General features: G+C 41.3%; 4 protein-coding genes across 5 annotated transcripts in view; 2 read left to right on the forward strand and 2 right to left on the reverse strand.

Moving 5' to 3' along the window:
- Positions 1-15,552: 15,552 nt before the first annotated feature.
- Positions 15,553-37,726, forward strand: PCF11 (PCF11 cleavage and polyadenylation factor subunit). Its single transcript, XM_007437140.3, has 16 exons — positions 15,553-16,127; positions 20,631-20,756; positions 22,201-22,389; positions 22,636-22,845; positions 24,189-25,261; positions 25,415-25,604; positions 25,689-26,130; positions 26,315-28,035; positions 28,964-29,066; positions 30,189-30,308; positions 30,711-30,819; positions 33,167-33,350; positions 35,340-35,495; positions 36,030-36,122; positions 36,603-36,638; positions 37,252-37,726. The coding sequence occupies exons 1-16, from the start codon at positions 15,909-15,911 to the stop codon at positions 37,465-37,467; spliced, it is 5,187 nt and encodes a 1,728-aa protein (XP_007437202.2). The 5' UTR covers positions 15,553-15,908; the 3' UTR covers positions 37,468-37,726.
- Positions 37,727-42,206: 4,480 nt separating this feature from the next.
- Positions 42,207-64,871, forward strand: ANKRD42 (ankyrin repeat domain 42). The gene is made up of 12 exons (XM_015889635.3): positions 42,207-42,234; positions 47,172-47,335; positions 48,123-48,230; positions 50,556-50,675; positions 51,585-51,720; positions 52,941-53,141; positions 55,788-55,913; positions 56,864-56,969; positions 58,786-58,955; positions 60,500-60,626; positions 62,954-63,104; positions 64,711-64,871. The coding sequence occupies exons 1-12, from the start codon at positions 42,207-42,209 to the stop codon at positions 64,858-64,860; spliced, it is 1,587 nt and encodes a 528-aa protein (XP_015745121.3). The 3' UTR covers positions 64,861-64,871.
- Positions 64,872-64,885: 14 nt separating this feature from the next.
- CCDC90B (coiled-coil domain containing 90B) lies at positions 64,886-78,646 on the reverse strand. 2 transcript variants are annotated; one of them, XM_025172498.2, is made up of 10 exons: positions 78,499-78,646; positions 77,380-77,606; positions 76,873-76,992; positions 76,276-76,379; positions 73,953-74,054; positions 73,630-73,671; positions 73,097-73,168; positions 72,921-72,974; positions 71,117-71,231; positions 64,886-68,452 (listed from the first exon to the last, which is right to left on the reverse strand). In XM_025172498.2, the coding sequence occupies exons 3-10, from the start codon at positions 76,955-76,957 to the stop codon at positions 68,397-68,399; spliced, it is 630 nt and encodes a 209-aa protein (XP_025028266.1). In that variant the 5' UTR covers positions 76,958-76,992; positions 77,380-77,606; positions 78,499-78,646; the 3' UTR covers positions 64,886-68,396. The 2 variants fall into 2 exon arrangements, with proteins under 2 accessions (XP_025028266.1, XP_007437200.1); XM_007437138.4 differs by lacking the exon at positions 77,380-77,606.
- Positions 78,647-124,132: 45,486 nt separating this feature from the next.
- DLG2 (discs large MAGUK scaffold protein 2) overlaps positions 124,133-144,179 on the reverse strand; it is a 958,242-nt gene continuing 938,195 nt past the window's right edge. Inside the window, exons 24-29 of the mRNA XM_088140514.1 lie at positions 142,866-142,916; positions 141,630-141,731; positions 140,651-140,823; positions 138,686-138,795; positions 136,426-136,517; positions 124,133-135,226 (exon numbers count right to left, since the gene is read on the reverse strand). Coding sequence (XP_087996640.1) covers positions 135,120-135,226; positions 136,426-136,517; positions 138,686-138,795; positions 140,651-140,823; positions 141,630-141,731; positions 142,866-142,916 — 635 coding nt within the window. The 3' untranslated portion in view covers positions 124,133-135,119. The remainder of the gene's footprint in view (positions 135,227-136,425; positions 136,518-138,685; positions 138,796-140,650; positions 140,824-141,629; positions 141,732-142,865; positions 142,917-144,179) is intronic.

The raw sequence follows: 144,179 nt of genomic DNA on the forward strand, positions 1-144,179 counted from the left end.
TACACAGGATAATCCATGTTTGTCAATGGCTGGCTTCAAATACTGGGTTAATCCATAATGAAACTTGCTTGGTTGTAGTAAGCTAAGTCAAACCCACCTTACTGTGAGTTGTAAACCATAGTTTATAGCTTAATGACAAGGTAAGCCAACTGTGGTTAATTCAGCAACTTATGTTTAAGTAAATTATGGCATAGCATGAGGTATGAAGGAAGTCTGGTTGGTTGGATTTTTACACATTGCCCTAAACCATAATGCATTTGCTTTATTTTGGCTTAATGTATGAACCCTAATTGTGGCTTGTTCAGCAAAACATAGTTAACCAAATTGTTGCTTACTTTGAATCTAACCAACGTTGTCAAATTGATAAATTTGAAGGACATCTATGCTTTGTTTTGGGGGGAAATGCACAGAGTGGTCTTCAGCACTTGAAGAACTTGTGGAAGTTCTCTTCTGAGAAGACCTGGATAGAACACAACCCTCAAATTACAGATCTGAATTACAGATCAGCTCTTGATAGTTGAGAAACTCCATTTTGGGGGATGTGAACTTAGCAAACATCATTCTTCCAGGTAATCAAAGTAAAAGCAAAATCTCCCTTGAATTGAGGTTAACTCCTGGTCACTTCATAAATGTGTCTATGTTGATTTCTCGGCAGCAATATGGAAGTGGCTTGCCTTGCCTGATGGCCTCACATCCAAGTCGTAACTAGGTCAAAACGTGCTTAGCTTTTTTCAAGATCAGCCAAGGTCAGGTGGCTGCTGGTACCTGCTGAAACTCTCAAAAAGCGAGGGGATAATAAATTACCTTAAGACCATTAGATCCAACCTTACTCTCTTGGGCAACAGATAGCAAGTACAGGTAGTCCCCGGGTTAAGAACGCCCAGTTTAAGGACAACCCACAGTTAAGAACGGAGCCTACTGTAGCAAAATGTGAATTAAATACATAACGATTTGAGTTCATTACACAATGCTTCTTCTTCAATACTATACAATAATACTGTTCCAGCTTACATAAAATTCGACTTATGGACAGACCTTGGGAACGGAACTTGTTCTTAACCTGAGGACTACCTGTCTTTGGCAGCTATTTTCTTAGTGAAACGATGCTAAGGCTGCAGGTGCGGTAACCACAATGGGAGAAATATTAAAATATGGAAGTGCTCTGCTTGCAGATCGGCTGTCCAGTGCGTTTATTATGTGTCTGAAGCCTGCATCTGTGTCTGAGCACAGGAAGAACACTGTTGTTGTTCTTCTGTAGAAAGGGAAAAATAGCAAACTGCAAAAACTGCAGACGGGATAGTTTGTTAAGTGTGCCTGGGAAGGTGTTCATTTTTGCTCTTCAGCAGGTCATTGAAAAATGTGAGAAGCCAAGTTTATTATATGTTTGTTGACTTAAAGAAAGCATCAAATAAAGGGAAGCGTCAAATTATGGGATGTTTTGCATGGATATAGGGTGGAAGTAGCAGCATTGTGTAATGAACTCAATTGTGTATTTAACTCAAATTTTGCTACAGTAGGCTCCGTTCTTAACTATGGGTTGTCCTTAAACCGTTCAATGGGATTAAAGTAAAGCATTTGAGAGAATAAACTGAATGCTTAATTAATGGCTTAGCATTAAGCACAGGGTAAGACGAGATGGGGTTATGTTCCCTTGGTGGTTGAGTATATTTATGGATAAATATATAAAGAACATTTATGGTATTGGTAGAGATGTGGTAATAGTAGAGGTGTGTTCATTCCGCACATAAATACGTGTACCCTGGTAGTATCTTTACTAAATTTATAAATTTACTAGAATTTGTGTACCCTGGTAGTATCTTTACTAAAAATGGGAGAATGGATGGAGGAATGTTAAGATGTGCAAATCCTGCCAGAAAGATAGCAGGCTAGTGTGTAGTTTGTTGTGAGGAATGAACATTTGTCAAAGAACGAAAAGTGGCTGTGCCTAAAACTGTGCCTACCCTGAAAGGGAACAGCTGGATGGTTATGTTTGCATGTGTATGTAAAGATAATAATCACCTGCAATTTTTTTTTTCTGGGGGTGATAAAGGGTGCACCCAAAACTTTACAAGGATTAAGCTTTTGGCATAATTAATAGCATTAATTTATCCAGTGTTTCTCTGGCTCTTCCTCAAACAAAAAACCCTGAGCTTTGAGGTGAGAGCAACTCACATGCCCTTATGACTGGTTTAATGAGCTCACCAGGGAATTGGAGAGAGAAGCAACTTTCCCAGAAGTTAATGATGGCATAGAAAGATAATGCAATGAAGAGTGATATTTTGTTGCTGGCTTCAGTTATGGAATATTGGAGAAATGGAGCAAACGGCTTTATGCTGTTTTTAAACGCAAGATCATATCAAGCCAACTGGCTATTCCGTTCTTCCCACCCCCTGACCATCCATCCACAAGGGCTTAGAAAGTAGATTGTGAAAAAAAAATTATTTACTATTTATTTACTACGGCTTCTAGGCCACTCAGTTCCCAAGGGCTCTGAGTAGCTTACATCCACCAGAAACAGGATTAAAAGCATAATAGTCATCAAAATTCTCATCACGACAAATACCTGCTGGATGTACCAATAAACTGGGGTAGGTTAAACCTCAACTTCTCCAAATGGTCTCCTGAACAGCCATGTCTCTGTGGATGTTTGGAAGCCCAATGGAGGGGAGTGGTCCAGATATCTGGAGCCAGATGTTCCACAAAATGGGAGGGGCCCACCAGTGATGTGCCCTCAGGGGAGACCCTTAGCAAGCAATCTCTCTCAGAGTTTATCAGATGAGGCACAGTCAGCCTGGAGAAGGGAGTCTCTGAGAAACCCAGGTCCTGAACCAAATGGGGCTTGAAAGATGATTACCAACACCTTGATTGCACCTGAAACAAACATAATTATTATTTACATAGCTTCACTGAACATGACAAAAATAAGTTGTTCCCTGCCTCTAGGAGTCTACAATTTACAACAAAAATGGGGTGGGGAAAAAACATCCAAGGAAGAGACAATGTAATTGGAAAGGTATGTAAACAGAGGCAGTTACTCAAAATAACCTTCCCCAATACCAACACATCTGGATACAGCAGATCAGGGGTGACTCAGTCCTTCCCCTGCTAGTAACATCTCCCTGAAATTCTCCCCCCTCCCACAGCTGAATGAGTTTGAGAGGGTTCAAGCAAGGGAGAAATGATGCCCAGAAGGACTAGGAGGATCAAACCCAGGTTCTACCTTTGCTGACCCAACACATCTGCTGCCCTGAGCACTTTACAAGGATGATGGAGCTTTGAAGAAGAACATTGGCACATATAAATCATTGGAATAGGCAGTGTACTCTTACATTACAGAAGATTTTCTATCAGCGCAAGGCCAATGGGACTCCTGAAAGTCCAATGTGGAGATGAGAAAGAACTTGCAGACAGAATTAAATGGGTGGGGAGCGTTTAGATTTTCCCATGCCACTTTTTCTCTCCTGCAAATGTTCCCTTTGGTATTTTAATGAAAGTTTTTTTTTTTCCTCTGAGCACTGGAAGGAGCGGGCAGCTTATCTCCAAAAAATTTTTTAAAAACCCAAACCCAATTCAGGAGCATTTGGAAAAAAGGCCATGGGAGAGCACCCACTACACACCCATATACTCTCTCATAAATGCTGCTTCTAATCCTGTATTTATATTACCTTCCTTTCCTTTAAGCCATTCCTCACAAAATACTGTAGATGGAAGGGAGATTTGAGGTATGGAGGTTCCCTTTACACTCTGCACTGCAGAGGGAATGCCCAACTCAGCTTCCCAACACAACACAATGTAGGGCAGTGTTTCTCAAAAAAACATATTTCCTCCCCAAATAAAAGTCCTGGTTTCACATTAGAAAGTGGAGGATAATGTGTCATGCTAACTGTAGTATTTACCTCTGCCCCAGATCGTCAGAACCTCCAGCTCTCAAAAGATTGCCCATCCCCGATGTATATATTTTTCCTGACATTTGATATTCGTCTGTAATATTGATGCAGCATCAAATCAGAAAGGAGGGAAGTTTAAAACATCAAACCACCTCTAGGTTTTATTTTGGGCTGCAGATAGGATGCAGTTAATGACAGAACAGAAATGTGAACATTTTAAAGCAAAATATTCCTACTTCTGCCTTCTTGCTGCTGTGGTGCAAATGAAAGGCCAGCAAGAATGCCTTTGACTTCCCATCAAAGCAGCTGGGAAAAAAATCTTTAGAAGCTTGGACCCTTTAGCGCTTTAATATTTTGTTGAACATTAAAATAAAAGTGAGGAAGCATGTCAGCAGAAGATATTACCTCTCAGCAGTGAGTAAGTGGAAGAGACACATTTTGATGGAATGTCTGAATCCTGGCTGACAGGCAGAACCTGTTTAGAAAAATAATAGGTTGAGAAATGGAAGGCGATCTCCTTGTTGTCAGCAGGAGGATATGAGCCAACAACAGGTTGTTGGAGGTGCAAGTCAACCATAGATCCAGATTTTTGCAGGACCATCCTTGGAGAAGATGCTCTCAGTGGGCACAGTTTCTTATCCCTGTTCCCTATTTGCTTACTCTTATTCACGGGGCTCAGTCTACAGCGTTCCCAGAATGAGTAGTCTGTGGAACTTGTGAACCAGAAGTCAACCCATGCTAGATTGTGGTTTCAGCAAATAGTCAATTGTGCCAAACTCTGATACTGTCCCCGTATGAGTCCCAGCAAAGTGATCCCAGGACTGGGAAATCGAGGGGGTAGACAAACCAGGGTCTCAGATTTTGCTGAGCTATAGCTCTTAGTGAGACCCAGTTTGGTGTAGTGGTTAGGGCATCAGACTAGGACTTGGGAAACCATGAGTTCTAGTCCTGCCTTGGGCATGAAGCCAGCTGGGTGACCTTGGGCCAGTCACCCGCTCTCAACCCTAGGTAGGAGGCAGTGGGAAACCGCTTCTGAAATCTTGCCAAGAAAACTGCAGGGATTTGTCCAGGCAGTCACTAGGAATCAACACTGACTTGAAGGCACCAAAAAAATCCTCTAAATAATCTCAGCTAGCTTTGCCAAAGCTGAGGATATTGGTGGTATAGTATAACCATACCTGGAATGCAACAGGCTGTTCTGCATCTGGGAAAGGTGGCCTATGCCTTCTCTATGTGGCCAGAGTGACAAGCTGGAATACAGGTTGGAAGATTTCCATGATGATGATTGCATCAACTCTGCCTCTTCATATGATGCTGGGCATGTCTCAGCAGGAAAGACTATACAAGTTAGGCTTCTAGTCTCTGGACTGCAAAATTCCAGAGGACCACCAGATGGCAGAGAAGAATGAGAGCTTTCTGGTTTCCTTTGCTGCCTTCTAGGACATCCAGATTTTTGGAGCACTGATACAGCATGGCTAATAAAAGTGCTCCAAAGCATTGGGCCTTCGTCTTTCCTGGCTGGTTGGTTTTGGGCTGTAACGCTCTCACTAATTATGGTTTCTGCTTCACAGTCGCTCCATAGCAGCCTTAGGTCCCTTCAGGCCTGACGTTCCTGGCATATACACAGGCTCAAGACACTGTTTATGGCAACTCTAATTCACTATGTAGGATCAATAAGCTATCCAGAAAATCAGATGAGCTTGAACAATAATTGCAGGTGATACGAAAGGAGGGATGGGGTAGGTGGGACAGGAGAAGACCACCTTTCTTCCCATCATCTAAATACTACCTCTAAATACTCACCCACCAAAGGCCTTTTTTAGACTCTGAGAGTCCTGGGGACAGACTGCTGAGTTGTCTCCTTTCCCATTTTCTTCTTACAATATCCATGCCAACTATTCTCTGTTATTTTCTTCCCATTAAAATCAGTAACCTAGTGAGTAGAAATGTATGGAGACACCCAAGATACTACAAGATCTCTTGGAATGTTATATTACGTTATTTGGTTTTTTGCTTTGAATGAAGTGCATTGATTGATCTGACTGTTTCAAAAAACGAATGATACGTTGGATGCACCCCCTCCCTGGGTGGGGGCAGGATAAATTGTCAGAGGCCTTGTCATCACTTTATTCTTAGGCTCAGGTCTTAAACCAGCAAACAGTCAGCCCTGGGGGCAGCTGCTCGAGTTATTAAGTGGCTGAGCACCCTAATACAGGGTTTCTCAACTTTGGCGACTTGAAGATGTGTGGACTTCAACTTCCAGAATTCCCCAGCCAGCCAGCCAGCCAGCCAGCCAGCCAGCCAGCCAGTCCACACATCTTCAAGTCACCAAGGTTGAGAAACCCTGCCCTAATAAGAGATGAGATCTCTGGCCTTTACAATTACTTGCATGTATACCCAAAGAATGCAAAAGAAACAAGCAGAGCAATTCTCAGCTGGGCCAGGGGGAAGTCTCCCTGGTTCCCACTTCTGACTTCTCAGACAGGTGAACAGCCTTTTTCCTCTTGAAGGCTGCAGTCAACGTGTCAATGGCCACCTGAAAAATCAGGTCTTTCCTGCCTTATCTGTCCATCACTGACAGTTTGGTTAGCAGCAGCTTTCTACCTACTTCAGGAAATAGCAGCTGATAGAGAGGCACCACAACCCTATTCCAAGCCCTTCTGGCCATCAATTTTGGAAGGCCGGAGAGAAATGTGTACTGAAAGACTATTTGCTTTTTAACAGGATTACTGTAAATTGCTTTCTATGACATGGTCCTTGAAGACCACCTAGAAACTTCAACTAGTACAAAATGAGATGGCCTGTGTGCTTCTTGGACAATCTTGTTAATGCCACATTACACCATTGCTATAGGAGTTGCACTGGTTGTTGGCATATTTTCAAGATCTACTCAAGGACTGGTCATTACAGTGGTACCTCGGGTCACGAACGCTTCTGTTCACGAACAATTCGGGTCACGAACAGCACCATTCGCAAAATTTTACTTCCGTTCGTGAACTCTGCATCGGGTGACGAACAGGATCCGTGGCCATTTTCCCTGCTGTGACATGTGGTCGTGGCTTCCTGTAGGGAGGGGGACTCTCCCTCCAAACAATAACCGCCTCCCCACCCGCCTTCCTGTCCTCCACGCCAGAAGTCGCCTCAAGCAAGGTTAGTGTTCTCTCTCTTCGTACTGTACTGTACTGTAATTTGTTTCATATTTTTGTGGTTTAAAAAAAAAATACATATGGTTCAGAATGGATTAACCGTATTTACATTGAACCTTATGGGAAAATTTGATTCGGTTGGCGACCAAAATCGGTTGGCGACCAAATTTGTAGGGGTCAGAATGGATTAACCATATTTACATTGAACCTTATGGGAAAATTTAATTCAGGTCGCGACCAATTCGGGTTGCGACCAGAGTCGCGGAACGAATTAAGTTCGTGACCCGAGGTACCACTGTACTTGTACAACCCTGTATGGCTCAGCCTCTGGGGATCTGTGAGAAACCCAGATAGAATCTGCCCATCCAGTCAGAGTGAACACAGAATGTCTGCTGAAGATACAGTGGGAATGTGCATGGTAAGGGGCATACAGTACTCTGTAAGAGTATGTTGTGGTCCCTCTCCTGGACCAACATCCCCCCCACCTGAAGCAAGGGCACTGTAATGGTATATGGAGAAGACCCTGGGAGATTGGGCAAAGAGATGCTGCCAGGGAACAGTCAGATAAGAGACAGCATAGCCCACAGCTGGATGGTGGGCAGGGCAAGAGGCTCAGAAGGGACCCTCTCTAGTTTCTTGGGCAATAAAGGAGATGGGTGTGGGGGGGGGGGAGAATTATACTTTCAGACTTGCAAGATTATGTCAATGTAGCTTTACAATAAAGTAGAATTAGCTCATCTGATTGTGATTCCTATCTGGTTTACCCCGCGAGACCGATAGGCACCTTACACAGTCGTGGCCTTCTGAAGTCTTGCAAAAACTTGGCTGTTTCAGAAGGCCTTCAGAGATTGATTGTTGTCGGCATCAAATTGGATGCTTGCATTATGCTTAATTCTAAGTTTTGATTTTATTGATGGTGTTTGTTATGCACTTGTAACATCATTATTGTTACTTGCATGTACAGCATTTAGAGTATCTTAAGACTGAAGCAGTCTCTACATTTTACAAATAAAATAAATACGTAAAATAAATGTCACTGGTTTGAAACACTATTGTAAAATGCAAAACCTAAGGATGCATTACAATTAACCTTTTTTCTGTACAACTGGACAAACAGCTCATATTGGTCATTAGTAAGAGCGCCAAATGGATCTCTCTTTTAAAAACAGTCTTTAGTGGAGCATTTAACTGTATATGTATTATGCACACACGGACAAAAAAAGCTATAATTATAGCTCTGTGACTGGAGAGCTGAAAAGCAGTAACTTCTGAACTCATTCAAGAAGAACGTTGTGGCAAAAAGCAAAAATCAGCAATTTCTAGTTTCCTCCATTGGCTGAGGACTCCTTTTGCTATTCAAGCAAGAATCACCATCAAGGGAAAAATCTCATTTGAAGCTGGATACACTTTTCAGCTTTTGGTTCACCACCGACCTTCTCCCATATCTTTTCTTTCTGCTTTCTGTCCCCGTGCATCCTTCAGGCCAGTGTTTCTCAACCTTGGCCACTTTAAGATATGTGGACTTCAACTCCCAGAATTCCCCAGCCAGCATGGCTGGCTGGGGAATTCTGGGAGTTGGTTCACATATCTTAAAGTGGCCAAGGTTGAGAAACAGTGCTTCAGGCTGCAAAGGGCAAGGTTTTTTCAACTGATGGGTAAACTGCTTTGAACATATCAATTGCCGGAAAGGTAAGATTAATACAAAAGAAAAAGTAAATAAATAAAAAGTGACCCTCACCCTAAAAAGCATTGCAATTTCTCAAAGTATCTGCCAGAACAAAAACTCATACAAGTTTTAAGCCAGGACTTAAGAACATGGGGTGCCATGCTTGTGTCCAGTACTGTAGGTAGTGTCAGCTTGTCCAATGGCAGCTGTTCTTCTTTCAGCTTTTACCCTAAAACACAGAGATGGCAAACTTGAAAAGGAGTCACTTATTTTCAGCTAGGCCTATGCTGAAATCTGGGTGATCCCCAGAAAACTAGAGTGATGACTAAGGAAGTCTGTAACTTCAAATCCTGCCCAGGGAAAGGAAGACAGACTAGTCACAGCTAAGATAAATGTCACACTGAATTAATGGATGGGCATAAAGAGTTGGCCAAGGAGCTGTGCATGGTGACCAAGTATGCCTGAGATATTGGTGTACAGCATCAGATCCTGCAGGATCCCATTAAAATTATGCTCTTCACATTGCGTCCCAAAGAACTCAGAAGTAATTGGCTATTCCAGGATTTGAGAAAATACCTGAAGAAGGAACATGCAAGCCTACGATGACATAGGTTTATAGTCAACTAAGCAAAGAGTGTGCACAGATGCAGAAGTGTGCATGCTAGCCCTGTCCCCAAAGTCCTGAATGTATGAATTCCTATGAAAGGGATGCAAAGTCATCCTTCCAAACTTTGGGAAACTTGCTAGGGCATGGACTTGAAGTGCTGTATCAGTCCAAGGAGAACCAGGTTTAACACCAAGTTGTAAGTTATGTGAATCCAACTGTTGACAGTACAGGTCCGTCTATCTATCTATCTATCTATCTATCTATCTATCTATCTATCTATCTATCTATCTATCTATCTATCACATTTCTAAAGCCACCCAACTTCTTGATAACTTTGGGCAGCGTACAAATTTGAAACTGAAGAAATAGAACAACCCCAGACAACAAAAAAAGGAAGATTGTCTCAAAAACCCTCCCCAGAAAGGGGAGGTTGGGAACTGAATGAAAGTTGTCCAAGACTATTGGGTCCTATGATGGTCTCTTGAGGAGGGGCACACCACTGCTTCCTTCAAGGCAGGTAAAACAACTTCCTCCCTCAGAGTAGAAGCTGCCACTGCATGGAGCCAACCACATGTTACCTCCCAAGAGGCTTTCTGCAACCAGGAGCCACATGAATCTAAAAAACAACTGGCCAGATTAACAATCCTAAGGATCTTGTCTTCTTCCTCAAGAGAAGACAAACTTGATCAAACTCTTCCAGGTAACCAAGAAAGACTGTGCCTCAGTTGCCTCAATCAGGCCTATCCAGTCAAAATTCAACTCTAAGCAAATCTCTCTGTCGGATGCATAGAATATTCTTTAGAGCAGGCCTGCATATGTTCTTGTGGCCCACTCCTTTCTAGCAGGCAACAGGTCACTTTAAAAAGGCTTCTGGGAGACTATCTACAGACACGATAAAAGTGGAAAAATAGAAATGTTTTGCCATTATTATCACCATGGTATAATCCCTAATATAGGCTCCTATGTGTGCTCAGTTGGATTCACTCTTCATCCTTCCCCAATAGCATTCTAGGCATCTCCTCTGTCATTTCCTCTTGCAGAGCTCCTTGGAAAACCAGGAACCCCTGGGATTGACAAACAGAGAGAGGCTGCATAGGGACCTTTGGATCCAAGGCCCTCAGCACATGCTCATCCTAGGCAGAAACTAAGGCCTCAGTCAAACTGCTTACCAAGTACTCAGGAAAAACCCTGAGGTCCCTCTGAACCCATTAGGGTCCATTAGTTGAATGGTGGGAACATTCAACTAATCATAGACCAGCATATGGAGGGTGGGGTACAGTCAATTAAAAAGCATAGAAGATGCATCAGCGCCTTTAAAAAATTATGAAAAGCTAGAAGATATAAAAATTATATTAAGACAGAAAATATATATAAAAAGAATCTAAAAGAATCTAAAAGTAGGGGTAGGAGCATTAGATGGGTGTAGGGGAGCATAAAGGTTAGTATGCGAAAGACTATATCTATCAAATACAGAACACTCTAGTATAGCGAACTAGATGCTCATTAAGTCTAGTTTATGGCACAGCTCATCATCTGATGAATTTTAAGTGCTGCTACACAGAATCTGGCAACCTTGTATGTTGTAGCAGGGTTGGTATCTGAAAGCAGCAGGGAGGTGTCCTATGAGCCCTGGGTATTTATGCAGTAATGCTGAGATGAGGCTAGTAGGAATGTCTCTGTAATGTAGGCAGTGGAGAAGCACATGTTCTGTTATTTCTGTGTGTCCAGAATCACAGGAACACTGTTTCTCCGGGTAAGGGATCTTCCTGTATCAGCCTTCAAGGACAGTTGAGGGGAGGGCATGACATTGTGCCAGAGTAAAAGCTCTCTGGTATTTAGGTACTTTGAGTTTACTTAAGTATGCCATAGGGGAAGTAGATGGATTCACTGGCAATAAAGGTTGGGGTCCTGGCTAGATCCAATTGGTGCTCTGTACCTGCTACATGCTGTTTAATGAACGCTTTGACCTGATCCTATCCCATGCTGAGTAGAAGACCTGGAGAGAAGCCCAAGGAGGAGATTTCAGTTGCCACTGCCCATTTCCATGTGGATTGAAAATCATCCCTCATAGTTAATGGGGCAAGGCCAAGGGGAAAAAAGATAGTCTGAGCCAATAGTTGAGTATGGTCACCCACACTCTAGCCTCTACTTTCATGAGGCCTGTCTCTAGTTGCAGGGTGGCGTTAGAAAGACATTTTGGGACCTGGATGGAAACTGCCACCCCATAACCTACACAGCTGGTGCCAGACTTGAAACTCAAGTGGCCATATCTCAGAGATCAGAACGCCCCACTCTGAGGTCACGCAGGTTTTGTCATACATGCTTGCACCATCCACAATGAAATTCCAGATGACGGCAGTCTTATTAGATTCTGATCTGGCGTTCAGTAACAACAACCGAAGATCAAGGCTGCTAAGGATGTGGTAACTAGTATTGAGGGTGAATACTAGGAGCTGAAAGTTGGGATTGGTCTCAGCTATTGACATTATCTTCCCCATGAGTGGTCCACCCTCAAATTCCCATCATATCTCCTTCTACCTGTCACCACCTTGATGATATTGCCTGCCCTCCTCCCTCTCCATCTCAACCCCTCCTGAAACCCTGCCCTTCCCCTCCCAGGCCATGGGACCCCCAACTTCACCCTCCATTCCACAAGTACCTATGTGTTCCACCTTCAACGTCAGACCACAGCACCCACAAGCTGCTCCCGTTCTCAAAAACGTAGCAGCACTAGAGATGCCTTGCTATCATGGGTTACAGAATCGTACTTCTTCCATACCTACCCAATCCACTTTTCCCCTTCTAGACCTTAACTATTGGAGCGCGCTACCAGCCCAATTCCATTTCTACCTTCCAGTTCCCATATTGCACTCAAGTCTGGGGCAAGGTCCAGATCTAATAATTAGGCAGGCAGTCCAACAGGCAATAGATAAAGAGATCATCCAGAGTGATCTTGTTTGACAAAGCCTTGGGTGCAAAAATGCCTGGATAGCCACAGGGCTCAGACTGATAACACGTGTGTCCCTTGGCCTGATCCCACTTCTGCTGTCCAACCCTTTCACTGCGATGTTTTGTTCACCAGTGGAGGGTTAGCACAACTTGGGTGTTGTTGTCATCATCATCATCATCATATATTAAATTTATGTTACCTGACTCCCAGAGACTCTGGGCAGTTTAGAGTTGTTAAAAACATTTCAGAACAAAAAACAATACCCCACCACACACAAAAAAGAACACAAGACAGAAGAACAATGATGGGAAAGAAAACAAATCTGGAGGGGAACAAAAAGAAAGAAAGGGCGTCAGTCATTCTCACCAAAGACCTGGGTGAAGAACCAGACCTTTAGGGCTTTTCCAAATGCCAGTAGGGTGGGAGCCATTTGAATTTTGGGGAGAACCTCATTCCAATGTTTGCCATCTCAGCTCCACACAGTCCACCATGCTTCCCAAGTTAGAAAACCCTGGCTGGGCCTCCTCTCCTCCAACACCAGTTAACAGATGCACATCCCAGGCCAAAGCCCCACTCCAGAGTCCACCCAAGAAGTCATCTCAATGTAGCCATCAGGCCGACCTCAAGCTCCCGGAGTCCTTCTGCTCAAGTCTCTTTTCTGGATCCAGAGCAACCCAATGCTCTCCATCACCATCCTCCACTCTCACGCTATCACCACCACCATGGCCTTCTAGCATCAACTCCATTGATTTCAATCCACCACCCCAAAAGCCCAACAATTCATCTCTGGGCCCCCCACTAATATTCAGTAATATCTACTAACATTTAATTCCTTGTGGCTGTCATCTTAAAAAAACGGTGTGTCCAAAGTAGCACAACAGGTGCAAATTTTCAGCTCTTTTATCCAGACAGAGAGACATCTCTCATCTCTTGGACTAGAAATGGGGAGACCCAGGTCCAAATTACTACTTTTCCATGAAGCTCACTTCTTGACTTCTGGCCATCACTTTTTCTCAACCTAAAGTCCCTTGAAGGATTATTGTGAGAATAAAATCCAATTGCTTTGAGTTCCTGGAGGACAAATGGCATATAAATGCAACATTTCCTACCTAATCAGGCCATTTATGTAATCAAAGGTAAGCTCTACTGTATTAAGTTTGGTGGGAGTTACTGCCAGGTCAAGCCAATTTCCCCCAAATTTAAGTGGGCTTGGACCTGGTTATGGGAATCTGTTGCCCATAAAACTCAGGCACCTGAGTTGGCATGGAGCTGGAAAGAACCTAGTCCCTGAATTTGAAAGAGAAACACCCAGTACCTTTGCAAAGTGGCTTTTTTGCCCTTCCCAATAATACAAACAAGTACTTCTGGCAAAGTGAAAAACATTTTATTAAGGGGGTGTGTGTCAAGTCTTTCTATAGGGCACAGAAACAAATGATACATACATTCCACATATGTGAGGAGTCAGAAAGGAACAAATCAAACAATAAAGACATTGATTAGATGGGGGAAAGGAAGACACCCTTAAAATATGTTGTATCTCCTCCTTTCCCACCCATATTTGTTTCTTGAACACTTGCAACACTCAAGGACTTCAGAATACAGCCCTATTGTTCGACTGATGGTCCCTGAAAGGGCTAGATTTTGCACATCAAAGGAAGTAGCTTTGGCTCAAAGGAAAAACATGGTTTCCTAAACTTCAAAAGGAGGCCAGGATGCCATGCGAAAATGCTAATATCACCTTTATTAAAATGCTAATGATGAAGCCTAAAATTCAAGGTAACATAGGCTAACCTGAGATGTTGAAAAAACTATTTTGAAGAAGGCTGTTGCAAATCGATTTCCCATCAATGCCAAGATAATGACATGGAAGTATCCACCAAGTCACCAGGAGCCTAATTTGAGGGAATCTCATTCTTTTTAGATGCATAGAGCATTGCGGCTTAGAAATGCAAAATTTTCATTCCAGCAAAGGAAAGCTTGGGTGCAAAATCATCTTGCTCTTATAGTTTTGAGTGTAACGGAGGTTCAAGTGAGCTCCCATCAAAACAAGCCAAACGGAGTCAGTTTTGCCATTGTCGGTAGAAGGAATCCCATAGATTGCGGTGAAACTTTGCAAGTTAGAAAATCAAAACAGTGACAGTTTCTAGTTTAAATCCCGGACTGAAAGAAATACAGCTTCTCATTATATGTAAATAATAGTCACATATACAATTTCCAACAGGATTCCTTGTGGGCCTCTGGTGAATCTCTGGAAGGTTATTAGAGCTTGTTTTGGTTTAATTTTAAATAAGTATCTAGCAGGAAATAATCCTAGAGGTTTCATTATATGGATGCTGCAGAGAGAGAGGGAGAAAACAGCATCCTTAGGGGAAAACAAGCTTTTTCTGTATTTTCAAGGGATTTCTCAGACTGCTAGGATGTAGGACAGAAGATGCTTAGAGCTGGCATTCGTGCCATAAATCAGTATTATGAGATAATTGCTTTTTCTTCCAACTAAGCTCTGGGGAAGGAGCTGAAAGACTAATCAGGAGTTTCTGGAAAACCTATTTTAGGCCTGTTTGCAGGTATTGAAATTGAAATCTCTGCTGGTGGGCAACACGTTTTCTTTTAAAGGAAGCCACTCCCCAGTTGCTTCATGGTGGAGAGAGCCCAAATCAGAGGGATTTCTTTTTAAACGTGCATCTATTTGCAGGATGCCCCAGCAAGACTCAGCGGATGCCAATCCTAGGCAGAATATGCTGGGTGGTTGTTGCCGTTATTATTATTATTGGTAGTTTTACTACAGCACAGAAATTAATAGTGTGGAAAGGCATTTATGTAAAGCCGCCTGGCTGGCCTTGTGACTTTCAGGTAGGCCTCAAAAGGCCCCTATTCCCATAGCAACAGTTGAGCAAACGAACGGGCCAATAGAAAACGAGGTCTCGCGGACAGCCTTCAACAAGTCACTTTAAAAGACGTTGCGAAGGGAAGAAGGGGGGGGAGGAGGGAGGCAATCAGCCCCCCGCTCACGTTACGCGACAACAAGGAGTCCGGGTTATATTCGGAAGGGCCAACCAAAAGCTGAAGAAATAAAGAAAGGCGGGTTCTATGGGCGAGCCCGCCAATCGCCGCGATGAGCGGCGCCGTTCAATAAAGCCCCCCCCAGCGGAGATCGGCCCCCAATGAGAAGTGGGACTCGGAGAAAGGAGCGGCGAGGAGGACCTATCAGAGCGCGGCGGAGGTGCCCGCCCTCCTGCGCGAGCCAATGGCGACGCGGCCAGCGAACAAAAGGCGCTCCAGAAGCGCCCGCCCCTTCCCTCCTCTTCGGAACCATTTCGGATGACGCAGCGGTTGGAGCCGGAGCACAGAAGGCGTTCGCGAGCCGCAGGAGTCGTCGCCGCCGCCGCCATTTTGTGCGTGCGTTTGTGAGGGAGAGGGAGAAAAAGAAACGCGGCTGGTCGAGGAAACGGCGGCGGCGGAGGCGGCGGCGGCCGACGGCTTGAGGAGAAAACGGCGGCGGCGAAGTGGAGGATGAACTAGAAGAGGCCGGCGGGAGCAGCAGCAGCAGCGGCAGCAGCGACCACAGCGGCAGCGAAGGAGAAAAGGCTCGCCTGGCCTGCCCTCCTCGGCGGGGATCGGTCGTGTCCGCGGCCTGTCAGCCCTGCGGGGGAGAATGTCGGGCGGCGGCACGACGGCGTCCGAGGGGGCCGCCAGCGGTGGCGGCGCCGGTGGCGGCGGCAGCAGCGAAGACGCCTGCCGCGACTACCAGTCGTCGCTGGAAGACCTGACGTTCAACAGCAAACCGCACATCAACATGCTGACCATCCTGGCCGAGGAGAACGTGCCCTTCGCCAAGGACATCGTCTCGCTGATCGAGGCGCAAATCGCCAAGGTTTTTATATACTCTACGCCGAATACGCTCTCTCTAAACCCCCTCCCCGAACCCAGCCTCCTTCCCATCTCTAGGGCCAGTCTTTCTCCTTCTCCCCCCAACCCGCGTGTTTATTTTTGAGTCAGAGGATTAGTGGGGGGGGAGGGGGTCCGCCTATGTGTGTGTGTGAGTGCGAGATTCAGAGAAGGTCACACGTGAGGGGGAGAAGCAGCAGGCTAGGGAGTCATATTGGGGAGGGAGGGAAGGGGAGGGGTAGGCAGAGGGGGGCTCGAGGGGAGAATTGAGGCTTGGATAGAGCCAACTAGGTAGCCGAAAGAGTATATTTTGGAGGGAGAGGACCAAGTCAAGCCAAGGAGGGGGCGGAAAAGAGGAAGTCCTATGGAGGTGAAAGGGGAAATAGATAGTTTTCTTAGGAATGTCACATGTGGAGGCGCACGCAGACAGTCAACCTCCTAATCACGTTCTTCCTTGGATCCCTCGGTTGCCCAAAGTCGAAGATGCCCTCAATGCAGACAAAACCCTTCCAAAACTAATGCTGTATATGTGCCTTGAAAAAGCACATTCTATGCATCTCTCAGAAAGTGAAAAACAGCCAAAACATGCCAGTGCAAGGGTATTGATAAACAGTGAACCTCAAGTCATATAAAAAGCATATTTTTCAGGCAGCTGGGCCATGAGGACAGACATGGTGTGGGGGGATCTGGATTGTAGTGGTGAGCACTGTAGAGGAAGTCAAGGTTAAGGGGGAGATGCAGAGCAGTTTGAAAGTTGTTCCAGGTGCTCTGGGGAACTGCTAGTGGGCAGAATCAGCCCACCCCCACCCCCACACATAGTAGTGCAACCGTAGTAGGAGCAGATAGAAAGTCATAGCTGCTTGCTTTCAGATAACTTTATAGAAGCCAATTTAGAAAAAAAAATTCTGTTAAAATCAGAGTAATAGGAACCATGTGTGAGAAGACACTGTAGTGGGAGACAGTTTTCAGATTAAAGAAAGGGAATTGAGAATGGCAGCATGAGCAAAGGTTAAGGTGGAAAGTGAGATTAAGCTGTAGTTGGCAGGAAAAAAAATCATAATAAAATCAAGGCACGAGGGGGATTAGTCCTTTCCAAAAAATAGTTCTGAGGAAGAGGTAAATCTGCCGGGTTCAGGAAGGGGGCTGATTATTCTTCCCCCAAGTAATTTGTGAAGAAGTGAGGGATTTTTAAGCCTGCATAATTTGGATGCACAACATGGCGGCCTGGCAGGGATTGTACAGCAGTAACTCTGCTTGAAACATGCAGTTTCAAGTCTCCCAGCTTACATATATCTAATTAGCTGTACTAAATATTTTTAAAAGGATAAAATCATTTGAGAGACAGCTAGCTTTAATTCATGAGACTTGGAGAGGAGTTTTTTTTTAAGAGGAGTGGAATTTCCTCATTATTTTCAGTGAAATAAATTCCTATAAGTGAAGGAGGATCTTTATGCTCCTGGAATGCTTTTACTAACAGATGCATGACAGACTAGGGGTGTGTGTCTGCATGTGTATGCATGATCCATTCCTTATTAGAGCAGCCCCTTCATTAAGGCATGGAAAGAAATGTTCAGCCCTGCCTGCAGGAACCACAGCAGCCTGTCTAATCCCAACATGGCGCCGGAGAAGCATATGATGCAAAAAGAAAGAGTAGGCTTCATATCGGTCCAGAAATTTTCTGACAAAAGTCACCTATAGCTTATGATATAGGTTTATTCCATCTTTTTCTATAGAGTTTTGGTCATTTAAGTAGAAGAATAGCACATTTCCATTATAATTAAACATTTCTGCTTTCTTGCTGTTTCTTCTTCCTTGCCCATTTTCCTCAGCTTTTGCCAGGTTGTTGGGTTTTTTATTTTGCTAATTTAATCTGGGATATTAAATTATAATAAAATGGAAAGACAGGATAGAGGATGATTGTTTACAGTGCAGATTGGTTAGTTTCAGTGTATTCTCTAGAAACCTTCCCTATTTACTTTTAATGTTTTCAGTCTCTCTAGAAGTTCATAACACATACATTCCAGTTCTGTTATTTGGCTTTGGGGTAATGGGGGTGGTTACATAGCTATCCCCTTGAGTGTATTTAAAGATACCTAAAACCTGTACTTCTAATTGGATTTGCATAGTTGTCTTTAGTGACCAGGATGAAACAAGAGATTTGAGTTCTCTGAAAACCACTTTTTAAAGAAAGTATTGTCTGGAGACAATTTCTATTTAGTGTAATGCAGAGTGGTTTGACTACCTTTTTAATAAATGATTTTGAAATGTGTGACTGGTATTAAAAATGTAAATAAAATGTATAAAATATGTATTTGTCTTTTTATTTACCGGGTGTAGTGCAGAATCTGTTACCAAAGTGTTAAATATTCTGTGGTGTGGTTTACAGGAAAAAAAGTCTGAGGAAAGCTCAATTTATAGGGAAGTCTTAAGAAAAACACAGACCCCACACATGTTCAACACTCAATTCATATGATGTTTGAAGGAGTGCACCAAGCATTCTGTTGAGAACTCTGGACATGGTTTTTCTATAGATAAGCTTTTTAATTTTATCTCCACTTTCTTGGTGGTTTGAGTTGTCTTTCTCGCCTTCCACGACTGCTTGATAATCCGACTTGGGTTTGCCTCAGCTTGGGTGGACCCCAAGTATATCACAGTGCATTTCTGTTCGGTGAATTAACTACTGCAGTTGTAAATCCTGGTTCTCGAAACGTGGCATCCCCACTCATTTAAAGCTGGGATTTGCTTTCCAATTTCTAAGAACAGATTCTAGGATAAATTTGCTGCTTTGTTTCACAATTTCACACATAGTTTTCACAGCTTTGTGAATATAATAGGACATTTTCTAATCCTTGAAACAGTAGTTTTACGGCTTAAAAGGGAAATGAACATATACTTTTGGGAATAAGATTTTAAAGGTCAGCTATATTTCTTTGACAGCTGTCCTTTATAGTCTTAAGAGCTACCACAGATGGGGTTTTAAGAGCAGAGTACTGAAGTGTTCAAGAGGCTTAATACTTCCCAAGCCCTGTTGTAACAAGTTAAATTCAATCCTAATAGTTTGCACATTGCACCTAGCAAATTATTTTCAAGTCCAGCTATTAGAGAATTGATACTTGACCAATGATGTTACACATGCCTTACCTGTTTATATATATTATATTATATTATAAATATATATGAATTGAAGGCATGCCTTTCTCTAACTTTTCCTTAAATGCAGTCCATAAAAGCCACGTGTGGTTGACGAGTTGCTGATATGTTTCCCTCTTGAGCAGATTTCAAACGAATGTTTGATGAAAGGGTTTGAATGCTTGTTTTGAGGAAAAAAACCCTACACATTTAAGAGTGAAGAAGATAAAATGTGGTTTAGGTTTTTCAAGATTGAAAATAGCTTATGTGTTTGCATCTTCTATATCTTCACAATTTGAGCTATCTTAAAGGGAAAGACTCTAGTTACGAGAACAAGACACTTGCTACAAGGACAATCAAACATCATGGGCAGTGGAATTTTGGCAATGAACGCAGTCCCTTTTAGCTGCTTAATGTTAAACTGCCTGTAAATTTTGAGAATTATTGGGTGTTAAATGGGAATTAAGCTATTCCTGTGTAAAAAGTCAATGCAATGTGTGATAGAATCATTTAATTAACCTTATCAACAAGTCTATACATGCTGATGCTTTTTGGAAGCTTGTGGCCCTTCCTTAATATGGATGAGACATTAACACTCATTTTGAACAGAAACGGGAAGGCTTCCACTTTCTTTGGAAATTCAGTCTCGACAACAGTTTGTACTACGTGAACTTTGGGCGTGCTTTATGTTCAGAGGAAAAAATCCATCTTGACTCCTTGGGCATTGAGGAGTGTCCAGACTTTGAAGATTGTCTTTGGTTCCAGTTATTTATAAGTGTGTCTGTTCAACATCATAACTCCTTGTGGATTTATATTTTTTCGGTTCCAGCTATATGGCTTGCATATAATTTTCGGAACGTCTGATTGGCATTTCTTCAACTATCTAGAGCTGGTAATACTTGCATTTGGATTACAGCAAGTCACTTTATTTGAAACGTGGCTCACCTAACAACACTGGTATTCACCATCTTTCTGTCCACTGAGAATTCTCCCCTTCATTTTGTGGGGTCTAGTTAACTGATCCATGTCCCATTTTATAGAGATCCCAACAGAAACTACTGTGTGTTCCCTCAAAGTATAGTCCAATAGGATGTGAAGTGGCTCATTAAAGACTGCATCATGGGCCAGTACTTTCTGCCACTGAGAATCACCTTAAAAGAAAACCTAATATACCAAATAATAGCTGCACTGGTATCTATTGGTTCTTTTTAATAGTTCTAAAATTAGTGAGTTGTATTTTTGTTCGTAATTGTTACATACCAGAGATATGGTGATTTGGGGTATGGTAATTCCTTGATTTAAAAAGATCAAAATGTTTTTGTTACAACTAAATGTCTCAGTTTTCTTCTTATTACTCCAGGCTCCTTCTAATGAGAAACTTCCTGTTATGTACCTAATGGACTCCATTGTCAAGAATGTTGGACGAGAATATCTTGCTGCATTTACTAAAAACCTAGTTTCAACATTTGTTAATGTGTTTGAAAAGGTATATATAAATGTGCTTCCTAAAACTTTTAAAATTGCTCTTGTATAAATAAAGACATGGCACATTGTCTTGTTTTTTGCAGTTTTAAGGGGAAAGAATGCAACAGAATCTTGACTTCATTTATTTCACACCCATAAGAAAAAAGGATGGATAGATAGATGGAACATACAGGACATATCCTCCATAAGAAAATTTGCATTAGAAAACAAGATGAATGCAATTCTGTTCTTCATGTTGTCATGTATTATGCTTTCTGGGAGTCACTCAGTAGAAGGGACTGTTAGTAAAAATGCAGCTTATTAGATTTTTCATGTATAAGGTATTTTTAGCTTTACAGAAGAATAAGTAAGCAAGTGTCATCTTCATGTTAATTATACAATAATTTAGGGTTTTATTTATTTAATAGTGAGAAAAGTAATAATTGAACCTGCCTACCAAGATCTATAAAGGCTTATTTTGATCACTCTTTCTCTCAAATCTTCTCTAGCCATTTCAGTTTTGCATACCTGACCTAATTTAGGACAATTGATCATAGATAGTATTTTTAGCACTAGTTTGCTTGATGAAAATCACGAAAGGCAGAATTTTCCTTTACAAATGTACTTTGCTGTGAATGTTAAAGGAAATTGAAGTAACATTTTCCATTTCAGTAGGGTATGGTTGAAAGAGGCTAAAATATTTGAGTTGCTTAAATGTTAAATCAATTTAATCATACATAAGAGAGAACGTTTTGCCATAACAACTTTCAAAGTGACAGCAGTTGCTTTTCTGTGTGACCATATAAAAATGTAGGTGATGGAAAAGAATTCATCTTTTGACGGAAGTCTTTAGAGTTGGGTTCTTTGCACATTTACGTACAAAAAAGTTTTGTCTTGAGTGCAGTAGTGCAGCCTCTTCAACCTAGCACCCTTCAAATATGTTGAACAACAATTTCCTTCATGCAAACTCAGCAGTGGACATACTGTCTCTGGATAATGGGAACTCTACGTCTGAAAAAAACCTAAGGAACTGATGAATATGTCTGTGTTTGGTTTTTATCATCTTGTTAGAATACACCTAATAGTAAAAAAAAAAACAAAAAAACATTATTTTATCCATTAATACTGAGAACATATTTTGTGAGATATGTCAGATTCCAGTTGGTAGTGGATACGTTTTAAAAATAAAATAGGATATCACTGCTATACTTCTATAAGTCAGATGTGGAAGATGAAAGACACTTGACTGCTCAAATGTATGCTGTATTGTCTGCAAATTAGTATATCAACAGTGCAATACTTGTTTCAGTTGTGCACGCTTGAGTTCTACACTGTTTTCACTGGAACTTGAGTACACAAATGAACAGGGTATGACCATAGAACACCTATGTGATCTTGAGTTTTAGAAAGAAGGATAACATGTTATATTGACTTAACAAGCCATAGAATTGTTCTGTTGTTCTTAGGTGGATGAAAATACTAGGAAAAGTTTATTTAAATTGCGTTCCACGTGGGATGAAATTTTCCCTTTGAAGATTCTCTATGCTCTCGATGTGCGGGTGAATTCAGTTGACCCTGCTTGGCCTGTTAAGCCGCTACCCCCTAATGTGAATACTTCTAGCATCCATGTGAATCCTAAGTTTTTAAGTAAATCGGTAAGTTGCTGGAACTATTGCTAGTGTTTTTAACTGTGGCTTGACTTTAGCGCACCATTAAATGATACTTAAATGTCAACAGTTAAGGCAAAGAACTATCACAGATGTGCTTCTATATTGTGTGATATGCCTTATATACATTCTAATTTATTTGCACAAATAAAACTAAATTACGTAGCTATGAATAATTAGCCAGTTGCTTTTCTTCGTAAGTAAGAATCATGTTATTTACCATTTTCTTGGTAGCCTGAGGAACCTGCTGCACCTAGCTCTACAGTCTGTTCTCTTCCTGTGTCCTGTTCTGCTGTGTCCTCTACTCCAATTGTTCCTGAAATACAAAAGAACTTAACGCAAGAGCAGCTAATAAGACAACAGCTGCTGGCAAAACAAAAACAGTTGTTAGAACTTCAACAGAAGAAATTAGAACTTGAACTAGAACAGACAAAAGCACAGCTGGTGAGTAAGATTACTACGGCTGCTCTAATGTTTCAGGAATTGATTTTTTTCTGGTTCCTGATACGGTTGGTTTAGCTTTATGCTTGCAGCCTATTCTTTTTCTTTTAGTAAACTGGTAGAACGTCCAGTAGAATGTAATTTTTCCTGTTACATTTTCCTGATTAATAATTGCTACAGTGCAGATGATAACTATGTCTTTTTAACATGTTAACAAGGTAGACATAGATAAGAGAATTTATGATTATTTGAGCTCAGATAAAACTTCTGTTTAGTGGGAAAGCTGCCTGTTCTTGTACATACCACACTTGATATATAAATTACGCTTAACCATTACAGCATCTTCCACATTCGGTATAGCCCAGTGCTTCAGGTGGGATCATCACTGATCACCTTGCCAATGGAAATGGTAGATTTAAACTGCAGATTTAGCATATGATGGAGGCTATGTATGAGGATTGTCAGTTATATTACAAAAGAAACAAGACAGAGAATCTTGGTATATTTTTCATCCTGAATGAAGAATTTGTATGACATACTTTGTAATGTGCTGCTGACAGGTCTTAGGTTTGGAATTTTGAATAATTTTCATATTGTTGTATCATAAACAACATTTACTCTAAATGACTGGATTACAGAGTTACATTTTGAAGAAACTGTCAAGTGGTATGAATATTAGTTTCAGATTTGTGCTCTTTTATCATTACTGAAAAGCTAGCTGTAAAAATGTACTTGCATCACATACCACAATTAGATATTGAAAAATTTTAATACATTTTAACATATTGACAGCTATGGAAAGAAAATTGACCCCAAACCTATGTTCATGTTGTTTATCATAGCATCTATATATTATTACACTGAAATTCTGGAATTAGTTGATACGTGAAAGTAATTTCCTTATGCAACTTATATTGTCTTACAGGTAGTCCTCACTTAACAACTACAATTGGGACAGGCAACTGCATTGCTAAGTGACATGGTCATTAAGTGAGGCATCACATGACTGCAACTTGCAGTTTTACTGCCAGCTTCTCTCTTGACCCTACTTGTTGGAAGCTGGCTGTGAAGCATGCAAATAGCGATCATGTGACCACAGGACACTGACGGTCATAAACGCCCACCAGTTGCGAAGCGACCAAATCTTGATCACCCACTATGGGGATGCTGCAACAGTCGTAAGTGCAAGGACTGGTCATAAAGTTACTTTTTCAGTGCTGTCGTAACTTTGGCCACTAAACAGGGCAGTCGTTAAGCAAGGACTACCTGTATATTGTTGAACAGCTAAGACAAATAAAAAGGTGCTTGTGTCTGAAATACTTTTTTTCCCTTCCTCTTTATTTTAGGCTGTTTCCCTTAGTGTTCAGCAAAGTGGATCTAATCTGAGCCAAACATCCTTAAAACAACATGTGCCGCAGCCACCTCACATGCCAATTAAAGCTCCTCATCAAGTTTGTCTGCCACCTGAGAAAAACCGTTTGTCTCCACTTCCTGATGCCAAAATTGCCAATAGAGATCCTCGTCTTAATAGAACAAGTCAGCACTCTTCTCATTCTAAAGATCAGAGTCATAGGAAAGACTTCATAATTAATCCAGTCAGTCAGCCTGACCCAAAAACTAGCAAAACTCTACAAAGTGAAAAGCAAAATACAACAAAGCCAGAAAAATTAAAACAGAATGAGAAACTGCAGAAGAAAGAGTTTGATCAAACAGATGCAAAATCAAAATCAAAATCACCATCTCCTTTGCAGAATAAGCTGCTTCATGCTAAAGAAACCAGAAATCAAGAATGTGAGAATCCCAGAGTGTCTGAAATAAGCAAGAGAGATCCCAGATTAAAAAAGCATCTTCTAGAGAAACCAGATGGTAAAGATGATGACATAAAAGAAAAAAGAAGAAGTGTGGAGAGAAAAGACAAAGAGGAACATAGATCAGTTGGTGGTAGAAATAAAATAATTAATGGCATTGTACAAAAGCAAGATCCCAATACAGAAGAGTCAGAGAAACAGAGTGGAAAACCAGGAAGGTCAAGTACTAGGAAAAGGTCACGTTCTCCTAGATCTCGATCACCATCTGCACATTCTCCAAAACGAAGAGAAAGGAGGTCACCTAAAAGAAGGCTCAGGAGTCTTTCTCCATCTGGACCTAAGATAGGAAAACCACGACAGTCTGGGCCAAAACAATCACATGTAGAGGATTTTGGTTCAGGAGCACGGGATGAAAGAAGTTCTAATAAGAGGAGCATTAAGCAGGAAGTGAGAGATTCAAGGAGGCTGAAGAAAACCCATGAAGACCGACCGCAAGAAGGAATGAATCAGCATTCTTCTAAGTCAAATTCAGAACCCAAAGAAAATGTGGAGAATTGGCAAAGTTCCAAATCAAGCAAAAGATGGAAATCTGGCTGGGAGGAAAATAAAAAGTAAGTTGATGTTTATAAGTAGCAATTGATTAAATGTAAATCTAAAATTACTGTAAAAGAAATTGTCTTTATAAAGAAACAAAGTGGGATAATTTTCAATTGCTGTGCATAGGGAAAGTATATAAAGTAACATGTTATTTCTATTGCTTTCAGTCCTCAACTTACTGAAGAGCATCAAGGACTTTGTAAATCGCCTCATCAGAGGCACAGGGATACATGGGCAACTAATAAAGGAGTTCCTTCACCTCGCGCACCAAAGCAGCAACATCGATTAAGTGTAGATGCTAATTTGCAGATACCCAAAGAACTGACCTTGGCAAACAAGAGAGAGATACTTAAGAAGGTAATATGGTTACTTGTTTTTAATTAGTACTTTTTTTCTTAAAAGCATTAGGGATTAACTCTTAATTTTTCTTTTGACACACAGGCAAATGAACGTCTCTCATCTGGTGAAATAACACAGGATGATTTCCTTGTTCTGTGTCATAAGATTCGCCAACTTTTCCAGTATCAGGAAGGAAAGCATAGATGCGAGTGGGATACTACAACAGGTGAAAAGGGGATTTCAAAAAAGAAGCCCTTATTGTCTGAATCAGATTTAATATATCATGAACATAAAGCTAAGCTAAAAAGAACACAAGTTCAACATTCATTTCCAAGACTCAATATGATAGATGCTGAAGAAATATTAGACTATCACTTAACTGATGGATTTCTTTCTGGAATGGACTGTGAGCAGAAAAACAAATGCGGGGGTCAGTTTGGTGAAAGATCAAGACGACATTCTCCCGTTGGTGGTAGCAGACCATACTCTGATAACTCCCCACACGATGGCAGGAGAAGACATGATGAGCCAAATGCCTCGAAAGGTAAAAAATGTTTTGGGAAAAATACTACTACTACTTATATTTTGGCAAAGGGAAATCAGGTTTTTCAGGACACAATTAAGCTACACAACAGAAGCGTAGGGAATTGTGTTCATAGAGGTGTATGTGAGCTTTATATAATGGGTTTAGTGATTAATAAATGTTGTAATTTTAATCTTTTTTAAAGGTCTTCGAGAAGAGCAGAGGATCAATGACATTTTCAAGCGAACAAGATATGAAGATACAGAGAAACAGTTCACTGACATTCCAGGATCACGATTTGGGGTCTCTGATGGAAAGCAAAGATTTAGTTCATTGATTGAGGACAGATCTCATTTTGAGGGTTCTCCTAGACATTCTGGCACAAGGGCAGGTGGAGATGGACAAGCAGGTCATTTTGAAGGGCCAGCTAATGCAACTCCTCGAATTGAAGGGCCACAAGCACAGACTAATTTAAGGTTTGAAGGATCTCTAGGTCAGCCAGCCTCTCAGTTTGATGGGCCCCAAGGACAGTCTGGAGGAAAAGGTTCTCACATGTTTGATGGGCCACCCGCACAGCTTGGTGGTGGTCCCTTGAGGTTTGATGGGCCCTCAGGGCAAGTTAGTGCAGGGAGTGCTATACGGTTTGAGGGTCCAATAGGACAACCAGGGGGAGGTTTAAGATTTGAGGGGCCTTCAGGCCAATCTGTGGGTGGAATGAGATTTGAAGGGACCCATGGTCAACCCTCAGGAGGAATGAGGTTTGAGGGACCTCATGGTCATGCAACTGCTGGTATTAGGTTTGAGAGTCCTCATGGCCAGTCTTCTGCTGGAATGAGATTTGACGGGTTGCACGATCAGCCTTCTAATATAAGATTTGATGGCCAGCCTTCAGGTGGACTGAGGTTCGAAGGGCCTCATGGCCAACCTTCAAATGCCATAAGATTTGAAGGACCTCATGACCGGCCAGTGGGACCTCATGGTCCACCAGGAGGTGGAATAAGATTTGAGGGACCACATGGACACCCTGTAGGGCCGCTTGGTCAACAGGGATCTGGTATAAGATTAGAAGGCCCGCACATGCAACCAGTGGGGTCGCTTGGACAACCAGGAAGTAATATGCAGTTTGAAGCACCACATGGGCAGCCTATTGGTCCACATGGGCAGCCTGCAAGTGGTCTGAGATTTGAGGGTCCTCATGGGCAGCCTGTAGGGCCACATGGTCAACCCCTTGGCTCTAGGTTTGAGGGGCCTCACAGTCAGCCTCTGGGACCACATGGGCAGTTGGGAATTTCTCCCAGGTTTGAGGCACCTTCTGTTCAAACTGGAGGTGGGCTTAGATTTGAAGGGCCTATTAACCAGACAAGGTTTGATGGCTGTCAGTCAAGATTTGATGGTCAACCTGGTCAGCCATCACTTTTACAAAGACTGGATGGATTACATGTACAGCCTGGTCCAAGGTTTGAAATGGGTCCTACTCAAACACCACCTCGATTTGATGGTCCACCTGGTCAGCAGGTCCAACCCCGTTTTGATACATTACTTCAGCGGTTTGATGATCCTCAACATCCGGCAACACGATATGACATCCTCCTTGGTCATCAAGGTCCAAGAATTGAAAATGTAGCCAACCATCCTGCCTCAAGATTAGAGACACCACCATATGGACAAACTGGCCCTTATAATGAAGCTCCCAATCAGCCACCTTACAATGGGGCATCACAAGGAATGCAGTTTCAGAGACCTGACCAAATATTTGATAACCCCCAAGGACCAAACTTCAATGGACCACCTGTTTCTGGAGCACAACACTTTCCTAGTACAATTAACAGGGCACCAGGACCTTTTTATGACGACAAGAATCTTCAGGGCCCTCAGTACAGAAATTTTAGTAATATAACAGTGGGAAATGTTCAGCCACCACAGCAGGTAAGAGGATTATAGTGCTTCTGTTGGACTGTTTTTCAGAAACTTGATCTTAAAATTGTATCTTCAGTTGCAACAAATTATTTTTTATTAAGATTTATTTTTTATTTTTTGTGTGTGTGCCTTTGAGTCAGTCTTGATTCCTAGCAACTGCCTGCAAGTTTTCTTGGCAAGATTCTGGAAGTGGTTTGCCGTTGCCTCCTTCCTAGGGTTGAGAGTGAGTAACTGGCCCAAAGTCTCCCAGCTGGCTTCATGCCCAAAGTGGGATTAGAACTGGTTTCTAGCCTGGTGCCTTAACCACTACACCAAACTGACCATGCCTTATTAAGAATACTTAACATTAATAAAATCTTAAAACAGTACAATTAAATGAATCAAGGATTTTCATTGCAGCTGATTGATGCCATGAAAAGTTCTGAATCTTGAATATTAATTTCTGACACATCTGAAATGCTTTTGTTAGCATTAAAAAAGCTTTTTACAGTATATTGGTATTCCTAAACTGTTCTTTGCATTGCTCAATTTCTATGCATGCAAAAATTAGATCAATAAAACTAGTCTAATCCCTTAAATTCATAGCTAATTTCATTGGCTAAGTGAAGGTTATAAATAATATTACAATAGCAGTTGCAGTTGCTATTGCAATTACAATAGCAGTTGCAGAAAATATGATCACCAGTGTTCATTTGGGGAAACCTTGGGAGCAAAGCAAAATTTTCCATGGTGGTGGTGGTTAGCTTATATAGATGGGATGAAAGGGTTTTAAGACTGATGTTTAAAATTGAATTTGATATTTATAACATTATTGGTAACAATTTCATTTCTGTAAATGGTTTTATATTCTTTTAATTACTGAAATAAAAATTCATTGATTTTTGTCCTTAATAAGGGGAAAAAGGGGCAATTTGAACAGGGTTGTCTCTCTTCACAGGTATCCGTTCTGTCAGTATCTTCTGGCCAGCCTTTCAGTCAAGGGCAGCCACTATTGCCAGTTCATACACCAAATCCTGGAGGTTTTGTTCAAAATCAGCAAGGTTAGCATTTACTTTTTTGGAGGTGTCGTTTTACTGAAATACTACTTTATTTGAAACTTATATGGGAATATTTTGTCTGTATTGAAAGATGTTGAAAGATATATTCCGCAGCAAGGGTTGGTACAACTGTCTGAAATTTTAATCTAACTCAATTTGGTATCAGGAACACTAAAGTAAAACTGGTTTGTACATCCTGCTTATAAATAAGATACTTATGTACAGATACTTTCCTCTGTAAGACAAAATGGGTATGAAATTCAGAGTTCAGATTATAATTCCTAACCGTACCCTAGAAAATAATCTGTACCCTTTTGGATTGTGTACAATATGCAGAGCGAGATGAGAGCAGAGAAGTATTATAAACAGCTCTATGGGATCAAGTTTTTATTTTCTAGAACCTCAAAGTTTACCCACCAGAACCAAGTCTTTTTTTAAAGAATGCCTGTTATAAAATGATTTCTAAACTATGACCTATTTCTTCTACACTCTAAGAATGTAACTAATAAATTTGATTTTAGTATGTACTCTTTATATTTTAAGATAGCTTTCCAGAGATTCTTATAATCTGTTCAGAATCACGTTCGTTTATATGTGAATAAACAAAAATATACATTTGTGTTACTATAGATTAATTACTAGGTCTGAATTTATTAGATCTATAACTGTGCAGACTTACTTAAATACTAATGTTTCAAGAACATCAGAAGCAGAATTTAATTTAAGTAAAAGAAATTGGTACTCAGAAAGCAAGTTCTCCTTTAAAAGAAGGAAGCCATATGGACTTATGACCTCCTGTTTGGAAGAATAACTCCTAAGCATTTTTGGGCACATGGAACCAGTTAGGTGTTTCTTTATCACAGTCTTCTATAACATTTATTTGATAGGTTCTCAGAAACTCTTTCTACATTTGTACATGCAGGGTTATTGTATAAATTAAAATGGGAAGGTGGTTAAAGTGGTACTCAGAAGTTCTTTTAAGAGGAGCCGAAGGTGAAAGTGAAGAAATGGATCATTAATGATGATTTTGTTTAACCTTTGACAGTTAATAATTACTTAAGATACTTGAATTCTATATTGAATTTCTAGAGTAATATGTAAAGTGACATTTTCACCCATTTCTAGGAAACATCCCACTTTCCTACCCTGATAATCATCTTGGACAACTTGATGTGAATGAGTTATTCTCAAAACTACTCTCTACAGGAATCCTAAAATCTTTACAGCCTGATTCATCTTCATCACGTAAGTACAACCTTTTCGTCTAGTTTTCTTTTTTCTGGGTAGAAATTGACAGTTGAAAGTGGATCTTTCATTTGTAAGAGCTTAGTTTTTAAGTCTGTCGGTTGGAAATAGTGTCTATATATATGAATGCGCAAATGTGTGTACTGTACTTCCAACTGATACATATCTGTATGTTTGTAGACGTATATACATAAAGAAAATTAAGCCAGGAGATAAAGTTAGATGTATTAAAATAAATTTATCAGAATCTCTATCCCTGAACACTTTATATTTTGGAATGACTAGATCAGAACAATGCTGATCTTACCAGACAAAGCTACTTTAAATTGTTTTTAACAGAGTTAACAATTGTAGAAGCAAAGGTTATGTCCCAGTACTTAAAAATACATCTCATTTATTTAGAAGTCAGTGAAGTTTCAACTCAACCAACTCCAGAGGAAGAAGAGGATGATCAAGATCAGAATGAGGATGTCCCAGACTTAACTAATTTTGTGATAGAAGAACTAAAACAGTATGTCCATTTAATGGGGGGAAAGGGGGCTATATCCAATAGTGTGATTTAAATAAGTACTTTCAAAGGAAATTAGGATGTAATTGTAAAAAAAAAATCAGGCAACTCCTGTTCTAAGGACAGAAAATTGTTATAGTTGTGTATAAATTCAGGATCGCTTTGGCATTTTAAATAGTGTAACGTTTATTCAGTTAAGCATTAATCATTCTAGATTTGGTTTGTAGTGGATTTCTTTAACTTGGCATATTTATATAATCAGTTTGAACTGTAAAAAGTTATAAATCCAGTTGCTTTCTGTCAGATATTTACCCTAATTCCATATTTACCCTAATTCCTGTTTCCATTGCCTAGCAAGTTTATGTTCTTGCAACTGAACAAATCCCTTTTCACATTTTTTATATATGAACTAAGATATAGAAATTTATCTAGCTGCTCTATTTTTGCCCTCTTTCATACCCTATACCCTGTGAATGAAAACTATGTATATTTGTCTTTGATACTGTAATTTTCAGATCCATACTCCTCATTGCATTGTACAATCTATCTAATATTCACTGCAAATCATTCAGGTTCTCAGTCAACAACTGGGATCGTTTGCATGCAAAAATACACATAAACTCAAATCCCAGCTAACACAACTCTTAACATCACAAGCACTTTTTATACATTTATCTTTAAACAGCCAAGGAGATATCATACATCATTTTTTACCTTTGTTTGGCATTGAACCATTCATTAGGTTTCTTTTCACATGCATGCTTTATTTCCATCATATATTACTCTTAGTGCATTCATCACTCCATATTTGGGCAACATATACCATAATTAAAATCTTTTGTATTTTCTCTAAATCAACAAACATGCAATAAATTACTTTTCCATATTCATATATTTCTTATTGATCTGCTGAAGATTAAAAGCCTGATTTGCACAACTTCTGCCTGGTGTAAAGCCACCTTGTACTTCTCTAATTACACTCACTGGCATCTCTGGTGCCTATTCAGTTAGAATTGTGCCAACCCCTTACATGGGCATACTTAAACTAATCCCCCTATAGTTCTTGCATTCACTCTTGCTACCTGTTACTTTCAATGGGGGAACAGTAATGATGTTCTTCCAGCCATTAGCCCAAATGCAGTCTTCACACACAGTTTAAACAAGTTGCACAGCCACTGAGTAAGCATACCACATCCATATTCTAACATTTCTTGAGTTATACCATCTGCACCTGGAGTCTTACTATTTTTCAACATTTTCACAGCATTTGTAGTTTCTTTTTCATTAATATTTTCATGTACATTAGCATTTGTTTCTTTTCTACTTTTTGACCTACCACTGTCATTTCCATACAAATCTCTAAAACATTCTTTCCAGTATTCCCTCATTCAGTTTCATCATAAATCATGGATTTTATTTTTAATTCCATTCATTCTCATTCATTGAATCTCCAAATGATCCAGTCACTTTCTCTGTATTCTCTTTTACCATTCTCATATATCCATTTATTTTTCACGTCCCCACCCCACCCCAGCTGGTTTGGAAACTTCACAGTTTTTCTCAACTCACTTCTGGTTATGTTGTCACTTTTCACTGGAGCATAATATGCAGCTATCAGCAATCTGGATTCCCACTCTGTATGCAACAACTTAGGTAATATCAATTCATGATTTCTGATATAGATTTTAGTCATTTCATTCTTAAGTAAAGCCTCCCTGCATATTTCTATCAACTCTACTTAAGGTCAGTCCACTTTCATCGGTTCTACTAATATCTTTCACATTTGTTTTTGAAAACATTCAACATACTATTTTTTCTTTCTTTCATTTGATAATTTATTCCTTTTACATTCCAAGTTGCAATCTTCCATATGCCACTGTAGTCATCAAATGAACTTATAAATGTTGACCTCCACTGCTCATAAAGGTTTCCACATATTTTCCTCACATTTTAGTGAGAGAAGATATAGAATAGGCTAGCTGTCTCTGTGCCATATGCAGCATTCTCTGCTAACAATAAGACCAGTATAGGTCAATTTTGACATATTTTGGCCAGTATGCTACAAGCCCAGTTTTACTCCAAGCATGTTCACACTGTTTGAGTTAGCACATTAGGTTCTCTAATCCAGAGCAATTTTGCAAGCCTACCTACTGTTGCTCTTATCCCACCAACTACAAGATATGTGCAGGGTACTAAGAGTTTGAGTTTAACCATCTTCCACCTTGAAAATAAAAGAACTGTATTTCAGTGCCATAATAAGTATTTGAACTTTGCAAGTTTCTTCTTCAGATAGTGGCCATGAATCAGGTGCTACAAGATTGATAACTTGACATTTCTGACTTGTTTTCAGACGCTATGATAGTGTTATAAACAGGCTTTATACTGGCATTCAGTGTTACTCTTGTGGAATGAGGTTTACGACTTCACAAACGGATGTGTATGCAGACCATTTGGATTGGCACTATCGCCAGAACCGCACAGAAAAAGATGTTAGCAGGAAAATCACTCACAGAAGATGGTACTACAGTTTAACAGTAAGCAACCCATTACTCTATATTGTTTGGTATAGAGAATATTTATTCAGTGTACCAATAGGAGAGAATATACGTAGCTCACGATTGAACTGGGGAGTCCTTGGTGCTCTCTGAGCTTGGTTCTCACTAGCACTGATGATGTTACCTAATTGGGTAATGAAATGTCTGCAATCAAACAACTAAGCTCAGAGAGCACCAACAACTCCACATTTATTCAGTGTTCTTGGTTCTTCTTTTCCAAAGGATTGAGGTCATATCTGTATCACCAAAATCAGTATAACAAAGAATCTTCTAGCATCTTACATGTTCACTGTGGATCACAGACCATTTCATCAGATGCACCAACTCTGGTCCCAAGAGAGAGCGATTGAGAGGAGAAAAGGATAGTAATAAAAAAGTTAAAAGGACTTGAGAATTACTTTTAGGCAGCAACAAGAAAATAATGATATGAGATAGACTTTTTTACACTGATAACTTGATAAATGCAGATAATTGTCCTTGTTTAACTCATGAGGAATACTGTTAACAAATTTTAGTTTGCTGTTTTGCAGGGAGATGTGATCTTCTTAATTCCTTTGCTTGAGGGTGGACATTTCTAATAATACATAATTTTTTAAATGTGCAAGATTCTGCTGAGTTTGGTCCAACAGATTATTGTGGCTATGCCTTTGGAGGCTAAGACAAACATTAATGTAAACTGTGTAATTCTTCAAAACTATCTTAAAATGTTTTAACTGCTCAGCTTTTCTTGGGAGAGAGAATTCCATATTTAGTATTAGCCTTGCAGCAATATTAACTCTGTGACAGTTTAATGCTTGGATCGTTAAGATCATTTGCTGCTATTGTTTTAATCGGTCTGGATACTAACCCAGCTTCCAGGCTTAACATACTTTGTTCTCTGGTTGATTCACATAAACAACGATGTATTCTTTTTGTAATCCACTGCCATACAAGTGCTCTCTGCTGGTGACATCTGGTTACAGCCTCTGCCTCTAAAAATAATGCCATATGGCCTTGCAACTGTGTTTAGAAGAAAAAAAATGCAGTTGCAGCAGTTAAATTCTAAATTGAAAAATTGAAAGCTGAGGTTTTAGTGACATCAAGGTAGTCAAAGCATTCTTTTTTTTTCCTGCATGCCTGATCTAAACATTTTCCTAGGTGTTGTGTCACGCATGGACCTTTGGTCTTACATTTTTGTTCACAGATGTATTGCATATGGCACCTATCAGGTGAGAGCTGGGTGGCTTGAAGTTGCTTGCCTGTTGCCCCTTTTCAGAAGATTCAGGGAAGGATCAAAAACAAGATACAAACTTTATGCCAATACACATAGTCCTCGCTTACCAACCGCAATTGGGACTGGCAACAACATCAGTTCCGTCTGTGGTCATGAAGCAAATCACCCACAGTCATTAAGCGTGATATCGTGATGTCACATGACCGCAACTGGCAACTTTCTGCTGGCTTCCTCATTGATTTTGCTTGTCAAAAGCTGGCTGTGAAGGTTACGAATGGCAATAATGTGGGATGCTGCAACCATCATAAATGTGCACCGGTTGCCAAGTGCCCAAATCACTGTCACGTGACCGTGGGGATTCTGCAATGGCTGCAGCTTCAAGGACAGGTTGCACAGCTTTTTCAGCCCCATCATACAGTAACTTCAAATGATCACTGAACGAGTGATTGGTAAGTGAGGACTACCTGTACTTCACTGGGTGTAATGTGTTCCAGTTGGCTCACTGAATCAAGCACATTTCATATACTGCTGGAGAACTCATAGACTGAAGAATAAAAAAGCAGCATGTCAGTAAGTCTGTTTTTTTTCAGGATAAGACGACTTCACAGACTTGATCCTGTTGCTAAAATATGATTATAAAGTGCTATTGGTCAGTGGGAACAAGAGACAAATATATATTCAGTGGACAAATAAAGTCATATTATTGCTTAAAAATTTGGAAAGTGGGTCAAACATTTCTCAATGTTTTTCTTTAGGATTGGATAGAGTTTGAAGAAATAGCTGATTTAGAGGAGCGTGCAAAGAGTCAGTTCTTTGAAAAAGTGCATGAAGAAGTTGTATTAAAAACTCAAGAAGCTGCTAAGGAGAAGGAGTTTCAGAGTGTCCCTGCAGGACCAGCTGGAGTGGATGAGGTAAGCATTGCTCTGTAACCTGGCTTTCTGTAACTGAGTTTTCAGTTTGGAATAATTGTACTGCAATCCTTAGTTTGGCACTTTACACTTTATTAGCACTTGGAATAAAGAAACATAGATCGGTGTGAGTTTTACATTTGTACAGTAGGAAAAAGCCTACTGTGAAAAACTACATACTTGGCTTTGTAGATAAATATATTCAGAGTGAGAAAGATTAAAAAAAACTTACTGGTTTTTTTTCCAAAATTCTTCTTGGAAAGAAGTTTTTGTTCATGTAACTACTGCTTGTCTTCCTTTGGACATCACATTCTGGAACTTTATTGCAGCGGTAATTAGAGTCATGGTCAGCATTTGTAGATGACAGCGGATTTTAAAATAATCTCCCAAGTCATAGGTTAGTAATAATGCCCCGATGCAGAATTTCTGCATTTGTCATGGGCCATTCAGTGTCTTAGGCTGAAAATGAAATTATTCTGCTCCTCACCTGAAAGTATGAATAATATGCTGTAGGTATAACTATTAATTGCTTTTCAGAGCTGTGAAATCTGCCAGGAGCAATTTGAGCAATATTGGGATGAAGAAGAGGAGGAGTGGCACTTGAAGAATGCAATTCGTGTAGAAGAAAAGGTAATGTTGCATCTGTTTGTGTATGCAGTACACTTAAAAAATGGCTATCAGGTACATGATATGTTATGATATATATACATTATATACAGCTCATTATATATACATTATATATTATATAATGTGTAATATATTATACTTTATATAATATATAATGTATAATATATAATTTTGGGCTGATGTGCTTTTATTATTTCTATGAATTTTAGGAATTGGTGTCCTTGAAAATATTCCTTCCTACATACCCAGGCTAACTTCTGTCAGTCTACTTCTATGAGATTTGCCACAGGTCCAAAGTAGATTGAATCAAGTATAGTGAAATATTAGCAAAGGAGGTATAACAACTATACTTTCCTATAGTTATAGAAATAGTTTAGAGAAAGAGATGCCTCTACAGAGACAGAAATTGTGTAGCTTTGCAATATACTTTGTGTACCTTTTCATATATTTGTAAACTAAAATTGGCTTGCTTTTCCTTTGTAGATCTACCATCCATCATGTTATGAAGATTATCAAAAGGTAAACAAAACCTTGCATTGATTTTCTGTAGGCTTATATGTTAACGCTGCAAAAGCTGTTATTTGGGTCATTAGTTTATTGTAATCCTTACTGAGCTTATTTGACTATTGCAATAGGAGGTAACCTGATACCTTCTAGATCAGACTACATGTTTCTTGCTGTTGATCATTATACCAAGGGCTGATTGGCATTGAGGACATCTGCATAATGCTCACATTTTAAGGGTGCTGCATTGACCATAAAAAATAAAGCAGGTTGACCGTAGGCAACTCTCTATTGTAAAAATCCTAGGTACAGAGAATCTAAACCACCTGTTCAAGATAGTATTAGTGTGATCTTTAAAAATCACAAAGATTTAAGTGTGAATTTTGTTTTAATAAGCTTTTAAACCCATACCATCTTGTGAACCAGTGTTGGCTACAACCCATTTTCTATATGAAAACTGAAATTCTTAGTATTCTAGCAGAACAAAAGTATTTTATTTTGCTCACGAACAGATAATGAAAGAGTACGCACAGATTGTGAAGGCAGTGTTTTACCGTCTTCTTTTTATCATATTTAAAGGAAAAAACCTCAGACTCTTTCCCATATGTGATGTTATTTTGACTTGCAGACTTCATCATTTGATTCTACCCCATCTCCAAGCAAGACTCCTGTAGAAAACCCACTAAATATTATGTTGAATATTGTCAAACAAGAAGTACAGGACTCCTGTAACAGCCCCAAAGTCAAAGAAGAACCAGAGGAAAAGCCTAATGATTGCATTGATGGGAACACACCTGAATCTGCTGAAATTAAAACAGAACCGGAAAAGGTTGAGTCAGTTTAAACTGTGGGGTTTTTTTTAATTACAGAGAAGAGCTTACTGTGTCCTACTGACTCTAGAATGCAGATAATTTTTATATGAATAAAGTGTTCGCCTGGGGCAGGGCCCCAGCTACTGACTTGGTTAATAAATACATTTTTGTATTTGAATTTCTTATTGCCTGCACCGTGTCAGGTGTCTATCGTGTGGAAGTTCTGTAGATGGCGTACAAATTTAACAGGAATAGACTGTATATGTAAGAAAAAATGTACATTTTTTTTTTCATTTGTGGAAATGTAAATTATAAATAAAAGATATTTTTGCTATCTATGGAGTATAATGTTTATGCACACCATCCAATTAAAAAACAACACCACACTTACCTTGGGGGTGTTTTAAACAAAACGGAACTCAGGCTTCTACACAGGGCTTGTGCTTAAATAGGATTCTCACGGAAATAGCAAGGAAGATGCTTTTGCTGTAAAGTTTGATAAGGAGAAAATTACTGTTTGAGAAAAGGTCTTTGCAAACATTGGATTGCTTTTCTTAACTGCCTTCACATTAGACATTTAAAAAGAAAAGTAGGTTTACATAACAAATATAACATAGTTCCCTTTGGATACTTGCCTACATTTTACAGCAGATCTAGATTCTCATAATTTCAACTACTCAGTACACAAAAGCTTAATACTTTTTTTTTTCATTTTAGAGGAACAAATGTAAGATTGCTCGTTTGCAACATGGTTAACATTTTTGTTGGTTTATTGGATCTAAATAGTAGAAGAGATTACCAAGAAATGTTAATATTTATTTCGTGTAATAAACTAGAATGAAGCGTATAACTGTTTTGAGTCTTTATTTCATGGGTTGGTGTGGGAAAATCCAACTTGTTACAGGTAGTCCTCGACTTACGATCACAATCAGGACCAGAATTTTAATTGCTAAGCGATGAGGTCGTAAAGCAAGATGTTACGTGACTGCATTGGTTAGCGACAGCAATCCCCCTTGCCGTCATTAAGCGAATTCCACTGGCTGTTAGCTGAGGAACCACCCCAATCCAAACCATTCCAGGCTTGGTCCTTCTCAGCCCTGAGCCTCAGTAAGGCAAGGAACTGCCTCCAACACCCCCCCTTTTGGCTATTTGGCACCTTGCCCTGCCTTGCAGGGTGGCAAACGGCTCCAGAACTCTGCAGATCTGGGGCTGCTTGCTACGCTGTGGCTCAGGGCTTCTTGGTGCCCCACAGCTCTGGAGCTGCAAGAAGCCCTTGAGCCACAGCCACTCCTGCAAGCCCCAGCAAGCTGCAGTGCCCGGGAAGCCCCAGCAAGTATTTGCATGCCCAGCTGCCTTCTCTCCTAGTTCCCCACACTGACCGTTCACCTTTTGCGCCCAGCTGCTGTGGCTGAAGGAGAAGCACCTTGCTGCCTTTGCTGTCTTCTTTTCGGACCCACCTTCTCCAGTGAATGTTTTCTACACATGGCTCCCAGAGCCTTCGGAAAGCTGCGCTGTCTTTCCAAAGGCTTTCTGAAGGCTGCGCAGCTTTCTGAAGGCTCAGGGAACCATGTGTAGGAAACATTCACTGGAGAAGCTGGGTCCGAAAAGGAGGCAGCAAAGGCAGCAAGGCACTTCTCCGTCAGCCACGGCAGCTGGGCGCAAAAGGCGAAAGGTCAGTGTGGGGAATTGGGAGAGAAGGCAGCTGGGCATTCAAGTGCTTGCTGGTGCTAGCTGGGGCTTCCAGGAGTGTCCGTGGTTTCCAGGGGTGGCTGCAGCTCAGGCTTTTTGCAGACCCAGAGCGGCAGGGTGCCAAGAAGCCCCTGAGCTGCAGCATAGCAGGCAACCCCAGAGCCGCATGGGGTAGGCAGGAGGGTGGGCAAAAGAGCAGAGATGGTGAGATAGATGGGGGGAGTTGAAGCGCCTCTCTGGTCATAAGTGTGGGCGGGCTGAATTTTGATCATGTCACCACGGGGGTGCTGCAATGGCTGTAACTTTGGGGACCAGTCATAAGTCCACTTTTTCAGCACCGTTTTAACTTCGGTTGCTGAACGAATGGTCGTAAGTCAGGGACTACCTATACATAGCATATAAATAATAATTTGGGCCTTGAAGTGAATTGAGTTGGATGGAGTTCACTCAAAGCTTGTTGAATGTTATTCAAGCCGAAGTTTTCTAAAGCATTAATATTTCCAAGGTGCAAGACTACTTGAGGGAAAATCTCTAAAAATCTCTCCTTTAAGAAAACAGCTGTCCAGGGAGGGGAGATTTGAATTGTATAATACTGGGGAGAGGAAATACAACTGTATTTGGAAAATGCATATGCCACTCATTCCTTTAATGGGTATGGGTAGCTTACAAGGCGCAATGAAACATCACAAGCATTCATAAGAAATAAACTAAAATAGTGGCATTAAAAGACTTAAAAATATTTGTAACTCCCTTCTGAACTAATGAGGAGGCTTGCTTCAATTCCAGTGGCAATTCTGTAATACGGATTCTGCCACAAAGAAAGGTAGAAGGTTATTGATGGTGAACATCCTTGGCAGGACTTGTAAAACATGCTCCCTTTATGACCTAAGAGTGCAGAATGGGCTGTATGGAAGTAGGGTTTATAAACTTGGTAAATAAAATACATAAGATTATATTCCATTGTGAGCACTTTGAATTGAGTTCAGCAGGCAACTTCCAACCAGTGAAGTTTCATTACAGGTAAAATGGGAGATGTCAAGGAGGCCCCACTCACTAATCCTGTTGTTGGACCAGACCAGACCAGACCAGACCAGACCAGACCATCATCAAGGGGCTGCCCCCGTAAAGAGTGCATTGCTATAATCCAATTTTGAGATTACAAACCTGTGAGTACTTCCAGAATTGCATATTTAACCTCAAGGGCGATGCAGCTTCATCCAGGCCAGATCTTCCATATCCTAAAGTGTAGCCCCCAGAATAATATAGCTGTCTTGCCTGAATAGAGCTTCAAGTTTATTTTCCCATGTCCAGTCCTTTACTGTCTGGATTACATGGAGGCAGTGGTGATTGTAACCCAGAATCTACAGGAAAAGAGAAACACAGATGGGTATCTTCAGTATGTTGATGACAACTCTGATGCTTTCCAGTGGCTTAAATGGGAGATAGAATGGAAATTGTCAGTTCCCCAGGTTGCTTCCAAGAAGTCAATCAGAAATCTCTCAGTATCAGTTTTTGGTTGCACCCATTGAGTTGGAACAATTTTTTCATAATATGGTGCTTCTAACCCCCACTTCTCCCAACAAGATCCCGTGGTCAACTGTACTAAACACAGTACTGTAATCCAGAGAAATTCAGAAGTAACAGCTTCATGCTTCCCCTTTCTCCTGGTACATCAAAGTGTCCAAGGCTATCTCTGCTATTTGGAGGGCTCAAGATAATCAGTTTCACTTAAGAGTTCTTGGAGCTACAGGATCATTATCTTTTTCACGAGCTTGGCTAAATATGGAATATTGAACACCAGTTGATAGTATTAAAATCAGTGGGATCCAATGACAGCTTCTGAATCAAAGGCCTTATCACCATCTTCTTTAAGTAGAAAGGAATTCCACATGCAAAGGAGAATTATTTTTTACTTGAGTGCACATTGTTAGGACAGAATCTTTAAATGTCCTTATAAGACAAGTTGGAGAGGGATCTGTCAGGCAATTAGTAGCGTGAACAGAACTTTATCCACTTCCTCAAGGTTCATGCAACAAAACTAGACATTAAGAGACAAATGATGGATGCACACAGTGATATCAAACCTGGTATGAGTCTGAGCAATTTCATTATGTATCTCGCTAAGAGTTGTTGTAGAACTGGGCAGTCTCATAAATTTTGTAAATAAATATATACAGTTCATCAATAATTTTCATTCATAAATCAATAAATATTGTATACAGATGGCATCAAGGCACCATCCATAACTGAGGTTGGAACCCAGCATTTCTGAAGAGATTTGTATTTAGTCTTTTCCTGTACGACCAACTACCGTGCTTTAATTTTGCAAAATTTACTCGTGATCTGATTCAATCACAAATCCCGTTGTTGCATATGGATAATTATAGTCTCCTCTGTTGTTGTAATATCTGTAGACGTGTGTGGCATAGCCATATTTAGAGAAAGGTCTTGCCACTCTGCCATTCTTATATGCAGTAATATAAAAATATATCTATTCTGAAAATCCGCTTTCAGAACAGGATTCATTTTTATCTTGCTGATGCTAACTAAATCATTAACCCATGCTTCTTGTCCATCTAAAGTCAAGTTTTTAAATCAAATTTCCACAAATGCGGTTGATACTGTATAAAGGAAAAAGAAGAGAAGGCTAACGTTTGGTAGCTTTACTCAAGATTAAGTCCAAATTGCCCGTAAACCTAGCCCACATTACAGTTGTCCAGTTCTCACAACACACTAAGCTAAATCACTGTTGGCTAGCTTGAAGTTCAACGTGTCTTGCAAATTTAGCTGCAGTGACTCATCCAGAATCATCTAGGGAGCTTCAGTGACCAACTATGGACACCAACTTGGGTTTTCCTGAACCCCTTCCCCACTAGGCCTATAGAGTTGCTGCATTCCCAACCCTGTTGAATATGCCTGGAAGCCTCCAATCCTCCTGCGTGGAAGAAGCGTGGCCAACAGAGCATTGCAGGAAGTGTACATGGTTTCCATGGCAACTTCCTCCTAGCAGCCACAGAAGCAGTGAGAAGAAGCAAGCAGAGAGGAAGAAAGGAGGGCTGTGAGAATTGGCGGACCCTGGACCATGCCGGCTGCTCTTCCCCCGCAACATGGTGAGATTTGCTTTGCCACCTTCTCCTCCCCTGTTTTTTGGGGGGGGAGGGGGGGAGAAAGGGGTTGGGGGAAGAAAAGCAGTTAGAGATGACTCCTTAATTCTCACTTGATCTCTTAAACTTCCTAATATCTGTGCATGGGTTGAAAATGCTGATCTGAACTGTTCTTTGGGTTATAATTCTCTCTATGGGCTCGTGCCACATCTGAAATTTGGGGTTTTAACACTCCAGCTCTAAAGGGTCTGTTAAATCCAAATTGATCTTCAGTAGCTTGGCTAGAATTGACTGTAACATTTAATTTTATTTTGTGGTTTATACTGGGTTGATTCCTACTGTTGAAATGTATATAGTGCGTGAGTGTTAACAATGACCTGTAGCTTTCAAAATGATATAATATATTCAGTTACTTAAAACCTATCAATGAAACATTGAAATGTTTAACCTAATTCTATGATGCTTGCAAACTTCCTGTTTATAAAACTTTGTGTTTTCTTTTTCTTTATTTCTTCCTCTTCTTTTCTTTCATCGGTCTACCTTCTTTTTCTTTTTTAAAAAGATGCATACAGTAATAAAAAATACACTTTTGAAAAATGAAGCGCTCTGTTGACTTTAAAGGAATTTTTAAAACACACTCACAGTCACACAAGACAGCCTCAAATAACAGCCTTCTCTTATTGATGGTGCACTTTGCCAACCATCTCAAAAGAGATGGTCAGAGATAATGCAGATATTCATTACTTAAAATAAAACAAAAAGAACAGCAGACCCTTTGAGTACATTTACAAATGTCCAAGCACATGAATGTATGGATGTATGGCTGGTTTGCAGTTTGCCTTAAGTTTATGCAACTATATCCTGAAAGGACATCCTGTTTCTTGTAGTGCCCCCTTTTTTTTTTAAAGAAAAAAAGATAACGTTTCACATTTTAGACAAATGATGTTAAAGATCAGTAATTTCCCTTGTTCCCCCCTCACCCCACACTTTCTGCCTCCAAATTCTTTCTTTCTCATTTAACGGCTTGGAGCCATTTTAGAGTAGAGTGGCATAGAAATGACCAGTAATAAAAAATAAATTCCTAATACTCTTTTACTTTTTGATGGTATTAGTAACAATTCCATGTCTTAGGTAGAACTAACTTGCAACATTCAAATAACCTGTTTTCTAAACAACACAGGATTGAGCAGCAGAATCCTGTCCAAAATAACTTTTTTTTTTTTAATGTATGCTTGACTGGCCAGAATGTGCATTTAATTTTTTTTTCTGGCCTATTTTGATTTAAAACATTTTTTAGAGCAAGCTCAGGAATGATCCCCAACCTTGTGAATCTGTGGGAACTGGATAACGGAAAGGGGAAAGTGAAGGCAAAAAAGTAAAGATTGACTGCCAACCTCTCTTTTATTTTTATTTCTTTATTTTCTGCCTACCCTGCTTTTTCTACTCTAGCAACGACTGAAGGCTATTTATGAGCTCATCTTTGCTTTGACAAAATCCCCTTATATTAAGGGTTTGGCACTATAAATTCCAGATTTCCTCAGTCAAACAGTTATCAACTTTTAATTTAACCATAGCTCTGCTTTGGCTCCAATTTTGTTAGCACACCCCATCAGAGTCACTTGCACTGCTACTATTAGACTACTCTGGTTCCTACTCATATTCTGTCAGCCTTCCCAGATAGACCAGACAGGAAACACGACCAGATGAGCTAATTCTACCTTATTATAAGGCTACACTAACAGAACCTTGCAAGTCTGAAAGTACAAATCTCCCACTGTCTTCTTTACAGCCTGAGAAGTTAGGGAGGGTCCCTTCTGAGTCTCTTTCTTCACCCATTATGTAGCTGCGGGCTATGCCCTCTCTTATCTGACCATTCCGTAGGCAGCATCTCTTTGCCCCATTTCTCGAGGTCTTTCTCACATACCATTACATATTCCTACTGTTGTATCTGTGTATGCGCTATACAAAGAACAGATCCTGACCAATCAGGAGGTTGGACTAAATAACCTTTGAAGCATCATCCAAGTCTCATTCTGTAATTCTAACCAGAGGGCAGGACTTTGTGTCATTCCTGGAGAAACGCTGGTGCATGAAACCAGTGTCTGCTGTCTCAAGTGATACACTCCAGATCTATGGACATCTATTTGAGAACTAGCAAACACAAGAATATTGTTGAACACTGGAGGTTATATATATACTGGGGTTATATGTAGTCCAGTGCCAGATTCTGAGGAGTGATCTTGGATAAACTATATATTTGGCCTGCAAGTAATCAACTGTACAGAAGAAATTGTGTGATGTTTTGATTTTTTTTTTCTTTTTCTTCTTTTTTCTTCTTCAAACTTTTGATGATTTTTTGATTGGGGTTTTTTATTTGTATTTTTACTGTGCATTTTGTAAGCCACTCAGAATCATAACAGGTTGGGTGGCCTATAAAGGCTATATATAAATAATAAAAAAAATTAACAATTCCAGAGAAAGGAAGAGCTTCCACTCATACGCACAGGGAAGGGGCAGTGTTGACAACAGAACCACCATGAGAGGGGAAAATCCTACCTTGCCAGGGTTCAGGAAATTATTAAAACCACAGTTGTATAAAAGTTTGGTTTACAAATGTCGTCTTCTACTTTTATTGCTTTCAGTGTTTTTTTATACTTTTCTGTGTGATATAATTTGAGGGGACTGCTTATATTTTATTGTTATGCAATTGTAACTTAACAATGGATGTTTTGTTTTTGTGATTGGAAGCTTCTGAGAGTTGTTTGATTGAATGGAGAAAAAAATCTAATTCCAATCCAGTCCAATCCAATCCTATCCCATCAATGAATGAAAAATAGTGGTCAGGTGCTAGCCATAAGGCAACGATGTGGCATTTATTTTATTTCATTTTTATTTATTTGTTTTATTATTAAATTTGTATGCCGCCCAACTCCCCCCAACAGGTGACTCTGGGCGACTCACAGTTAAAATCAAAAACCCCATCAACAATTAAAAATACCCCATAAATAATTAAAATAAATTAATCCATTAAAAATCAGGTATAAAAAACAAACCCTGTACATAAATACTAAAAACTTTCAAGATGATGGTGGGGGGCAAGGTCAATCACCCCACAAGCCATCTCCACTGGTGCGAGCCCCCATCCAGCCCCAGACCTTCTGGCACAGCCAGGATTTCAGCCCTTTCCTGAAGGCCATGAGGGTGGGGGCACACCAGACCATGGGAGGCAGATTGTTCCATAGGGCGGGGGCTACAGCAGAAAAGGCCCTCTGCCTAGACCCCACCAGTCGAAATTCCTTGACTGGCGGGATCTACAACATGCCCCTTCTGCTGGACTGAGTGGGGCGGGCTGAAGTAACCAGGGCGAGATGTCTCCTCAGATAACCTTATTTAAGTTTTAAGTCTTAGCAGGACAAATGTCCCCAAGATTTTGAGTAACTGATGTCAGACTTTATCCAGAAGAGTGATAGACCCAGCCAATGCAGGTCTACTCATAAGCCAGTGCCACCAAGATCAGTGGGGCTTACTCCAGGTCGGGGTGCATATCACTGGATCCTGAGTGTGTTTATCTTGGTGGACCTTAAGTTCTATGGGCTACCTTATTCTCAAATGAAGCTCATGTCTGTGACAACCTTTTCTGCTTGGCTACCTCTGGAAATGTTAGGGCTACAGATGCCAGCAGTCATGCTGAACTAGACATTCTGAGAATTGCAATCCCACTGAGGGTGGCAAGTGTAAATTTGGGAAAGGAGAGAGGTGGCTTTATCCAACACTGTAGTAAGAGCTTGTTTTAATACTGCTAAACCATCCAGTTTGTTGTTCTTGCCATTTTTTAAAATCTTTTTTTTTAATGGGTTCTATTGTAATTTCCTTGTTTTGCTTGTTGTGAGCCACCCAGAGTCATTGGCATACAAGTTTGATAAATAAATAAATAAATTAAATAAACAAACAAACATACACATACCTCATTTGCATACAGCAATAAAAATAGCACCCAAAACCAACATTTAGGAAGACAATTTGAAAATTGTTATTGTCTGGTGTGTTTGGATTTTTTTTACATGGCTCTCTGACTTACCACAAAGGCTCAAGAGTTCATTATTGTCAGGAACCTGGCATTCTAGAGAAATGAGATGGCAGGGAGCTTCAGCCTCAGTTAGTGTTTAAATTGGAAGCATGATTAATGCACGGACCGAGATAGAGTCAGATATAATAGAATCATAGAAGGATGGAATTGGAAGGGACTGCCTAGAACATCTAGACCAAAGTGCAGGAAAACAAGTTCAACTATCCTCAATATTCTTCTTAAAAACTTCCAGAGATGGGGAACTATCTTACTCTCAGGAAGCTTTTCGATGTACACACACACATACACACACATCCTCTACCTATGGCCTAGTAGTGTTCACCAGTAGGTAGGGCTACCATTTGTGGATTGCAAGATACAGATTACCATTTAGATATCAAGCCCTCTAGGGAGACCAGATCATGAAATCAGCTCCAGAGAAAGGCTAAAACTCCTTTAATTGAGATTGGCTCTCTAATAACAGAATCTTACAGGTCTGAATCTTACTGTGCTGAACCTCCTCCTCCTCCTTCTAGTTCAGGAATTAGGGGAGCATCTGCATAAGCCATTTTTGGATGTTATCTTGTTCTGGACTCAAAAAATGCTTCAGCCTCTTTTGGCTAGGCAACAGCTCCAGCATATCTCCACCAAGATCATCTTCTTTACTCTCTACACTAGATGACAAAGAGTTAGCGACTTCTGTATATTCTTGCTGCCATCAGTGGTCAACTGATTTTTGCAGTCCAAAAATGTCAGCTCTGCTACTCTGTGCATGTGAAGGTCACCTCAGGAACGCTTTCCTCAAGGTCAGCTCAAGCATCACATTGACCTGCAGTCTGTACCATTAATGAGTTGGTGCCCCGTTGCTCTTCTGCAGAAAGGCCAAAGAAAACAAAGTGCAGAAGCATTCACGAGGCTGTCAAAACTGGGAACATAAAACAACTGAGTGATATGGTGGCCTTTGGCATCAGCATTAATGAGGTGGATCCAGTCTATAAGTTTACACCTTTGCACTGGGCAGCCCATTCTGGAAGCCTGGAGGTAAGAGATGATCCAAGGTGGCACTGTATTCTTTCTAATTGAAGAGCATGAATGAATGAATGAATGAATGAATGAATGAATGAATGAATGAATGAATGAATGAATGAATGAATGAATGCTTACATAAAGAAATGAATAGTCTATATTAGTCCCACTAAAGCCCAGTCACTGACCTTGGCTGGTCTTAAAACTTGAGCAGAATCAGATCTAGTTGGTATTTGAATGGGAGATCATCAAATGCATTTCAGGATTGTAAACTAGAAGGAGGGGAAAAGTCCCAGGAGAAGACAATAGCATTTCACTTCTGCTCCATTACCAAGAAAACTACATAAACATGTTGATGAAATCACCAAGACTTGCCTTAGTTTAAATTTAACAGACTTTTTCCTTATTCATGAGAAAAGGACAATGCCTTTTATGGAGGACACTTACTGCTTTCAACTGAACACAATTATAGCCCCTTTTTAGACTATCAACAATGGAAAATCTGGGGTAGAAGGACGGGGTGCCCTTCAAAGCTTCTGTTTCTTCCTAACCTGGTTACTGAATGTATTGATTTGGTATGCTGAAACCTAAGCAAACCAAATGGGTGATGTTCTCACAACTGGCTCACCCCGAGAAGGAAGTTAAGCAAGCTTAGCCTATTGTGCAATGCAGCCAGTAGGTCTTTAACTGACCTGGTTAATCATGTAGTGTATAAAACAGCTGATGTTGCTAAGCAATGTAGAAATGAATTGACAAATAGAGAGAGTATCAGAGACTCAAAGTGTGTGTTCTCGTTTGCTAGTGCCTTCACTGGCTTCTTTGGCATGGAGCTGATCAGACCGCAGTGACAGTGCGAGGATGGACAGGACCTCATTTGGCTGCGATTAGAGGCCAAGATGCCTGCATGCAGGTGAGTGTCCCCACTTAATCCAGTTTGAGGATTAAACTGGTTTAATTCAAAATCAGGATTTATTTGGACAGAAGGGGCATCTTTGTTCCATATTTCTGGGACAGATACTCTACATTTCTTTTACAATCCTGCTGTCAGCTAGCAATTATTTATTGGTTAGAGCAGTGTTTCTCAACCTTGGTGGCTTTAAGATGTGTGGACTTCAACTCCCAGAATTCCCCAGCCAGCATGCTGGCTGGGGGATTCTGGGAGTTGAAGTCCACACATCTTAAAGCCACCAAGGTTGAGAAACACTGGATTAGAGATTCATATTGTAGGAGACCAGGTTCTTGGAAGGAAGTGAAGGGTCAAAGATATAAATATGATGTTAAATTATATCCCCCAAATTTGCAGCTTGTCTGTATATGAAGAATTTGGATATATCTTGCCAGGTGATATTGTATTCTTGGAAAGACAAATCTCACCAAGTTTTAAATTTTGTTTCAGTGAAATTTGTCAGTTCTTAGCCTTTGAGATAGCTTTATATTGTTGGAGACTCAAGTTTCAACAATTTCTCTATTGTTAGGGTTGGTTTTTTTTCAAGATTTCACTCTTTTATTTAGTTAGTTTTTACACACTTGTTTTTGTGATTAATAAGTTAAATGAAATTCAGTAGCTTTGTTTGCAGTTATTATTTGCAATCTTCACTACCACTTGTAAAAATAAAACAAAAATCCTACTCTCATTCCCAAAATGAATTCATTTATTTATTTTGCAAGATTACCCCAATTGTAAGATGGGGGTGGGTGGGAAGGGGTGTTGCTCACCATCTGAAAATGGATAAACTTAAACTGACATTGCTATCGCTTTTATCTGCTTTTTCCTGATCACATAATATCCTAGACTAGTTTGTGTGGAGGCCATTATTGTAGATTTTATCCTGTTTCCTCAGTTCCTCGCAAGCAATTAAAGCCTTATTTAAAAATAACATTGTATAAAGAGATGACACAGGATAGGTTGTTTCTTTTTAAAGAGCCTATAGTGGGTGGTAGCACCTAAGTGATGGTGGCTGATCTTGAAAAGCTAAGTGTAGTCAAATATAATTAGTACTTGGATGGGAGACCACTAGGAAATGCCAGGGTAGTAGGCTAGATGTAGAAACTGAAAAATCATCCTGGAAGAGAACAGGGGCAAATCAAGTACCAAAAAACCCCCTAAATAGATTGTCCTGTGTAATTACCTTGAGTGCTGCTTGACTTGACTTCTTATTTCTTTGTTTTGAGGGAATTCAGCAAAACGCTCTGTGCTTAATTACAGAACGACTGCTTAGCGTGTTACCTGAGTGACAGTCCTTCTCCTTCCTTTGTTTTAGATATATTTGCTATCTCCTTTTCTGTTGTCCACCCCCCTCCCTCTCCTCCCGTTTTACTCTGCCTGTCAATTGCCTCTCAGTTTTCTTAGATTTTTGGCTGTCTTTCTAATAAGCACAATGCCAGTTTATCTTTTAATAGCATTCCTGCAGGGCAACACAATAGTCTTTCATTATAGGTGGATTTTATTTTTAAATATTCAGATCAATACATTTCATCCCCACCCTTTTTTATGTTTCAGAATTCCAAAAATCTGGATTTTGGTGCTGGAAAAAGGGAGATAAATGTTTTCTCTGCCAAAATATAGCGGTTGTATTCAGTGAAATGTATTGGGGGGACTGAAAGAATTCCTTTTTTTTTTTTAATGCAATGTGATTAATTTATGGAACGAGCTACTCCAGATTGTATTGATGGCTGAAGTTCAGGATTATTTTATTATTTTATTTATTTATTAAATTTAAATTTTATTAAATTTAATAATTAAATAAATAATACTTAAATAACTTTAATGCTATTCAGCAGGGCTTACAAAGACCTTAATCCAGAGCTCTCATACTTACAAAGACCTTAATCCAGAGCTCCATACGCACTGAAATGTATGTAATAAGTTCTTATTTGTATAGTCTTTCAGCTTCGCCCGTAAGATGGAAGTAATGGAGAAGTTCCATATGCTCATGAGACCTTCCATGCCATCAAATGGTAAAGGTGAAATCTCCTTGAAGTAGATCTTGACACCTGGTCATTTCAGAGACCAACCCTATTCTTCTTTTGGCTACGTTACAGGAGTAGCTTGCCACTGCCTCCTTCTGTGATCCTTTTCCAATTTCCCAGTCTAGCTTACAACTTCAGGGTTTCCCGGTGTCTCTCCAAGTACTAACCAGGTCTTACCCTGTCTAGCTTTCTGAGATCAGCCAAGGACTGCTAGATGGGGCCACGAGTCCTTATGTTTAAGAGATATGTTTATATATTTTCACAGGCCCTCCATCTCAACTGTGTAAATCTAGGAACTCCAGATGACCTAGGGTGTACCCCGGCACACCTTGCAGCAACTCACGGACACTCATTCACTTTACAAACCATACTCCGGAGTGGGGTGGTAAGAAACGTAACTCTTCTCAGCTTTATTCCTATTGGGAATTGGCACAATTCACTTCCCTCTTCGTCTTTTATAACATTTTTGTCTTGTTCTTCAACAAAGGTGTCTGCAAAAAAAGTCAAGATGGCAGTCACAAGCATGCAATGGAAGCCCTGCCCTTTTTATGTGTGTTGTGGCTGTGATTTTTGACTGTCTCCTTGTGGACACCCCTACTCTTTATATAAGGAGGTTAAGCTAGAGACAAATTTCACCCTCTCCTTCCCCACCTTCCCATGTTAGGCTCATAAGAGTAATCTGTGTTTTGTTCACCTGAGTGGTGAAGTCACTCATTTGGGAGCTAAATGGAATATGTGCTAAGCACCAGAACCAATGCACCATGGTTTTTGCTGGCTAACAGCTGTCGAGGAAGAATTTGATTTTCATGGCAGAAGCATTTCACTTGTGGCTTTCCTGTGGTTATGTGGTCACCTGGATCCAGTACAGCCACCATTTCCTCTCAGAATTTGAAGCCATTATGTCCTGTGGAATTCAAATTAGAATCAGTGTTAACTGCAGATTCCACAGAAAAGTCACCAATGGTCACTAAGAAGCTAGGCCAGAAAGGAGTAAGATAATACTCTAAGTTCATCAAACAAAGGAGGAAGAAACAGGGTGCTAAACCATATAGTCCAAGGCAGTGTTTCTCAACCTTACCAACTTTAAGATGTGTGGACTTCAACTCCCAGAATTCCCCAGCCAGCATAGCTGGCTGGGGAATTCTGAGAGTTGAAGTCCACACATCTTAAATTGCCAAGATTGAGAAACACTGGTCTAAGGGATATAACTCTTTTTATGCACCTGTGTTTAATCTTTCACCTACCGCACATGGCTTACTCTGAAACAATGACTTCTTTCTATCTTAAAAACCAGGATGTCAACGCTTCTGATAGGAATGACTGGAAACCTATACACAATGCTGCTTTTTATGGCCGGCTCGGCTGCCTCCAGCTTCTTGTAAGGTGGGGAGCTACTTTAGATGATGCAGATAAAGATGGAAATCTTCCAGGTATGGTAGTGGAAATATCCTGTCATTCCAGTGAACCAGGGGACAGAGGAAGTGGGTGAACTTATTAATGGAGATAGCCAAGGGAGTTGGTGGCCTGTTCTATATTTGTGCTCTTCCCCAGCCAGAAGTAGGATTTCCTGTCTAGAGCTTTTGTGAAATGAATTGAGTGGATGAGTTTCAGGGACGCTACAGCATGGAGAGAAAGAATGAACTATTTACATGGTTTTGACTATTTCCAAGAAAAATCCTTTGGTTTTGATATTGCTCTTTCCTTTTGTTAACATAAATCCTTCCCCTCCATACACATGTTCAATGCATACAGATAATTGCCATCACTTCTGTTTTGATTCCAAATCTACCTACTTTTGGTTGACTTCCAGTAAGAATTGTACCATCCATCCATCCGTCCCCCTATCTCACCTTTCTATTCAGTTTGAGTACTCAAATCTGTTATTTGCTTAGTTAGGTGCCATCCAACCAGGTCTAAAACCTGGTAATTTCATGAACAACCACTCACCATTTCAACCTGTCTTTAGTAATACCTCATAGCTCTTTCAAGGACAGTCTTGTGATCTCCTTGATCTTGTCCATCTACCTTATCATTGGACAAAGAATTCTTTGTCCCTCAGCCTTGTAGGCCGTTTTTCTGATCCACCATCTCATGTCAAAAAATACAAGTTTCTGCTGGCTAATTATCACCTCAGAAGACTTTAATTTGGTCCAGCATTGAGTGATTTGTCTTACAGTCCATGCCACTCTTTTTCATGGTCTCCAAATCCATAATTCAAAGCAATCCATTATGCATAATCTATTGTGTCTGGGTTTTTTTTCCCCCTCTTCCTCTTATTCAGTGTCCAGATTTCACAGCTGTACCTTATCTCTGGAAAGGCTACCATTTTAACTGTTCTGATCTTTCCTACTACTGAAATATCATTATCCCAGTCAATAATATATAGTGCAGAATTTTTAAAAATGCAGTCTTCAAAGACACAATCAAACAAACTTCCATTCTCATTCATACATGAACACACACACACACACACACACACACACACCATCTCTACCTTCTGGTACTCTACAGGGATTTCTACAATGTGGTGTCCTGCTGTGCGCTGGGATTACTGGAAGCACTCCCAGCAGGACGTGTTGTTAACCCAACATTTCTGGAAGGATTTGTTTAGTTTAGCTCAAATGTTGGATTAATCTTTCTTGTGTCACAGTTCATCTGGCAGCCATGGAAGGTCACCTGCACTGCTTTAAGTATTTGGTGAGCAAAATGCCCACATTGGTCCACTCCTTGAAAGCCCGGAATGACCATGGTGAGACTCCAAGGGATCTGGCCGAGAGGTTCTACAAGGAAACCATCCTTGTATACATTGACAGTCTACAGGAGGAGGCAGATCCATTGGACAAAGAAGAAAGTAAGTGAGGATGAGTTCCTTGGAAGGGAGAGAAATTGTGAGGCTAGGTCTTTGTTGTTCTCAAACGTCGTTCTCACTTTCACCAAAACTTGCAATACACAGGATCCAGGTTTTGTTGAATTAATTAACTTATTTATTTACCCAGACTTCTATGCTATTCCATTTGATCTAATCTGAAGGGCTTACACACCCTTAACTTTATTTTAACTAAACACTTTATTTTTAAAAGTTAAAGAATGCAATACAATCCCAAACAAGCAAAAAGAGCAATCATCTCAACCACTTATCCTACAATGCCATTTATTCATGAGAACAATCAATCTTCCATTCTCTCTCCATAGGCCCTCCTAAAGAGTCAGGTATCAAGCCCTAACAGCAAGTCACAGCTAAGAAAGCTAGATATTTATGAAATTTAATGATATTTATGAAATATCTTTAGTCAGGTGTACTGCAAGTTAAAAAGGGATTAGGTATTATGAGACCTTGGAAACTGGACATGTATACCTTCGCCCTCAATTAGCAGCAAGTATGTTAAGCAGAGCCTCCTTGATGTCATCGATTCTAATGCCTCTTCACTCAAGGAGGACATCACTGCTCATTTAGAAGATGTGAAAGGAATGTACATCTATTCTTGGTCTGCAGAGTTGGTTCACTAACACAATGGCTGTCATGGGGAGGGCTATCTATTCAAAGAAATGGCTACCTTGATTGGTCATAATGCCCTTCTCCCCCGCCTCCCCATTACAAGAAAGCAAACTCCTGGCGAGTTGCTCCTCACTACCCCTCAAAAGCATTATCTAAATTGGGCAACAATTATTTCTGACAGTAATTTGTCATTTCAGCCCCTCAAAATGAGAAATATCCAAGTAATTAATAATCAGGGTATACCAATGCATCTTTAAAAAGCTGTATTATTTCAACAAACATGGTGAGTCACAAGAATACTAAAAAGACAAGGATTCTTAAACTTCCTGGTACCATGAACCCTTCAAATTTGAAATAGGATTGACCTCATCACATTGATATCATAGATTCAGGAAACTGCAAAAGTTATACTGAAACCTTTGAAAAGTGTGGTGGTTTTAGAAAGTATGATGGAAAAAATCTTCCAGATAAAACTGTGATTTGGGCTGGACTTTGGCTAAAAGTTAGAGAATTTGGTCCTGATTGTTCTACTCAGATAGTTGAAGGCAGAAGAAGAAATAATTTGATACCTTTCTTGACTGTGGATGGTGAAAGTATGAGTTCTTGGGCCATTTTTTAAAAATTTAATCCTTCCCCTTGGGAAAAATATTGTTAATATTGTACACAGATAATCAAAATAAGTTTAAAAGCATTGCTAGCTAAAATGCATCAGCTGCAATCCTAAACTCCTTGGCCCCACTTCTGCTTAGAACTGGGTTCATGATGTAATACAGTTTTGTGCCCAGACTCCTACAGATCTAAACTGTCATCCCAAAATTAAAGTTATGCACATTGAGTTTTATTCAGAGTTAAATTCTTCATTAGCTCCTTAAGTCCCAATACTTTCAATACAATTAAAGATATAAATTCTAATTTTCCCTGCTTTGCCTGGATATGCTCTAAGCTTTTTTCTTTACTCTTCTTGGATAAAGTTGAGTCTCTGGATATAGTGGAAAAATGGGAGGTTTTGGCTTAGTTATAACATGAGTGATAATTTAACCAAGAACTTGACCAACTGGCTTGATCAGTGTTTCTCAACCTTGGCAGCTTGAAGAGGTGTGGACTTCAACTCCCAGAATTCTTGCTGGCTGGGGAATTCTGGGAGTTGAAGTCCACACCTCTTCAAGTTGCCATAGTTGAGAAACACTGGGCTAGATAATGGATCTCACTTCCTTACCCTCTCCAACCCACAGCTTATTTTTTTTGTCCTGATTTCAGGAAAAAAAAAAAGATTTGGACAGATAATCATATTTTCCACCAAATGCTAGGTGTATCCATCCATCCACCCTCCACATATATTAGATTTCAATTCCCAGATTATTTCTGCCAGTTGATGATGATAATTATGTGTCATCAAGTCATTGTCAACTCCTAGCAACCACACAGATTGATTTTCTCCATGATGATCTGTCCCTAACCTCATCTTTCAGGTCTTCCAGCGGTACACTAGTCACCACTGTAACCGAGTCTATCCACCCTGCTGCTGGTCGTCCTCTTCTTCTCTCTCCTTCCACCTTTATATATTTATTGGGAATTCTGAAAACCTTCAGATGTCTGGAGATATCAAGCTGGGAAAGATTATAATAAAGAACATTTGGTCTCCAAGTGCTTAAACATTTGTCAGCCTTCCCAGGTAGACCAGACAGGACACATGACTAGATGAGCTAATTCTACTTTATTGTAAAGCTACATTAACAGAATCTTGCCAGTCTGAAAGTACAAATCTCCCACGTCTCCTTTATAGCCTGAGAAACTAGGCAGGGTCCCTTCTGAGCCTCTTTCTTTCCTATTATGCAGCTGCGGGCTATGCCCTCTCTTATCTGACTGTTCCCTAGGTAGCATCTCTTTGCCCCATTTCTCAAGGTCTTTCTCACATACTGTTACAACATCTTAGGTGGGCCATTATGTATCTCCCCAGAGATGACTCAAATTAATGGATTCCTTCTCTCTCTATTTGCATAGATTTAAGCTTTCCAGGCCATGATGCTGCCTTCAGAGGGGACCTGGACACCTTAAGAATGCTACTGGAAAATAAAATCATCAATATTAATGAGCGGGATGATCAGGGATCCACCCTCCTGCACAGAGGTCAGGAGGAGGTGTTTTCCAGCTTCTTTGATATGTTGCTTTAAGTTTTGTTTCATTTTTATTTTTTAAATTACCTATTTATTTATTTACTGGGCCTATGGGGGACTCCAGTCATAGTATACCTCCCAAAAACATAGACCAGCTTTGATTTTCCTCTTCCCCGTCTTGTTGCCCTATAAGATGGCAACATCTGAAGAAAGAATAATTATGCCACCTTAAAGGAATTAGTATTTGAATCATCTGGATGTTTTCAGAGAGTACATTCATCTGTAGTCTCATGGGAGTGTTCCTCAATTTGGGATTTTCCAAATGTTCTGGACTGTAATTTCCATAGTCTTCCTCAACCAGGCGAAGGATAAGAATGCAATCCAATTCATTTGAAAGAAACCTTGATTTGGGGAAAGATTGCTTTGGGTTTCTTGATGGCATCAAAAACCAGCAAGGCAGAGTTGCATCTGCTTGTGAAATAGAAATTAAACTGTGTCATGTAAGAAAAGAAAGAGTGTCCTTCAAGTTGAATTGGTCCACTGGGGATTCATGGACACATCCATAGTGTGAAGATGCTTTGCTATTGGCTGTTTTCAGGAATTTTTTTCTAACTCCAGCCCAGCCTGCTGCCCTGAAATTCCCTGGTTGTCTCTCATTCAAATCTTAACCAGGTCTGATCCTGCTTAGCTTTGCAGCCCAGACAAGGTGGGCTGGTGTTTTGTATCATTTGGAGTAATGTTAATTTCAGTTTCTTAACTACCCTTCTTTCTACATTGGTTTGTGGCCTTAATCTTTGATCCTCATAATCAACTACAACTAAATTAACCCAGTACCGTTAGCTATAACCTCAACCTAATGGTGGTGGAGGACTTTAAATATGAATCACCTGACTAAACAAGAGCACAAGAGGTTTAGTAAGCAAAGCAAATGATGCATTTGATGTCTTCTTTGTCTCTCACCAGCGGCTGGACAAGGTCATTTACATATCTTAGAATGGCTGATCAACAGGGAAGCCAATTGTGATATTGCCAATGATGGTGGAGAAACCCCAAAAGATGTTGCAAAGAGGTGACTGTTACTCTTTCATCTATAAGAGATAAGAGATGGATTACTTCCCTACATGTTGAACTGACAGACAGCACTTAAATGGGTTAACAGCTCAGTAAAGATGCATGAACAAAAGCTAAGTCTGGGTTAAATGAGGCCAGGCAATGGCCTGTTTCTAACAAGTGGGGGCTGCTGCTTCTCTCCCCACCAGCATGGACCAAATACATCTGTAATGAAGGTTTAGTGCACTAAAAACTCCACAACGTGTTCACCCATGTGGGTTATGCACATGGTACATTGCTCCTGCAGTGTGAGGTACCTCAATGAATTCAATCCATGTGGTAGTATTTTTCCCCTTGAAAACGCCTCCTGGCCTCCAAGGACACTAGGGCAATTGCAGAAAAATTGCATATTGTATAGAATTTTAGCACAGGTTTCAGGGTGTACACTTGTTTCCTGAAGGGTATAAGGATATCTACAAGGGTTAGCTATTAAGTCCTACAGACAGCACTTGCACTAAGCCAGAAGTGTGTAAACTGCATTTGACCCCACCCCACCTGCAGTCCAATCTTCAAGATTGTACCACTGAAATTTAGAAGGCCAAATAGTAGAGCAATCTGGGGCTGCTTTTGGGGGGTTGGAAGGACGGCTAAGTGCAGGGTTATGAGCAGTTTATTTCCCAGAGGACTCTCAGTCCTGCTCCCACCCTAACCATAGCTGGTCATCCCAAAGACTGAAATATTCACCTATATCACAGTTTTACTGGACGAACTCCTGTTGTCAGCCTGACTAAGTAGACCAAACCAAGACACATGTGTCAACTGCACATGAAGGCTAAAACAATTTTTATTGAGATTGGCTATAACAACAGAATCTTGTAAGTCTGATTGTGCTGGACCTCCTCCCTCTTATAGTTCAATGAATTAGGGGGGTGTCTGTCTGAGCTGCTTCCAAACATGATCTGGTTGTTGTTCACTTAAAATATGTTTTGCCCCTTGTTGCCTTGGCAACAGAGCTGTCATAACTCTGTCCAGGTTATTTTCCTTATTCTCAACACTTGTGGTCTTTCACACCTAGGCAGGGAGTTGCAATAGAATACCTTCCTAGGTCCACTCCCACCCTATGATTCTATGGTTCTACTGTAGATTGGTAGGCCAAGTTATGCTTCTAATTCTGCCCTAAACCATAATTGTTTATCTATGCTTGGTTGATTCAGCCACAATTGCTGCATTAATACATTAGGGTAAGCCATAAACTACAGTGGCTTGGCCCACACAAGGTAAAGGTAAGAATGCCTTTGAGTTGGCTTAACTCCTGATGGCTCGGTGTAGTTTTTAGGACGGCAAAGTAATCCATATTCAAAGGGCAAAACATGATTTGGAGTGTGTATATCATAACCTGTTGGAAACACTTTCAACAAATGTATCATTTTCTGTGATCATGCAATACAAGCTTGGGTATCTTGCAGGTTTTGACATCCCATCCACTATCAGATGGATGGAACTTAGTTTCCCATTACCTTCTTCCAAGGTGCATTTTGACTTCTTAGTCTTACTACATCCCTGTGATATCTGTTCTCCCATCCATATATTAACCAGGATCTGATCCTTCTTAGCTTGCAAACTAGATAAGGTTACCCTGATGGTTAATAAGATACGGTTAACTTAGCTGAACCTAATACAAATTGCTATGTTTGAATCAATTAAGTAGACTATTTGAATAGGTGGGTTTCCAACGAGTAAGCTACCTCTGAACTCAAGAGCAGAAATTGGAATTGGCATGGGAAGCCTTTGTTTTTTCATTTTCCAGTAACCAAATTGGTGTGTGAAATGTGCAGGTTTGCCCAGCTGGCTGTTGTGGAATATCTAAGAAACAAGATGGGAAATGACTCAGATGAGGAACTTGATGTAAAAGATCCAAAGTTCTTTGAAAGTCATGGTGTGGAAGGGAGTACAGATGACAAGGGGGATCTGAATGCAGACAAACAAGACAAAATTGAATCCCGTGGTAAGTTGAGGATTTTCTTGGTAAAGATTTGTTCCAGGTAGTTATTCATGGTGCCAATTGACCTGCCAGATAGTCACAGAATTAACATCTTCAAAAGCAGAGATGCTGTTTGTCACATGGACACTGAATTCTAGTGATTCTAGTGCTTTTTTGAAAGAGCACTAAGCCCGTGTCAAAGAATAGCCTAGCTGACAACTTGCAGGTAAGGAGGAGATAGCTGGGTGAAGTAGGAGAGAGCGTCCTTGGTGCTCCTCATAATCCTTCTTCCCGTCACCTATGCCTGCGACCTATCACTTGGGCTATTTCTGGGCAGGATGGAGAATGAAATCTTCATTCCAAAACAAAAAAGAGACTTCCCCAGCAATTCTGTATCTTCATACAATGTGCAAAAGTGCAGTATGTGCTTCCTTTTCTCGACCTGACATCTTCCAGATATGTTTGGAACTCCCAGTGTTTCCTACCCAGTCGTAGTGAAGTAAGATTGGGAAATATTCAAGTCCTTGTTTTAAGACCACTTTTCAAATTATTAGTTGCTTACAGACTTATACTGCAAACTTTTGAAAGAACCTGCTTGATCACATAAAGGCCCATTGAGTAGAGCATCTTGGTTCTGATAGTGGACAACTATACGCTTCTAAGAAGTCTGTAAGTAGGGCTTGAATGAAACAGCCATTTCTCAATGCTTCTTCACGGGATGTACCTTCTTCTGACATACAGCCTGTGTGTCTAGCAGATCTCCTATAGCCATCATAGCTTACAGGTTTTGACAGACTTACCATCTGTGCATGTGTCTTTGAATATACATAAATTGAATATGAATGACTTTTACATTCATACCACATTAAATCACTGGGCGGCTTGCTGAACAAGCCAGAAACAAGTTAAATTAGCCAACTGTATATAGTTTATTTTGGTTTACCCAACCAATTTGGGGTTTGTTTTCTCTCCCATTGGAGCTGTTCTTGCTTGAACTGGGTCAAGGTTAGACCAGAGCACAGAAGCCAAGACTAAACCAGGAAACCACAATCAAACTCTCCACCCTACTTTTGCACTTAAGTCACAGTTGCAGTTAACATGCCAACGACCAAATATTACTTTGCTGTCTTAAAGGAATCCGTTTTTCATTTTTATTGCATTAAAAAAAAAAGACAACAAAAAGTAATAAACACACACACACACACACAAAACAGTGATATTCACGTGACAGATAATCAAATTAATTGCTAAGTTATATTACGAAAGCAAGCAAAAGAACAAAAGAATAAACAAAACCCTCTAAGAATTAACATGTTAAATTGATTAAAATCACCTAACTATTGATAAAAGTCACTTCAGTGTGGTGTCCTAAAAGAACGCATGGTTGAGCTTGAACATCATGCTCAGTCAAATCAGCCATCATGAGGTTGAATGGAATGCAGTCATTCTTATTCCCTTTGTGGGACTTTTGCTTAAATGGTTGGGATTATCCCCCCCCCCTTTTTGGGGGGGCTCTGGTTTGAAGCAGGTTCATAACAAGGCTCAGAGAAAAAAAAATTCCCTTGCAGAAAGAGCCTATCGAAAAGTGGAAGAGTTGCAAAGTCTTCTAGACATGGCCATCAGCAACTTCAAGCAGCTTGGAGGAATCACTCCGCAGGAAAGGCAGACCAAACTGGAAGAGAAAAGGCTCAGAAGGTAAGTCTTCACAACCGGTTGGGGATTTTGCTAGCGTTGCATCCACGATGCCAAGACAGGGGAGGTCATGGCTGATCATCATCTCACCTTCCTCAAATTCCAGAATCCCCCTTATGGATGAGGTAGGGTTAGTAGTTGCAACAGGCCCCACAGCTGAGGAAGTGCCTGGTGATCTACAAAAGCTGGGGAGATAAGAAATTCACCAGCCTTTGAAGTGTAGCAAGACTTCTTGTTGTTTTCAATAACAGGGTGATCACTCTGTTCTTTCCATATGATTTTGGGCAGATTGAATAATGTCCTTTTTAAGAACTGTTGTTCTGCTGCCCTCTCCTGGTTGACCTCAACAGAGGACAATCACACACTCAATTAAACGGAGTTAAACGTGAAAGATTCTGTTACTGTAGCCCATATCAATAGAGTTCCAGACAATCTTGTGGAGTCTGTTTCTTCATCTGGCCTACCTCAAAGGGCTAACATCAGTCTTGAAAGCCTGACTGTGTCTTCCCTCCCTTCCCTCTTACACTATAGTGCAGTGTTTCTCAACTGTGGCAACTTTAAGATGTGTGGACTTCAGCTTCCAGAATGTAGTGTAGCAAGACTTCTTGTTGTTTTCAATAACAGGGTGATCACTGGGAGCTGAAGTCCACACATCTTAAAGTCACCAAAGTTGAGAAATACTGCCCTAGTGAATTAGGGTTAGTTAATTAGAGACAATCTGAGCTTCTTTCTCTGATTCCAGGGCTTAAAGCATAGTTTTGTTTCCATAATCATTGTCTTTACGTAGTTTTTCCAACATCATCTTCATGGCTCCCTACAGCTGCTTAGGGAGCTGGGGAATCCACGAGTATGAAATGTGTGAATAATCATCAGCTCCAGTTTGACCCTGAAACACTTTCATGTGCCTAAGAATATCTGAACTCGGTTTATCCTGTTACATGGGAATTTAGCTCCAAGGAGATGACCCTTGCGTTCTTGTACAACCTGGTTAATGGCTTGCACCTTGCTGATACAGAGGGGCGCTGCCCATTTTCTGAGAGGTAGCTAAGCGAGCAACACATGACATTGAGACTCGGCAATAAAGCTTTACTGATTTCCAAGTTTGTTTTAAAAAAAAAGGTGAAGCAACATTCATTCACTCATCCCAACTTACATACCTGCCTATGGTTGAGTTGGCCAAGTTCAACCTGGGAAGACAGCTAGGTAGCCTGGTGGTGCATCCAGACAATGAAGTTACCCAACAGAGACCTGTACAGCTTGTTCTTTTAGCCTTTGCCAGCAGGATCCTTCAGAGATGTCACCTCTACCTTTTATTGCCCTGTTCAGTTGCTGGTTCAGATGTGACTAGCTGCATTGCAGTTAACTGTTAACCTTTTAATCTCTGGTAGCTATCCTCCCATCTCTATCTGATCTTGATGGATTCCTGGTTCTGTATATCAGTGCATAATCTTAGCCCCCCACTGTAGACAGCAGTAAGTTTTTACATCCCGCGTGCCGGATGGAGTTGCTTTGACCAAAGGTGTAACAGACATCACTTGGTTAGCCTGGGAATTGCAGAGCTGTTCTTATTGTCATGGGATTCAGTCCACGGATTGTCAATCCAGCCAAATGTCGAAAGCACCCCAAGAATGACTAGTGGATGTCATCTGGGGTCTTTATTGGGATACAGCAACGTGCTCTACACTGAGCTGTTTTTTGAAGGCCATCCAGAAGCTTCAGTTGGTCCAGAGAACATCAGCCTGGTTGCTGCTGGATATTTGCTGGCACGAGCAACTGATTTTAGGGCTCTGCACTGACTCCCTATTATCTTCCAAGTGCAATTCAAAGGCCTCCTTTTGACCTTTAAAGCTTGACATAGCTTAGCACCAGAGTACTTGCAGGACTCCATCTGGCTTTAACCCACCAAACTTGGATGCCCTGGGAGAATTTGCTAGTGGTCCCTCACATTCACAAGGTAAAAAGAGTGGAGGTTCACAGGTGCTGTTTTTGTCTTCCCCTTGAGATACGATCAGTCTCTATTTTATTACTAGCATTTCCTAAATTGCTCGAGACACAGCTATTGAGGAGTGTGTTTGAACCCATGATTGCGACCACAAGTTTTTCCCCCTTTCCCTTTTTGGAGTGGTTTTTATGCATTTCGTTAAGTGGTTTTTTTTCCAATTGTATTATACAATATACCACTGACATTTTCATGTACTGGACAATTTTGCAAGCCACTGAGAATCGTTTGATTGCCACGAGAAACAAATCAAATAAATAAGCAAGGAAGCAAGGAAGCATGACACAATAGCAGCATCTTCCGAAGCTTGTTTTGGCCTGGCTTTGAACAGATCCATCTCTGAGCTGAACGTGCAGCTGGAATATGAGCAGATACGACGGGAGAAGCTAGAAGCTCAACTGGACGAGGCCCGAGCAGAAATAGGAAAACTCAAAGAGCTACAAGAAAAAAACGAGATGGCTCCGACCCGTAAGGTCTCTGGGGTGGGTACCATTTTTTTTTTAAAGAAAAAGTGAGGTTCTTGGCAGCCCTGACCATTGGCTATTTCTGTCCCCCCTTTTAAAAATCCTGTGCCTCTGGGTTCAAAGTACAGGAGTAGTTTCATTTGAATTTCCCAAGATGATGAAACCAGGAATGATTTTGATTGAAGTGGCCTAATTTTGTCTTAAGTTTACTTGGGAGATTAAACAAAAAAGATGTTGAAATATCGCTGGTATTTTAGAACGGATCAAGGTAGAGTTCTTACACTGATATTTCCACTTACACTGATGTCCCCTTTCCTTTTGGTTCTTCATCTGGTCAGGTAGTATCTTAGACATGGCATGGTGGGGATTAAATTCTCTCACTCATTCAGCAGAGCAGTTTGATGATGAATAATTAACATTTGTTGAACAACGTCATATAAACAAATATTAAAAGAGACAATAACTTGCTTGTCTTTAAAGAGGAACATGGACAAGCCTCCTCTGTGCTTAATTTAAGAATGAATGTTTAGCTTATCACAAAAGATTATTACCAACTCCTTTCTTTTCACTTTCAATATACTTTATAACTCCTTTCCTCTCATTTTACTCTGACCAGCTCCCCTTCCAAGTTCCTTTAGCTTTCTTAATTTATGGAGAAGTGTACAGTGAAAAATTTACTTCCATTTTAATGGATCTATCCTAGAATCCCAGCCCCCCTCTGTAGAAAAGGCGTCTGGGAGCCATTGTATATGATGACGTTCCTCGGTACCTTCCTGAGACATTGAGAAGATATCTCCAGGAATTTCCTCCCAGCATTTGGGACCTGTAGTCCCAACACACCTGGTATGGGATAACAGCCCTTTAGGGGTTGTGCACTGGTCAGTTCCAGTGATCTCTCTCTCTCTCTCTCAAAATATTTTGTGGAAAGGGAGTATTAATCTGTTGGGGAGATTTTCTAGTTGATGCTACTGCAGATATCCAGTTAGCAGCACTTAGACGACCTTGGGGGATCTTGACAAGCCAAGCAGAGTTGGACCTGGTTAGTACTTGGATGGGAAATCATCAGGGAACCCCAGAATGTAGGAATTTAGCCTGGGAATTGGAGAAGACATTCCTGAACAAGTCATTAGCAAACCATTTCCATATTGTTGCCAAGAAAACTACATGGAGGTGCCCATGAGGTCACCATGAGATCATCTTGAGGGAATCTTTAATACCGTATATAGAGGAAATCTGTGCCTTCAAGTTATTCTTTACTCTTGGCAAAATGCCTGAACAAGTCCCTGAAGTTTTCTTGGTAGGATTCTGGAATGGTATGCCATTGCCTCCTTCCTAGGGCTGAGAGAGAGTGACTGGCCCAAGGTCACCCAACTGGCCTCATGCCTAAGGTAAAAGTAGAACTCACAGTCTCCTGGTTTCTAGCCTGATGCCTTAACCACTGCACCAAACTGGCTCTCTAATATTGTATATAAAGAACACAAATAGACAGTCAATTGGCTAGAAATTAGAAGAAATTGGCTAGAAATTAGAATTGCTATTGGGGTAATTGTGTTTAAAATCTTCTTTTCAATTTCATTTATCATCAAGAGCATAGGAATATGTTCATTTCTGATGTCACTTGCAGGAGGCGTTGGATTCCCTTAAAGGAGAGTCTGACTCAGACAAAGCGGCCTCCGACTTGCATAAAGTGTCTTTTGACACCAGGAAGGAGAAGAAGAAATTGAAGAAAAGGCCTCTCTTTAGCCCCGGTGGAGTGTTTGTAAGAAGATTCTAAGAAAAGCGAGTAGCAAGTAGAGGAGCATCTTACTCAATGGACTTTATAGGGAAAATTAAGTTCAGTCGACTTCTCAGACAATTCTCAGCACAAAGGAATGTCAACTAACAATGCCATATCCTTAGCTAAAAAAGCACGTCCTTTTTTGATGTCATAAATATATTGCCTTGCAAGAATCTGGACTTGAAGGGAAAAAGGTAATTTGGAGTACCACGTGCCCACCTGTTGGAACTCAAGTTACATCTTTCCCTGGGTTTGCGTGGTTTTTGATTTAAGGAGGCATTCACAGGTTTAAGGCCTGTGGCCCCATAGCCTCCAAATCACCTTCCTCCTTCAAATCCAGATTATTTTATACAGATTATTGAACATCATTTTTGTGCAACCTTGTAGATGTGAAACACTGCAGCTCTCAGAGTGAAATTCTAGCAATTTTGGGGATCATGGTTTTAACCCATCTTGAGGATCCAAAATTGGGAAAGGCTGCCCCTGAACCAGGTTGCCATTACAGAAGAGGGTTTTGAAGTGGACTGCCAATTATGATACACTAGCACTTCATTAAAGACTTTAATTTTTTTTTTTTTAAATCTCTAATGCTAACTTGCTTCTCTGCCAAGGTTCAATACCATTTCTGCTGTATGATGAAGACACGAGTAAACTGAAAAGTTTAACATGACTAATGCATCTGTCTTATTTTATATCAGCAAGTACAAGAACCCCAGCAGAGATGGTTGAAAAAGCAAGATTCCTTTGGTTATACATGGTAAAACTGTTCTTTTAAAAAAGGGGAAAGGAAAAAAAAGGTTTATGAATATAAACTATGGCAATAAGAGATGGGGAAAACAAGGGATCTTCAAAAGAGAAAAGCAAAGTGTAATGATAATAGTAGGTTGAGATAGCAATGCTTTTTTGAGGAGCTATGCAAGTTCTGGTGCTCAGAGGTGCGGAATGACAGTATGTATGGTGTCTATATATTCTTTAAGACCTAGAGTTCTAAAAACTCTACCATTCTGGTGTCCAGAATGGTATATATAGTCCACCTTCTATTAAGGTCTCAGAGTAGAAAGGTATGGATGTCATGTTATGTCATGTCCTTATGTACAGAAGACCAGGTGACTCAATGCTATCACTGATGACATAAGCAGGGGCTTACAAGAACCCAAAGAAACAGTTGTTGAAGGCAATCCTGGTGAAGTGAGGTCTGTTGGGTCACAAAGTATAGGAAGGAACTGAATGACTGAGCAACTCTGGTATAATTGTAGCCAAGCAGAAAATTCAGAGAACCCTAATATTAAAACAAGGCATTCACTGAAAAGAATCTGTTAGAAACATTCAGCAGCAGGAATTGTTTCTGAAGAAGTCCAGCTCCTTGTGCTTTGGGGCCACTTTCCTAACCCACCTCCCTTCAACATGTCAGACTAAGAATTCAGGTATTTCTCCAGTGTCTGGAAAGCACAAGATGAAGCAGGACCGCTTGGTTTAACTAGTCCGGTTCTATCATGTTGGGCAAATTCAACCTCCATGTGGCTCATTTACTGTTGGGAGAAGGCAGGGGTGTCGAAAATGCAGCACATTAGCAGACCTTTTTGGCCCCCCCCCCCCAGCGATGGAGCCATAACTTTGGAACCTTTCTGCATTTTGGGGGGCATTAACCATGGCTGCCAGGAAATTTAGCACGTTCCTTGAACCAGCAAAACTTGTGCGAATCCGACTACTAAGTGACGGCGGTTTATACACCACAGTTTTAGTGTGAACCCAGTTAATCAAGGCTTATTCAATAAAATACGGCTAACGAGCTAGAGTGCCATGTTCGTCTGTAAGCGGGTCAGGGTGTGAAACCCAACCGTGTTGTACTGGCAGATGTATGACTTCCCCAAAACAACCACTGGGCTAAGGCAAATCCAATCAATCCTGGCCAAAAGAAGAAATCTAGCAAGAACGCCACAGGTTAAGAAATACGCTCAGTGGTAACTTCCACTGGATCATCACAGAAGAGAGTTCAAGACTGCGGCAGTCCAAAATTGCTCTGGCATTCCTTCTTCATTACAAACAGTGCTAAGCCGCTTTACAGAAGGCACTTAAAAAAATTTTTTTTAAAAAATTTTATTACAAAAAGAAGAAAAAAATACATAAAAGTGCACTTTCAGTCTTTTTTTCTTATTGTAATAAAAAAAATTTTTTTTTTTTTTAAATTAAAAAAGGCACTTTTTTGCTTTACTGAAAAAAGGCCAGGATTTAGTAATGAAGCACATACTTTCCCTCAAAAGGTCACAGAGTTAGTTTCCAGCCAACCAGTGTGGAGAGCAGAACTGAGGAACATCCTAGACCAGCCTTTCCTGAAATTACTAATTCTTCAGATGCATGCCTCTCTGTTCCCAGAATTCCTAGCAATGGCCATGGTAGTTAGGGAATTCTGGGAGTTGGAGTCCATGCATTTGGAAGCTGCCCTGGTTGAGGAACACCGGGACAGAGTTGCTGCCATGCAGTCCTGAGAATACCAATCTACAAAGGGCCACAATATTAGCCGCATTATGTGTTGCACAGAAATATTTGCAATACATTCAATCATCTTAGACTTCAAGTAGAATCCCTGGTTTGAATATTCTCTGCTGGCTGAAAGGATCAAGCAGGGGAGGTTTTCTCATCCCAAGTGGGACATGATCTCTAATGGTGTATGAGGGCAAAGGAGTAGCTAATGGGATGGTGATGGGGAAAAATCTCTCCACCAGCAGCTCTAAGCTCTGAACCACATCTGTGCACAGAGACAGCGTTCTGCTATTGGGGCCTTCCAGATACGCTGGGAGTGCAACTGTGCAAATTTGCAGCCAATCTGAATTCTCAAAGCTACAGTCCCAACTCAGCTGGCGTGGAGAGCAAGGAGATTCAGCCAGATGAGGGCCAAGATCATCAGGCTGGAGAAGAGAAAACCAGCTGCCTGTCCATGACATGACAGCTGGGACTTTCCAGATACGTTGTGAGGACAACTGTACAAATTCTCAGCCAATCTGAATTCTCAATTCTCAAATTCTCTCTCCACCAGCAGCTCTAAGCTCTGAACCACATCTGTGCACGGAGACAGCGTTCTGCTACTGGGACCTTCCAGATACGTTGGGAGTGCAACTGTGCAAATTCTCAGCCAATCTGAATTCAATCTACAGTCCCAACTAAGCTGGAGTAGAGAGCAAGAAGATTCAATCCAGAGAATGAGGGCCAAGATCAGACTGGAGAAGAGAAAACCAGCTGCCTGTACATGACACAACAGCTGGTTGCAGCTTTTGAATCATCCATACAACTTTACCTCCCTTTTTTAGTTTTTCAAGCTCCATAGATCTCTTGGGCTCCAGTACATCAGCCTCCACAACTCTTCAACTGAGCACAAATTGTTTCAGCTGTTCTGTCCATAGCAACGAACAATACAAAAAATCATGGCTGATGGAAGAGAGCTGAAAGGATCAACCAGAGGACGTTATCTCAGATATGTTGTAGGTGTCAAACTAGGAGTGTTTTTGCTCTGTCCTTTTTTTCCATTGGTGGGCTTCCTATTTCCAGAATCGATAAAATCCCAAAGCAATGGCAAGGCAAGTGAAAACAGAGGCTGAAATTAAAAGAAAAAGATAGTGAACCTATTTGGGTCAAAGAGTTTCATGCAATTTGCCCTCCCCCTTTGATACCAACTAAGGATCTTCACTAGAGGTCTGCACACAGAGGCTGGATGGTCATCTGTTAGAGACGTTTAGAACAGGGTTCCTCAACCTTGGCAACTTGAAGATGTGTGGACTTCAACTCCCAGATCCCCCAGCCAGCCTGGCTGGGGGACTCTGGGAGTTGAAGTCCACACGTCTTCAAGTTGCCAAGGTTGAGGAACCCTGGTTTAGCAGACTCTGCATCAAAATGTACAAATTGGAAAGGACCTTATGGTCATCTAGTCCAGACCGTGCTCAGGGCAAGAGTCCACTAAGCTATTCCCAACACATGGTCAACCAACTGCCTTTGAAGAACTTCAGCAAGTAGAACTCCACTGTTTGCAGAGGACCACAGAGATGACCTTGAAGATGTTATGCAGAGACTGTTAGCAACAAATGAGCTTAGTCCAGGAAAACATGTGTGAGAAACAAAATTGACTCTCTTTGGTATAACAGGAAGGCAACAGGAAATGCTACAGGCTTTCAAGATTCTGTTGTTATGATCTACATCACTAAAGTAGAGCTGTAGTATTTCTTGTGGTGTCTGTTTCCTGACCAGGCCTACCATCAATCCTGAAAATCTGCAACGCACTATTAGGAGAGGCAGAGAATCTTGCCTTTGATCGTAGAGATGGTATCTGGCCCTCAAGCTACCCAACGGTCTGCTGAACCACTTGTCAAACCATTATTACAGCACCACCCAAAATAACTAATCTGCACAATGCCATGGTGCAACTAATGTAGCATTTGGGACACAGCTTGCTTCAGCCTGGAGCAAGCCGGCAGCCCAGCCAATATTTCTGCATTTCTCCACATCAATTTAGGCACTGCTTAGTAGCTTTTATAGGTTCCTTCCAACCCTTGGCCTGAATCTCCTTCCTTTTAATCCCAACCTATTAATCTCTCCTCTTCACTCAGTCTCCCAACAGGCCTACCTATTCTTGTACAAGACAGCCTGGTAGATGTTTGTAGATGCAATCATGTCTCCCCTTACACTGCCCTTTGGTAAGCTAAATACACCCATTAGCAGAGGGTTCTTTTCCTAGTCTCCTTATCCTAATCATTCTCCTCTGAACCCATCTGGCCTTTTTATATTTCTGTAAGGCCCCTTCCTTGCTTTTGATATTTGCATCATATTGACCTTGATTAATGTTGTCAGGATAACGTGGTGCCTGCGCTGTGGAATGCTCTCCCCCCTGAAGTAAGGTTGGCCTAGTCACTGTTGAGCTTCCGGAGGTCCCTCAAGACCTGGTTATGCCATCAGGCCTGGGGATCCCAGGGGACGGAGGATTTAGTGAGGTGGCTCCCTTATTTTTAACTTCCCTTCGTCTATTATTTTCTGTTTAGTTGGTTTTTATACCTTTTTAATGTATTCGTTGACTGTTTTGAGCTTTGTTGTACACTGCCCTGAGTTGCTTGTTTGTAAGAGGGGCAGCTATATAAATTGGATAGATAAAATAGAATAGAAATCTTTATTGTCATTGTACTACTTGTACAACGAAATTAAATGCCACCCCAGTGCAGCTTTAAAAATATAAAAACCATAGAACACATAAAACACATAACACACATATAACACAACCTTCACATTCCATATTGCACAACTCGATGCTGCATTAATACTGCACTATACGATAGAATTCAGTATAGTTACAGCCCTAAGATAGAAGCTATTCTTCAGTCTATTTGTCCTTGTTTTCATTATCCTGTACCGTCTGCCAGATTGTAATAGTTCAAAAAAAGAATGTCCCGGGTGGGATGGGTCCTTAATAAAACCAAAACATGGAAGCGAAGTAGCCATTCCTTCCATTCTCAAGGTTTGGGGTACTACGGCCACTGCTTAAGTACCCAAGTACAGTGGAACCTCGGTTTACGAACTTAATTTGTTCCGTGACTCTGGTCGCGACCTGAATTGGTCGCGACCCGAAGCAAATTTTCCCATAAGGTTCAATGTAATTACCGTTAATCCATTCTGACGTGGAGGACAGGGAGGCGGCTATTGCTTGGAGGGAGAGTCCCCCTCCCTACGACCACGTGTCAGGGGCGGAAAATGGTCGCGGACCACGTGTCACGGGCGGAAAATGGCCACGGACGTGTCAGGGGCGGAAAAATGGCCACGGACCATGTGTCAGGGGTGGGAAAATGGCCGCGGACCACATGTCAGGGCGGAAAATGGCCGCGGACCACGTGTCACGCGCGGGAAAATGGCCACGGATCCTGTTCGTCACCCGAGGCGGAGTTCGCAAACCGAAGCAAATTTTTGCGGCTGGAGCTGGTCGTAACCCGAAAAGTTCGTTAACAGAAGTGTTCGTAACCTGAGGTTCCACTGTAGTACTAGCCCTTGGCTAGTAGCAGCATGGTGGGAACCCCAACATTTGAAAAAGTAAACCTCTCTCTCTCGCTCGCTTTGCTGGGGATAGTAGACCCCATTAATTATTGAAGCAAAACAAGGCAGAAAATGGATGGGGAATAGTACGAAGTGGCTGAAATCATTCAGCAATGACAGAAAATGCTACCGGTTTCAACTGCTAAGCGTTCTGCTTTGGAAGCTGGATGTTAACACACCAGGCACATACCTGCCAAATAACGGATGGTCTCCAGTTTATTCGACTCCATGAGTGTTTTGAGAGCTGCAATTTCAGCATCAATTTTATTGTTGACTTCCGTAAGGGAACTGTTGGTGCTTGAATCCTAGAAGGACACGAGGGATCATTTTGCACCCAAGATGACCAGGGCAGTTAGCAGAGACAGGCAGTTTTCTCCACCTGGCTTGGTGTGGCATCAACAACCTTTGGATACCAGGCAAAGGTGAGTCTGTTCTCTCAGGTTATTTAAAAATATGCATTTCCTCCTGCCATGTGGCTGCCTATTACAAATGTATGCAGGTTTTTAAACTGCCCTGGAAACTTCTTTAAAGAAAAACAGCATCCCTTATTAGTTAAAGTCATAACAAATGGAAGTACCTAACCAAGCTTGGGTGATCTCAAAAAACCTAAGCAAGGTGAGACCAGGTTAATTTTGGGATGTGAGATCACTAGGAAATCTTAAGGTTGCAGACTAGATTAGACTAGAAAGTTGAAAATACATCCTAGAAGATGGCAAGCAGTGAATCATTTCCATATTTTTGGCCAGAAAACCTGGCTGGGCTCTTGGATTCACCGGAAGCCAGCCTTGACTTGAGGGAGACTTATCTTTCCATTAATTTAAAATATATATCTCCTATTATTCATTCCAAAAAAGTGGGCTTGAAAGTAAATAATAGAAACCAAAATGCAAAACACTAAACCATATATTAGATAATGCTTCCAAAAATCACGTTTGGAGGTACAAAATCTGTCTTGATGTTCTACTCTTTTACTTCCGCCGAAGTCAAATATTCTACAAGAATTATGTCTTTGTAAGGAATACAACATCAGTTGCCATCCTTCCTTTACCCTAAATTGTAAGGGCGAATGCTTGATTTATACATTATGATCAAGCAGAGTTTTCTTAACCATGGTTTCCCAAACAACTCCAAATGGCCTGATTGATATGCCTTGCTGAGCATATGTAACCCTTCCATATGTAACGTCTTCCTCTGGACCTAGTGCTAGGCCAAAATCAAAGAAAACATATTCTGATCTGTTGCACTGCAGAAACCTGGAAGTATTATGGTGCTTGTAATACCATTGCTTTCGTTTTCATTGGCCAAAACAAGTGTGGGGGGACTACTAGGGAGAGAGAAAAAGAGAGAAATCTGCTCCAACTGTGCTCCGGACTGCAACTCAGATCCAAATTATGCTTTCTCTTCTCCTTTTACAAAAAGAAAGTAGTCTCAGGAACCTCAATAGGGTATGTAACTTTGCTTCTAGGAAGCTCGCTTGATGGCCTGAAACAGCCTTCCCCAATCAAGGCACCCCCAGATGAGTGAACTTCAACTCCCAGAAGTCTTAAGCCATCAGGCCATTGCAGAGAATTCTGGGAATTGAAGTCCACCCATCTGCAGAGCACCCAGATTGTAGAAATCTGGTCCCAGTGCTTCCTCTAATAATTAAAAAGAAAAAAAAAAGGTGGGTGGGGGGAATCAGAAAAATAATACCAAGTAAGGTATTTATTAACATTAAAAAGGCGTTTCTGGCATGTGGATTTTTATTCCCAGAATTCTAACTGGCATGGCAATTGAAGAGAATTCTGGGAACTGGAGTCCACAAAACTGGAAGCCCTGCAGGTATAAGAAAGCTGGTCTGTGAGCATTGGATGGTGATGCTAAATGGAAACATCTCACTGCAATGGACAGATGGGAGGTCTGAACTACCCCCACCCCACCCCCATATTGCCTGCAAATCGGCAGATGCAATTTCAACCAAAGACCTAGAAACTGGTCCTGGGTCAAATCCTTACTTTTTTATGGAATTCTGTTGAGGCTTCCATGAGCTTTCTTTCCTGATCGGTGAACTGGAGAATTAGAAAAGGAGAGAGGAAAAAAAAGAAAGAAAGAAAGAAAGAAAGAATTAAAAAAGCAGGAATCCAAGTCAGGTCAGAAAGCAGAGAGAAAAAAACAGTACAGAATTACTCACCATATCTGTCACTCTGCTTCTTTCCAAGTTGATGTCCAGCTTGTTTTCTGCTTTGATTTGATTAGTTTCATTCTTTAAAAAGGGAAAGAAAGACATACACACTCCAATTTGAGGAAGGAGAAGACAGAATAACCTTTTCCTCCCTTTCAAGGCTGCCTGAAAATTCTTAAGTCTGGTCCTTTCTTGCTATTTTAAACCCGGGTTCAGCAGCTTGTTTGAGATGCCCGTCTCTGCTTTCCTGCTGTGCACAGTTGCGGTTGGCATCTTTATTAAGGCATTATTTACTCTGCCCTGCGTGCAGCATGTGGCAGAATGCAACGGATCTGGGCGGGGGCCTTGCCCAAGGTTTTCCAAGAAGGGCACAGGCAGTTCGGGGGCTCCAGTTGTGCAGCTCTGCACAAAATCAAAAGGACAAGATTTTGGTGAATGAAAAGTTTGTCTGCAATTATTTTTAAAAGCAGGTTTAGCTCCGTCCTAAAACCTATTCCTGGTCTACTTAGCTCTGTCCTAAAAACTGATCCTGGTCTACTTACCATTAGTTGCTGTTTAACTTGATCCAATTCAATTTTCATTTTCTAAGGAAGGGAGGAAGAAAGTAGAGAAAAACAGCTGAAGGTATACAGAAGCAATAAAGCAAAATGTATGTTAAATTTTGCAGCTGTCCTGACATCTCTGGGCAATGATGCAGCTGCTTTAAAGGGCTGTAGCCAGCCATCCCATTCATACCCCCACAAGCTCCTGTTTGGGATTGAACCTGAAACATTGCACAGAGTGTATAAAATCTGAAAATGTCAATTTTGCAGAAAACCATCACAAGATAAACAAACACAGCTTAGGGCATTTCTTGGGATAATACCTCGTTTTCTGCTCTCAAATGGGCAAATTCGCTTTTCTCAAGAATGACCATGTCCTTCCGAATAGAATCCAGATGAGCCATTATCTGTTGCAAAGTTATTTCCTAAGAAAAATAAAAATACACATATACACACACAACTCTCAAGGCTTCTTAAATATTCCTTGTTTTCTGGCAGGATGTTTAATTTATGAGATGGGGATCTGTAACAAGAACGTTGTGGGTAAAAACAACACATCTGATGGAACGTTTTGGGGAAGCTGAGTGGCAAACTTAATACATAGTATCTATACATTATATACACACACATACATGTATATATACACGCACACCCTTTTTAAAGGCACACATCTAATGTCAAGACCAATTGGGTTTCCAACCCCATGATTTCCCCTCAGTGTGACATGACCAATTTATATATTGTTATTTTATGACATTATGGAACAGCGGGTTATTAAATTTTTAATTTATTTGCATTGCTTTCTGGTTGCTTGGTTCATGATTTTATTTTAGTTTACTGGGTGGGTGTGTTATTTTTAATAGTTGTGTAATTTCAGTTGTACTCTAGACATTTTGTTGTTGTGACTGTAACCCACTGAGAATCTCGACTGCACTGGGCAAAAACAAAAAAACAGAAAACAACCCAAACCCACAATCAATCAATCAGTGTCATCTGCTGGATTGCAGCGTGCGCCACTTAAGAGTAAGTTTACGGTTGAAGTAGCCTATAAGCCTGAGAAACAAACGAATTTAAAAATATGACTGAAAACGGTAAATTTAGAATGGCACAGTTATTATTATTGTGACTAAGCAGGACAGTTCGGGGTTCAATTTGGGGGAATGCGGCCTTGTACAAAAAGGTTCTAACAGCCCCTTTCCCCAGCTTTGGCAAATAAATGATTCTCGCTTAACTGTTTATCGAGTATCAGTGACTTGTAAACCACTGTATGCTGCCCATACAGATTTTCCAGATGTTGCTTTATGCTAAAGAACTAAGAAGAGCACTGAAGCTGGATGAGGCCCACAGCCAATCTAGTACAGACTTCAGAGTCACCCAGGGACCAACTGGGTGGAGTGGGGAACTCACAAGCGTAGATGGAAGTGGGAGGACTCCTTTCGACTCCCATGTCCCAGGAGTTTTAGGATTCAGGAGGCAGTGAACAGCCATCAATACAGTGGAACCTCGGTTTACGAACTTAATTCGTTCCATGACTCTGGTCGCAACCCGAATTGGTCGCGACCCGAAGCAAATTTTCCCATAAGGTTCAATGTAATTACCGTTAATCCGTTCTGCCGTGGAGGACAGGGAGGCGGCTATTGCTTGGAGGGAGAGTCCCCCTCCCTACGACCATGTGTCAGGGGTGGAAAATGGCTGCGGATCACGTGTCAGGGGCAGAAAAATGGCCGCGGACCACGTGTCAGGGGCGGAAAATGGCCGTGGACCATGTGTCATGGGTGGGAAAATGCCCGCGGACCGTGTCACGGGAGGGAAAATGGCCGCGGATCCTGTTCGTAACCCGAGGCGGAGTTCGTGAACCGAAGCAAAATTTTGCGGCCAGAGCTGGTCGTCACCCAAAACGTTCGTGAACAGAAGCGTTCGTAACCCGAGGTTCCACTGTATTAGTAATCATCCATGGGTTGCTCTTCCATGAACCTGTCCAGTTCCCTTTTCAAGCCAACCAAAGTGGCTATCGTTCTTCCAACTCACTACCATGATTTAACTCTGCACTGTGTGAAAATCTCCTTGGCTTATTCATACTTGCCTGTCTGTAAAAAGAAGAAACTCTCTGGGGTTTCTTTTTTAAGAATGGACTTTGACAAACAGGTGGGAACAGATCTAACGGGCTTAAATGAGATGGCAGTAGATTTTGGTCAAACGTTAGGAGAAACTTTTTAGTGGTCAAAGCAACTGAACTAACAAATAAGGCAACTCCTTGAGGGTAAGTGCTGACTTCACAAGGAGAGCTGGTAAGATCCTGAATAGGTCTTGAAAGTTAGACAATAATCTCTAAGAGATGTTCTGGGATACAGATGTTGCACTAGGAAGAAGGCTCAACTAAATGCCCTGTGACTCCAAAACTCAGATATTTTTTATAGAAAAGGAGATCTCCCTATTAGCAACCCTAAATTCCTGGAAAAAAGGCAGAAAATCTAAAAGTTCAAAAAATCCCCACAATGTGTTTCATGCAACTGGTTTCAAGCTGGGACAACCAGTCCACGTTTAAGCTATGCATTGCCTAAAGAATTTTGAAGACCGTTGGAAGATTATGTCAAAATTATTAACGCCCATAAAAAGTGATACGTCCAAGAACAAATCATGTGTTACCTGTTGGGCTTGGGTTACCATATCTTTGTAGACAGTGTCCAGACTGACTGTTGACAAACTCATTAACGCTGAGACAACAGTTTCAGCCTGTTCTTTTGCAAATCCTGTTGAGTACACAAAGTACATACAATTCTGGTGAATTCACAGGCAGGGTTAATCAACTGAGAAGCAGAGCTCATTTTTTTTCTTATCTTTCTAATAATGCAGAGTTTTATGCTATTTGTTATCAACATCATATTTAGGGATGTAAGGGAGTGGCTGGCAGTACCTCAGCAACCTTGTTTGGGCTTGGAAGCTAAGCAGAGTCAGGACTGGTTAGTACTTGGATGGGAAACAACCAAGGAATCCCAGGGTGATAGGTTAGACAGGAAAGTTGAGAAACATTCCAGAAGAAGACAACAGGAAACCAAGTCCATGATACTGATGAGAAAGCTATACAGTAGTGAAATTCCTTCTTAAGCAATAAGAAGGAAGGGTATTTTGGAGGGCCGGTGCCGACCACTGAAGGACCCCACCAATAGCTTAAAGATGTCCACAGGTGGAATCTGCATGGAGGAAAGCTCTCTTAGACACTTTTCACTGGAGACTTTTGCTCACCATGGGCCTCTAGATCTCGCACAAGACGATGGGTGTCAAAGGTGAGTTTTCTTTGCTCCATCGGAGTTATTTCGACTCTTCTCATATCATATGACTGTGCTGAGGCAGAAGCAGCAAAACCTGAGAAGTGTGATATGATTGAGTTGTCTGCTTATGTCAAATAACATCGGATCACCTTCTAAGGCAATGTTTCTCAACCTTAGTAACTTTCAGATGTATGGACTTCAACTCCCAGAATTCTCCAGCCAGCACGCTGGCTGGGGAATTCTGGGAGTTGAAGTCCACACATCTTAAAGTTGCTGAGGTTGAGAAACACTGTTCTAAGGTAAATGAGGAAGAGTCACATGCATTTTCCTTGGAAGAAAATCCTGCAGCATTTACAGGACTTCCTTACAGGTGAGCACATGCCTCAGTTTTGCAACTTAAATCTCTGTATATGGGAAGCCTCTAAACATACTCCCTAAACCATTCTCCCCATTTAAAAAAAAAAAAAAACAAATATCCAACATTAGGATTGTTTCAAAGAAGTTTCTGAAGCGGTGTTCTGGAAAGGAGCTGTGTCTTCTCTGAGACTCAGAGTTTGCTACTGAGCTTTGTGACGTGGTGGAGACGTTTGGTTGATCTTGGTTGATCTCAGAAGACTAAGCTGGGTTGGACTGACTGGCACTTGAATGGGAGACCACCGGAAAATCCAAAACTCTAGGCTAGATGCAAAGTCAAAAAGTCCTCTTCTCCTGAAAGAAAGCAGCAGCAAATGATTTCTTCATGGAGAGTTTCTGTCCATGAATTCAACACGATTCAAGGGAACCTTTGTGTGTGTTTTTAGAAGTTCTCACTCCTAATCCAACCATTACAGTAGCTTTTCCCAAGCCGGGACTCTGCATCTGTGTCGGATTTCCATTGCCCATGATCCCCAGCCAGCAAGACCAACAAGCAGGCTAGCTGGGAATTATGGGATCTGAAGTGCAAGTTGGAGAAGGCCACACTAGAGAGTTCCTATGACCTTCTGAGCCAAAATCAAAGAAGCCACTTGAGGGAGGGAGTAACATGACATGCGAACTCCACCAACATACAGGTGTCTCTTCTTCTAGATCAGGGTTTCTTAAACGTTGTGCTCTCAGGACCCCTTCCCATTTTTAAAACTAATGGAGGACCCCAAAAGAGCTTTTGTTTCCCTGAGTTATATTGATCGATATTTACTGTATTAAAAATGAAACCTGATGCATTCGTAGAACATTGACTGAGTCAAGTAAAAATAACGATACTCAACCCATTCGATATTAACGAAATATTGTTCATGAAAAAAACCGTGTTTTTTTTTTTTGTGCCTTGCCGCTGGTGGATTGCTACCGCTGTATTTTTCCAGCCTGCTCAGATAACGTTTGCTTTAGTCTGCATCCCGATTTTGCTTCGTTGCATTTTCAATACACGTGCAGCATGCATCTCTCTGGTGCCTTTAAAGCTACCTCTGCTTTCAAAACAGGTCTGGCTTTGGTGCAACAGACGGGGGGAATATCGGCAGGCACAATTCTGCGAAATTAGCAACGCCAATCGTGCGGTCACGTGGCCTGGGAATAAATTTGCTTTCTCGGTTTATCAGATTGCAAGAGAAGCAGACCCGGTTACCTCTTAATCGCGTAGAAAATCTGTGGGTCCCCCGGAACGACAGACTCACGCCCCACGCACTAATTTGCAACATCTCCCCACCGTCTTCTTGCTGGAAACGCAGAATTTAGACCGAAAGAAATCCAAAATCAAGTCTACAAGACTCACTTCCGGCCTGGAACCAATGGCTCTCTGGGAAATGTAGTTCTTATCGGGCCGGCGCTCCCCCTCTCTTCCTCCTCCGGCCTCAAAGCATGGTGGGAAATGTATGCAGAGCGGAGTGGGGCTCGCAGAAGCGGAGGAAACGAGGCGATGTCAGTTGCAAAGGCCTCGACCACTAGAGGGCAGCAAAGAGGCAGCGCTTTCTATCTCTCTGGTGGCGTTCAGCGCTCGCCCGCATTTTTGCAGCTCTGCAAAGCTTTACAGTAGCCCTAGCAATGATTGATCCCAATGCTTGATTTTTAAGTCTCACCTAGCTATGCTTAATTATGAATCTCACATTCCCAACCCCATCACAGGGTTGACTTGGCATCAACTCCCAGCCATTGTGGGCAAAGTCGATGCAAGATGGGGGGATGATGACGATGAAGATGATGATAATGATATGGGGATAATTTTTTTTCATGCCTACAATCGAGATGACCAAAGCATTTTCTGTGGCTTCGCATCCACAGTCCACCAGAACCTGCCTCTATTCCAGACTGTTTCTTTTTTTCAGTCAAACACTGACAACCTAGCTTGCCATCAATGAGTCAATCAATAGGGTGAACCTACTTGTAGATCAAATGTGGATCAAATGTGGATTCTGTGGCCACACCTGCCTTAACCTTCAGGAAGCTGTCTTGATCCATACTTGAACCCCTGTCTCTGAAGAACAGAGCATCTCTTCTGATTCCCCTTCCTGGGGCCTGGACTACAGACCCTATCATTCCCAGCCAACATGTTTAGGCAAATGGAAGTTGGAGTCCCAACACAGTGAGGCAGCTTCGATTTGGAGAACTCAGCACCCCCAGGCCTGGAGAGATGAACTTGCATTTGGAACTCTGGAGAAAAGCTATCGTTTTTAACCATAGGTAGCAAATAATTTTTACTTGAAACTAATTTTTGCGAAAAAAAGGTTATCTTAGCCATTAGAGGGCAGTGATCTACAGTGAATCCACCTTGCTGATAATTCAATATAAAAAGACACATCAGTCTTTCTTCTGTGTTGTTCTGCTTCTTTAGGAGAAACAGATTCCACACTGTGGCGTTAATAATACCATTTATCTGTAGAAATATATAGAATAGGAGAGCTTCAGATTAGGGTCAGAGCATTTATTTATTCTTAATAGTGGGGAAGTTTTAATGGTTTGGGACAAGGCTGTGATTCCTCAGTTTCCACCCCACCTCATTTCATTTGCAGTTGCAGGGATAATATTGCAACTTTCAAGGACGAACAGCCTCCATCCCAACCCGATAATTTATTTTTAAAATAAATGGGAAGGGTGCCTTAAATTTGCTGAGGATATAGAAAAAGTTAAGTTTTTTGTTTCTATTTATATATTCATTTTGGAAGGAGCAAAGATAAAAGTCTCTTTGGAATTAAGTCCAATGTCTTTATAGACATGTCTAGCTAGATTTCTTGGAAACCATATAGAATTCTGTTATTGCACACTTTCCCCCTTCCTTCTTCTACAATCCTGACTTTTATGATGGTCTCCCATCCAAATATTTACCAGGGCTAACCTTGCTTAGCTCCTGAGCTCAGGGGAGGCCCATTCAGCAGCACCACCTACTGAGACAACCCTCACATTTCTCACAATGTGTAAATTTGCCTTCTTTTATTAAAATGACCAACAGTGATTTTGTTTTCTGAAGAGGGCAGGGTTTTGTATGGTGCAAAATGTTTCCAGGAGATATCTAGAAGGAATCCAGAAGCTTGCCATCTTGAATTCTCTCCTCTAACCCTTAAAATGGAGCTCCAATTTCCCCAAAGCTGATGGACGTGACACATTTTAATACACGCTACAACCTCTGTTGTGCTGGTGCGCTGAAGAAACAGCTTGAGGACTGTTACTTTCACCTATTTTCTTTGCTCGAATAGATTAGAGGAGAACTTAACAGCTTTTTACACACTGTTGTCTTATTTATGAGCTTGAAAAGGCAGAATGTAGATTTCGTTGTGAGTTGGCCCATGTGATTTTCCAAGTAGAACTTCACAAACCTTCAAGCTCGGGGGGAGAAAAGTGTGGAAAAGCCAAACAGCCCTGAGATCAGTTGATCTCAGATGTTGGAGGGCTATCAAGGGAAGCAGAATATTCTGTGGGCAAATTTCTGGGAAGAAACGGTTCCTTTCTAAGGACCCTGCTGTTGCTGACATGGTGAGAACAGCAATTTCCAGCTTTTTGTTCTGAACAGATAACTTGCATGTTGTAGTAATTTGTCCCTGAGCGTGGTCCGGACAGTGTGGGCCTATGTGGCCACGTGTCTCATGTGGATGGTGTGGAAGAAGTCAAGCCATTTCAATACTAACAAATATTTGGTTTGACATTTAGCAGGTACCTATAGTGGGTACAGCGTAGCAACCCGGGTCTATCTTAAACTGTCTTTTTACAATTGATCTGTAACCAATCACATTTGTAATCTTGTGTTTCCTTGTTGCTCGATTATAAATCCACCCTGTTTTTGGTGTATTTGGATCTTGCCGATGGAATCTTGATGGACGTCTCCATGTGTGCGTTGTGAGATTTGCCCCGTTCGACAGAGAAACTCTCGTGACACGTGTGGTTCACAAAGAAGGTTTACTCATGCGTAACGTAGTAGTCACAAGCAAAGCCAGGACTGGCTTGGTACAATTGCATCACTTGTTATATTCCCCCCTTCCCGCGCTTTTTCCCGCCTCGTGATCGCGTTGCGGCTGTGGGCTATTAGGCCCCCCAATGTCCCCCCTGATCGTTCATGATGGCAGGGTCGGTCAGAGTCCATTGTCCTTGATTGCCTGTCCCCCTCCGGCTGGGTTGGTCCCTCCCTGCTACGTGCAGACCCGCGGGTTCTGTGCTGCGTTGCGATCTTGTTTCGCTGCCCTGCGGCCCCGTTCCTTGCTTGCTCGCACCGTTATCAGTTCATAGTTAAAAGCTTCCGCTGCGGTTTTCCTGTTTAGCTGGCCGCAGGTGGCTCGTTAATTAGCGGCGCTTTCGGTTCCTCTTTTCCCCGCTAGCTACCGCCGGTGGATTCCGCGTGGTCTGGTTGCGAGCTTCCCTGCAACCCCGTGCTTCCCTGAAGCCTCGTGCTGACCGAACCTGACATGCCGCCCCCCTGACGACAACTCCCCCCCCTCGGTCCTATTTCGGCTTCCCGGGGTATTTACTGTAAAAGTCCTGCACTAGGTCCGGCGCCCTTATGTGGGTTTTACTCACCCATTCGCTGTGGGACTTGGGGAAATGTTTCCATTGCACTAGGAGCTGGGTCTGCCCCTTGTGCCTCTGGGCGTCCAGTATCCGGTTGATTTCGAAATGCTGCTCCCCCCCGACCATGATGGGTGGTGGTACTCCCTCCGCCTTGTGCCAGGCGTTCCCCGGCTGGTGCAACTTTAGCAGGCTGCAATGGAACACCGGGTGGATCTTCCCGAGGCTTTTCGGGAGCGTCAGCCTGACGGTCACCGGATTGATGACCTCCGTAATGGGGAACGGCCCCACAAACCTCGGGCTGAGTTTTTCGATGCCTGGTGCGTCTTTAGGTTTTTGGTTGACAGATACACCTGGTCCCCCACTTTCCACTTTTCCTCGGGGAGCCTCTTGCGGTCCGCGTGCTTCTTGTAGTCGGCTTTGGCTCTTTGCAATGCCGCGTGCGCCGCTCGCCGGGTCTCGTCGATTTGGGCGAACCAGGCGTCCAGGGAGTTGATCTGGGATTCCGGCTGAGGCAGCTCCGGCATGGGGACGAAATCTCTCCCGGTGGCTACTTTGAACGGAGAGAACCCGGTGCTCTTGTGGACGGCGTTGTTGTATGCCACCTCCGCGAATGGTAGTAGCTCCGCCCAATCGTCCTGTTGGTGCCCCACGTAGCAGCGCAGGTACTGTTCGAGCCCCCCGTTCAGGCGTTCTGTGGCTCCGTCCGTCTGCGGGTGCGCCGCGGAGGATAGGGCTTGTTTCGTCCCTACCCGCTTCAGGAACTCCCGCCAGAACCGCGCGATGAAGTTGCCGCCCCGATCGCTGACGATACGTCGAGGTGCGCCGTGGAGTCGGTAGACATGTTGCACGAACAGTCTCGCCAGCCCCTCGGCCGTGGGGACTCGCCGGCACGCTACAAAGTGCGCTTGTTTGGAGAATAAGTCCGTGACCACCCAAATGGCGGTCTTCCCCTTACTCTCCGGGAGCTCCACTATGAAGTCCATGGCGACCTCTTGCCAAGGGCCGTCGGGTTCCGCTACCGGCTGGAGTAGGCCTCTAGGTTTGCCTTTGGCTCCTTTCGCTGTTGCGCACACCGGGCAACCCCCCGAGTACGCCTCCACGTCCTTCCGGAGCGTGGGCCACCAAAACTGCCGCCGGATTAAGTGGAGTGTCTTTACGAAGCCGTAATGCCCCGCGCTCCGGCTGTCGTGGGCTCTCTCCATGACCTCCCGTCGGCAACCCTCGGGCACGTACAGCTTTCCTTCGTGCCACCACAACCCCTCTTGGCCGGTTAGTGCCTCTCGGTTCTGCTTGAGCCAAGCGTCCCGCTCCGCCGCCTCCGCGAACCCTTGCCTTACTTCAGACGCCGCGTCCCGTCGCTCCCCCTTGGTCTGGCTTCGGGTCACCGCCTTTGCAGCCAGCCTGCTGGCAGGGATGACGGAGTCCACGATCTCCTCCCGTAGGCTGGCGTGTTGGGGCATGCGAGACAGTCCATCCGCTAAGAAGTTGCGCTTCCCGGGGATGTGTTTCAGTGTGAACCTGAACCTCCCGAAGTATTGGGACCACCGTGCCTGTTTGGGGGATAGCTTATGCGGGGTCTTCAGGGCCTCGAGGTTCTTATGGTCCGTCCACACCTCGAACGGTTCAGTTGCCCCCTCCAGTAGATGCCTCCACGTGGCCAGCGCCCACTTGACCGCGTACGCCTCTTTCTCCCACACCATCCACCTCCTCTCCGTCTCGGTGAATTTGCGGGAGGCGTAGGCGCACGGGTGGATGGCCACCTCCGGGCTGGGTTGGAGCAGGACTGCTCCCGTTGCCACGTCTGATGCATCCACTTGGATTATAAACCGCCGGTCTGGGTCGGGATGGCGCAGGATCGGCTCCGCGGTGAACCGCTGTTTTAGTTCCTCAAACGCCCCCTGGCACTCTGCAGTCCACGCGAGTGCCATGCTGGGCTTGGGGGGTTTCCCAGTGCCCTTGGTTTTTAGCAGGTCGGTTAGGGGAAGGGCGATTTGGGCGAAGTTCGGGATGAACTGACGATAGAAGTTCGCAAACCCTAGGAAGCTTTGGAGTTGCCTCCGGGTTCGCGGCGCTTCCCAGCCCAGGACATCCCTTACTTTCGCCGGGTCCATCTCAATTCCCCGGCTGGATATTCGGTAGCCGAGGTAGTCTAGTTGCTCTCGATGGAACTCGCATTTCGAGAGCTTTGCGTACAGCTGTGCCTTCAGCAGTCTCTGGAGCACCGTGCGCACCAGGCTCACGTGCTCCGCCAGGGTCTCGGTGTAGATGAGGATGTCGTCCAGGTAGACCAGGACGCCCCGGTAGAGTAGGTCGTGCAGCACCTCATTTATTAGCTGCATAAATACCCCCGGGGCCCCTTTTAATCCGAACGGCATCACGGAAAACTGGTAGCTTCCGAGCGGGGTGTTGAACGCCGTCTTCCACTCATCTTTTGCGCGGATCCTAACTCTGAAGTAGGCTTCGCGCAAGTCCAGTTTTGTGAACACCCTCCCCTTCGACAGATGCGACATCAAGTCCTTCATCAGGGGGAGGGGGTATTTGTACTCCGTGCTGATTGCGTTCAGCCCCCGGTAGTCTACGCACATACGGAGCGAGCCGTCCTTCTTCTCCCGGAATAACACCGGGGCCGCTAATGGTGACTTCGCGGGTTGGATGAATCCCCGCGCTAGGTTCTTGTCTATGAACTCGCGCAGGGCCCCCATCTCCCTCCTCGACAGGGAGTACATTTTCGGCTTAGGCAGGGTCGCTCCTGGCTCTAGCTCGATGGCGCAATCACTGGGCCGGTGTGGTGGGAGCTGGTCGGACTCCTTCTCCCCGAACGCTGCCGCCAGGTCTCGATACTGCCTCGGGATTCCGCCGCCCGTCGGGGGTTCCCCGGGTCCGGCCCCTCGCTTTGCGGTTGCCTCGCCAGTCGCCGCTGCCTCCCCTCGCCTCGGGATCGTGGCGGGTCTCCGGGGTCCCGGCGCTGCTGCTGCTGTTGCCGCCCGGGTCTCGGGCCCCATCTGCTCTCGCCCCGTCTCCCGGTTTCCCGGACCCTCCGCTTGTCCGCCGGTGGTTGCGGCTGCCTCCGTCTCCACGGCTCGGTCCCCTCTGCTCTCGCCCCTCGCCGGTCTGTCGACCCCGAACCGCACTGCCTCCGCCATCCAGTCGACTCGTGGGTTCCGCCGCCGCAGCCACGCCAAGCCGAGTACCACCGCGTAGTCGGCCACCGGGACCACCACGAACCTCAGTTCTTCCCGGTGACTCCCGATCGTCATCTGGACCGGCTCGGTGTAATACTGAGCTGGCCCCCCCCCTGCCAGCGTGCCATCTAACTGGCTGAATGAAATGGGCTCCCGGAGGCGCCTCAGCTGTAGCCCGAGCCCCGAGACCACCGCTGGGTGCATCAAGCAGTGGGTGCAGCCCGAGTCCAGTAGCGCCCGTAGCTGCGCCTCCCCTCCGGATCTCACCCCCCGGACGTGTATCCTCACCCGGAACGGTGGGCAGTCCTCGTCTCCTATTGGGTCCGGGCGCCTCGACTCCCCTGCTCGCACTGGGACGCCGTTCAGTGCGAGCGCGCCTCGTTTCCCGCCGGCTCCGAGTCCTCTCCGGAGGATGCTGTCTCCGGGGTCGACCACCCCCCGCGTCCTTTCTCGGTCACCGCCGCCACTGCCCCCTTCCGCGGTCGGTCACCGGTCCTTTTCCCGTTCGCACGCGGGGTTTTGACTTCGGGCCGTGGTGGGGCGCCTTCCCGCTCCGTCGGGCACTGCGCCGCTCGGTGGCTTCTGCCTCCGCATCGGAAGCACAGATTCGGGGCTCTGGTCGCCTCTCGCCTCCCGGTGGGCTGCCGTCGACCGCTCCGTCTCTCCTCGGGGGTCCTCTCCCTCGGCCGGTCCCTCGTCTGGTCCCGTCGTCTTGTGCTTTGTTGGATCTGCCGCCACGCCGATTCCGCCGTTCCGGCCAGCCAGATCCAATCCTTCACTGTGGACGGGTCGTCCCGCCCCAGTGCCCGTTCCAGGATCTCTGGGTTTAGTCCCCTCTTAAAATACTTCACCTTCAGGGACTCCGGCCAGTCCGCGAGCTTCTCGGCCAACCTCCGGAACTCCAGGGCATATTCCGATACCGATTTGCCCCGCTGTCTGAACTGTAGGATGTCGTCCTCCGCCCGCTTGGCGCTCAATGTGTCCTCGAATCTGTCCCGGAGCGCCTGCATGAAGTCCGGGAAACTCCGTAGTTCCGCCGCGTTGGCATCGTACAGCCCGATCACCCAGCTGGCTGCTTGGCCATCTAGCAGCTCGGCCACGTAGGATACCCTGTCCTCGTCTCTAGCGAATAGGTGACCACCCCTCTGCATGAACCCCCTGACGTGCGTCAGAAAGTGCGGCAGCTGTTCGGGGTCCCCTGAGAACTTCCCAGTGATACCTCGAAGTCTCAGGGCGTCTGCCGCCCGTTGGTCCTCCGACCGGGGCGCCGTGGGTGGTGCCGGCGGGGGTGTCGGACCGCCCCCCCGTCGCTCGCCTCCTCGTTCACCGCCGGTGGCCCCACTCTCTGTAGTAGGGTCTGGAGCATCGCCTCCACGGCGTCTAGGCGTCGCTCGACTCTCTCCTCTAGTCGGGCGAATTCCTCGCTCCACTCACGGTTCCGGAACCCCGAACCCCGGGTCATCGTAACGCCTGAATCGTCTGGTCCTTGGTTCACGCCCATCGACCACCGCTCGGATGGAGTGCGCCCGGCCCTGGCCGCTGCCCCGTCGCTCCCGGGCGGCTCCGACCGCCCTTCCGCGAGCCTGGATCCCTCGCGCTCCAGCTGACCCACGGATTCCTCGTCGCTGGTCATGCCTGTATTGAGAAAGAAAACGCTCCTCGGTGGTACCGGGTAGCGCTGACGGTGAGTCCTGGCTTTATGTGAGATTTGCCCCATTCGACAGAGAAACTCTCGTGACACGTGTGGTTCACAAAGAAGGTTTACTCATGCGTAACGTAGTAGTCACAAGCAAAGCCAGGACTGGCTTGGTACAATTGCATCACTTGTTATATTCCTTCCCGCGCTTTTTCCCGCCTCGTGATCGCGTTGCGGCTGTGGGCTATTAGGCCCCCCAATGTCCCCCCTGATCGTTCATGATGGCAGGGTCGGTCAGAGTCCATTGTCCTTGATTGCCTGTCCCCCTCCGGCTGGGTTGGTCCCTCCCTGCTACGTGCAGACCCGCGGGTTCTGTGCTGCGTTGCGATCTTGTTTCGCTGCCCTGCGGCCCCGTTCCTTGCTTGCTCGCGCCGTTATCAGTTCATAGTTAAAAGCTTCCGCTGCGGTTTTCCTGTTTAGCTGGCCGCAGGTGGCTCGTTAATTAGCGGCGCTTTCGGTTCCTCTTTTCCCCGCTAGCTACCGCCGGTGGATTCCGCGTGGTCTGGTTGCGAGCTTCCCTGCAACCCCGTGCTTCCCTGAAGCCTCGTGCTGACCGAACCTGACATGCGTGACCTGGCTTTGCAAACCCATAATAAAGGGTATGGAGGTTGAACTACTCTTGGGTAGACAAAATGAACCTCGTCTGGAGAAGGGAGAGAAAATTGTAAGTCGCAAATGGGATGGAACAGAAGTTCGCTCTCAGAGATTTTTCTCCAACAATGGAAGAGGAAGATCTCAAACTCATGGCCCATGACGCGTTTTCTGCAGCCCACACTAATAGCTTGGATGTGCTGGTTTGTTAAAAAATAACAACCCAGAAATGGTATTCTGGCTAATGTAAAGATTGTCAAGTATGTGCTAGAGTGAAACTGCTCTGATTGCAGCTCTGTTTTGCGGTAAAATGTATTGATTAATTTTAATGGTATACCTTAAAACCCATCATTTTCTTCCCCTTTGACTCACTGAAATCTGACTTCAACAGACCTCCACATAAGGAGGGGGAAGTGGGGAGGTGTGCAAGCTGCAAACTCCTTTTTGCCACACCAAACAATGATTTCTCAGGTATGAACCATCCATTTGTGATCAAGTCTGATGCAAATCTTCTGAAATTATCTATTTTCTGCCCTGTACTTTCTGATTTCCTTTAGCAGTCTTTGTTTGAGTTCTCTTCTGGAAGTGCCCTCCATAATTGGAGCATGGGGTGGGGGAATTGTACCTCCAACACAATCCTAGATTGTCTCTACCTTCCCCAGTTTCAAACTTCACACACTTGTTAGCACTTCTGAAAATAAAGCTCTCCATGTTCGGTGCAGTTGGAAACCCTCATTGCTTCAGACTCCTGAGCACAAGATGTACAGCTTACTGTTCAGAGCATTACAGACCACCTAACAGATTCTTTGTTTTGTGTTGTTTGTACTGTTTCTTGTTTTTAAATGTTTTTAACTACAGTGGTACCTCGGCTTACGAACTTAATCCGTTCCGTGACTCTGATCGCATCTCGAGTTGGTCGCAACCCGAGGTAAATTTTTGGGGCCGGAGCTGGTCGTAACCCGAAAAATTCGTAAGCAGAGGCGTTCGTAACCCGAGGTACCACTGTATTTGTAAACTGCCCAGAGTTGCTGGGAGCTGGCCGGCATATAAATTTATATTATTATGGTTGGTTGCACAGTCAGCCAGATGTTTAGACTGTATTTGGCATTTTTATCACTATCATTATCATTATGGTGGGTACAGGGAAGTTGGAAGGTGGAATATGGATAAGGATCCTATTCTTCCTTCTATGTATCTTCTGAACGCATGGAGATGGATGGATGAAAGAAGAGGACATTAAAGTAGGTAAATTCTGTGTTCATTGCTTTGTCCATGTCTCTCACACCTACAACCTTGCATATAACCTCCCAGGAATTGTGAGTATTCCTCTTTTACTCTTTTTAGTTTAGACGTGTATTGATTTTTGACACCTGAGTTGACAGTGTAAGTAGAATAATTTCCTTTTGTACATGGTTCTAGAGCAGTGTTGTCCAAACTTGACCACTTTAAGATGGGTGGACTTCAACTCCCAGAATTCCCCAACACTCATCTTAAAGTGGCCAAATTTGGACAACACTGTTCTAGAGTTAATGGCATTTCTGGTCTTCCATCTCATTGCTCTGAGAATTAATAGCCCCATTCCAGACCAACAGGAATTAGCGAGTTCTTTCTCTTCTGAACTCTCAGAAGGAGTCCTTTGCCATTAATCTGGCAGCAAATATAAAGAAAAATAAGTCGATACAGCTAATTTCTAACACTGCTCCTTGGAAATGCTCCTTCTATTGATGCCTTTGCCTCTTTAGTAGCCATGTCAATCCTGAGATCAACTATGATTCCAGGCTCCTTCTCGTAAGACTATTACCAAACCAGGAACCTGTCTTACACCTGTGTATTTGATTTCTGTTTCTGTTTTTCTTCTATTTGGGGGTGAAGTTTTACTCACAAGGTAGTTTTTCAAACTTGTTGCTTGGAAGACCTCTTTTACCTTTGAAATAATTGTAAATCTAAACACTTTCCTTCCCCTTTTGGAGATAGAGGCCTTCTCCTTTCTTCAATGCTCTGATTCTTCCACCTATTTTTCAAGATTCCTCAAAAATAGAGGTTCAGCCAAACCATCAGCAAATTCCTTCAGTGTCTTAGGGTACAATCCATCCTGCTCTGGAGATACAACCGCTTTCAAAATCAAAAGTTATTCTCTGAATATGTTTCCACCATGCTTGAAACGGATTCCTGCTCCATCAACCATAAACAATTGCTGATGGAATGTCTGTCTAATTCTTGGAGGAGACCAAGTCTTTTTGCCTTTTCTTTGTTCTCTATTATCCTTTTGCCATTTGCACAGACTGGTATAATGATTCTTTTTTTTTTTCCTTTCCTTTTCTTTGGAATATATTTCCTAAACTATAGAATGGAGGGGTTGGAAGGAATCTTGGAAATAATCTAGTCTGAACCCTTTTCAAGTAAAGGAAGAAGCCTTTGTTATTTTTGGCATTCTCCTCCAACTTCAGCTCATTCTGAGGTCTGGCTTCATGACACCATCTCTGCAAATTCAAACCATCCTTCATATTCTTTCTGGTGACACCACTTCCCACATCCTATAGATCCTTTCTGATTTTCAAACATGTGCTAAGATTTTTGTGCAACCACCATCCTCCCTCCCTCCCTCCCTCCCTCCCTCCCTCCCTTCCTTCCTTCCTTCCTTCCTTCCTTCCTTCCTTCCTTCCTTCCTTCCTTCCTTCCTTCCTTCCTTCCTTCCTTCCTCATCTCCCCCTCCCCCATGACCTTTTGCCTTCCTCTCCCTCCTTCCCTCCCTTCTTGGAATTCTTTGTGATTATGATTTAATATTTCCTTTAGTGTTTTGGGTTCCTTTTCCCATTCACTTTTCCTGCCACATGTTTCTACTTATTATTGCTCCAAGTTTACTAAACTTTCTTTCTTGGTATATATTTGTCTACACCTAGCTTTTGATTCCTTTCATATTAAGCATTCCAGCCTTGTGTCTTCTTCTATGAGGGAGAAGGTTGTCAGAAAGGCAAATCAGGAGTTTTCTGAAGGACTGTGCTTGGCAGAATTTATCTCACAGAAGATATCAGGGTGCTTTTATTATTTCCTCTACTTATTTTAACCCAGATGCTGTTGATAGTACCACTAAGATCATGTCCTTGGATTTCATTATTTTTTAACATACTGAATTGTAATGTTTAGATACGCTGATATGAATATGTTTTTAAGCAATTCAGTTTCTTAATTTGTTTCTTAAAATAAATGAAGATGAAAATGAAACAAATAGTTGACTAACTTGTATGGGATGTGGTGAGAGCAACAATATGACATATGAGTCACATTAATACTCATGAGATAGGTGGCTTTGTCTTGTCCATCTGAAAAACCAGCCGTGTGTAACGTTGTGAATTTGATTTAGAAGTGTCAGACTGTCCACTGCCCAGCACTGATTTGCCACCAGCTTCCTCAAATCCATTTATTTTTGCTACTTTTTATTTAAAAGGGCTTATCTACAATTGCCATCTGCAAGATGCACCAGACCGCTGACATTTGTTCTGCAAGACACCAAAAGAGTCTAGTCAAATGAAAGATACAATTCAGAGTACAATGGAATTCGTCCCATTGAGCTCCATAGGAATCTGGAGCTGACACGGGCAGCATGAGGCTGCAATCTTGCACACATAAATTGGGGTGAATGCTTTGAACCAATGCACTGTGTATTTTCCTAGCCCTTTCAGTTCCTTTTTAAGAGTCTTTGGGGTTTCTGTAGTGCTGTAGGAATCTAAACTACATTTCATTTTATAGGAGTTTATTGTATAAGGTCAAGTTTTATAGTAGACCTCAAGAAGCAATTCCAACTTGACATATTTGTGCCATTTTTAAACCCCCATGAATCTTTCTCTTACGATCCAAATTACACATGGACTCAGCGAGCCTCTTCTGAAGAAACTCACCTTTTCCTATTTGTTTACTCACTCCTGTGATGTTTCGTTTTCCTTCCTCCTGATCTTCTATCCTGTCTAAAAAAATCTCTACAGGTTATGCAGTCAGGCTGTCCTTTTATCATATCGCTAGTAAAGAAGAAAAAGAAAAAAAAAACTGCAATGGTTGTCATAGTCCTGTAATCATTGGTTGAGCTCCTGATGATGTCATGGAATGTTCACAATTTTTCAGGGGAAGCTGATAGTCAGAGACTGTTGATAAGGGGGTGGCATGAGAAATCTGGGGGAAATATGTACATACGTTTTGAGTCCTCTCCTAAAATTTAGAAAGGGACTTGTTTCAATTCCAATGGCAATTTATTCCATAATCTGGACCCACCACAGAGATACCCGAACTAGTTATTGGTGTCAGATAGCCCCTGATATCCTAAGACTGCTGGACAGACTATACAGGAGTAGGTAGTCTTATAAATAGCTTGGCCCTAAGCCATGTCCATGCTTGTATATGGTACGTAACTACTTTTAGCTGAAACAGTGGGCCTCCAGCTTCACTTGAACGTTGCTGATCCACAGCAGTGTTTCTAAAGCAACAACATAATTGACCAGGGATGTGGCTGGACATGAGGTTAATTTTCCTGGTTTGAATTAACTGTCCTGCTGAATCAATGAAGAATTATTCCTTGTTTCCCCTAAACCATTAATCATGATCATGATCATGATCATCATCTTGCTGTATGGAAGGCCTTTTGCTTCATTTTAATTCTATGGGGAAATGAAAGCACGGAAAGGAACTGTGTATTATGGCTGCCTCGGAGTCAACGAAAATACCCTGTTTAGGTCTTTAATGAATGCCTGCAAATCTGAGGCTGAAACTTTCTTAATGTGCCTCAATAACATTCAGAACCTTGAAGCTGCCTGAACAGAGGACGAAGGAAGATGATGACTTTGTGTTTCATCAAGACAAGTCCCTCATGCCCAGTGTACATTTGATTCTTTATACGGCTTAAAAGTTCCTTTGGGGACACTGGATTTTGGGTTGTTGCTGTTTTCATTTATAAATATTGTACTATGGCTCCATGGTTTATACAACCATTTTATGAGATGGCATTACAGTATGAGATGGTATTATCAGTTTTCTGATAAAATCAGTTTCTCCGGCTTGTAAACAAAGCTGTTGACTTTCAGCTGAAATGTATCTCAGGATAGAATCGAACTGCTGATTAGAACCCCTTGTTTTTATAGTGGGTCTGTGTGTCTATGTCTGTAGGTGTGCATGCTTGCACCAGCGTATGGTGGAACCGCCTGACTAGGTCCTTAAAAGGTTGCCTTGTGCTTGTCCCCAGTTGTAAAATCCTCAAGAGTTACTTGAGTTAGCTAACTTCATGGAGAGAGCATGAGAAGAAACATCCTTTTTTCCTCCATTCTACTTTGAATCAAATCTGAGTATGCTGCAGTGGTTAATGTAGGATTAAGCCTGAGGCTGGCATGGTTCAAATTCCTACTTAGCCACACTGAGACAGGATTAATCAAGATGTTTATTTGTTAAATTTCTAAGCTGTCAAATGTTTGAACAATTCTGGTGGATTTCACAAGTTTAAAAGATAATATTATACGTAGACCATACACAGAGTGTTATATAAAAGCACAATAGGCATATGAAGGGAACAACAGAAACTAATACAGGTAGTCCTTACTTAATGACTGCCCTGTTTAGTGATTGTTCAAAGTTATGATGGTGCTGAAAAAGTAACTTTATGACTGGTCCTCGCACTTACGACCATCGCAGCATCCCAGAGTCATTTGATCGCCATTTTCATGCTTCACACTGAAGTCCGACAAGCAGAATCAACGGAGAAGCCGGCAGTAAAATCGCAAGTAATGGTCATGTGATGCCTTGTTTAATGACCATGGGTGACTTGCTTAATGACCATGGGGAAAAGTGATGTTGTAAGTCCGGCACATTCACATGTCTCACTTAACCACCATATCACTTAGCGATGGACTTGCAGGTCCCAATTGTAATCACTAAGCGAGGACTACCTGTATATTTCAGCATTACCCCTATCTAAAAAGGATCCATCCCACAAGTTATTATATGACCAAAATTCAAGTGAGAAACCAAATATACTCCCTTGAATTTGTTGGATAAAAAGGGAATCGTGTGTGTAATAAATACAATTTTGGGCACTTTGCAGGAAAATTGCTATAACTCATTATAACATATCAGCTGCCTGTAGATTACTAATGAGTTAGATCAGTTTTTTTCTTTGAATGATAGAAAAAAAACCATCCCAAGAACTTTGACTTTTATCATCCCTAGAAGTCAGTATCAGGAAGTGAAGTGTCTTAAGCAATGGCTGTTTTCTGTGTTACAAATTCCTCTGTTTATAGTCCATTCATATTTTCCTTTTTAAAACCCCTTGCTGAGAGACACGGGAGCTAGATCAAGATGGCTGAGGCTTCATGGCACATGGCCTTGATCCACCAGGGCCTAGGAGGATGGGATTTTTTTAGTGGATACATTCACACACTTGCAATGGAGATACAAGTGTTCAGGATCTTACAAGGTGATCAAATGCTCCAGGGTACACAACACATAAAAAGTGTCTTTCAAACCAGAAAAGCTTTATTGGAAATGATTTGCTTAAGCAATACTCATTCACACATGCACATCATTTGTTATTCATCTTCACAGTTTCCCCATGTCAAATTGGCCAAATTTGTAAGGGGAACGATGAGGTACCCATATCCAATGGTAATGTGTGTGAATGGTGAAGGATCTCAAAATGCAAAGACAAGTCCCTTACAGTTGTCCTTTTAGCCTTTGCCAGAAGTGTCCATCACCCATCCCATTCGTGTCACCTCAGCCTTTTGTTTTATTTATTCAGATTTATTAACCACCCAACTGCAGTGGACACTTATTGACCTTCACCTGGCCTGCTACTTGGCAGGGCTTATCTTTGGTACCTGTCATTCTGGTCATCGTCTGATCTTGATGGATTGCTTCTCTGGGGCCTGCTGCATGGTCCTCGTATCCAGGTCTGGTCTGCTGGCCTCCTTCCTTTTCTGTTCATCTCCCAATATTTTATTTCTTATAGTACTGTTTGAATACATTTGTTATTAGCTCGGCCTCCAGGTACATCATGTCCAGTCCAAGCCATCAGATAAGGCCAGGCTCTGCCGCTGATGGGAGATGATTCTCTGTACTGCTTCCCCCCACCTGAGTTTTGGAGCATTTAGGCAAAGTGCAAAAAATAACCAACTGTAGCCTTATCCACTTGGGAAGCAAGCTTTCCTCTCTCCCATAAATTCACACAGAAATACACAACAGGAACAGACTCCACAAAGTAGTTGTATCAACTCTCGGGAGTAAAGTATTGCATAGAAACTTTTGGAGGCTGCCGACACCTCCATTAAAAAAAATAACACAAAACCACAGTGAGTCCCTGGTTTGATTTACTGAGAACAAGCTAATGCTCTGAAATCCACAGACATTAATTTGGTAACCTAAATTGTAAAGGCAGCTCTTGAAAATTGCATGCTGGGGAAAGTCAGTGACACTTATGTTCCTAAGCCCTTTTTATCCAGTAAGACAGGACAGTACTAAATTCAACCCTGATAGAAGAAGAGGCACCTCCATTATTTAAATACTTTGATAAGTCCTTGCAGAATAACATCTTACCCTTTTGTCCTTTTCCTGGAATAGAGGCAGTTGTGGAATGGACTACAGAAGAACAAACTTCTGGAGAATAGGCATGCTCTAGGGCACTGTTTCCCAACCTTGGGAACTTTAAGATGTCTGGACTTCAACTCCCAGAATTCCCCAGCTAGCTAAATCCATCTCTTTAGCTTTTCTTTTCTGTAATAACTTTTTAAACAAGAAAGATAAAAATTAACCAGTACTAATATTTAAGATAAAGGAAAAAAAGAAAATAAATAAATAGAGAACAAAGCCAAAAGTGCAGATAGAAAAGAAAAAAAGAAGTATAAGGAAACAACTTCTGATTTTCTTTTACAACAGTCATAGATATAGAATTAAATTGAACTCTTACTCTAGGGTTACAACATAACACGCATTTCTTCTATCAACTCATATTTTTTCTAATCATCAAACCCATATATCATAATTATTTCTGTTTCATGCCAAAAGTCCAAAAGGGCTTTACAGTCAGCATTGAACTTAATCAGTGTCTTTTCTCTGATCAAAGCTGTCAATTTAGCCATCTTAGCAAGCTCCATCATCTTCATGATCCACTCTTCCATTGTGGGTAACATCCAATTCTTCCACTGTTGTGTGTACAAACGTCTCGCGGCTGTTATCAGGTATAAAAACAAAGTTTCTCGTTAGTAGTTCAATCCCCTGTAAAGTTAAAGTTCCATGAGTTTTTTAAAGAGCCTGGCAATATCTTCCTTCTCTAATGGCTGTTCTGAAGAACCTCTTTGAATCTCCATTTTCAATGCTTTATGTGTCATCATTATTTAAAAGTAAAGGTGTTGACAGAAAGAGAGAAAAACACGAACTTCTTTCCCTCTAATGCAGTGTTTCTCAACCTTGGCCATTTTAAGATGGGTGGATTTCAATTCCCAGAATTCCCCAGCCAGCATGCTGGCTGGGGAATTCTGGGAGTTGAAGTCCACCCATCTTAAAATGGCCAAGGTTGAGAAACACTGCTCTAATGTCTTTGAAGCTGTAATTGCAGACATACTTCATATCAGTGTTTCCATAGTTACAGCCAAGTACACAGTCTACTCAAATTATTGTATTTTTTAAATTTTGTAAATCCAGCCAATTATCAACACTGTTTAGTGCAAAGCAAGCCATATTCCCATGGAAGGTCTGAATCAATTGTTAATTCAGTTAAGAGTTTTACAATGCAGTTTTGTAAGAAATTAATTTTTTTTAAAAGCAATCTTTCCCTTCCTCCGTTTGTAACTTTCTGATCTCATTCCTTATTATTAAGCTTTTTGCTAATTATTCAATATACTTTGAGTCTTTAAATCTTTTAATTTTATAATCCCTCAAAAAATGAAAACCACCAAGAGAAGCACTTATCTGTTGCGAAAGAAAATCTCTCTCAGGCTGAAGAATAATTGTAGCAAAATGTGGTTAAGAAATGAGGATTGGTCGGTTTTAACATTTGTGTTGGCTACACCACAGCCATGAATGTAGATAGAATCCTGTGCCTCCCAGCCATTCAACTTGCGAGCAAACTGCAAACACTTCCATCCTTGGAGTTAACTCATGGAGAACGGCCATCTGGAAATCAGATGGGTTGATTTCACGCTTCCTCCTTTATCCAAAGGAACTTCAGTGTCCAGTGCTTGTTCTTGGATACCGATCTCAGCTGTGATGTCATCTCCACTCCTCAAAGATGAACTAAACAGCCATTAATCCTCTCTGGAAGTGCCATGTGTCAGGTTCAGCCCAAGAAACTCAGCGGGATAATTCAGGAACAGTTCAGTTACTTTATGAGCTTACACCTACTAGACAGAATCTCACCAGACTAACTCTAACCCCCAATGACAGCAACTAAACACTCTGAATTCCTTAGGGTGGTGCCAGTCTCCTTCTCTTCACTTTCACACGCTCTGGTTGAGGGCTGAGGAGATGCTTGGGATTCCTCTCCCCCTCCCTATGACCTTGGACCTCCTCAGTCATGTCTTCCATCACACCATGTTCCTTTAGCTTTTCAATCTCCATCAGGCTAAGGAAAAAGAGGGCTACCTCCAAGTCTTTGTACTTGAATTAAGGAGTTTGTCTTAATTGCATAGGAGATGAGCTGATGCAGGTAAGATTTGCTCTGATATACTGGTTGAGGTCAGAATCAAAACATCAAAGATTAATAGGGTTGCAAAAGTCCTTGAAGATCACCTAGTTTATCTCCTTGCTCAGTTCCGTCATTTCTGATCTGTATTCTTCAAATTCTTGAAGACAACAATCATATCTTCCTACAGTCTTCTCTTTTCCACCTTAAACACCTCCTGCCAAACTGTTCTCAAGACTTCTGGATATAATGGAACTGGTTCTAGAGACATAAACTTTTTCACAGTAGCCAGGTGCCTCCTGACTACTTTTTCACCTTGAGTAGTCAATCTCACAATTTGCCATTTGTTCTGCTTAAAGCCACCTGAACACAGCTCCTCTTTGGTATGAAGACTGAAGCAAAATAGGGTTTGAGATGCTCTGCCTTTTTCCACTCCCCTGTCTTATCTTACCATCTGTAGAGGACCAACATCATCTTCTCTTTACAATGAATCCTTCTCTGTTTTTCTCTTCCTTTTTCTACTGACATAGCCCCCAAAAGACCCTTTTGTCCCTTTTAGCTTCCCTTGTATACTTAAGTTTCTTTGAGGTTTTAATCCTTTGGCCCTCCTTTATGCAGATGTTAGTTACTTGCTGCTGTACCTGCTTGGGGATTCCACACATCTTTCATTTAATAATACATGGTTCTTTTAACTCTTAGCTCAATGAAAACTCCTATGCCTCCACTACATAGGAGTGGCTGGTCTCCAGCAGCTTTTTCTCAAAATAACTTTTGAGAAGGAAGCTTCTGGGAAGAGATTTTCACAAGAGTTTTGTCTTATTCTGAGCAACTTGTCTCTTTGGACTTCCAGTTGTAGAGACTGATTTGTTGGGCAATCAGGAAAAATATGGTCTCTTGTGGAGTAAATTTCTACCAAAGGTAGGTTTGACTCCCCAACCCCCAATTCTTTCCATTTTTTGAAATGGGGTCTATGCCGAGTTTGGCCTTTTAGATTATTTTGGCTTTTTATTGTGGATTTACATTTTACTATAAGGATAGTTTTATTGCCAGTTTGATACTTTGGTGGGGCTATTCCTTTGTTTTGCAGACTAGTCAACATGTCAATGGCTTCTTAACAGAATAATGGCCTCAAAATATTATAACTCAGTCAATAAAAACTTAGTTGAAACAAACTCAGGAAAAAGCTTAGGCCACTCAACTTTGGCTATACAAGGAGATACAAACATGCTGTAGATTGCTTGTGCCTAGCATTAATTTTGTGGCCTCCCCAAGTAGCCTTTGAATCAAATGTTGAGTTGATTAATTGATTAATTAATGATGTGCTTCCTCATCCTCAAAGTAGATCCATTTAAATCAATAAGATTGATATAATGATGACCAAGTTAAGTTCTTCTGTTTTAAATGGGTCCACTCTCAATATTGCTAGGTCTGGGTAGAACTCAGTGTTTTGTGTGAAGATAAATCTCATGTTAATTAGTCATCGGGGTCATTGAAATTCTTAGATCCTTAATTATGCTTGAGAAAGTTGAAGAGTACTCAACTGAGATTTACTGTAAGCTTTGTGCCCTCATGCTTCTCTTGGGAATTACATAAACTTGCAGAACAAATCCTTTTTTTAAAGAAGATGATTCAAAGAGCTGGATCTGTGTCTCTCAAAATACACCTGTGGCTAAATGCTGCAATTCACTCCACTGTTTTTCAATAAACTCTCTTTCCATTGTAAATGGCCTCTCTCCACTGACCTCATAACTAGCATAACAAAGAAAATATTCTTGACATTCCCATAGCTTTTAAGGTGCAGAAACATGGACTTAGAGAAACAGCTTTTAATTTTCTCTCCAGTGTCCGTTCTTTTGCAGCTAATGCCTCACCTCCAATTTTGTACATACTGACTTGATCTGGAATGCTGCTTTTTAAAAGAAATGCAGTAGTGAATACTATCCAGATGACAGTGAGGCATTTTAAAATCCTGTTGACTTCATGGGAAGAATTAAGCACATGAGTGAGGCTGCAGTCCTGTACCTCAGTGGTGGTCATGTTGAAGACCAAGAACGGTTTATTTGAGTTCTCTGGAAGCCTTCCAGCTACACCATCAACTTTCATGTGCAGTTATCTTGACATTTTTGGAGTTGAAAAATGGAAGCTTTTATTCATATATGTATGTGGGTGCATGTATATGTATATAGATATATTTAAAGGAAACATCCCACCTCTACCAAAATAAGAGAGTTGGTATTTGAAGGTGGCATTGTTTTTGCAAGTCCTCAAGGCTCTCCATTTTTTCAGGGCTGTGTGCGTGAACTTTGGCCACATACTCATCCTAAGTGGGGTCCCTTTTTGCTGCTACCAACTCAATAGCCCTCTTCTTCTGGACTCAATCTGCAGAAGAAATAAGCAAGGTATGTAGACACAACTGACCGCTTACGTTTACTTACTTGGAAAGGCCAGGAAAACCAGCAAGGAGGAGGACAGGACCTAGTTATAGGATAAATTAACTGTGACCTTCCATGTGTGGTATGAAGATTTATGGAAGTAGCCTCTCATGGGAGAATGGTGCAAAGATGCCATCTAAACACCACAGAATAACATCCATAGCCAATGTCTAACTCACATCAACTGTCAAGGTCTCCTGTGGGTTGTTTTTTATAACTGGTCTTCTTTTACAAGTTCTTACAAAGAAGTAAAGATCAGGAGAAGGGGTCACAGCAAGTTTTGTTTTCTGTCTGTGCAACTTGTAAATTCCTGCTGGGGGAAAAGAATCACTGTGAGTATAAAACCAGCCATCTGAAAGCAGGAATGTGAATGCAAGTAGAAAATGCAATTTGACATCATGCCCCCCCCAACAAACATTTTTGTTGTTACTTTCTGCTTGATGGAAGCCAAGAAAGAAGGAACTGAAAAACACAACAATACAACAACAACAATAATAGAAAAGTAATTAAGCTGTGTAGTTTATTTAAAAATGTCTGTACAAATATTAACATATCTTCTTTTTCTTGATAGTAATAGTGATTGATTCACATGGTTTAGAAAAGAAAGTGCGCATGAATTTCTGCGATGACTTTATATTAAGACCATTTGTATATCTTATCCAGTATCTTCTTACTTTGACTAGGTCTTTAGCAGAGGTCTTTTCTGTCACCTGATAATCTTATGGGAGATACTGGAAATTGGAAATTGAACTTCATGTGGCATATATATATGTGGTCGGTCTGTCTGTCTGTCTGTCTGTCTGTCTGTCTATCTATCTATCTATCTATCTATCTATCTATCTATCTATGCATGCTATGTGGCTTCTCTAGGACAGGCTAAGATAATTGACACTTCTAGACAAAAGTACAGTGGTACCTCGAGTTACGAATTTAATCCGTTCCGTGACTCTGGTTGCAACTCGAATTGGTCGCAACACGAGGCAAATTTTCCCATAAGGTTCAATGTAATTACCGTTAATCCGTTCTGGCGTGGAGGACAGGGAGGCGGCTATTGCTTGGAGGGAGAGTCGGGCGGAAAATGGCCGCGGACCACGTGTCAGAGGCGGAAAATGGCCGCGGACCACGTGTCACGGGAGGGAAAATGGCCATGGATCCGGTTCGTAACTCGAGGTGGTTTGCAACACGAGGTAAATTTTTGGGGCCGGAGCTGGTCGTAACACGAAAAATTTGTAAGCAGAGGCGTTCGTAACTCGAGGTACCACTGTATCTCAGATGGTATAACCATGTCAGTGTTCTTGGACTGATGCTGCAAGTCCCAGCAAGTAGTGCTGCCTGAGCTCAACCAGCTATTCCTGATGACGTTCTCCAGATCTGTTGAGAATGCAAATCTGCCTCAATCCAATGTGACTTTTTATGTTCATCGGGCATCATTCCATGCACATACCCTGCAGGCTGAAAGCTCCAGATTCAATATCTGGAACTGCCGTTTAAAGTAGATACTACTTTGTGCATAGTCCAATGGCCTTATGTAGCATTAGTTTCCTGTACAAGCAGGAAAAATGTGGAATTTTGCTGCTATTTCATGGATGCATATAGAGGGTAATTTTGTGAGTTATGATTTCATGAAGAAGACCTAGGCTTCAACCAATGAATAAGTAAGAATAACAGGTTAATATTCCTTGCTGGTTAATACTCAAATGTTAGTGTCATCTTTTTTTAGAAACATGTAATGGTCCAAGTTGACCATTATATATTGTTAAGAGTGTACCTTTTAAAGACAGCCAATGGCTTACATTGCTTTGTAAAGTGAAGATGGGCTGACTGCAGCCATTAATATCAGAGGCAGAACCTGTGGCTTCCCAGATGTTGGACCCCACACCATATAAGGCAATCTGGAATGACCAGCGATCAGAATGACTTTTGTGGTTGTAAGCAACGGTAGTATTATGGTGTCTTACCACTGTGATGCCATTCTTGAATATGGACATTGCCCCTCCATCATTAGTTGTCTGAAAATGGCAACAGCTGATTACTTTTCAAGATGTATAATATAGCATGGACTATGTTGATCATAGAATTGTAGGGCTGGAAGGGATCTTAAAGGTCTTCTAGTCCAGCTCCTGCCCAGGGCAGGAATCCTCAGACCATCCAGACAAATGGCTATCCAACCATTTGGCTTGAAAGCCTCCAGTGATGGAGTACCCATGACTCCAAGAGTTAGGCCGCTCCACTCCTTAATAGCTCTCACGGCCAGGAAATTCCTCCTTACTTTGAGTTTGTATGTCCCTCTGTAAATCTTCCACTCATTGATTCTTGTTCTACCCTTAGACATTATGTAGAATAAAGCCCTCCAAGTAGTGGAAGACTGCTATCATGTTTCCTCTTAGCCTTCTCTTCTTGAAGCTAAACATTCTCAGTTCCTTTAACCATTTTTCATATAATATATATGAATATATATATATATATATATATATATATATATATATATACACACACACACACACACACACACACACACATACATACAGTAGAGTCTTGCTTATCCAACATAAACGGGCCGGAAGAACGTTGGATAAGCAAAAATGTTGGATAACACATGGTAACGATTGAGTGCAGTTAAAAAAAAAAAAAACCCGATCCACTGCGCCTGTTGCAATTGATTTTTGCATTGTGGCGCCGCGCCGTCAGGAGCAACAAGAAAGAGTACACTCACGCTCGCAAACAAGCAGCACACTTTTCTTGTCGCCGATTTATGCGTGTTGTGTCTTTTTTAGGGGCGTCGGATAAGACGGAATGTCGGATAAGCAAAGGTCAGTTAAACGAGACTCTACTCTCTCTCTGTGTGTGTGTGTGTGTGTGTGTGTGTGTGTATATATATAATAAAAAAAATTCCCCTCTCACCCGTATGGGTGGTATGTGTCTTCCTCAGTCTCAGGTCCTCTACCAGAGGGTTCTGCGCAGTATCTTAGCTGTTCCTGGCACTGCACTCATTTATATAATTTAGCCTCCAAGCTCCTTGACATCTTTGTCTTTCTTCTCTTCACTCCTTCCAATTCCTCAGCATCCTTCTTATACCGTGACAACCAGAACTGGATGCAACATTCCACGTGTGGCCTTGCTAATGGAGAAGATCTTAAAATATCTTTTGGAACACTTGCATTAAGGCAGTTGTAGGAGCTGAGAAACGGGGCTGATTTCAAAACAGATGTGTTTATACCTTGTTCGAAAGTGGAACAACTTGTCTTAGGGGGCACGTTGGAGGTATCTAAGCAGCAGCTGGAGAGCCATCTGTCAGGGATGCTTTAGGGTTTTTTCCATTAAATAGAGAATGGGACTAGGTCAACTTTCCCCAACCTGGTGCTCTCCAATTGTGTTGTTTCCAATTCCCAAAATACTCAGTCTGCATGGTCAAATCAACATTCGGAAGGCTGAGCAGAATGAATTAGAATATGCTGTAAAATCTTTCCAAGCTGAGATTCTATAAATATACAGTTCCTCTGATCTTAGTTCTTCATTTTTCGCTTCTTTCTATCATCAGCAAAACTGTTTTTCTGCCCTTCCTGAAATTTTAGTTGATGCTTCTAATAGTCTGGGACCTGGCCTAATAATATTTTCCCCAATCTGCTATATCATTTACAATTTTTTACTAGAACTGTGACATGACTTTACAAAACTAAAAATATCTGCAAGTTAGGCAAAATTTGCCAGATTTTCTCTCACTTGAAACAAATTAGGCAACAGTTGAATGTGTCTTTCCTTTTTGATCTTCTGCCCAAGGATGAATTACCCCAAACTCTGGGACTATATGTTTTCCTTCAATATGTCCTCAGAGACTTTTTGAAAATTGCTGCTGAATTTAATATGGTCAGAAAAGAATGAATAGTGTTCATATTTACTACTTTGTTTTAGTTTTGTTAGTTAACAAACAGGCGTATCTTTGGCCCTACCATTTGGCATGCATTCTGTTGAAAAACCAAGCATGTAGCACTCATCCATTGTAATTGCATCCCCAGAAAAAGGCAAGGCCTGAAGTTCTCAGTACCAAATGTCTTCAAAAAAAGTTTTCTAAGTTCTAACTATGATACCAGCTCCGACTAATCAACCAAGAAGGAGAAGACACAACCTCTACAGTATTATGCAGAATGTTTTTCTTGACCCAGTTATGTTTGTTACTCTATATAAAATTGAGGCTATCAAAGAATAGAAGATGGGAAACAATGCTGCTTACAATGGGGCTAAAGTGGTCCAGGGGTATGAGAAGCTTTAAAAAAAAAAAAATGAAAAAGCAAGCCAACAGTTCAGAGCTCCAGAGAGAGAATTACTAGGCTGGAAAATCCGATTGGGTTCTGTAACCCCCAAGCAACCCCACTGTATTATTGTAGCAAAGGCATCTTCTAAAGATACATCTCATCAACCATGATGTGAGAAACATTTGTGACAAGTGTTTCATTTGTCTGTCAAATGAGCCAAGGAAAACTGGCACTTCACTTAAGAATAAACACATGTGCATTTTTAAAATGTCACTTCAAGAAATATTTAATGGCTTTCTGTCATTATGAATGCTTTTAGTGTTATTTTTTTTAAAAAAAAATATTACACGTATTTTTATTTCATTCAGCTCCCAAGGTTCTGGATGATTTATAAATACCATAAGATACCAAGAAATCTCAACATTGACCTAATACAGGAGAACAGAAGCAATATGATGGTCCACCACTACAAATAAATCAATTACAAGATTAAAAAGTAACAGCCCAGCTTCTCTATAAGACAAAATAAAAGTATAAAAACCCCCAAGAATCTGAAAATCCAGTCCAACTTTTTCTTGGCAGCCAGGTGAAAAATCAACAAAGGGGAAAGAGAAGATTGAGCCCAGGTTCTTCAATCTCTCTCAGGGGAAGGACCCTAAGCATCATCTCTCTGGAAGTGAATATAGGAATAATGATTTGGGGGATCTTATTTTCCCCATCATGGCAGGAAATCAGAGTCATGATCCATTCCAGTAGTATTAAAGGGGCGGGATTAAAAAGGAATAAATTCTAGAGCAATGTGTGGTGTTGGAATTAAGGAAGAGTTTTAGAAGGCACAATGGAGACAGGTTGCATTTGCTGAGGAAGCACATGGCATCATTGTCCCATGATCTTTGGTCTCAGAGGACTGCATCAAGGACATCAAAGACAAGAACCATAAATTATTGTGCCAGAAATATTCTGATTACTTGGCCAGCAAGTATTTACTTGGAGTTGATAAAATGTAACTTTTCTTAGGAAAATTACAGGTGTGGATCTCTTGTGTGCACGAAAATGTTTACTCTTTAGAGTGAAAAAATAACTTTAAAAAATTAGGTCCAAGAAGTTTGCTCAGATCCAGCAGTAGATGACCAATGAGAGCCTTTCTTGTCATCCTGCAAGAATGTATATTGACAATATTCCCCCCCCCCTTCCCTAATTTATTAGGTGGAAGGAAAATACACAATTCTTTTACAGAGAGTGAATTCAGAAAGCTCCTTATTAAATAATATATTTAAATTACATACTTAGTTGCAGTTAGATAAGAGTAAACATATAACAAATATCAACTGACATGAGTAAGAAAAGAAATTATAGATCATTTCCCATAATGTCCTCAGTGTCTCAACCCATTTGAGTTTGAAAAGACTGGTTTTGATTTTATTGAAAAATTAAAAACAAATGATTGATTCCATCTAACAATTCTTAAAGAAGTTAGATATGGACTTCTTGATCTAACTAAATATATGTCATTGATAGTATGGAATGGAACAAGCCCAACACAATACCAACTTTTTTTTCAAAAGAGATCTGTGAGATTTTGGAAATTACAAATTAATTAATTTAATCTCTGGAAGAAATTGAAGTAAAACACTATTAATCAAGAAAACTGTGAAACACATGGAAGTCCAAGTTTTTCTAGTGATGCATGAACATGGTTTCAGTAAGACAAACACTGCCTTATTAATCTTATTGCAGACTGCCAACAAGAGGATGGGGTAATCTAGCAGAAGTTCTTTACCTGCACTTTCAACATGCTCCTGACAAACGTCCTCATCAAAGCTGCTGAGCAAATGTAGCAATGGGATAAGAGAAAAGGTCCTTTGTAAGGGTTGATTCTCAAACTGTTAAAGATTCAGGAGATGGGTTTGTAAATTGACACCTGAAGGGTCATCCATTACCAGTGGAAGGACCCACATCCACTGCAATTCATAGAAAAGCTATTAGAAAGGAATTATGAAAAGCTCCACCCTAATGCTTTAGGAGATAAATTGGTTCTAAATGGGAAATTGTTTAGTTGCTGAAATTCTTGTATATCCCTTTCACTTCAATAAATCTTGTTAAAGAAGGCTTTGTATGATTCCTGCCTGGGAAAAGGATTTATTATAGTCTGAAGCAACTGTCTTGACATCCTCTTATAAAGTGATTATTAGATAATCTGGTTATCTAGACAGATAACCTGGTGCTGTTTTAGATGGTAAAATCCTTGCCATTACCCATGTTAGCTAGGACAGATGGAAGATGAAATCCATAATATTTGCAAACCATCAGTGCTTTGTCTCTGTGTTGGGTAGAAGTGGGTGTGACTGATCAAAATGTAAAATGTTTAATTTTGCATTTACTTAGAAGGTGCTTGTATTATATTAATGTGATACAGTTTCTATCATCATGTCTCATGTATGTACTGTAATATTTCTCTCCCTTCATAATTTTAAAAATTTCATTCTAGCAGCAATGTGTGTCAGGTTTCAACTTTCATAGGATACATGCAATCTCAAAGGCTCAGGTCTTGAATACTTGCTTTAGATGAAACTGGCAAAGTAATGAGAAGAGATTATTTGAAACATCAAGAGGATGAGGAGATTGGATACTAAATCCTGGGAGAAATGGTTGAAATATAGAAGGATAGATTTAGCCTGATCAAGAGAAGATCAAAGGGAGAGATGTGCTTCTGATAACTTTCAAGTAGAAGATTCATGAAAGAAACTTTTGGCTAAACATAGGAGGTGACTATTGAGGGAATACTAGAACAATCTACAGAGGGGAGGTGATGGGTATCCTTCAATCAAAATATTTAAGCAGAATCTGGGTATCTCTCTAGAAGGGTGGAGTAATGGATTTCCCCAAACTGGTGGGCGGTGATTGACTAGAACAGTCATTAGTGGATCCTTGAAGGATATTTCACTTCTGTATTGAGAGCATTTCTGCATCACCATCCCCCATTTCTACTCCTCCAAAGTAGTGTCAAGATGAGCCGTGATTGTCTTCTGATACACTAATGATGAAGCACTGGGAACAGCATCATGGCAGCTGAACTTCTGTGGGAGAGGACAGAAGCAGCCAGGGTAAAGAGTTCCTGCCAGCAGGAGAATGGACTATCTTCAGTTTTAACAGAGCTGGGTTACTGCATTGCTTCAAGCAAAGCAGCATGCTTGGTGTGATTTCAGAAGTTCTGCAGATGATTTAGTAATGAGCTGACTCAGTTCCCAGCACAGCAGGCACCATGAGATTAGGCAGGTCCAGAGCTGATTGTAAACCAGCACAAATACTTTGAATAGAAGTGCCTATAGTATTGAGAGGGATATGTGGACTGATTGTGGAAAATTAAAAGCCAATGGACAACTTCATCCTCCCTAAACATAAGGAAGATGCCAACATAAAATATATGTCTCCCCTCCCGATGATGGTTATTCACCACCCTTGTCGAGAGCTACTGCCTGAGTTCTAATCAGATTGTGAAATGAGCCATTGAGACTTCATGGTACATTTTTTTTTTCCTGTTTAAAGAGGTTCACTGCAGAAAGTTAAAATCACTCCAGGAGAATAGTTTTGGTTGCTATGATGATAACCTTTCAGCTAGCTCAAAATCTGCAAATGCCAAAGAGCAGACACCTTCTAAGGTGCTGGAGAAGCAAGCTATTGATATCGATTGTGTTGAAATGTTGAAGGGAGGGAGGGAGGGAGGGAGGAGGGAAGGAAGGAAGGAAGGAAGGAAGGAAGGAAGGAAGGAAGGAAGGAAGGAAGGAAGGAAGGAAGGAAGGAAGGAAGGAAGGTAGGTTCCAGCTGCAGCGGGATCTGTAGGGTGGAATCAAAAAAATAGTGGGTAAGATCATGTGATCAAAATCCCACATTTTTAAAATGCTTGTCACGATGTACTAAACAAGGAGAAGCTTTGTGTATCGAGACTTCCTTTTCTGAACCCATCTAAGGATACCCCTGCCTGGCTGCAAACACCGCCTGTATATGGTTTCCTCATTGTATCAGGATTCCAGAGCAATGAACCAACTGTATCTTCATAGAAATAACACAAAGTATCGCAACAAAAAGTCATGCTAAATTAAAGTCTCAGAGTAAGGCTTTTGGCTAGTGCTGAAAAGATTGTAAGGTGGACACCAAAAGAGCCTCTTTAAGCAGTTCATTCTCTAACCTGGTTACTCCTGTTGAATAGATCATCCTTTTCACTTGTGGTGTAGCATCCCTCTAGGAATCCAGAAAAGGGTTAAACAGGTTATTATCATATGTGGGGAACCGCATATTAAGGGATCTTTGTGTCATAGTCTGGACACGTGTCTAAGCAAGCTAGGAGAAAGAGAGAGAAGGGGGAGGAATGTCAAAAGATTATTTTTTATCTCCAAGTTACAATTTATTAAATGATGAGCACACAATGTGAGGGAAGAACAAGCTTATTCAACTAGCATTCAAATTGTCAATCAAATAGTTAACCATTTCAGAGAAGTTTGGTCTTAATGTTTAAGCACAGAAACAGGGTGGTTGAAAGTTTACAGGATTTAAAATATAGAGATGGACACAGAGAATTTAAATATAAGTTTCTACTAGAGAAGGAATACTCTACTAATATAGAGGGAAAGTTGGAAGATGGAGTGGATTAAAGGTATACTTCTCCTGAACTTCAATACGATAGGGATGTTACAGAACTCAGCAGGTTGTTTTGCAGCTAAGCAGAGGCCCAATGTTGGAGGAGAGAAGGGCAAGGGAACTCTGGCCAACAACATACACGCAAACATAGTGAGCAACAGCAGAGAGACATGGCTTCATGAGGCAATGGGTTTTTGTTACAGTTACCAGATCTGGGTGGCAACAATCCTGAAGACCCCAAAATAGCAGGAAAGACATGCCATCTATTGGTCACCCAGATTTTTTCAGAACTCTTTGCTGCCATCTAGCGATCTTCTGAATTGTTGCTGTCCACATCTGGTAGCCCTTCCTTTATTACCTTGTATCACATCCTGCTCCTCCCAATCCAGGCCCTTTATCTCTATCTAGGATTCTCAATAGAGGCTGGGATTTTTTCAGCCTTGTGTTTGAAATTTTCCCCTGTTGGAAAACGTGCCCAAGATCCTTTTACTATAGAGCCACCATATGGTCTCACTGCTCAATTTACCTAAAAATAGAAGTCAACTTCTTGGCTATGATCAGAAGTTATCTTGATTCTTTTGGAACAGACCCTTCCTCATGGAATTCTCTTTGGTGGAGTCGGCTGTGGTTTTCTCTTTGGTTTTGATGATGGGACTGTCTCTCTAGGATTGGTGCTGGTCTTAGTAATGGAATTTTAGTTTAACTCTTCTTTTCCCAATATGCCCAAGTCTCTGCGTGTCCATTTTGGGGATTACATTTTCCTTTGACTATGGTTTCCAAATGCCACATTCACATATTCATGTCAAGGATTACATCTTTGGAAAGTCTTTAACAGAACATTATAGCAAAAGAACATAAAAGTCTTATTCCCTGTTGGCTTTCACTCCTGCTTTTGCACTTGGTGTGTTGTTCTGCTTTGGAGTTTCAATGACTTAATCATTGAGGGATTTGAAGACCAGGGTTCTGAAGTAGTCTTCAAATCCCTCAATGATTAAGTCATTGAAACTCCAAAGCAGAACAACACACCAAGTGCAAAAGCAGGAGTGAAAGCCAACAGGGAATAAGATGTCTAGTAAGCTCTATAACTTCAGAAGCAATTCTTGGGGTTTTAAGAGCTCCATCTTATTTCAATGTTGCCTAGAAGGTCTACTGTGGCCATTAGACATGGGATGGATATGGAAGAGTGTCCTTTCAAGTTAGAGTTCATTTGCACTTTCAAGTCTCTAACTTGAAAGGGCACTCTTCCATGACCATCACATGCACAGAAGTTAGAACAAATCTAATTGTGGAATCTATACTTTATGAGAATATCTGGTGAGGTTCCATGTAATATGCATAACCACAGCAAATGCTCTTTCCTGCAGTCATCCATTTAAGTTTCATTGGCAGGGCCACTTGATGAAAAATCTCCTGCAATAATCTAAGCTTTATCCTCTTAACATCTGTGACATAAATTTAGCTGAGAGTTCTGGTCAATGTCACTCAATAAGCATAATGGCTAGATTGGAGTTTGAACTCAGGTCACATGCCTGCACTTTGCGTCGAGTCCTCTAACAATTACCAAGAAAGTTAGGTTTTTCACAAATTTTTGTTAGCCAAATTTATTGGGAAGAAAAGGGGATTAGGTTACAGAATCTTGGAAACTGGATATGTGTATGTTTTGGCTACTTTTATAACAGCTGGGGGATTAATGTAAAACAACCGGATGCCTTTGATCCTCTTGCTAACTCTTTCTTGATTTAAGGGGGGCTGGCTACCTGTTCATGAGTTACAAATAGGATATTTTACTGTAAACCGCCCAGAGTTACTTCCTAGTGAGATGGGCGATGACCAAATTTGAAAGATAGATAGATAGATAGATAGATAGATAGATAGATAGATAGATAGATAGATAGATAGATAGATAGATAGATTTATTGGTTCTTCTGCAATTTTTGCAGACATCCATTCTTGTTTCCCGTGACAGAGATCATTATTATTCTTTGCTAATTTTCTCCAAAGCCACACAACTGGAAGGCACCAAGTTGTTGATTCAGAGGTAAGACAACCTGATTTATTGGGTCTGCCTACTCTTTCACTGTTCTGATCCTGCCTGAAGAATTAGAATTTTTCTTGCAAGGAAACTCCCTCTGCGTTTTAGCTCCCAAAGGTAAATTTGTATTTTCTTTCATTTAATTTTCATCACCTTCCCTGATCTTCACTAATGTTTGGGAGCTGTGACTCCTACAGTTCCTTGTATTTGGATTTGAAAAGGAATGTGAAATATATGGGTCACCCCTCAGTCTAGATTCTTATGAGACTAAATGATTAATAATCCTGCCAACACGAGGAGGACAGGCTGGCAGGAAACTCATAGCCCTTAAATGTTCTGCCCAAACCCAACTTTTTCTTAACATGGATTTTAACTACTCATGTGACCTCAATTGAAAAAACAGGAGCAACCAAAAATAAAATATTGGAGATTTTTGTTGCCATTTGGTGGCCAGCTGGAAGACAGAGGTTCTTTCGAATTCAGAGACAATACCAAACCAGGATGAAATGCCAAAAAGGATTTTATCGAGCAAATATCAAGAGAGTTACAGAGAAAGAAAGAGATGTCAGTCCACATCTCTTCAGCTTGCTAGGAACCCCAACAATGGCAAAAGATGGAGTCTTTGGAGCTAGCAGTTGCAAAGTACCTTCCTTGGACTTTGAGTCTACACTGAGATTCAAATAGCCTGAGGGACAGACAGTATAAGCAATAACACATGGAATGGTTTAGTGGTATATCATATTAGGGACTTGATCATAACTTAGGACAGTGGACCCTCTGCCAAAGATATTTTTAAGGAAGACAGGGTCTCTAGCAGACAACACCTGGAGATAGTCAGCTGGTCAATAACTTGGAAACCCAAATAAGTGATCTTTCACTCAAAATAGGCTTATGAAAATATTGCTTCTAGTATGCAACTGTTGCTTTTTCTCCTTTAAGCAGATGTTAGATTAGGGAGCTGATCTTGTCCTCTTCATCTTAATCATTATAAGTAGGAATACAGGTAAGAGGCTTCAATGATGTACAATACATTGATGCACTCCACAAACCTTGCTAAAGAATTTCTTCTAAATATGTGTGTGGAGGAATATGCAATACTACGGTCCCCAAAATGTGCCTCAGCTGGCTAAATAATGTTTTCATTGCTAAGGTCCCCAAAATGTGCCTCAGCTGGCTAAATAATGTTTTCTGCCTGGTACAGTGTAAGTATATTTAACTATTGTAAGCCACCCAGAGTTTCTTTGGAGTCAGATGACCTCAAAATCCAATACATACATACATACATACGTACATTCAAAGGTAAAAAGGGGTCTGCATACTATTTCATCACCAAGTTTCCATGATGCCAAGACAAGATTTTCAAATAGAGGTCTCTGTAAGCTTTGGGTATAGCTCTCAGAATGCCTCCTGAGGTTCCCAGTAGATTATAATATGTAAGGTAACATAAGATTAAATTAAACGCAGGGTTTATTTATTTTATTTATTAATTTGAATTTACTAGCTGCCCAACTCCAATGGCTTTACAACTAACGTTACATCAAAGGTAATGGTCCTATCTACATCTTTATCTGGGTCTCAGCTATGTATTATCTGGCATTTGGGTATCTGTTAGAAGGGGTCAACATCTCCAACATGGTGGGTTGAATTACAGTTGAAATGCCATCCCTTTGGTACATGTTGTGACATTGCATGCATGTAGAAAAGATGTGGGGCTTCAACCACAAGGCTGGGCCTGCTACCTGGTAGAATATGGTGTCTCCACTCCGGATCATTACTCAAGGAACTATGTGGCCCTCAGACCAAAAAAGATTGCATGCCCCTGACTTAAGGCCTCACTTTTCCTTTGTTTTCATCTATTAAAAGAAAAAAGAAAAACCAAAGAGCTCAGACTGACTGAAGGAAAGGAAAGGAAACCATACCAGGCTAATGAGTGTGAAAAATGGAAGTGAGTACATGACATTCTCTTTACCTGTCCTGTTTCGGTTAAGGAAAAAAAAATATTTCAAAAGCCAGCGAATATAGAAGAAAGTCCCCGAAGGCAATAGCAAAATGAAAATGTCAAATAACATTTTGTTTGGCCTTTAGCAGCAAGCAGCATTTTTTCCTTCTTTGTGTGGCTGTTTGTATGAGTTATGTTCCGTTTTAGCTTTGAATTAAAATACAGCTGTCCATTGGGAAGCTGGAGTGAAGCTTTCCTACCAAACTTTGAGGATGTCCAGATTTTGCAAATGAAAATGGTTTTAGGGGAAGGGTTCACTCTTTGGATATTTCTTGAAAAAAATTCTCCCATTGATGTTTTAAGAAGATGCTTGTTGTTCCATCTAATATAGCATCCTGGTTCTAGAATGGATGATGCAGTGCTATCAGACAGCTCCAAAATAGGACCTGGTGGCAATGGGGACAGCATGCTTGTACAGTAACTAATAGTTCATAGATTGATTGTTAGAAGTTAGCTAACTATCATGGATAATCACTAGTCCTCCATGAATTTGTCTAGGACACTAGTGATGTGTTATTATTATTATTGTTGTGGTTGGTCACATAGTCAGCCAGATGTTTAGACTGGATTTGGCATTTTTATCCACCTGTTGAGTCCTTCCTGAAGACCTGGGATAGACAGATGTTGTTGCTTGATGGTGTTAAAGGTATCATCGCAGGATGTGAGCCGTTCCAAGTCAAGTTGCCTTTTGCAATTGACTGATGATGATTTTGTCAATGCCAGTGGTCTTCAAGTGGAGCTCCAGATGTTTTGGGATTGTTATTATTATGGTTGGTTGTGCAGTCAGCCAGATGTTTAGACCAGATTTGGCAATTTTATATACCTACCAAGTCCATTATTATTATTATTATTATTATTATCATCATCATCATCATCATCATCATCATCATCAATATGCCCAATAATAGATTTCTCAGGAGACATTGCAAAATCATATCAAAGATATTATAATAACTCCGTGGTGTCAGGTTTTATCTATCTTTATAGATTTTTCTTTGGTTCTATACGCTGCCCAGAGTCCATTGGAGTTGGGCAGCTATCATAAATTTCATCAATGAATAAATAAGCAGCATTAGGACAATATAAGCATATAAAACATAAACGTCACTCTTCTAGGGTAATGTGGATACTTAGAATCCATTAAACTATATAAAATGTTTTTGAAAAGAGAGATATTTTAGTAAGGTGTGTATTATGCCCAATGATAGATTAAAAAAAGCATGAATGTGTGTGCCAGGCCTTCTCCCCTGAAGAGTATTCTAAAAGTGGATCCCCTTCAATGAAAGAACTTTCCTCTTGTAGTCACCCAGGTACTTTCACTTGGGGAAAGTACCCACAAGAGATCTGAAAATGACAGGCAGAAGAGGCTTGAGAGGATGAAAAATACTCTAAAACCATTACTCACCTTCTACAGCTTCTGTAATTTGTATGTTTCTGGCCAGGATGCAAGAAAAAAATGCACACACACCCCCTGCAAATGGACAATGTGACTTCATGGTTTATGGAACAAATGGCAGTGGGTCCTGGACACTGTCTAGGTTCAGAAGGAAGCAGAATTGGATCTGAGTAATTCTTAGATGGAAGACTTCCAGGGACTCTTAGCTAGACTGAGAAAATTAAAAAAAACAAACAAATCCCAGATGCAATGGCAAGGCATTTCTATATTGTTCACAAGAAATCGACTTTTGTCCATGTAGTTGCTTAAAGTAGGGCTCAGCTTGAAGAAAACTTTACCTTTTTTATCAGGCCAACTTTGGGCTGGAAATATAAGGGCTAGCCCCACTTCTTCCCTTTCCCAGGTTTGTTCTACAATGAAACTGCTCTGACTGTATTAGACTGTTCCAGCTGTAGCATTCAGAGGAAGATTCCAGTGTATACGCTTCTGAATTGTTATCAGACAAGCAAGAATGGAAATTGTTCACGTTGGTTGAAGGGTTCAGGCTCATGTTTCCAGCTGGGGATGAACATACAGTCTTCTACTTTGCTTTCTCCCTTCCGCTCCTGCAGTGTCACCAGATCGGTTGGGCCTCAAATGCAGCATAGCTCAGATGTTTCAGCGCTCAAATATATGCAGGTATGACAGCCAATCTGTGTTGGCATCTGTGGGTGGACTGGTTGTCCCAAAGCATATGCGGGGAGCTCAGTGGCCTTTCTGAAGTTGCTTAAGAGCTCTACTCCTCTAGCATATGTCCTTAAAGGATCCTGGCATCCCAACCTATCAGGGAACACAGGACCAGGAAGGGGAGCTCATCTCATCATCGACTTTCCTCCATTCTCCTGGTGTTGGTTTCTCCAACTTGCTGCTCCCTTCTGTGTCTGCTTCCCACTTGTCCTTCCTCCACTTTTTATCTCACATTTCCTTTTCAATCTTCTCCCACCCTTGTTCTCTTTTACAGAAGAAATGAAAGGAAAGAAGACCAGTTCATTTTAAAGGCATCTGTATGGAAAAACACACACACGAGACTATAACACACGATCTGCTCTGCTAGCTTCATTTTGGGGCAAAACAGGAGATCCGGTTTGTACATAATCAGAATTGTTGAGCACATTTTCCTGATTTTCTTTTTAGCACTGAAATATTTCCTTGCTTCCTTTTTTAAAAAATAATTTGTGGTAGAATTAATCAGATTCCAGTAATGTCACTCTAACCTGGCAAGGCAGTAAAAATTCATTTCTTGTTTTTAAAAAAATCTTTGGAAGTTTTGCTAGGCATTATTGGAGAAGGTTTCTGATGTTCTAAACCTGCATGGATTGATTATGCACAGGATCTTACAGCATTTTTGAGATGACATCATCCCGTGCACGTTGTCATTTTGTTATGGTCACATTTTGTTGCACATGCGGCTGATTAGGCACCAAAATCAGGTGTGGTATATAAACAAGCATGTGTCCAGTGGGGGAGAACGCATTTATAAACTGGTGACTTGCTTTCTTCATGCTAGAATCAAAACGTGGAGATTTCAGTTTCAAAACTGAGCAGATGCGAATTCAAACTTATCCAAGGATGAGTAGAATCCCCTTCAATTCTCTTCAGAGCCCTGCATTTCACTGAAGTAATTTTGGAGCAGTTGCTCTCTTTCCCCTTAACATGTCTCAAGGGTTCAGATGGGAAGGAGTCATTCTTTGTACCAATGCTATGAGCTTCTACCAGAAAGGTGGGACCCCCCAAAATAAAATAATACTATAAAATAAGAAATGTTAATCTCAGACTCCCCCCCATGACCTTTTATACTCATGATGGGCCTATCTGTTGATGAGGCAGTGACCTTCTTGCTCCTATTGTATGGAATCTTCAAGCTACTGCTACCTTACCTTGGCTCCCAAGTTCTGCTCAATGAAGACCAAACCCTTGGGTACAGTTCAACAGTTTGCAAATGTTTGCCAATCCCATCTGCTCCAAAATGCCAAAAGCACAGTTTGCATTCTGTCTACTGTGTCAGGAAGGGGTGCCTGCTGTTTGTGTGGGCTTCATTTCCAGTTTTGTAAGAGAAGAACCTTGTGGCATCCATTTGAATGCATAAAGGCCATCTGCTCCAAGGTTTTATCAAGTTTTGCTCGGTGACCCCACAAGAAGGATGCAGAACCACGGACCACAGAGATGTAGGATTAATTTCCCGTGGTTGAAGAAAATTGGGAGAATATCAAGGGAGGCAAATTACTTTCACTCACATTTGTTTGTCTGAAACTGTGAACATTTATGGTGCAGCCATATGGCACTACTGTCAGCCTGTCGCATGGTATTATTTCCTTTGCTTTCCACTGTTTTGTCAGACCTGATTTACGGTTATTTTTTAAAAGCGTGTGTATGTATCCGTATGGAGAAATAATAAAGGGTAATTTCAGCACCATCTTGTCTAGAGAGGCAAGGGCTGAAGGAAATTTTTAATTGTGATTTTGCGGCTAAACACATACCACTTTGCAGGTTCTACGCATATAAGTGCTTAATACATAATCAGTCAAATGCACCATGTCACTTACTATTCCCTACAAGAGGTGGTGGGAAAGGGAAGTCTGAATTATTTCTCTCCCTTCTCCTTCCCTTTCTCTTCATTATTTTATGTCTTCATGATAACATTTCCTCCTATTTTGCAGTGCTTCTCTATTGAACCTTGGATTCTTGGTGTTGTCTGAATGTGGTTGTGTTCTTGCAGACATTTCATTACCCACGTGGAGTCCTTGGTGCTCTCTGAGCTTGGATGTTTGCTTGCAGACGTTTCATTACCCAACTAGGTAACATCATCAGTGCTAGTGAGTGTGGGGTTTGCTCCCTGTTTATATACAGTAGCTTTGCCCTGACAATGTTGGTGGGAGTGAGGTTTTCTCCTTGGTAGTTCCTTGATTAGGGCATTGTTTTCTGCTTGTTTGTCTGGTGTTAATCCCTACTCACATGGGTGTAGGCTGCTGGAGAAGATGTGTTCTGGTCTTTTTGTTTCCTTCTTAGCTTTTTTATTGTCTCTTTTGAACGGTGTGTAAATGTGGTTTATCTCTAGGTGTCTATTGATGACTGATGTGTCTGAATGCCAAGCTTCCAGGAATTCCCTGGTGTTTTTGGATTTAGCTTGGTCTAGGATGCTGACAGTTTCCCAGTTGAAACTATGGTTGAGCATTTCCATGTGTTGTGAGATTAAGGAGTTTTCATTGTGTCTTCTGCCTGCTAGCTGGTGTTTGTGGATGTGCTCGGCTAGTCTTCTGGTTGTCTGTCCTACATAATGGCTGCTAAATCCTTACACTGTATGTTGTAGATGACTCCTGTTTTTTTCTTCTTGGGCTACTGGATCTTTTGGTTTACTTAAGATATTTTGGAGGGCTTTTAGTTGGTTTGTGTGCTACAGTGATGCTGTGTGGTTGTAATAGTCTGTTGGTTGTTTCTGAGATGTTTTTGATGTACGGCAGTGTGATCCTTTTCATAGCTTCTGTTGGTTGTGCTGTTGTGGGTTGAGTGGTCAGGCACTTTTTGATAAAGTTGCGTGGGTATCCATTTTGTTGGAAGATGTTGTATAGGTGGTCTGTTTCCTTTTTATGTTGTTCTGGGTTGCTGCAGTGCATTTGTACTGAACAATGTTCTTACACAGCTCCTCTTGTGGGAGGCTGGGTTGTTACTTTGGTAATGGAGCACTTGTTAGCTTAAGGGTTTTCTCATGGCCACAATCTGACTCAACAATGCTCTAAGAAACAATTGGAAGATCAAAAAGCAATAGTCTTTCCCACCACTGTAGGGGAAATTGTGTAGAACTGTTCTAGAACATCATTTCATGTTTATAACATGGTCCAGGCTGAATGGGGCACTATGATGCCTTTGCTTTTCCACAGGAATTTTACTGTATTGCTTGTTTGTTTTAACTGTATTTTTGTTGTTTTATTGCTTACCACCCAAAGTCCATTGGGAATGGTTTGGCCTAGAAATGCCTTCACATTTAAAAAAGAAAAAAATTGCATCCAATGGTCAAAGAAACATCCCTCAGACTATCTCTAATGATTTGTTGAATGGCTCATTACAAAGTTATGAGTTTGTATTAAACATTACAATTCTCATCATTAGTGTTATCTCGAGGTGGTTTTCTCCCATCTGTATCTCAAAAGATAGTTTATAGGACCTGTGGGCTTTGGCAAGTTATAGACTAAACATACGAAAGTTAAAAAATACATCACATTGCATCCAATTAAAAAAAAAAAAATCATGCCTGCACAAGATATATCTAGAAAAACAATCAGGTCCAAAAACTCAGTGATGATACAAAATTTGGCTATAATTTTACAGACTTCCTGAGCCTGGTAATTTAGGAGGTAGTGCATAATTGCCATAGGGTAGTGGTTGGAATAGTCTGTAATTAGAGTAATTTGTAATTTTGCCCTCCAAAAATGATAGATAGGGCATTTCAGAAGCTCATGTGTTACTGTCTCAATTTCAGAGTCTGACAGATACATGAATGCTCTTGGTAAGAAATGCCATTCTATCTGGGTTTTGGCAAAGCTTCTCAAATTCATATTTCCTCAGAATAAACTAATTGTCCTTTGCTTGAAAGACAGAGGCAGGACAATGGTGATGAGTTTAAAACAGGTGGTGTAATAAGGCCACAACTTGAATGGTGGAGTTGCAAAGAAGACAGGTTTATTAAGGGTCTAGATTTGCGTCTTGCTCAGAGGGGTTAGCTACTTCAGCCTGGTTCTTGTTAAATTCTACCTGTTCTGTTGAGGAAAGGGTAGGAGGCCTAGCAAGCTCAGGTTGAGTGAAGAGCTCACAACTCTAGTAGAAAACCCGAGTTTTCTCCTCTACAGTCTTGCTGCCTGGGCCCCATTGGTGGTGTCCTCTACAGCCATGGCCCTGTAGGAATATTCTTTGCTGTGGCTTGGAAATGAGACTATTCTGGTTCCCACTAGTCAAGATCTGGGATGACAGTCCAGTGGATTGACCTAGCTGGGGAAACAGAAGCCAGGATGAAGCTATTGTTGTTGGTAGAACTGACTGAGGCTTAAGTTAGATAATCCTCCAGTCAAATTCCTTCTAGATGTAACTCTGATCCTCAGAGGGAGACTAGCCCAACTTCCTCTTCTTGAGATCCTAGATGTCACCATGATGGGTGCTTTGGCCTCAGCCTGTTGATAGTGAATGCCAGGTACATGGTATTAAGTCCTCACTGTGACTTAGTTGAATAAGAGTGATAATACCTGGTATGCATAACCAAGATCTGATTAGGTGAGGAGGGAGGCAGGAGGAGTAACCTTGTCATAACTTTGCCTGCCTGCATATTTCAGCAGACACTACCTGGGAGGTGGATACTGATGATCCTGCATTACACCTTAACTGTTATCAGATGACCTTCTCTGTAGGTGACTAGATGTGAGTACCTCTATTTGAACTTAGGCTTTAGGGAAAATCTTGGAATATTGCTTATATTGTCAGTCCTATAGTGTTTCTACCTGAGTTCCCAGACCTCATAGCAGGGCTGGTGTGGCTATTGGTTCTGGAGGATTTCAATCTCCATGTCTTAGGAGTAGAGTCTGGAAAGGCTCAAGAGTTCATGGTCTCCCTGGGCTTGTTCTTGGTGATATCTGGCCTAACTCATTCAACTGGGCTGGTTATTGTCTATATATCTTGGAGCAGATACCCTGTGATCTGAAAGAAGAAATCCCAGTCCTTTGCCATGGTCAAATCACTTTGCAAGCACAGAGGACCAATAAGGCCAGCCTACCCTAGATGCCTTATGGATCTAATTGGTTTTCAGCTGACTCTTAGGATTCTTCCCAGCAGTATGGCAGGCAGCTCTATCATACGTCTTCTGGAGCTCTGGAATTCAGAGGTGGTGAGGGTATGGGATCAAATTGCTCCCAAGTGGCCTTTCTCAATATGCTGATTTTGAAGGGTTCCTAGGTTCACTAAGGAGCTGTGGGAGATGAAATAGCAGATCTGACACATGGAGCATTGGTCATGAAAGACGAGGAGTGATCATGACTGAACATAGATATGAGCCTAGGTTCAGGCCACACTGTGACCACAAGGACAGTGAAGCATCAATAACTTCCGTGTTCTTATTGCATCAGTAGAAAGTTATGTAGCAACTTTTTTAAGCTGACCTCTTTTTGGGAAAGACGGGTGAGATAGACTCCCTGCAGGCCACTGTCATATTTTTGTAAGTCATTTTGTCAACAAGATCATTCATATTTGCTGTGACTTGGACTCCACATGGATAGATACAAAGAAGGTGACTGGACAATTATCCTGTGAAGTCATATGTGATTTGTTTCAGCTTGTGAACTCTGAGGAAGTGAACAGGGTTCTATCTGTGACCTATGGACTTGATCAATGCCCTGTCTGGCTTCTTCAGAAGATCAGGGTCAGAGTGTGCAGCTGGATTTGAGAGAGGGTTGAGGAAGGGGACTCATAACTTTGGTCTTGAAGCTGGTGGTGCAATCCCTCCAAAGAAACCAATCTATCTTTTTGAATTTTCATTTTTTTTAATTAAAGATTTTAAATACAACAGTAAAAGCAAATACAAATTAAACTCAGAAAAAGAAAAAGAGATAGAAAGAATGAAAATGTAAAGAAAGAAAAAGAAAAATAGAAAAAAGGAAAGTAGAATAAAGAAAAAGAAAAGAAATATGTAAAGAAGTGACTTCCAATCTTCATCACAAGTAAAAACGAATTTGACAACTCATCACCCTCTATAAAGTTACAAACCCATATTTCTTCTTCCCATAACTCATCCCTTCTATATGCAAAACCATAAATGATCGACTTTTCAGTTCTGGTGTCCGCAAAAAGTCTTTTGGAAGAGCCCTTTCCCCTCTCCCCTCCAGATCTGGATGGCTCCTTCAATGCTCAGTGCTCAGGAATGTGGCAAAGCATCACAAAAGAGTCACCCTCTGGGGGAGATGGCGGCATATACATTTAATAAATAAATAAATAAATAAAATAAAACATGCTTTCTTTCACTGCGCATTTGGAGCTTAAACTTAAAGCACTGGCTGTTTTTAGTTTTATTTCTGCATGGATGTCTTACTGTGGATTGCAATTATTCTATTAATTTTATTTTTGATGGTTTGTGCAAAGTTGTTCACTCTTTCAAATGTATGTAAGCAAGCCAGAATTAACTGAATGGGGTGGGGGGCATGTTTTGTAACAAATAAATAAATAAGCTTCACCTCTAGGAAAATTCCTTGTGTTTCTGTATCACATCTTGACCGCATTCACGTTCACACTACATGCTAACTGTGGGTTATTTAACCATGGTTTAAGAACCTAAAGGGCCTGGGTTTGTGCATGCACAGGACAATAAATTGACCACCCTGTGTGCAATGCAAGGAGCCAGTCAATTGCATCTGAGCATACAGAAGAATGTTGTACAACCTCAATCTCTGTGTCACAACTAGCTAAAACCAATTATAACACTGCCACACCTGTTCAGTTATTACAAAAGAAATACTAGCTTTTAAAAAATTCCCTAATTGGCTCTATTAATTAGAGCTAATAAGGAAGCAAGCACTCTCATCATAATCTGACATGAATGCCTTAGCTAATAGTTTGCAGCTTCTGGGCAGCTGAATGGCTGAAGATAGATCATCTGCCAAAAAAGTTTTGTTCCTTAATCCATCTGAACTGGAGCTAGACAGACTGATTGTGATTGCTGCCTGAGAACTGGCAAGAAATTGTCTGCAAAAGTTAGCAGCATCAGTCTTACTTTACGGAAGCATCATTGGCTTCCTGATCCCATTCAAATTCTGCCTTAAGAGCTTAATTTCCACCAACTGGCATTGGCAAACAAGGCCCAGATATTTAACAGAACGCTTTATGTTTCTGAAAGCTGATGAGCATAATTTGAATATTCATAGATAGAGGAATCACATAATTTTCTTCCCCAGTGACTGCTCCTGGCCATAAAGGCATTGCAGGTAGTCCTTGCTTAACCACCACAATAGGGACCAGAAAAATTGGTTAAGTAGGGTGGTTGTTAAATGACTCACCACATGACCAGATCCAATTTTACAACCATTTTTACAATGGTCATTAAGTGAATCATGTGATCGTTAAGCAAATCCACCTTCCCCAATGGATATTTTTTTGCTAGAATTAGCTTAACAATAATATGATTTGCTTAACTGTTGTAATAAACGTCACAAATTGTAATCACGTGACTGTGGGGGGTGGTGATGCAATGGTTTGTGATGGTCGTAAATGAGAGTACAGGTCATAAAGCACTTTTTCCAGGGCCGTTGTAACTTTTAATCCAATTTATCTGTAGTTTTGTTGTGTTGGCTACAGGCAGGATTGGCTTTGTCTTCACAAGAAGACTGAAATCTTCAAGTTCCCAGAGGGTTTTGAATGGAATCCATTGGCATAAATTAGTCCCAAGTGACATTACATCTCTTTTGAACTCACAAAAATTGAATTGAGTTTTCTTTTTACAGTTGCACTACTGTAACCTGCCCATCCAGACTTAAGAGAGTTCCTACAGAGGGTGGCATGTGAGTGAACATTGGAGCAATCTCACTGTGTGCATTTATCTGTGTGAGAGGGAGAGAGAAGTGTCAAAAAAAGGGTTCCTGTGGTTGGCTTGGGTTTAACCATGGATGAGAAGGCTAAAAAGTCAGACTTGCTTCCACATCAATTTATGAGAGTCAGGAAACATACCCTTTTCTGAAGTTGGCTAAGATCGTTTAATTAGGTTTTATTTATTTATTGCATTTATAGACCATCTTTCTTCTTGAAAGTTCAAGGTGGCATACAATGGGAACTCACCTCATTTATCACAGCAACAACTCTGTGAGATATAAAAACTGGCCCCAGATCATCCTGTGAGCTTGAGTGTATAAGGACTTGGATCTGGCTCTTCTTGGTCCAGGTTCAAGTGTCATCTGCTACATCAGCGTCATCCACAGGCAGGCAAGGGAGACATGTCAGACTGATGAAAACAGTGATGCAATGTTGCAGTATAGGTCCCACCCCTTTTCTACATGGATTGTGATGTTTCACACATGCTCCAAAGGGGCAGACTTGCAGCACAACACTGCAACACTGCTTCTGACCTGATGAAAACAACACCCTGCAAATGCTACTGTGCTGCACAAGACATCAGGCCTATACCAGGAATTGGCCAAATTTCACCCTTGCCACCATACTGCTTGACAAATTTTTAACAATTTTGTTAAATCTTTTGCATTTTTAGTTGCCCCAAATATACCCAAAGTGACATCTTCTAAATGTATTAGGACTAAAATACCCAAAGTTCTGAGCCAACAGAGAATTCTGATCATCCCCAAACTTCTGGAGAACATCCATTTGAGGAAAGGCTACACTAAATATTTTGTTATTTTTCAACACATTTCCACAGAAGTTTAACATCAATTGGTCATCAACTTAGATGCATTAATTACTAGCAGAAATATCTGCCTATGTATACATTATTGTAGTTAATTTCACCTTGGACCTCTGTTTCTATCTCCATTGGTATACTCAGTTTCATTCATTTCTACTATCAGAGAAAGGGGAGCAATGGAAAACTGAAATCATACATTTGGAAAGGATCCCATAGATAGAATAATGGAATGTATGAGTTGGAAAGGACTTCATAGATCTAATCCAACTTGATTCATTCATTGATCGATCCAGTCCCTCCTTCCATCACAAGGAGGCCCAACATTTTTGTAAGCAGTCTGCTCCTGTGATGGAATGGAATTATGAAGGCCGAGCTCAGGGAGATAAACATTTTCTTAGCTCCCCAGAAGAGCGTGGGAGGAACAAGAGGATGAGACTGGCACCTCCCTGAGGAATTCACACTGTTGTGGCTGGAGGACTTTGGGAACTGGGGTTTTAGTCTGGGAAGATTGTTGCTAGAGGTTGTAGCTAATAAACATAGCTGGACTGAATTTACATGGTCTCTTGGAGTTCCTTGGGCTAGGCCTGACATCTCCACTACTTAACAGCTGTTATCATCATCCTGTATCTCCTTTCAGTTTAATCTGTTAGTCTTTGACCTGCTCTGGTTTTCAATGCTCCTCCCTTGCAGGTGAGAGATATTAGCAAAATACGATTGTATCTCTGTTTTTTGCAGAAATTTGAAAACTAACATGTTTATTCTAATATCAATCATCAGTGGTCTGAATTCTAGTTCTTCAAAATGGGAGTGATCCACTGACATCTTGTATGTGGTGTGAGATTCTAATTCTGCCACTGTGTTATTAGCCGTTCCTTGAACATCTTTACTGCATTTCTAGCAAGTAAGAACTGCTGAATTCAAATGAGCTTGAGACTCAATAAACACACAAGGACACAGATGGTATGAAACATACATCTTAACTTTTTTTTTCATTGTGTGTGCTTTATTTTATTTTATTTTATTTTTTTACACAAATGGAATGGATGCGTTGAGTATTTACACTTAACAGGAGTGAAAGCTGTCTAGTGTATTTGTAAACTCCACTTTCGATTCAGAGTAAGCCCACCCCACAAGATTACATCTGAGTTAAGAAACATCCGATCAAAGCACATGAAAAGAACAAAACATACAGGCTGTAATTACTGTTTAATGCATGAAGTAGCCCATTTCAACACAGAAAAACAAAATTCCTGCTTTTAAAAGTAATTGAGAACGAGTGTGTTTGCCAAGATTCCACATTGCCATTTGTTTCAAAAATGAGGTCCAATGAAAATTAAAGCCCTGTTTTTTATGGACAGAAAATGCTATTTGTCCATCTAGCTTGGCAACCATCTACTCCCTACACAAATAAACATGTTTCTGGGTTTTGCCCATTCTCCTATGGCATGGAGCAAATTTAATATTTGCAACCAACTGATGATTTTTGTCATCAAACACTGAGTTGGAATGGGGTTTCCATCTAACTTGCTTGAAGAGCTGGTTCTGATTAGCAGAATATGGATTTTGGTTCTTGATGGGCTCAACTATGTTTTTTCAGGCTGTTGGGCCGTCAGATAGTTAACAAGGGTTCTTTAAACCTTCCTGTGTGTGTGATTTTTAAGGCTTGCGGGAATTGTTGAAGGGGCGAACTTCATGATTATTTAACTGCATTATCCTATAGCAGGCAATTGGATAGAACATTTCCCCTTTGCTTTACCTTTTCTCTTTACGTGAAAAGAAATTGAATGGGCTAACCCTCATTTTGACTCTGTTCCTTAGTACATCAGAGCTATTAGAAGTCACACAGAGTACAGGACTAATTGTGAGTTCTGTGTTCCTGTTGCCTAGCAAATGGGCAAAGCTATGGAAAGACCTCTATGTTCTACATATTCTTCATGTGTTGTCTACAGGGGCTATGAGTATTGTAAGCTTCCAAAAAACTTGGCATGTACTCTTTCTATTATCTTGGATCGACTGAGCTTGTTTTATTCCTCTGTCAAGTTGTACTCCAAGTACTTAATGGGCTACAATCTGCTCACAAAATGAAAGATGACTGAAGATGTTATCTGAAACAGCTTCCAAGCCTGACAATTACTCTATTTAGCCCAATAACTTTTGTACCGACTGTCAGTGGCTTTCCACATGCTAGACCAGTGTTTCTCAGCCTCGGCAACTTTAAGATGTGTGGACTTCAACTTCCAGAATTCCCCCTGCCAACATGCTGTGAATTGAAGTCCACGCATCTTAAAGTTGCCGAGGTTGAAAAACACTGTGCTAGACAGTAGACCTCTTTAAACCAGCTACCTGATCTTTTTACTGGAGGTGTTAGGATCTGGACATTTTGACTATGTTCTGCTATGGAGCAAAAGTTCCTTGTCAAAAGAGGCACAGGGTATCTTTGCAAATGAATTTAATCCATATTTGAACTAAGATAATCAGCTGGGGAATTGAGATTTATAATAGTTACTTCTCTTCAAACAAAACAACGCTATCCATCCTTTTACTGGTTGGTAAAATTTAGGCAGGCAATTCCAAGTTTTTTTAAAAAATGCCCTTGGAGGCTTTTGCCATGACTGAGAGAAGGGTTCAAAAGCTGCATCACCTCCTTGGTGGGAAACCCTGAACCAGCCCTTCATAGGAGAGATGTGACACATCCTATGGCCATTTGAATGCCCAGTGTGGCATATTCTAAATTTTTTCCCCTTCAGTCCATAGGATTGAAGTGTTAGTTAACTTAGAAGGTCTATTTTAATAGACTAATTAGACTTAAAGTTACATGCTGGAAATGTGGGAATGGGGCACAATCTAAATTCCTTCACAGTTCTGTCTTTATATAAGCTGTGACCTAAGATTCTTTTTAATGCATTTGTATCTAGACGTATCATCTCAAAATTAAGCTTTAGATGCAAAAAGCCATATTTAGAGTATACTGGGATTGTGCATTTTCCTGGAGTATTTATTTTAAATGTGATTTGTATGATATTTTTCCTACCAAAAACTGCAAGCTTGTAGACTTCATGCCTCTTCTGCCCCTTCCTTCAGCAAAGTTTATGGAACTCTAAAGGAAAAGGAAATTACTCTGCTGTTCTGTCTCTCACTCTCTTACCACCCCAGAGAATGTGCCAGTCATACCCAGTGTCCTTTTGTTCTCTAACAAAAGGCTCCCTTTTGAGAAGAGAAAGGAAATAGCATGTCTACTTTTTTATGGTTCTGATTATCTGAATTCATCCCGTGTTGCTCTGTTTCACTTCCAACTTCTAAGAGTGTAGTCTTCAAGGAACCATCAAAAGAGTGGGTTGCACAGGAGAACATGATAGGTGCATCAAGACCATCCTTTCATCCTAACATCTCTATCTTGATGGGGAAGATCCAAAGATAGGCTACAACTACATTCAACCCAACGTAGGTATTACTTCATTACAGAAGTTCCCTCTACTCTACATGTTCTTGTGATGAATTCATGAAGAAGATTGAATAGGATAGCAAAAAGAGGTATGAATTCCATGGGTGAGGTCTGAAATCAGAAAGACCAGGAGTAAAGTGTGTGTGATCAGATAAAACTTTTATCAAGACAAAGTGGAGATGCTTTCAACAGCCATGCTGAGAAAAGAGAAAGATCCATTGCCACGTAAGAGTAGGAGAAAGAGATGCAGGGATTAAACCCTAGAGCTGACATAGACATATAGTTAGATTCCTAGCTTCTGCGGGAGCTGATCTTAAGAAATTCTTTTTCATCTGCAATAAAACCAAGCTATCTAACTAAGCCTTGTCCTTGAATCTTCTGATAAGCTCATGAGTGGGTGTTTAGATTCCTAGAGAAGGATTTATCTTCACTTTATTGGGCATGAAGCACTGACAATAAAGATTGGTGGAGAAGAAAAGAAAGGAAGGACATAAGTAAATCTGAAAGGAAGGTGGAGTGGTAGAGAAGGAAGGAACTGGAAGTTAGATGATGATTTAATGAAGATTGTTGGGAGAATGTTCTTCCATCCCATATTTCCTTGCTTTCAAGTTCCTGCTATGGCAACCAAAATAGAGAGATTGGTGCAGCACCATCTCCCTGAAAGCGGGGTATTTTTCATGGCCATACATTGGCATTTCTGAATAATTACAAAGCTATAAAATTGTACCATTGGCAGGGTTTTAGGAATTCATCTTCCATCAGTGCAGGACAGATGCTCACCAGCTTCTGCTTAAACACTCAGATAGAACTGAGTTTTCTACTTCCCCAAATAGTTTGTTTCACTGCCAAAAAACTGTTATCATTCTAAACTTTCTCCTAATATTTAGCCAGAATCAGCTTCCCTGAAATTTATACCGTTGGTTCTAGTTCTACAAAAAATAACACAACTGCTCCATTTTATGCCTGACAGCTATTTAAAAACAGCTCTCTCTTTCATTTTCCCTTCTCCAGGATTGGCATATGCAGGTTTATTTTTCCACTACTCCTAATAGAATTTTGTGACCAGCCTTCTTTCCAGGGTGATTGCCTTCATCTGCCATACTTCACTTTGTCAAAGTTCTTAAAATATGGTATCCACCCAGTACTGGTCAGATTATGTTGTTATGCATGTTATCTAAGGAGCAAGTGCCTGGAAAAAGAAAATCAGAATTGTGTAAGCCATAGTATTCTCTGTAACACTCTATGGAAACAAAAGTTGGACTTTGAAGAAGCAGAATAGGAACAGTATTGATGCCTTTGAACTTTGGTGTTGGAGAAGACTCCTGAGAATACCATGGACAGCCAAGAAAACAAAGCAATGGATCATCAAACAAATCAACCCAGAGTTCTCACCAATGACCAGGCTCAAATTATCCTCCTTTGGACACATTATGCAAAGGCCCAGAGTCTGGAGAAGACTCTAATGCTGGGAAAGGTAGAAGGAAAGAGAAGAAGAGGATGACCAGCAGTAAGATGGATAGACTCAGTTACAGTGGTGGTGGGTGCACCATTGGAAAGACCAGGTTAGGGATAGATCATCATGTAGAAAATCTATCTATGTGGTCACTAAGAGTTGACACCAGCTTAATCAATAAGTCCATCAATGTTCCATATTAAACTCTGATGGTTTTCTTATTAAGAATATTTCTTTTGCTTATACAATATTTGTAATCATTGCATAATTTCTGGTGCTGACATTCCTACACAGCATTGCATATTTTGAAGTTGTCAGCCACTTTAAGGATGAGCCTTTCAACAGTATGGTAGAACTGGTGAGTGTATATGTCTGTGGATATGTAAATAATTTAAATAATATTTAAGGCAATAGTTCAAAATAGTTCACTTGGAAAATGGAACATCCCATATTCTTAAGAAGCAGGATACAGTCGTGATGGGAAAATGAGAAGAGACAAAGGGGGGGGGGCTGTAAACATTGTTTATTCCATGCCAGTGTTTTCCTGTGGAAACAGGTTACAGGACCGCCAGGAATATAACTACACAGCTCTTCTATTCTCCATTTGAATATACCTGTGTGTTGATTTAGGTGCCATGGATCATAGTAGACTTGGAAGCAAAGAAATTAAACGTTGGAAGTGAATCTTCCTTAACAAAACCATTCAAATAAAGAGTTTCATTGCATCAGGAGTGCCTAGCTTTTGTGCATACTTATTTGGGAGGAAGGCCCATTGAAGTCAAAGGCATCGACTTATGTGTCAATTATTTTGTAGTACATGGTCAAAGTGACACAAAATTCCCTCTTTGGAAGGGGTATGCAGTCACTGATTTCAAGGAGCAGCAAAACAGCCCAAGGATGGTCCAGTTGGATTGCTGGTTAATCTTGCCACTCCTGCTAATTTATTTTAGGCTAATGCAAGCTGAGGACAGGGGAAGAAATGTAGTCTAATCTGCTTGTTTTGGTTCATTGACCTCAAAGCAAGGCTGGTTCTCTTCCAAGTCTTGGTTCTAATCTTTTTGTTTGCTTGCTTCTTTAATCAAACTTTTAAACACTGGGAACCTCTTGCAAATTGACCATTAATACTTTGGAGAACTTTAGTGTTATAGGCACATAGAGAGTCCTTTCCCATAAAAAGGAGTAAAGCTTAAAATGGTTTTCATGTGGAAAGGGGTTTGCAGGAGAGCTGTGGGCCAACTAACCAAGGTTTTTTCCCCCCTAAGCCGCATCACTTTCCTTCTAAAAAAGGGGAATAACCACAATGTAAGAATAAAGAAATACCAAAAAAAAAAAAAAAAAAGCCAATTTTGAGGACATGTGAGGTGTGTAAAAATGGCTTGTGAACAGATAGGAGAAACAAGTTAAAATCATGTTTGTCAGCATATGCACAGCAAGATGGTTTCTCACTAGTTATAAAGCCATGGTTTATTTTTTGCTCTTTTTGCTGTTTGTTTTTGCCCTAGGATTGATGGTGCTACAAATCTGTAACAATTTGTTACACATTGCACTAAAAAAAAATAGCACCTGGGATGTGCTCTAACACATTTCCCTAAAGCATCTAGTGTTTGCCATCCAACTCATCCAGGTCCCAGACCCTCGGAAGATGTTCTCACATGGAAAACTAATGGATTGCTCGGAGCTTTAGCACCAATGATATCCAAGATATCTTCTGTTGAGTCATTAATGATAACTTCCACCCCACTCCCAGTCGGCTCACAACTGCAAAAGGTCATTCTGCATTCACTTATAACTTTGGAAAAATTCTGGTTCTACCTGGATTTGCAAAACATCCATCAAGGGAGGGGGGTGGGAACATCCCACCAACGCAAAAGTAGAAAAGTTTGGTCTGATTGGGAAAACCATTGAACTGAAAATGCTTATTTTCAGGGGATTGAATACTCAGTAGGCTTCCCAAGAAGTAGAAAATCAATGGTATCTGAGCTGAATGATTAAAAAGAGCTTGATTTACTTTTTAAGGAATCTTACCAACATTTTAGAGGGAGAAGTAAATTATAATTTGATGACGCTCCCTGAATGATTGCCAGTTATTTTTGGATCTATTTATTTTCTATTTCTTATTGTAATTTTGTAATTTCAATTGATTTTAATTGTTTTGTAAACCATTTTGTAAATCGTTCAACGAGATGGGCGGTGGCAAACTCAATATATATAAAAAAATAATTACATACGGAAGCTATAATATTTTTTTAAATCCAGAATCCATAGGAGCAATCAAAGCAACAGAAAAGCAGGTACAAATTTTCAAAGCTTGGACATTTTTCTTGTTCCATTTTGATTGTCCCTAACAAAGAGATTACATTATGGATTTTAGATTTTCATGGGTCATGCTGACAATGACAGCCTTTAATGGATTTTTATGTTATCAGAAGTATGAAAAGTTGCAACCTTTAAAATGCATGGGGCTAGTTCTTCTTGCCTTTGAAGAAAAATCCTATAATTAAGTGAAGGTTAAAGATTCCCTGAAACATGAAATGAAAAAGAAAATGTATTTCTTAGCCTTCCAGGAGCATTTAATAATTTTACTTATCTAAGATTCCATATCTTTTATTAGAATAATTTGAGAACATATATATTCTCACCCCTATTCAGCACATGCATCCTAACTCTTCTATCCCTGAACATCCACATTAGATTGTCATGTGTGAAGATGGTCTACATTTCTACTATCCATTTATCAGTGGCCAGAAAGACATAGTTGGTTACTATGTTCTACTCAGTTCCACTTAAACCTGACCTCCTTCCCCAATCAATGTACAGAGATGTGAGGGAGAACTTTGATGAATGGGCAAAGGAAGATGTTGAACCAGATTGGGACTCACGTGCGTTCAATCAGTCTCTCCATAGACTACAAAAAATGGAGCTTTGCAATCTCTATAATCTCTTAAAGACAGATGACCTTTGCAGTTGGGCACGTTCTCTTCTGCATGAATCCCTACCTGCTTCTATGTCGCCATAGATCTTTATCAAGTGGATTCATGGAATACTTGAGAAGGACCAAGCTACCATATGGAACCTCTTTCAGCTGTCAAGGACAAAATTCATCACCATCCAGCCATGAAACAAATGGGAATGCAAATCGTAAGGAGAACAAGACTCCTTGTGAGCTTATTATAGTTTTCTTTGTTTCAAAGTATTCCTTCCTGCCTTCCAAAATGGCAAAGGGCAATTCTAAACATGAAGCACAAAACCTAGTCACAGGGAAAAAAGAAAAAAAAAAGTTACTACAGTAACCAAGGACTTGTGGACAAACTGATTGTGCCAAAGCACGGTGTTACTGCCAGGCTGGAAAGCATAGCACAAGACAAAGTAGTACATTTACCAGTAGGTTGGTTCTCCTAAAAGATATGCATGCTTAAGAGAGAAACAAACTAGAACAAAACAAACCAGCTGATGTGAAGGCTAGAAAACAGCTGAACAAAAAACGCACAGGTTTTTGTGGTGTTTTTTTTTGCTTCAGGCCTGTAAAGAAATGTGCTGAGCCCTGGTCCTGAAACAACTCTTTTATGCTGATGTAAAATTAAGCCATTGTTCCCAAAGCTTTGGACTTTTTTCCTGCAGATTTCTGCAAAAACAATTCCAAAACTTCAACAATGATTTCCTTTTTTTTTTTTTTTTTTAAGAAAAAAGTTTCTAGCCCTTTTGATCTGGTAAATAATTCAATGAAATCACCCAGATTGGTTGGCTTCCTTCCTTCCTTCCTTCCTTCCTTCCTTCCTTCCTTCCTTCCTTCCTTCCTTCCTTCCTTCCTTCCTTTTTCTTTTTCTTTTTCTTTTTCTTTTTCTTTTTCTTTTTCTTTTTCTTTCTTTCCCCTACACCTAGCACGCTGAAACAAAATTGTACTTAAAAAAAGGATTTTCCCACATTCATCTTAAATGGGTTAATAATTTAACCATCGTAATCAGTCTGGTTGCACAGAGCAAGTTAAACTGTGATGACGAAGAAAAAAGGATTTTCATGTCCCTCAGTGGCTCCATTTGCACAGCACATGAAAGCCTAAATCTGACTCAACCAAACACAGTTGCTGTGTTCACATAACATACTCTGCCCTAAGAAACAAATAAACCATATTACGGTGTAACATGATTATACAACATGCTAAGGCAATGACTCCCACAAAATGAGGAATCTCATCTTCCAGACGATGACTATTTGACCTCAGTTTAATCTAGCTTCACATGTTCAAATCCAGCCAGCAAGATTTTTGGACAAATCTCTTTGACTTACTTCTCCTTTTTATAATGGGAATAATTCACTTCAGGAGGTTGTTTGAGGACAGGCGAGTGGTTACAGACACCTTGCGTTTTGAGAAAGTGCTACATAGAAGTTTAAATTCCCAGAAATATTGCACTCATTCATGTCTGAGAGCTTTCGTATTAGTAGTTTTCTAATTCTGCTCTAATGTATTTGCTCATTTGTTTTCCAGGGCACACATGGAGTTTCCTCTTGTTCCAATACATGTTTGGGATTCCACTACTCCCAGGAATTAAGTTTCAACTCAGGAAAAAACAGTATCGAAAACACTTTCTTTTTATGGAGCATATGAGAGAAAATTATATTTACTCTTAACATATCCTTACAAATTAAAACCACGTTATTGTTTTGTATTTCCAAAGGTATAGAAAGAGATAAGACAGAATTAATTTTCTCTCCTCTGAAAAACAATCCAGCAGCTAAGACCAGTTTTGAGATCATCTGGTTTTGAAAGGCTACGTTGAAACAAAAGTAGTATTTCCGTCCTTTCCAGCAGTGTTTCACAATTCAAACAACTGCTTAACAGAGTCAGAGAATTTGGAATTATAGAAATTCAGGCTGAAGAAACACTTCAAGGGGGTTGCATTGAAACATTAAGGCTGCAGCCTTAAAACACCAGGAACAATGTTCTGGATGGAGGATGGAGGATTCTTCCTTTTTTTTTTTCCTGAGCTGTGGTCTCAGAAAGGGAAACCGGACTTCAGTTCCCCACTCTGTCTCCCTATGGGCCCTGATATCTTATTTTTTTCTAAGATTCGGAAACTATCACACTGGAAACTCCAAAACTGAGCAGAGTTAGAACTCGCCGTTTGGTGAAGTCAAAGGAGAGAGCTGTGAGGATCCCAAACCCTCCTAGCTCTCGGCCACGACCCCAAAGGGGAGGCAGAGAGGGTTAGCTGAAATAGTAGCCATATATATATTTACCAAAAAGGAAAAAGAAAGGAACTTGGAAAGAGCAGAAACTTTTCCTGGCTGGGTTTTAGTTTGTTGAAAGTTTCTGAACTTGGAACTACTTAGTTGTTCTGCAAATTAGATTGCTTTGCGAAGAAAGTGGATTATTCTGGGAAGCAACTGAATTGTTCTTTGAAGGTAGCTTTTATGCTCCATAATTAGAAAACAAAATTTCTAGAGGTTTTCTACAAGTTGAACTTTTTAACTTTTTTTTTTAAAAAAATGAAACGAATATTCATCTTCAACTAGCCCAAAATGAATTATTTTGACTGAATCTAAAATCTGCTTCCAAAGTGTAAAGTTTTGTTTATAACGTTACCAAATACTTTGGACCAAATGCCTAATTAGTGGCTTGCTAGCAACCATTCCTACTGGCAATTTCTCTATAAACCATTATGGAAAAGCTGGTAAGAGAGTTTATAATGGCAGCTGTCTAATTAAAAAAAATAAACCAGAAATTACATTTGAACCACCCCAATACTTTATTTTTGGGAGTGGGGGAGCAAGTGTGTGGTGAGAGTGGGGTGGAACCCTTTTTAACAAAGAGATATATTTTTCTTTTGTCGTAAGTGCATTTTAGGAGTATTATGCACAGTAATTCTTGTTAACTAAAATAAAAATAGGAAAACACGAGACCTAAATTCATAAATTCAAACAAAGAGGATGAACATATAGAAGTTAAAATTCTTAAGAAATCTACTGGGAAAAAGAATGAAATAGTGCAAATTGAAAATTCTCCTTTTGCATTTTTCTGCCAGCCAAGGTGAAAAATAATTCACCTTTCAATTACTTAATCTTTACAAAATGTCTCACAAAATATTTTGTTACCTATAGAAATTAGTGCCTATACATCAATATAGATTCTTTAATAAATTATTCCATCTTTAAGTGCCTTCTATATTCATATAAATGATAATATAGACAATTAAAATAAAATGTAAAGCTTTTCCCAGTTGTACCCTCCTTGGTCAAGTTTAAGTACCCTGAATCTTGCATGTTCATGCGAGTGCATTTCAGTATGAAAGCTTTCCTTCCCATCAAATCTCACTGAATGATTAAGAACCAGATGCAGTGGTGGGTCTGAAGTAGATGGGGAGAAATTATGCTCCAGCTTGGGTTGGGATGAGGGGAAGGAGAGAGATGCATAGTTATGTGAAAAGTCGAGGTGCTGCAAATACAGATGTACTATGATCAAAGTAAGTCCCCGATCCAACATCTGGGAAAAGAAAATAATCAAAGCATTCGAGGTCTCAGCAGAGTCCAGTGGAACATGGGATCATTTTATGCACAGCGCAGGCCATTCAGCTCTTCCTCCAGAGAACTGTTAAGTAGAACTTATGGCCACATCCATTTTAAATGGGAGCTCAGAAGACACGTCCTGCAGGATTGAGACACTGCGGAGATTCTTTAAACCACCAAGAAACACATTGAGCTGAGCCAGCACCGGCTGGGAGAGAGGCAGCCTGCTGGCCATTTTTGCCTCCAACGTGCATCGTCACAAAGCTGTGTGGTGAGCACACAGAACAGTGTGTGTGTGTGTGTGTGTGTGTGTGAGAGAGAGAGAGAGAGAGAGAGAGAGACTTAATATGGCAGACTTTTTTTAAAAAAAATGTTTTTCTTTTTTCTTTCCCCTTTATGACCAAATCAGTGTCCTTCATGGCTTCGAACAGTTTGTGTTGTATGTTCAGAGAGAAAAAAAAAATCACATTGACAGCAAAACGTGAAAATAACTCCCCCTGCCCTCCCCAAAGCTTCCAAATAAGTTAGGATTAAATTTTCTTCTAAATACTTCTCCGTTGTAATTAGAGTTGAGTCAGCTACTTTATAGCTTTTCCTTGGAAGGAATCCAGATGAAAGGTCCCGATTGTTCTTCAATTACAAGTTTGGTTTGGTTATAGATATCTTCTAAGGTTTCTCCTTGGACGATTGCTACAGGAAGAAAAATAGATTTTATCCCTTTTCAAAAACAAAATTTGTCAGCATTTCTTTTATCGATATATCTGATACGTAACAGAGCTTCATTTTGAACAGGAGGCAAACTGTGGCTTGAAAATTCATTTTTGTGAGCTGTGAAACCCAAGTGTTACACTCTGAAAGTTAGTGGAAAACTGCTGAAGAATACTTATGTATAATTTTTTCATTTATAATTTTTCGCTTATAATTTCACAGGGTCAACGAACAAACAAACAAATGCTTTCCTTCTTTGGTTGGCATCAGGAGACTCGTAACAGACTAACCGGTCATGAAAGCTTATGCCTTTTAATGACATTTGTTAGCCAGAAAAAGTTCTACTAGACTTATGATTTGTTTTGCCATTATAGACTAACATGGCTTTCCTCCTATAATATTTCCTTGGCTTGAACAAACCACTCTTTTTGAATTTCTCCAGTTGTAAACCATGAATCTTATTGTTCTGAAACTTTGCTGGAAGGTCTGGTCCTGTGTTGGCTCTGGGCCTTATGCTGTGTTGCAAATAAGGTCCACAGTTCTGAGATAAAGCCACATGAATGCAACATATCTCAGAATCAAGTCTTTGAATGTTCACAGAGTGATTTGCTTGAACGTTTGGAGAGCTGCTAACAATCAGAAGAAACATACAAAGCTAGGCTGATCATTGTCTTGCCCCAAGGAAAAAAGAAGCGACTTGTACACGGTCATTTTTATGCTACTCCTGGTAGTCCTCACTTACCAACCACTTGTTCAGGGACTGTTTGAACTTACGACGGTACTGAAAAATAAGACTTATGACTGGTCCTTGAAGTTGCAGCCATCACAGCGTCCCTGCGGTCATGTGATTGTGATTTCGGTACTGGGCAACTGGCATGCATTTATGAAGGTTGCAGTGTCCCGTGATCATGTGATCGCCATTTGCAACCGTCGCAGGTGGCTTCCAACAAGCAGAAACAATGGGGGAGCTGGCAGGAAGTCACAAGTCACGATCTTGTGATGTCACGTTTAATGACTGCACCACTTAGCGACAGAGTTGCTGATCCCAATTGTGGTCAGTAAATGAGGACTACCTGTATTCCTCTGATAATTCAATTTTTCTTCCTTATCCCCAAAATGTCACCAGGAATAAATGATGCACTCCCCCACTTCATGAAAAAAGGAAGCCTTTTCAAATGTACCTGTAAAATATTCTCCAAATTCTTGTTCTAATTTCATGGCTCGGTCATAGGTCTTCCTGGCCTGCTCCTCCGTGAGGCGTTTATTCATTTCCCTGAAACACAGTTTGAAAACACAAGTAAGGGAGAGGGAGAAATCCAAGCAACATTTCATTTGCCCTTGGCAGAAATAAAAATAAAGCAATAAAGATCAGTCCCAAATGGACCTAGCTAAAAAATAATGGCATTGTTTATTCAGCTAATTCAACATAGGCATTACTGGGGAAAATATGACTATCCTATTTGAGCCTCTGGAAATAAATGCTTATTACTGGCAAGTGGAAAACATTTTGCATGCATTTCCTGCCAGTATGGTTGAATAGTTAAAGTGTCGGACTAACAATGGGGAAGACCCAGGTTCTAGTCTACCCTCAGTCACGGAAACTCAATGGTTTGCCTTTGGGCCAGTCAGCCAGGCCTACTTTGCAAGGTTGTTGTGGGATTCAGACAAGAAGGATCCTGATTCATGTCATGGAAGCTCACTGCATAGCTAGACCAGCGACATCCTTGCAGCCCAACCTACCTCACAGGGCTGTTGTTGTGGGGAAAAATTGGGGGGAGTGCTATGTATGCTGTCTTAACCTCCTAAAAGGAAGGTGAGATACAACACTAACAAAACTAATTAAATAAAATTCAAATTAAACCTTTCGGGGATATATTCCTTTCCTCTCCACCCCTCCGTTAAGTGCATAGTCAAAATATTCCCAAAGCTATAGGAGCAGAGCTTCATTTGTCCAAGCCTTTGTAAAACAAATTTTCTAAAATATATTTCCAGTGCCAAATTCAGCCCAGAAACGTTTTTAAAAAAATCAGTGTTCTTTGCCACTGAACACGTATGAAGTAGCTTAAAATATATTTCCAGTGCTGAAAAACATATATATTTCTAGTGCCAAATTCAGCCCAGAAACATTAAAAAAAATCAATGTTCTTTGCCACTGAACATGTATGAAGTAGCTTCTGCTTTGCCTGTAAGAATAACTGCATCTTACCCATCATCTGAAATTACTGTGTGTGGTTTCTGGGTCATAGGACGTGGCTTCCCTTCAAGGCACTGGTTAATTTTAGAAAGTCAATGGAGAAATGCGGGCAAACGAGACAGAAACTTTCCACCCGAATCAAAATCTCTGGCTTTGTCAGAGACGCGTGCAGACATAGACTCGGCAGAATAATCTACGTGTGTTGCTTGGAAAAAATTATATGCATTGTGATGCATGAGGACGGCCTGAGAAGATCACGCCAGCGCCCGTATACTAGTTGACCTAACTCTGTTGCTCGCTGAACTACCTGTGTGCATGGGCGAACCGTAGAAGGAAAGAGCAGCAAAACAGAACTGTGGGGGCTTCCATTTCAGTTCCCACCTGAACGTTGCTCTGGTGCTTCTGCACGCAAGACAGAATCGAGCTGTGACAGTCAGAGGATTCCCATGGAGGACCTCTTCCTGGGCTCTGCTCTTTCAAACATCGGGAGGAGCAGGGTGGGAAAGAAGGCCTGAACTTTTATATGAGGCACATCTTGAATGCAGAAAAACCTACCATGACAATGTAGGTGGGAATCCTTCTCTCGGATAGGTTTTTCTTTTTGTTTTGGTATTATTATTCCTGGAAAAGACTTCGTTGGTTTCCCTTTAAGGCGAGGAAAGCATTTGCAAGGTCACAACTGCAATTCTCTCTGCCTCCGGTTCCTCAGATAAACACACAATAGAAAAACGAAGTGCCCATAACCCGCCTCCTCAAACTCTTGTTTGGGCCCTCCGTAAGCTGAAACGGTTGTGCTAATGCAGTGTGTCCAAACTTGGCCACTTTAAGATGAGTGGACTTCAACTCCCAGAATTACCCAGCCAGCCATGCTGGCTGGGGAATTCTGGGAGTTGAAGTCCACTCATCTTAAAGTGGCCAAGTTTGGACAACACTGCGCTAATGGAGTGATTGATAACTCAGACTTTAAAATGTTGTTTCCATCTTTTTATGGAAGTCCTACTGCTCAAAAGTCAGACAGCTCCATTCAGCAATGGGGGTCGGGGCCTTCCGTTAACCCAAATCTACACTACTAGCCCCAGGAGATCAAATGTCAGTGTTCATGATGTGTTTGAACCCAAGAAGTGTCCTCTATTTCCTACATCCATGCATATAAATGAGGTGGCACGTTAATCCTTGCAATGGGAGATCGGAGTTCTAGAAAGCTTTACCCCAGGGTGAAAAAGTAGGCCGGAGGAGACAGTACTCACATCAAGGGCTCCCAGGACTTAGGCTTAATGAAGATAGCAATAGGATAGAGTTGTGCAACTTGAAGTCGTTTAATTGCATTTCCTGATACATCAAGGATACAATGTTTGCCCTAATGAAAGGAGAGGAAGAAGGTTTTACTTTTGAGGTGCTGGCGGCATTTCAGGGGACAAAAAAGGCAGAACTTGCAAGGTGGACCTGTTTCAAAATTAGCAAGCAGCCTCGCAGTTCTTCTGTACAGGCCCCTGTAAAGTAACAGATGCCATATGAGGACAAGCAGTATCTGTCCAAACCTTCTGTTCATTTAAATGTGATTTTCATTGGAATGGAGTTTCTTGGAGGAGCTGCCTAAATCTGGCATGGTTACATCTTACTTCCCTTCATCTTGGCCAGCTTCATCTTCGTCCCTCATCTTTCTCAGCTTTGTTTACAACATCTGAGGCATTTTCTCGTGCAACTCGTTAGGAATGGAAGACTGAGGTTTGTGCTCCCCCTCAGCTATGGAAGGTCACTGATTTTGAGCCAGGCCCTCTAATCAACTTGTCCTACCTCACAGGCTTGTTGTTGTAGAGTGGGGACAAAATTGTTGGAGGGCCAAAATGAAGGGAGACCTCCATCTATACCGTCTTGGGCTGCTGGAGATACAGTGGAATGTAAACCTAGCAAATAAATAAACTAGGGAAGATGCTCTTTAAAAAAAAAAAAAAACAGCACAGTTTAGGAATATATGAAGTGCTTAGTCTAAGTGAGATCGCTGGCCCAGGTAGACCAGGGTCTCCACACTAAAAGTGACTCTGAACGAGCAGGATTTCCTCTAACATGAAAACATTTTCCACACACACACACACACTAGCTCTTCCAAAGTGGTTCAAAAAATGGACAGAAGAGCTCTGAATGCAGATGTGGGCAAAAGGAAGGGGTCTGGTCTGGTCTAGATGGGCCAGAACCCTCCCATGTTCTTTCAATGCCTGTGGGCTGGTTACAAGAACTACTGTATTGCATTTCCAATTTTAATTGCCTATTTTAATATTAGCTTTGTTGTACTGTCAGAAATGATTTACCTTTCATGTCTTCTTTACATTCCCTGCACACTTCTACCTCTAACACAATGTTTCTCAACCTTGGCGACTTGAAGATGTGTGGATTTCAACTCCCAGAATTCTCCAGCCAGCTTGCTGGCTGGGGAATTCTGGGAGCTGAAGTCCACACATCTTCAAGTCGCCAAGGTTGAGAAACACTGCTCTAATGTTAGGGGGAAATTTAACCCTATGTTGGAAACCCTCCTTGCAATTCCTGAAAGGGTTCCTCTCCTGCAAAAGAGGCTTCTGTTTTTCTGCCCCATTCTCAGGAAGCTTGAGAAAGTCTTTGGGGCAATGACTGGAATTTTACTTTAGGGTTTGGGGGTGGAGGGGGGGACCAAGAGGGTTGGGGTTGTGCTGGGGTTGTCTTCCTATCACTCTGTAGCTTCCCTGGCTGCTTATTTTTCCCAAGCTAAGAAAGCTCATAGATAGGAGTTTCCTTCTGAGGTTTTCCTTTGTGACTGGATGGAAGGAGGAGAAGCCAGAGAGGCTGCAGATCTGCTGGGGAGAAGTTGATGTAATGAAAGATAATTTGCTTCCTTTATAATTAAGATAAGTGCAGGAAACCCAGTCACTACCATTATATCTAATTTTTCTTCTCCTTTGGGGGAGTTTCTTTTTGAATAAGAATGGTTGGAGAAAAAAATAAAGAAGAAATATTTGGCTCCGCGTTAGCAAAACTCACCCACATGCTTGCTATTGAATACAATGTGTTATTTGCATCCTTATATGGAACTCTTTCAAGAGGACAGAAATCATACACTTTTATAAATCTGTAAGCTGCTTCTTAGCTTTCCCTAAATGAAAAGAATTTAGACCTAGAACTGCATTTAGTATGATTCATTATGATATAGCGCTTTCTGCATTTGTACCATCTGGGTCATTTACCCTTTCGGCCACAAATCTCACGGACTGCACGCTTGTTCCATACAGATTATCGTTATACTGGCCAGCCTCGATGAATTTGTGCTCTTGAATGTCCTTTTCCATTTGTTCTCTGGAGATGACAAAGTGGTAATCTCTACCATCCACTTCATAATCACGCTTTGGTCGAGTGGTATCTTGGGGGTAACAAAAAATGAAAGAGGTTTCGCTAAGTGCACCAAGACACAGGAATTCTTCTTTTCTGATTCTCCTTCTTTACATTCTTATTCTGAGATCATTGCCATACATGAGCTGATACATGCAGAAATGGTTGTACACCCCCATGTCCTCCTGGACTTCATCAGTCTTGGGGATATTTTCAGCAGCTGAACTGATAAATATCAAGCAGAACAGCTCCAGACATCATTCTGCAAAGAATATTGCAGAATTTCTTTCACGTTAAACATTAAGCAGAGCATAGGGATTTGCAAAGTGAAGCATCAGATTCTAGGGTCATCCTTCTTTCCAACACTGCTTTCCAACACCAAGTAGTTCTTAGAAAATAAAAAAAGGGGGAGAGGTACAGCCCAAAGATTTGTTACAGAATGATGTCTACTTACCTAGAAAGAAGCTAAAGACAAGCCAGGGATGTCAGGGATCATTATGGGGCTGTGGGAACATCTCTAGTCTGCCTCTTGTTAAAAGGGTATTTTATGACTAACCATGACCTAGGGGCAGCCATTTTGGAATGAGCAAGCTCTTTCCTTCATGGTAACCATTTTGTAAACATGCTCAAGACATTTTCAAACGTGTCTATTGTCCAACAGAGGATGAGGGCCACTACCCCACTGGTTTCTGAGGGATACATTAGCATAAAATAAACATGGCTGCTAATTTTATAAGAGTTTCAGAGAGAGGACAACCACAGAGGCAAATTAGCATGCTGCACCTGATTCTAACCCAGAAGTGTTGACAGAGATGCCTCCTGAAGCGTAATACTTACGTGGGACACAGGAGCCAAATTTGTCAGGGAATTCAGATATCAAATCATCATTAATCCGATCTTTCATTGGACCGAGGATGATAACCGGCCTGGTGTAATTAACTGAAATGCAGAAAGAAAAGGTGATGATGGAGGTAGCTTTTTCAGCAAGCAATGGTGAGAGGTTGATGCCTACAATTTAATTCTGAGTAGATATCAGTTGAATTCAATCAGTTTGGATTATGCATTTAGATTTAATACATGGAACAATGGACAGATGATGTTTCCCAAAACAAAGGCTTCATAACTGGGAATTTTATGAGATGCAACTGACGATCCCTCTTCCAAAAGCCTGTTGGAATGCTTCTTCATTGAATTGTTCTCCAAAAGATGTGATGGCCATTATCTTTCTATGAGTCTGGGTTTTCCTTATTGGAAAACAAATGCTGAATTGTGCAGTCATGAAATCTAGCAAAGTCTTTCTAACAGTATATGGGACATTGGACAGATTAGGGTTGTTTTTTTTAATGATCTCTTCCATCACGTTCTTTGAATGGGATTGAAGATACCAGCTACATATATTTTATAGAATTTGTCCTAAAGAAATGTGAATGGATTCAACACCTTAGCTCTGGGCTATATGTAAAATACAATGGAGAAAATATCTATACTGAGAAATTGCATGGACACAGTGCAGATCAAACAGCTCCTCGTGATCTCAAAAGCTGTAACTGATCAGGCTTGAAGTTATATGGTTTAAATAATCATTACAACGACTAACAAAGTGGAATATTAAAATGTGAAAGCAAGACGTTTGCTCTATATTCAACCACTCTGTTATGAATGAAAGTGTGTCTAGATGGTAGGATATTAAAGAATTGCTCTCTCTGAATTGGAATTTGCAATGCTTCATTGCACAGACCTGCCTCAAGGTTCCACCTCCTGCTTCTCTCATGCATGGAGCTGGGCAGAGGCTAGATCTGTGTTTGCAGAAAATGAGAAGGTGGAGTTAAAAAATGCAAGTGGAACTTGAGCAAAAGCAAAGAGAGCTAGAACCTCTCATTCTGCCATGATAGAGTTAGGGAGGGAGTTTTTAGGAGGGGAGCACAAATTTAAAAATGGTAGTCCCTATAACCTACAGTGTAAAGTGGTATCACCCCACCTTAACAGCCCAGCCACCTTGTTTTGCTATATAAATTGGCTGGCTTTGGTATGGTTAGCCCAAGCCTACTATGGAGCACACCAGAGCTTGCTTACTTTCCTGCCTTGTTACAGGTTCATAGGACAGAATGCAGTCCTCTTGTCCTCCTGATGAGAGAAGAAAATAGAGAGACAATCAGCATGGAGAAACAGTGCTTGCATAACGCTCTCAAAGATCACATCTGCTTCCTTGAATCTCCAAATCTTCCTTTGAAGTTACTCCAAAATGCTCTCAAGCAATCTACCTCAGCTTCAGGTCTCAAATTACACCCTGACTTATCATTACAAACACAGGAATAACACAGGTGTTAGAGATATCTAATGGATGAACCTGCCCTGAGCAGGAGGAAGGACTAGGTGACCTTGTGGATAACTCCCAACTCTGTGGAAGCTATTTAGTTGTGGCAAGGAAGGGTTCCCCATTAGTTCTCTGTGGCTGCAGCAATAGAAATTAGATAGAGAATAAATGGTTAATTTCTTGTATGGCAGCATTCTGTGACTTTTGAAGGACTCTTGAAATTTAAGGCTTTAAAATTGCTCAGGCCTTGCTTAAGAAGTTAGGGTTAGGAATCCTCCTGCTTCTGGAGCTCTTACTTGGCACAATACCTTGCATAATGCTTTTCTTTATTTTCTGTGCTTTGATTCCCAAATCAAGGCTAGATGGGTTAGAAGAAAACATCTAGCAGAAATCCATATTTTGGCTGGACAGACTAAATGGGGGGGGCATAGTTTGAACCTGGGGGAGACTCTAGGCATGAATGGGACAGGATGGAGAAACTTTGTTCTAGAGCTCCACACAAGCTGTGGAGTCCTTGCAAGTTCAGAGTTCACCTCTCATTTCAGTGGATCCTTTTTAAGATTGGGATTGAGTTCCTATGAATATTGAATACTGAGTTCCTATGGATTGTCATAACACTGTATAGCACAGTGGGTCCTTAAGGGGTAATGCAGTGTGGGAAGTTCATGTGATATAATTTGAATATCACACATCACTTTAACTCTTCCCTCAATGGGCAAATCAAAAGTAAGCCACTATTTTAAGCTTAGAGCCCAACACTTCGCAAAGGGTAGCACTAATCCAAGCTATGGGTATTCTGGGGCAACATGGAAAATCCATAGTAATTCAGTTCTCTGAAAATGTGAAGTTTCTTTTTTTTTTTTTACCCTCCCCCAAGTTTTTAGCCCTTATGATTGCTAAGATGTTTTTGAAACTAAGTTAATTTCTTAAACTAATTATCTGTAAGTTATCCACGGACTAGAACACCATTCTCTTGCTTTTTCCAAAAGAATTTATATAGAGGTATGAACAAAGTTACAAGCTTCTTAAGCCCAGTTCTTTCTTTCTTCTCATTCCACCCCCCTACCTCCCCC

The sequence above is a fragment of the Python bivittatus genome, unplaced genomic scaffold (assembly GCF_059951505.1).
Source record: "Python bivittatus isolate LINGU-HERP-01145 unplaced genomic scaffold, Pbiv_v1 ctg000340_np1212, whole genome shotgun sequence".
Taxonomy (NCBI): domain Eukaryota; kingdom Metazoa; phylum Chordata; class Lepidosauria; order Squamata; family Pythonidae; genus Python; species Python bivittatus.

Bases quoted from the DNA above. Each gene is read 5' to 3' on its own strand.
- PCF11 (XM_007437140.3), top strand. From the start codon at position 15,909: ATGTCGGGCGGCGGCACGACGGCGTCCGAGGGGGCCGCCAGCGGTGGC. The intron at 29,067-30,188 runs GTTAGCATTTAC...ACCCATTTCTAG, and splicing joins TTTTGTTCAAAATCAGCAAG to GAAACATCCCACTTTCCTAC. The intron at 30,820-33,166 runs GTATGTCCATTT...ACTTGTTTTCAG, and splicing joins GTGATAGAAGAACTAAAACA to ACGCTATGATAGTGTTATAA.
- ANKRD42 (XM_015889635.3), top strand. From the start codon at position 42,207: ATGCCGGCTGCTCTTCCCCCGCAACATG. The intron at 55,914-56,863 runs GTCAGGAGGAGG...GTCTCTCACCAG, and splicing joins ATCCACCCTCCTGCACAGAG to CGGCTGGACAAGGTCATTTA. The intron at 56,970-58,785 runs GTGACTGTTACT...TGAAATGTGCAG, and splicing joins CCAAAAGATGTTGCAAAGAG to GTTTGCCCAGCTGGCTGTTG.
- CCDC90B (XM_007437138.4), bottom strand. From the start codon at position 78,571: ATGTTGCAAATTAGTGCGTGGGGCGTGAGTCTGTCGTTCCGGGGGACC. The intron at 76,380-76,872 runs GTGAGCAAAAGT...TGTACTCAACAG, and splicing joins GCGAGATCTAGAGGCCCATG to GATTTGCAAAAGAACAGGCT. The intron at 68,453-71,116 runs GTATGTGCCTGG...TTTTAATTTCAG, and splicing joins GACCATCCGTTATTTGGCAG to CCTCTGTTTTCACTTGCCTT.